Source organism: Kogia breviceps, chromosome 12 (genome assembly GCF_026419965.1).
Source record: "Kogia breviceps isolate mKogBre1 chromosome 12, mKogBre1 haplotype 1, whole genome shotgun sequence".
Classification (NCBI taxonomy): Eukaryota; Metazoa; Chordata; class Mammalia; order Artiodactyla; family Physeteridae; genus Kogia; species Kogia breviceps.
The window spans coordinates 77,869,486-78,013,664 of NC_081321.1; the positions used below are offsets into that span (position 1 = coordinate 77,869,486).

Genomic DNA, 144,179 nt, shown 5'->3' on the forward strand with positions numbered 1-144,179 from the left:
TAGTTTATTAAGCCATTTCTTTTTCTTCCTTAAGGACTTATCTCCTCATGTCCCATATCCATTTCTCTGTGGCAGATGTTGCTTTTCTTGTTGATTTATAAGACCTCATTTCATAATAAAGATTTTCATCTTTATCTTTCATATTTCTTGCACAGACTTGTTCCGATTTGTCGTTTTCATTTTGCATCATTTATCTAATTCTGCATAACAAATTGCCTTAAAACTTTGTGTTCTAAACAAAAAAAAACATTTATTATTGCTTACAAATCTATGTAGCTGATGACCTGGACCAGGTGTAGCTGATCTCGGCTGGGCTCATTCATGCATCTGCTGTCAGCTGGTGGCATAGCTGGGGAACAGATGGTCCAGGATGGTCTCACTCACATACTGGCTGTTGGCTCGCTGTCAGCGGATGCAATGGGGATTAATGGGCCATGTTACCACCATACTTTTTTACCGTATTTATATTATTTAAATATAAAAAGTGTATACATTTAAAAATCTTATATATTCAAAGTTATCCTTTTTTCTTATGTGATTTCTTTATCGTTGTTATGTTTGTCAAGTTCTTCCCCAATCTCAAGCTCTGGTAAATATTTACTTACATTTTCTTCTGCATTTTTATTCTTTTGTTTATTACCTCTAAGTCTTTAATCCATTGGAAATTGAGGGGTATGAAGTGAGAATTTAAATGGTTGTTTTTCCACATGTAGTTAACCACTTATCCAAGCACTATTTATGGAATATTCTTTCCTCTTCCCATGAATTGATGACATCATCTTTTTTGTGTGTGTGTGTGATACGCGGGCCTCTCACTGTTGTGGCCTCTCCCGTTGCGGAGCACAGGCTCCGGACGCGCAGGCTCAGCGGCCATGGCTCACGGGCCCAGCCGCTCCGCGGCACGTGGGATCTTCCCGGACCGGGGCACGAACCCGCGTCCCCTGCATCGGCAGGCGGACTCTCAACCACTGCGCCACCAGGGAAGCCCTGATGACATCATCTTTTATCACAGGGTGGACTGTGATATAGTCCTTGGTTCCATTTTTGGGTTCTCGCCTTTGTTCCACTGATATATCTGTCTATGGGGTCTTGTACTGCCCAAATCTATACAGTCAATGGGTGGAAGGAACTCAGAGTTGGGGGGAGATTATCATAATTATTTCTGCAAATTAAGTTCATACTGTATTAGCCATTCTGAAGCCCAGGGTTCAAGATGAGCTCTGAAAGTTCAGGGGGGAGATGGGGGAGATCAATCCAGACCTCTCAGAGGGCAGAAGTCTTTGAGTAGAGGGAGGACGCTTAAGAAGACAAATATCCTAACCTAGCATTTGTTGTGAAAGCAGAAGAAAGACATATAATTACAGTCTTGATAAGAAGAGAAACCCTTGGCTTTTTCCGCCATTATCTGAGGTACCCAAGACACTCCTGCAAGACCCAGGCAAGTCCTGGAGAGCCCTGTGACCAACGCATGCGCAGGATGTAACTGCGCAGTTTGGAACAGCAGGCTCCAGTCTTTCACCTGTGGCAGAATATGTATTATTTATTGATTTTCCTTTGAGCAACAGGTTTAGTGAAGATTGTCAATTCTCTGGGGGAATAAACATGAAAAGGATTCCCCCCCCCCTCAGAAAAAAAATCTATCAGTTATGCTCTGTGGAACCGCCTTTTCCCACTGGGTATCAGGCTCCATTAGCTATGTATATACCAGTCTGATTCTATAACTTTTCATCATTTTAGTTATCAAGACGGTTCCTCTTCAGTTATTAAGCTTCAGCTCCGTTCAATTTAAAATTTCAATCTTATATTTGATCCGAAGCTTTCCTCTCTGCCTCTAACGCAGACCAGGTCACAGGCTTTAGAAGATTTGGGAGTGGGGAGGTGGAGGCGAGACAGGGTCTTCTCGTCCCCACTCCCCTCCCTCCTTATGCTTACCCTTCTGGCTTTGGAGGAAGAGGAAGAAAAGCCAAAGCTCAATAGGCCTCTTTGTGATTGCCAGTGGCAGGACCGCTGTTCCCTGTGGCTGACCAAGTGGCCCTGGGGCCTGCCCTGGCACGGTGCCAGGAGGCTTCTGGTGGCCCTTTAAGGAACGTGTGACTTCTTCTTCCAGCCAACCCCCAGGTGACAGCCTTGGACAGCATTTCTCCAATGCACAGGTCTGTCTGACCAACATATGGCCATCCTCCTGCACGTCTACAGCCCCCAAACTCTAGGGCCCGTGAGCAGGAGAGGAATCCATCCATATTCTTAAACCCAGAGCTTGACAGGATAACCCCTACTCAGGTCACACCAGCCTGTTCCATTTCCGTACTACAGAAACTTCCTTCTTCTGAATCCAGTGCCAGGTTCCTGCAGATCTCAAGGCTGATGATAGCCCTGGACTCTACATTAATCTGGGCTCTTGATGCCCCAAGTCTCTAACACACAGGTTATACTATATTTATTTTGACTACTTGAGTTATTAAGTACTTGCCTCACTATAAGAGCTCAAGTTTCAACAGAGAGGTGGCCTCACTTTCCTAAGACTATGGACCAAGTCAGCACCATGATCAGAGTAGAATGTAAAGTGTCAGAACATATGACCCAGGATTTTTCCATCAGTAGAGGACTGCTCGGGCTTCCAGAATGACACGAGCTAAGAACCTGGGCTTTGGTGTCAGATCTCAGTCTGAGTCTTGGAAGAACTACTTCCTAGCTAGCTAATCTTGGACAATTTACTTAACCCCTCTTAGTTTCAGTTTCCTCAACTGGAAAATAAAGATAATAATAATAGTATCTATCTTATAGGGTTATATTGCTTAAGTGAGATCACGCAACAAAACCTCAGTGCCTGGTACCTAATGAGTTCGCATTTATGGTAGTTACTGTTTTGTTTTTTAAATTGAGGTCTAATTGACATATAACACTATATTAGTTTCAGGTGCATTACATAATGATACAATGTTTGTACATATTGCAAAATGATCACCGGAATAAGGCTCGTTAATATTCATCACCACACATAGTCCCAAAAGTTTCTTTCCCCTGGTGATAACTTTGAAGATCTACTCTCTTAGCAACTTTCAAACACGCAATACAGTGTTATTAACTGTGGTCATATGGTAGTTACTAGTGTTCTAAACAAGAGAATCTCCTCAGGCCACTGTAGATTCAAACATGCCCAAATGTCACTGCCTTGCAGATGGCTGAGTCGTGTGTTATTGGGGTTAACTCCCAAGCAAGGGATCAGCGTGTAGCTGTTGTCCTTCCACCTCTGCAGTGGTTGTTCCATTCTGGTGGTGAGACAGCATGGGAGCAGGTGTGAGGAGGAGTGTCTATGGGTCAGTACGTGATCACATTTATCTGCATATATATGTGCAGATGTATATATATATATATATATTTAATGTATATATATATATATTTCAATGTTTTTCAGCAGCAGAAACTATGTACTAGAAAACTATTAAAATATGATTTGGCATTTCTCAATACTGAGACCTACTGCCTTATGACAAATTGCCATGTAGCGGACAGGAGAAGAGCAAAGATAATGAGGCAACTGACCCTTTAAAAAAGTCATTCGTGGGATGTTCATTATTCACATTGCATCCGCTCTCAACTCACCCCCTGGGTTTCTTATTTTATATTTATTTCCAGATTAACATCCCAACTAGAAACCTATTGACTAAGGCGCTATTAAAGGCAATGACCCTCCTTCCTGCTATCAGCTCGCCCCTCTAAAATCGTCCTTAAAAGCATAGGAAAGCCCCACGGGCGCTCCCATTCCTGGACAAACTCTGCCCCCTAGTGTTCATTCGCACACGTGCGCACCAGCAACCGAGCGTCTCCTTTGTTATTTTTTCCTCCTGGGACTGGAACAGGAGAGGCCTGTCACCACCACACCCCTGCCTCCCATCAGCCTGCTCTGTGTAGATAATCCACCAAAAGGCTCAGATGTCATTTCTGACTCACGTATTTGAAATTAATGTAGCCCATCAATCTCACTCTGTGGTAGAAAGTGTTTCTCCGCAGATTGCTAAGGATACGTCTCCATGCGCGGGCGGGACTGCAGAGGGGGTGTCTGAGGTCTCCTAGACCTCCCGGGGGAGCCGGGTGAAGGCGTGCCCAGGAAGTGGAGCTTCAGCCAGGCCACGTGACCCGTCTCGGACCTTGGTGCAAGAGGAACGAGCAAGCGCCACCACGTAGAAGGGGAACCGCGGGTGCCTGGGCTGTCGTGCAAAGGATATTTACTGCGGGTGGGGACAAGGGCACGTGGCTCAAGCTGTGGGACCTTGAATTCAAAATTCACCTTTCTCAGCCTTCAGCTTTTCATCTTACGAAATGGAAACAAGGACTTTGTCCTGCCAATGGCACCATCTTCTTGTGAAGAGCGAGAGAGGGGCAGCAGGGGCTCCCCTGTGTGTGCTCTAGGAGCCCCTGCTGAATAGTCACAGGGGGTTCCTCACCTGTGACTCTTCAGATTCCTGGGCTCCACCCCAGGAGACAGAATCAGAACCTTGGGGTGCAGAATACTGAACCCCCAAAGATGTCCATGTGCCAATCCCCAGGACACGTGACTATGTGACCTTACATGGCACAAGGGACTTTGCAGGTGTGACCAGATTTAGGATCTTGAGATGGGAGACTAACCTGGACTATTCAGAGGGGCCCCATGTAATCACAAGGGTCCTTAGAAGGGAAAGAAGGAGGCAGGGAGCCAAGCGATGCAACCATGAGCGAAGGAAAGCCGGCAGCCTTGAGAAGCCAGAAGAGACAAGAAACATTTCCCCCCAAGAGCCTGCAGAAGGAACTCAGCTCTGCTAACACCCTGCTTTTAGGTCTGTAAGACCCACTTTAGGACTTCTTACCTCCAGAGCTTTAGATAATAAACTTGTGCTGTCTTAAGCCACTACATTTGTGGTAATTAGTTACATCAGCCTTAGGACACTAATAGGGGGTGGGGGGGGCAGCATTATCATAAATCTGCCTTTTTCACAGACCCCTTGGTGAGATCTTTGTGGAACACTAAATTTAGAAACCAGAGGTGTGGTGGGAAGAGGCTGGGGACCAGGAGGTCTGGATTCAGTCTAGCTCTGGTGTCATGAGCTGTGTGACTTTGACAAGGTTGCTTCACCTTGCTGAGCCTTGGTTTCCACATCTGTAAAAGGGGGCAGTTTGGGGGGATGCTGTCTAAGTATTCTTCTGGCAGGAGCGTTCTGAGAGTCTGAAAGAAAATAAAGAGAAGCTCTTTGAAAAGATTCAAGTCTGCTCAGTGTGGGTCTTAGTCCTCGAATCTCCTAGAAGAGATCCTGTTAATTATTTGAACAGCTACTTTTTATATAGCACTTCCTGTGTGTCAGGTCTTGGTCTAAGCTTTCCACTTACAGGAACAGCTATCTGTGGGGTTATCTTGACACAGCAATTATTAATGTGCAATTAATAATTAAATGCTTTGGGGGGGTGATTTCTAATCAGGAGTCTGTCTGATCAATAAGCCAGTAAAGGGGGGGAGCGGTAGGCACCATCTTCAGCTAAGTAAGGGGGCGACTCTGTGCTTCTGCTCTGAAGAGAAAAATGTCACCAAACATTACAAGCAGCCTGAGGGGTCTGGATAGAAGGGGGAAGGGGCTGCTGTTGCCAGGCAACGAGCGCCTCATCACTAATCATGCGCATAAAGCCTTGGGTCCTGTTCTCAGCACAGCCAGTGGGCCTCCCGCCTTCTCCTGCCCCCCTGCTCCTGACAGCTGTCCTTTGGGCTCTTGTTCCAGACACCTGGACCCTGAAACAGGCCCAGGGCCCCCCTCAGTATTCCAGGGTCAATTCTGCTGCTAAAAAAGCAAAATGACACAGAAAAGACTCTTTATGTCCATCTCAGATAAGCTAAGCCCTGGCACCAATATTCCAGAATACCCTTTCCTCCACTGCAGCCTTTGAATGAGCCATCACCCCAGAGGCTGGTTGAGATTTGAGAAAATCCCTTTCTGACCCCTGCATTCAAGGGAGGCTCTCGCTGTTTGCCATGTGGATGCTGAGCAAACATGTGGGTCCCTGGGCTGGCTTTCAATGTGCTCTGTAAACACTTCTCTCTGGATACAGCCAACTGTCCAATTATGCAAGATGCAACCGTCTTCCCCTGGGGATTTGTTGTCTTAAAGAGCGAGGACCCAGTGTGATCAGAGAGTTTACATAGCACGTGTCATACAGAGAAGATGCACCCACTGGGGAAGCTGCAGTCCCAGGGGGCCAGCCATCATTCGGAGGAGAAGCAGAGAAGGCTGTTTCATCTGCAACTCCTTCCAGAACACACAGGCTCAGGAATAGCCAAAAATGGAAGAGGTGTTTGCATCTGTTTCCTTCCAAGATACACAGGCTTTCTAGGAGAACGGAGGGCTGCTTTTGTGCTATGGGAGCAAATGCTACATTTGGGAGGTGGCACTGGAGTTATCAAAGGGATCCCTTGGTTCTGGAAGGTTATTTCAGAGAAACATCATTACAGGCATCCATCAGCTAAAAAGATAGACATCATTCCACAATGTAGAATGGACTGACCCGTTTACCTTGCACAGTTCTAAAGCTGGAGCTGTCCTGTGCTAAAGTCAGAAAGGGGGCTGGTCTTTCCCAGGAACCCTGAGGAGTTGAAACCACCACCAGTGCCCAGGCAGGCTGCACAGCTCCTGGAGAAGGGCTGTGCAACGCGGGGACACAGCTCAGCCACCTGTCACAGCCCCTCCCTCTCTCGGCTTGAGCCACACTGGCCTTCCTGCTGCCTGCTCGGAACTACCTGCTTACACGCGGCCCCTGGACGCTCAGCCTGATACCTGGATGACAGGAGACCTTCTCTGACCACCCTCCTGTCTAAGATAATAGATCTCCCACCTGTATTTACTCTCCAATGCCATTTTAAATTTTCTACAAAGTGCCTTCCTCTCTCTCTCTCTTCCTCTTTCTCCCTTTCTCTCTCTTTCCATCTGTCTGTCTCTCCCTTTCTCTCTCTCCATCTGTCTGTCCATCCTTATATTTTATTTGTTCATTGCCTGTTTCCTTCACTAGGGTGTAAGTTCTGTGAGGGCAGGACACTTGTCTGTCTTACTAACTGCTGGGTGTCCCTGGCACCTGCCACCGTGCCTCCTATAAGGCCAGCCCTCAATTAACATTTGCTGAGTTGACCCCAACTACTGTGACTCCACTCTTTTGTGGGAAGGCACAAGGCTCTTTACTTCCATCCTCATCCCTCAGGTAGCCACAGCTTTCCTCTGGAGGCAACTAATATATGAGTTTCCGATGTAACTTTACTGACATGTTATGCTTGTTCTAGCAACACACACAGGGATACCTTCCTCCCACCCATCCTTTTTAAAACAGTAATAGTAGATAAGAGTACTTTATATTTCTTCTACACCTTGCTTTTTTCACTTTATATATCTTGAAGATCATTTCATGTTAGCTGACAAAACAAACTTTTTAATCTTTTTCTACAGCTGAGTAATATTCCGAGGTATGGGTATACAGTAATTTATTTCTTTGGTCCCTTCTAGATGGACATGTGGGTTGTCTCCCATCTTTTGTTATTGCAAAGAGTGCTGCAAATAATCCTGTCTATATGTCATATCATGGATATGTGACCACATCTACTGGATAAATTCTTAGAAGTCAGATTCCTGAGTCAAAGGGTATATATGTGCTTGTAATTTGGGGGGATATTGCCCAAGTGCTCTCCACAGAAGTCGTATCTACATTCCTACCAACAACTTATGAGAAAGCTTGTTTCCCTGCATCTTTACAGACTTTCTTTTATCTCTGCCAATCTGATTGCTGGAAAATGATATTGCAATGCTATCTTATTTTGCATTTTCTTACTGTGAATAAGGTTTAATATCTCTCCATATGTCTTACAGGCGTTTGTATTTCCTTTCTCATGAACTGCCTATTTTTCTATTAGATTGTTGGTTTTCTCCAAAAATCGATGTATAGTAACTCTGATATATTAGGAAAATTAATCTCTGGCTGTGATATAAGTTACAGATGTTTCCCCCTATATGTCATTTGTCTTTGGATAAAACCATTGTATGTTTTCTGCCTTTTATATTTTTAGTCTAATTTCTGCATCTGTGTATGTATGCGTGTGAGCGTGTGACTGCCACCTTTTTTTTTTTTTTTTTTTCGGTACGCGGGCCTCTCACTGCTGTGGCCTCTCCCGTTGCGGAGCACAGGCTCCGGACGCGCAGGCTCAGCGGCCATGGCTCACGGGCCCAGCCGCTCCGCGGCATGTGGGATCTTCCCGGACCGGGGCACGAACCCGTGTCCCCTGCATCAACAGGCAGACGACTCTCAACCACTGCGCCACCAGGGAAGCCCATGCCACCTTTTAATGTGCATTTTATCTTATGTCATCATATGTTTGCCAGTATTCTTGGAAAATGCACCTTTTCCAGTTTCATTTAAGTTGATGCTTCCCTGATGGGGCTTTTAGGATCCACTCTCAACTCTTGATGAGTTGCGAGGCTACCCTGTTCCCTGAGGAATCCTGAGAGATTTGGAAAGCACTCGAGCTGTGAGAACCCTCATCTGTTCGATGTCAGCTCTTGTAAGTCTGTTTCAGAGAGTGACAATGTTTGACTTTTTCAGGATTCCAGAACCTACCACCTGTCTTAGTCTTTAATCATCTCTCCACTCATTGCAGGTACAGGAGGTGGAAGCAGCTGCAAAGCATCTGTTCCCCGAGAAAAGGAGCCCCTCTCTCAACGTCACTCTCCTTGACCAGGACCCACCGGGCACTGTCAACCTTGACGGACCTGCCCTCACCCGGATCCCCATCCTCCGTCATCAGCACCGCCACCTCCTTCCTGCTCCACTTCCAGCCCTGACACCCCTCTTCTCCAGGCAGGTCACTCATTCCCACCTCTTCACTGCAGCCTGAGCGTGGGGGCTGATCCAGGTTTACTGGGGCCTGAATCGGGTTCACTCTTGGAAAGAACATGAATGCAAAATGACAAGTACAAAATTAAATGCAAAAATGAATAGAAGGAGAAAATAACTCATAGCAAATTACAAACTTTCAACAGTGGGAAAATACAGAACACAAAATGTAGAAAAATAAGCTATTCGTTAGTGTTAATTAGCTGTCTGGCACGCTTATAAAGTACTATTTTTCTTCCTTTTTGGCAGCATGCTCTTTGATTGTCTCTTCATATGACAGTAAGCTGGAAATACCATTGTCCATAGAGGGAATGGAAAGAGAGTTCAGGTTTTTAATCCAGCATGGTTGATCATTTAGAAAGGTTGATTTTAGCTTCACAACCTGTTATTGGTAATGTCTTGGTAAGATGTAGTCCGATACATTAAGAGGCACAAATCATGCGACTTTCCCACACAGACGTGTCCACTATTGTTCACCTCCCAGAGGATTAAATTCCATTTGCCACAATTTCCATGAAAAAAGAAAAAAAAAAAGTATAATATGTTTCCGTAGCTTTATCTGGTATACTCCTGCAGGGGACAGTTTCAATTTTGGCCAGAAGTCAAGAATTCAGTCCTCCATTTCCCAATTTTACACAGCTGATAATTGGAAGAATTTTTCAACAGACCAGTCTTCGGCTCTGTACGTTTCCAACTTGTTTCTCCTACACTTCCCACAAATTTCTGGAGGTGAGCACCGTGGGACACAGTCTTATCGTGACATGACCGCTAGCCCTGCACCTTCTTGTCACCTGGCAGCGTGAGTCAGACAGTGGGAGTACTCCTAAAACCATTGCTACACCCGGCCAACGAGTAAACGTCATGAAACAATTGGAAGTCACATACAAATATCCATTTAGGGGCTTCCCTGGTGGCGCAGTGGTTGAGAGTCCGCCTGCCGATGCAGGGGACACAGGTTTGTGCCCTGGTCTGGGAGGATCCCACGTGCCACGGAGCGGCTGGGCCCGTGAGCCATGGCCGCTGAGCCTGCGCGTCTGGAGCCTGGGCTCCGCAACGGGAGAGGCCACGACAGGGAGAGGCCCGCAGACCGCAAAAAAAAAACCAAAAAAAACAACAACTGGGACCAGTGCTGGAAACACTGCCAGGACTCTGTCCTTCTCTCCACACCTTGGTTTCTAGCTCTACAAGTGCAGACTAAAACTTCGATCTCACAGGAGGTTTCCTCTCCACCAACTCCACACTCACATTGCATTGCTTTGCCACTTAAGGGAAACCCTCAAAAAACTCAGACTGGGCCAGCTGGGGTCACGTGGCCACTCTAGTGGGGTGCCCCCCAAAGATGTCCATGTCCTAATCCTTGGAACAGTGACTGTGTTACCTTATGTGGCAAAAGGACTTTGCCACATAAATGTGATTAGGTTAAGGATCTTGAAATGGGGAGATTATCCTGGATTATCTTGATGGGCCCAATGTAAACACAAGGTCCTTATAAGAAGGAGGCAGGAAACTCAGAGACAGAGAAGTTGATGTGATGAGAGAAACAGAGTAATGGGGGCCACGAGCCAAGGAATGCTGGCAGCCTCCATATACTGGAAAAAGCCAGGGAACAGATTCTCCCATATTGCCTGTGGAAGGATTGTAGCTTTGCCAAGGTTTGGTTTTAGGACTTACAGAACTGTAAGAAAACGAATGTGTGTTGTTTAAGCTAATAAATTTGTGGCAATTTATTACAGTAGCAACAGCAAACTAATACACGTGCTGAGAAGATAACAAAATATAAGCCCACTGTACCCTTTCTCTCTTCCTTCCTAGACCTACCCATCTGTTATAGGCCGAACTGTGCCCTCTCCAAATTCATATGTTGAGGTCCTAACCCGCCATGCCTCAGAATATTTGGAGATAGGGTCTTTAAAGAGGTAGTTAAGGTAAAATGAGGTGCTATGAGTGGGCCCTAATACAATATGACTTATGAGAAAAGGTGATTAAGGGCACAGACACACACTAAAGGAAGATGATGTAAAGACACAGGGAGAAGAATACCACCTACAAGCCAAGGAGAGAGGCTTCAAAAGAAACAAACCTTGCAGACACCTTGATCTCTGACTTCCAGCCTCCAGAATTGTAAGAAACTAAATTTCTGTTGGTTTAAGTTACCCCTTCTGTGATATTTTGTTATGGCAGCTCTAGCAAATGAATACACCATCCTTCAAGGCAGAGGTGAAATTCTACCTCCTTTCTGGAACTGTCTTGATTAGACTAGCAACAGTGTATCCATAGTCTTGGGAAACCTAGTGGCTAAGAAAGAAGGACAGCCTGCCATTTGGGACAGCATGGATGGACCTTGACCACATTATGCGAAGCGAGATGAGTCAGACAGAGAAAGACAAGTCCTGTAAGACTTCACTTATATGTAGAATCTAAGAGAGTCAAACTCATAAAAACAGAGGGTAAAATGGTGGTTACCCGGGAATGAGGAGTTGGGAAAAGGACAGATGATGTTTAAGGGTACAAACTTACAACCAGTAGTAAATAAACCCTAGAAATCTCATGTACAGTGTGGTGAATATAGACAACAATACTGTATTATAATCATCAAACCTGCTAAGAGACTAGAGCTTAATTATCCCAACCACTAAAAAGAAAGGAAAATTATGTAATGTGATCGAGCTGCTAATTATCGCTACAATGGCAATCACATTACAATATATCAATGTGTATCAAATTTAAAAAGGAAACAACCTAGTGTCCCCTCAGCTCAGTTTAATGCAAGGGTCACAAACCACATCCCTAGGGGGCCAGGAAGAGAACTGACATGAGGGAACTGGCTAAGTGTAAGGAACATAGTGCCTGTAAATTACACGTAAGTGATATACACGGTCACAAAAATAGGCCCACTCCCGGTCTTCCGGTCTGCCTTTCGCTTTCCCACCTTTTTTTTTTTTTTTTTTTTTGGTGGTACGCGGGCCTCTCACTGCCGTGGCCTCTCCCGCTGCGGAGCGCAGGCTCCGGACGCACAGGCCCAGCGGCCATGGCCCACGGGCCCAGCCGCTCCGCGGCACGCGGGATCCTCCCGGACCGGGGCACGAACCCACATGCCCTGCATCGGCAGGCGGACTCTCAACCACTGCGCCACCAGGGAAGCCCTTTCCCACCTTTAACAGAGGATGGGAAACGCTCTCCTCTCTCCCTGGCAGTGCTGTGGGTTGAGGGGGCGGTACCTGGGGAGAGAGGCCCTCGGCCCTCATTCTACATGTCCAGGAGCCCATGAGGGCAGGGGTCAAGGGAGCTGGGTGCAGCCCTGCCCTGTGTAAAGGGGCAGCTGCAGCCCAGCCCCAGCCAGTTGTCACCACGGCCAAGTCCAGGCCCCAGGGCTGCTAGAACTTTCCAAATTTTCAAAAGAAACTGGAAATTTAGATTAAAAACAAAATAAGAGGGCTTCCCTGGTGGCGCAGTGGTTGAGAATCCGCCTGCCGATGCAGGGGACACGGGTTCGTGCCCCGGTCCGGGAAGATCCCACATGCCGCGGAGTGGCTGGGCCCGTGAGCCATGGCCACTGAGCCTGCGCGTCCGGAGTCTGTGCTCCGCAACGGGAGAGGCCGCAACAGTGAGAGGCCCGCATACCGCAAAAAAAAAAAAAAAAAAAAAAAAAAGAAAGCTGATTTTTAAGCATTGGCAACTAATTAACATTTTTTTTCTGAATTGTGCTGGCCCATTAGGAGGACTATCATCCAAAAAAAAAACCAGAATATTAAGTGTTGACAAGGATGTGGAGAGACTGGAACCCTAGGCACTGATGGTGAGACAAAAAGACAAATGCTGCGTGATTCGATTCATATGAGGTACCCAGAGTAGTTAAAGCATGCAGATAGAGAATAGAATGGTGGTTGCCAGGGGCTGGAGGCGGGAAGAGGGGTTGGGGAGTTATTGTTTCACGGGAACAGAGTTTCCGTTTTGCAAGAGGAAAAGAGTTCTGGACGGTGGTGACGGTTGCACAATATGCATGTACTTAATGTCACTGAACTGTACATGTAAAAATGATCAAGATAGTAAATTTTACGTTAGGTACATTTTGCCGCAAGAAAAAAACACCTGTGCCAGCTAAAATTGTTGTTGCCAAACAAGACACACTTAAGGGCTCCATTCAGCCCACAGGCCACCAGTTTGCAACCTTTTGTTGAACACTTAATTTTTCGAGTTGTCTTGTGTGTTTGTGTCTCATTCACTCAACTAGGAAGTAAAATGCTATGAAAGTAGGAGCTGTGTCTTAACCTCCTTTGAGGTCCTGCAAGCAGGGGCTCTGGGCTCTGCAGCCGGCAAATCACAGGTGCCCTGCCAAGTATCTGATGACACACACACACTCACACACATACACACACACTCAACTCACACACTCCACTAGCAACTAATTATTAAAAAGCCGCGTGGTACGTGGAGCTGTGAGCCCAGGGGGCTGCGTCATAGCAGCTCAGGAGTGAGAAGGAGCACCGGGTGGGAGCACCGAAAGGACGTCACCGGACAAGAAGGTGGAGATGCTGCGTCAGGAGAGACAGGCTGAGGGGAGGCAAGTCGGGAAATGGGCCTCGTCAGCCGTGTTTTGGGAGGTTCACCCTCATCGCAGTGGTGATGGGAAAGCACTGCAGGCTCTTAAGCAGACAGTGACAAGATTGGAGCTGATTTGGGGATAAATCCTAAAAGCTAGAGCTCGGAACACCCTGGCTGACGGACTCAGGACAAAGCTGTGTCCCCAACAGATCTCTGGGGCCTCGCACGTGTGTGGGGGAAGAATGAGGAGACTGGGACCCCGGGAAGCACTGGGGGAGCTCAGGGGGCTTCAGTGAGAGGGGTGATGACTTGGCTGCGTGCCCCATTCGGAGCGAATTGCTCTGTGTGTGTGTGTGTGTGTGTGTGTGTGTGTGTGTGTACACGTGCGTATGCACTCCAATAGCTGTAGTAATTCTCAGGTGGATCTGGGCAAGCCGACTGCCCACAGGTTCAACCTCTGTCAGGGAAGAAGACATTTTCCTCTACTCTTCCAGGTTCTTCTGGCTGGTCTAAGAATTAAATTGACATGAGACAGATGAACGGGAGAAAATCAAACAAAACTTAAAAATGTATACATGGGAGAGAGCCAGGAAAATTGCGTAACTCACCAAAACGGCTAAAACCCTCACCTTAAATGCCATCTTCGGCTAAAGACATAAGAGGATGTTGGGGGCAAGAGAGGGATTTTAACAGACGTTGCTAGGTTCCTCCCTTCTCCACCCATGGTTCACACTGCAGTTATCTATGGTGATGGCTCCCTTCCCGGGACAGGCCCCAGTTAGGGGGAAGGTCAACGCTCCTTCCTGAGTCTTTTGGGTTTACATTGTTTTCAGCTCGAGACAATGCGCATAGGAAAGAGACACTCTGGGGGGACAAATTTTGCTCCCCTCCACTTCCTTTACATGCTTGCTAACCAGTTCCAGGCCCTGATCAGCAAAGGATGGTGGTCCTGCGCTCCAGCCATCAGATCACCTTTGCCCCCTGGGGACAGAGGAAATAATAAGTGCTCTCATTTTAAACTGATCCCAGACACGGTCCCACGCACTCAGTAACCCGTGGCAACCCCTAGAGGCTGCTACAACCTCAGCAATGAGGAGGACCGCCCGCAGGGAACTTGCTGGTTCCCCCAGACGCAGAAATGGCCGAGCCCTGGTGACCACCAGAAGTCCAAACGTGCACGGAACTCTCACGCTGACGAGGTCTGAAGGGGCAAAGGCCCAGCCCCCTAACACCCTTCTCTGAGGGAAAGAAGAATCTTAGAAGAAATGATATGAACAAAAGAGGATACTTCTTGGGTGGTTCTCTGGCAGCCAACAGTGACTGAACGTTTATTAAGTGAAGCCCTCTCTCTCGGTTTGCTCGAGGGCAGCTCTTCAACAGTGGGACTTGAAGCAATTTCTTCAGAAATAATTAACCAGCCACAATCAGTGGCGCCTCATAAAGCCTGGAAAATACAGCGGGCAGAAGGCGGCATTGAAGGGGCAGTCTGGGGGAGCTGGAGGCCCAGGGATGGGACCACTGTCGTCAGAGGTGTAGTTGCTAAGAACTGGGTGATGTCTGGACTGCTGGCCCCAGGGATTTTGCACTTAGGCACGGAGGCGTAATTCTTCTTTCCCAACCTTGACCAGTGGTAAAGACGCCAGGACGCCCACGCCTGCTCAAATGAGAGTCCTCAAGTCAATGTGCACTTCTGAATATGAACAGGGATGCTTCCTAAGGGGCTAGAGTTCTGCGTCGCCCCCATTAGCCTCTGGAACCCCCCTCACTCTCTCCCCGCGCTGGGTCTCATCTTTGTTGCCTCTGCCAGTGGCACAGCGGGAATTCTGCTTGGTGCTTCCCCTAAGCGACCAGGAGCAGCCACTAGAAGCACCTATCGTTCCAAGACCAGTACCCCGGCCCCGGCCTCCAAACAGATTACCACTCCTACACCCCAAGATGGCCTTTGGAGCTCAGCGCAGGAGATGGCCATGATCCCTGTATGATGTGGAGGCAGTCATGTTATGGGCTTCATGTTATAGGAGACCTAAGAGAGGTCTCAGAGGTGCGCTGGGGGCAAAGACGCTCGTTGAGAAGGAGGCCAAGCACGTCCCAGCTAAATGGCGTTCCCCCCCCCTCCATCTGGGAAGAAAGTGTTCCCATCTTGCCTAAGCCAGGCATTTGACATATCGTGCTCCCATCTTACTCTCACATCACCCGTTCTCTGCGTTCAGTCGGCTCCCACTTTAGCTCAACCCATTCTCCAGGCTCCAGGCATTCCCCACACACTCAGCCAAACTGGACTACTTGCTGCAGCCTTACCCTCCTCCACATATTCCTGCCTCTACACGTCTTTACCCAAAATGCACATTTGATGGAGGCCTATTTCATGTGACCATTTTGACCCAGAAGATGTTTGATGTGACCAGATTAAAATACCCTCCACAAAGGTACTCAAAACACTCCTTTATCTTAAAAATTGCAGTCCTAAGTGAAAGGAAACCAACAAAGGACAGGGTGTGGGTTCTAGAAGCACATGATATCTGTGAAAGACATTATTACTCAGTGACAACAACAATTAAAAACTAAATACTTAATAATTTGTTTTTCCCCCCGGCTACCTAAAAATACACTTCACACTAAAATAGCCGCTTCAGGATCACTATGACAACATGGCACAAGTTTGCTCATACTGCTTCCGCCATCATCTTCCCACTGTCTGTGTCAGTTAGGAATGCCTTATGATGTAATTAGCAGCCACTAACAGAGCTTAAGCAGGACAGACATTTATGACCTCACACCACAAGAAGTCTGCAGGTAGATGATTCCTGGCATTGACTCAGATGCTCAACAGAGCTGACAGGGACACAACCTCTTTCCATATTTCTACTGCCATCCTTACGCTGGCTATCAGTTCTCACTCTCATCACCTCATGGTCACAAGATGGCTGCCACAGTTCCAGGCATCATATCCTCATACAAGGTAGGAATAAAGCAAAAGGGACAGTAGTTAAAGAGGTTATTACAACTGTCCTGGGATGAACTGAACCATAACCAACCTAGTGGCAGTTGAGACAGAAACATGACAAATCTGAGACATATTTAGAAGGTAGAATTGACATGACTCTATGGTAGCAATGATGAGGAAGACGGATCAGAGGTTTCTAGCTTGGGTGACTAGGTAGGTGGTGGCAGTGGTGACTTCAGTGGAAGCAAGGAGTACAGAAAGAATAGATCTGGTATAAGGGAAAAACAATGATCTTAGTTTTCTTAGTTTGAAATGCTCTAGGGACATCTATATACATACAGATATTTTATAGGGAACCTAAAATTGGATCCATGGCTCAGAAAAGAGGTAAGCACTAACTATGTAATTGGGGTAGTACCTGTCCAACAGGTGATGCTGAAATCGTAGACAGTGTGTAGAAGGCAGGTAGAGTGGAGATAATGGAGCCCCAGAACTCTTTAGAGTGGTGGAGAAGTAAAAGGACAACCAGGGGGCTTCCTTGGTGGTGCAGTGGTTGCGAATCTGCCTACCAATTCAGGGGACACAGGTTCGAGCCCTGGTCTGGGAAGATCCCACATGCTGCGGAGCAACTAAGCCCCTGAGCCACAACTCCTGAGCCTGCGCGTCTGGAGCCTGTGCTCCGCAACAGGAGAGCCCGTGACAGTGAGAGGCCCGCACACCGCGATGAAGAGTGGCCCCCACTCTCCACAACTGGAGAAAGCCCTCGCACAGAAACGAAGACCCGACGCAGCCAAAAATAAATACATTAATTTAAAAAAAAAAAAAAAAAGGACAACCAGGAGCATGGTGTTAAGGAGACCCCCTAAGGGAGGAGACAGCATCAAAGAGCAGGGAGAGATCTACACTGTCGAATGAACTAGAAATCAAGTAAGACCAGGGCTGTGAAATATATGTACTGGTTTTGGCAATTAGGTAATTGATGACCTCACTGAAAGCAGTTTATGGGAGGGAGGCACTGATTGTACTTCATCGTGGTTTGAGGAGTCTTAGGAAACAAGGAAGTGGAGACTATTCCCTCAGGAAACATGTTGTGAGATGTGGCCACATGACTGACTTTGGCCCAGGAGTTATAAGGTTGGTCTTGTTGGGGGGCCTAGAGATGAGATTTTCCTCTCTGTACAAGGCAAGGAGTGAGGAGAGCCTGCAACTCCTGTCGTGTTCTTCTGTGTGAGGATGTGATGGCTGGGTCTGGGGCAGCCATCTTATGACCAGGAGGGCAGACATCATTGATACACTGAGGCTCAGCAGAGCAGAGGGGTGGAATGAGCCTGGCCCTTGGCCTTCACTGAGCTGGTGAACTATCCCTGCAGCCACCTACCTCCCAACTTCTTTTTAGGTGAGGAAAATGAATCCTTGTTGCTTAAGCCACTTTTCCTCTGCTTCTAACTGGCATGTCGAGCACACTGCTCATGAGATGTGATAAAAATGAACTCTACTATTGTTTCCCACCATCCCTGGAAACTATTCAGTGGGGATAATATCTCCCTATTCCTAGATGAAAACTCTGGCAGACCCATGACTTTTGTCCTCACACTTAGGTAACGGTCTCAAGTCTCCTCCTATACTAAATACGGTTGCAATTTTGGAATTAAAATGGCCAAAGACTAAACCTGAAGCTGATTTTGCATCAGATCTCCCCTCCATCACCAGGCCTGTGTCAGGCCCAAAGCCCGAGGTGGAGAGGGGCCACAAGGCTGGCTTCTCTCTTTCTCCACCTCATGCTCTTCCTCCCTCACTCAACGCTTACCTCCACCTGCCTAGGGTCAGGGTGTGGGGTGATGAATGCTAAAGCCACTGAACAGGTCCTGCTATCCGCCGGCTGTGGCTCTCTGGTCCTGGCAGAGTGAAAGCTGACCTTCTTGTGGGTGCTTTCTGTGGGCTCTTAGAAGCTTCCCATCCCTGGGGATGCTTGCAGTTCCCTTGACCTGAGGGCTCCCTTCCTCAGCCACAGGAAGGCTGTGCCCACCTCTAGCTTTCTTCTGCTGTGCTGCCCCCCAGCCCCACGCACTGGCTCAATCCGACTCATACCACACAGATCTGTCTCCCGCGTGGCCCACGTCAGGCCCATGGGAAACACTGGGCGTCTCTGTAGCTGACCCTGACACAGCCCTCCTCTCCCGGGCAGCCACAGGCTACTTCAGCCATCTTACTTGTCCGCCAAAGCTCTCCTGGGGACCTGCTTTCAGGTGAGGGCAGTAGAACACCCACCATAGACAACTCAGAAGACATCTGAGGAAAGAAGGAACTCAAGAACACTCTCTTTCTTGTTCTGGAATTGGTGAGGGGCTCAGGAGCACAAGGAGAGGTCCCCAGTCACTCCCTTTGGAGGTTCTACATAGAGTGACCTGGCTTTGGAATTTCATCTTTTGTATTCTGACATCTGGCTCAAAACTTTGGTTTAGCTGCCCACCTCTGAAATGCTTCTTAGTGAGAAAAATAAACCTCTATTGTTTCAGCTCAGTAGTCTATCACCAGGCACGGAAAGCAGCTGAACCGCTTCAGCTGGCTTCATGACTCTCCTGACACGATAAAGCTAGTAATTTATAACAGTAAAAAATTAGAAATGGCCAACCACAGGAGATCCAACATGTGAAACATGCATACGATGGAAAATTATACAGCCTTTAAAAATGATACTTTGAGGGACTTCCCTAGTGGCCCAGTGGTTAAGAAGCCACCTTCCGGGCTTCCCTGGTGGCGCAGTGGTTGAGAATCCGCCTGCCGATGCAGGAGACACGGGTTCGTGCCCCGGTCCGGGCAGATCCCGCATGCCGCGGAGCGGCTGGGCTCGTGAGCCATGGCCGCTGAGCCTGCGCGTCCGGAGCCTAAAAAGAAAGAAGCCACCTTCCAATGCAGGGGATGCAGGTTCAATCCCTGGTTGGGGAAAAAAGATCCCACATGTCGTGGGGCAACTAATTCTATGTGCCGCAACTACTGAGCCCGTGTGCCCTGTAGCCTGCTCTCCACAACTAGAGAGAAGCCCACACGCTGCAACGAAAGATCCCGCGTGCCGCAACTAAGACCCGACGCAGCCAAAAATAAATAAATAAACAAACAAATAAATAAATAAATTTTTTTAAAAAATGATACTTTGGAAGAATACAAATATAGGAACATAGGAAAATGTTCATATTTTGTTAAATTATATATATGCAGAGGAAAAAGACTAACAGGAAGTATGTCAGAAAGGTCAAAGTACAATATGGTTGAAAAAAAATAACACACACACATGTTATATATGCATAGAAAATAGCTGGGTGGATACACAAGACACAGGTATCAGCAGCTGCCTCTGGGGAGGGGCCCTGGGCACGGAGGAGGAGGCAGGACGCGTGATTCCTGAAGTTTTCAGCCATACACATTTGTTCCTTTTTCAACTAAAGAAACCGAACAGTGTTGTTATTTTTTTTGTTTGTTTGACACTTTTATTTTTATTTTTTTAATTAATTAATTAATTTATTTATTTATTTATTTGCGGTATGCAGGCCTCTCACTGTTGTGGCCTCTCCCACTGCGGAGCACAGGCTCCGGACGCGCAGGCTCAGAGGCCATGGCTCACGGGCTTAGTTGCTCCGCGGCATGTGGGATCTTCCCGGACCGGGGTACGAACCCGTGTCTCCTGCATCGGCAGGCGGATTCTCAACCACTGCGCCACCAGGGAAGCCCTGTTTGACACTTTTAGAGGGAAAAGGATAATAATAGTTTTCTCTGGATGGAAGATTTAATGGAGATTTAGAACATCTTTTTCTTTGTTTATTCTGTATTTCCAAATCACCAAGTATTACTAAAATAACCAGGAACACACACACACACACACACACACACACACACACACACACACACACACAGTAAAATGCCCTCCCTCTCCCTGTTTCCTGCCCTTCCCTCCCTGAACAGTTTGGTTCCAAAGCCACGAGTGACGAGTGCGCACAGAAGGTAGGGCTCCATGGTGGGGGGAGGGGGGATGGCCTAGAGCAAGGTGGCGCAGCTCAAGCAGGGGGACAGGACCTGGTGGGGGGTAGCCTGGCGGAGGCAATCAGAGCCCCGGAGGGTGAGGAGGGCTTCCTCGTGTGTCACAGCCAGAGCAGGGTGGGGAGGGCATCCATGCACTGGGGTGACCTGGTCAGTGTGCCTGAGACCGCAGCAGGCTGAGGAGAGAGACCCAGTGGAGAGGCAGCCTGGCGTTGAGTGCCAGCACCCCAAGCCCACCCACCTCTGGGAGGGGTGGGCAGCAGAGATGGGGAGTCAGCTACACTTGGGGGTTGGGCAAACGAGTAGGTATATTAGAGACAATGGAAGGCAGTGTTTCACTGTTGGAGAAGGGTGTGCAGATACAGAAAGGAAGACAATTTGAATGTGTTCACGGGGTTGGACTGGGGTCAGAAGTGTTGGTGTAAACTCCTGGTCTTCAACATACAGACAGATACAGAAATAAGCAGAGATCCAAATGTATGTCTATGTGAATATACGTATATAAGCAAATATAGATGCCGTCTTAGTCAACTCAGCCTGCCGTAATAAAATGCCATAAATTGAGTGGCTTAAACAAGAGGGTTTTTTTTTCACAGTTCTTGGAAACTAGGATATCCAAAATCAAGGGTACAGATTTGATGCCTGGTGAGGGCCCTCTTCCTGGCTTGTAGATGGTCACCTCCTCACTGTGTGCTCACCTGGCCTTTCCTCGGTGCATGCTCCTCTTCTGCTTACAAAGCCTCTGATCTCATCATGAGGAAACCACTCGAATGACTTCATCTAACCCTAATCACCTCCCAAAGGCCCCATCTCCAAATACCATCACCTCAGGTTAGGGCTTTGACACATGAATTTGGGGGACACACACATTCCGTCCATGGCAGGTATATACTCAGGTACATATATCTCATTCCATATTATGTGCACATATCCATACACAAACGCTGCGTGTATTCCCTACTTCTGTCCACTGAGAGGGCCTGAGAGTGGTGACACTCCAAATGGCAAAGAGCAAAGCTGGCACCCGGAGCTTGGCTTTTAAATACTGTTTTCCACTAAAAGGAATCCGGATTCCTTGGAAAAACTGCCAGTTCCAGGTCTAGGGTGGGGAAAGCACAAGATGAACCTGGAACATCTTGTGCCACAAAACAAAGGGTGCTCAAAGAATGATGAGGACATGCCAAAAGGACACAAGAGACAGCTTGAATGAGTTCCCACTGGTCACTCAGGGAACAACATGTCATTAAAATGAATAATCATCATCATGGATTAAAACCCTTTGGATAAAACAGAAAGCCATGATCCCATACTGAGAGAAGTAAATTAATGAATAAATTGAAAGTCTGCTGAGGAACAGGAGGCATGAAGTACCTTCCCACAAAATACTTATTAATTACCAAGGGGAAAAAATGTCTTTACGGTGACATCACCTTAATCAGGTGTTCAAAGCAAAAGCGTATGTAATGAGACACAGCAAAACTGCAGCCTGTCTGATAGGATGCAGTGAGAACACAGCGTCACTTCTGTGATATTCCTGCCAGAGATGGATAAGCTGAATCTAATCATAAGGAAACACCAGCCTGGGGGACATTATACAAATAACTGTAAACTTCAAATGCTCCAAGATCATGAAAGTCAGGGAAAGATGGAGGAACTGTTTCAGACAGAAGGAGACAAAAAAGATAACTAAATGCAGTTCATACTTCTGAACCAGATCCTCTGGCTGCAAAAGACATTATTGGGACAACTGGTGAAACCTGAATGGGGTCTGAGGATGGGATGTCAGTAACACATCTATTTAATTTCCCGATTTTGCTGGTTGTATTGTGGTTATGTAGGAGAATGTCCTTATTTTTTAGGAATCACACAATAAAGTGTTTGTAGGTGATAGGACTTCACGTTGGAAATTTACTCCCAAATGGTTCAGGAAAAATAAAATTCTTTGTACTAAACATCCAACTTTTCTCTAAGTTTGTGATCATTTAAAAATTTTTAAAAACCCAATAAATTCTATTTACATATAGGAATTAAATATCCCTAAGTATAGAATAGGTGTGGTTATACACTACATATTTATCTTATTTGTGTACTAATAGAGCATATACATATACAAATACAGAGCACTGGAACCTACAAGCAGACCTAGACCTCCTTGTGCCGAATGGGGGGCTGCAGCCCCTGGAGATCCAAAGGGGTTCTGGAGAGATGGGCCAGCATCTGGGGGCCGCCTGACTATAGCTGAAAGCTGGGTCCCTCCCTACAACATCTAGCCCCCCTATTCTGACTTAATAGCTTCCAAACATCCTAGAAAATTCAGAAATCAGAAATTCATAATTACTGGCCTGAGATATCATTGAAATCCCAGACATTCTTCTATTTCAGGATCCCCAGGGCACGTCCCAGACAGTCTCATGCCCCTGATGGTGGCACCCATCATGGCCTGATGATTTGGAGTCAGACAGAGGAGGCTCTGCATTCCAGCCCTGCCAGGTTTGTGCCTCAGCTCCTCCACGTGTGAGACGAGAAAAGGGCTGTTGGGGGAAGAGGTGACATAATCCATAAAACCCTCAGGCCCTGTGCCCGGTAAATGACATGCTTGGTGAACAGGAACTGTTTTTCTTTATCAGTTAAAAGTTCATGTTTCCTTGTTTAGATTCCAGAAATGTGGTCACCATTTCGATAAAAGCCACAAGTACCAAACGCCAGTAGGGCTGGGCTCAGAGGTGGGCTCTATTTTCAGCCATGTGGACTTCAGAACCCAGCGAAGTTTCATGAGACCCGCTTTATGGCCCCAGACTTCCTTCTGATACTGGGAGAATGGCAGGGTGAGGTGACGGTCGGATCAGGGAAAGTCAAGCTGAAGGGAAGCTTTCCAAAAGCGGCACTGTTCGCGTTAGATATCCTCATCCTTTTGCATTGGGAGGGGTTTCTGGTAGAAAGTGTGAGTAATCCTGATTCCATACTCAGTACTATGTATTAAACACCAATTGTCCAGGAACCACAGATACAGAAGAAAGAGATGCAGCCAACCAAGTGCTCACAATCAAGTGGGAAAGGAAGCCAGTTCCATTGTTACATTATTTGGCGTCTCTGTTCATTGAATCTATTGATTATCACCCACGTGCGTGGCACTCAGTGAGGTCCAGGGGAAGAACCAGATGAGGAGGAAATGGCTCCGGCTATAAGGAACTCACTGTCTACTACTGGGACAGACATAAACCAAACCCTCCCTGATCACTAGGATAGAGAGATTATAACAGGGCATTCCTTTACAGAATACAGAGTGGGGAAGGGAAACACAGAAGGTCTTCACAAAGCAGACATGTGAGATGGTCATGAGGAAAGGAAGGAGAAGAAATGCGATCACAGGCAGAAGAAAGCACTCGGGCATTGCCTGAGGGTATGAAATAGCAAAGTGGGTTCAGGGCCGGATGTGTGGAGCTGGGGCAGGAGGCTGGGAAGTTGGGTTGGCTCCAGTACATCAAGGACCTCATGCACTTTGCTCAGAAATTCAGCCTTGATGCTTCAGCCTTGACCCTGTGCGCAGTGGGAACCCCTGAAGGGTTTAAACAGTGGAACAGCGTGATCTGATTTGCTTTCTTTTTTTTTTTTTTTTTTTTTTTGCGGTATGTGGACCTCTCACTGCTGTGGTCTCTCCCGTTGCGGAGCACAGGCTCCGGACACGCAGGTTCAGTGGCCATGGCTCACGGACCCAGCCGCTCCGCGGCATGTGGGATCTTCCCGGACCGGGACACGAACCCGTGTCCCCTGCAACGGCAGGCGGATTCTCAACCACTGCGCCACCAGGGAAGCCCTGATTTGCATTTTAGAAAGATCACACTGGCAGTCACATGGTTTGGGGGCAGGGGGCAAAACCAGACCAGGGGAACCACTGAGGAGCCTGTTACAACTGTCCTGGGAGAAATAATGGTGCCCTGAACCACAGTAGTAGCAAGCGGGATAGAGTGAGGTGAACAATTTGCAGGTTTATTGAGAAGGTGGAATTGATACGACTTGGTGGTGCTGGTGAGGAAGAGGAGGAGGGCTCTGAGGTTTCTGGTTTGGGTGGGTGAGTGGATGGTAGTGGTGTCTTTATGAAATTAGGAAGTACAGAAAGAGCAGGTGTGATGCAAGGGCAAAACACCGAGCTTGGTTTTGTAATCTGAGGTGCCCTAAGGATATCTCTGTAGAGATGAAGGGTGAGTCATTGGAAATAGGGGTCTGTGGCTAAAAAAACAGGCGGGTACTCACTACATGGAGCTGGCAGTTATTAGTCATACAGATGATGGCTGAGTCATGGGGCGTCTGTACAAAGCAGGTGAAATGTAGATAATGCAGCCAAAGAAGACTAACGAATGGTCAAGATGTGGCAGGAGAAGCAGAAGAGTGGCAGCAAGGAAACACCCGATGAGAGCAAAACGTTTCGGCCAAGTGTGAGCACCAGGTGGCAAACGATGTAGGAATTAAGATACAGGCTACAAAGGATGCTCCAGATAAGCAAACGGGTCATTGAAGTGTTCTGTAAGTCTGGGGGCTCATACTAGTTTTTAGTGGATTAAGGAGTCCGGGGAGAGCGGAGTGGAGACTATAACTTTAAGAAACATGGTGGGCTTCCCTGGTGGCGCAGTGGTTGAGAGTCCGCCTGACGATGCAGGAGACACGGGTTCGTGCCCCGGTCTGGGAAGATCCCACATGCCGCGGAGCGGCTGGGCCCGTGAGCCATGGCCGCTGAGCCTGCGCGTCCGGAGCCTGTGCTCCGCAATGGGAGAGGCCACAGCAGTGAGAGGCCCGCGGACCGCAAAAAAGAAAAAAAAAAAAAAGAAACATGGTGAGGGGACTTCTCTGGTGACGCAGTGGTTGAGAATCTGCCTGCTAATGCAGGGGACACGGGTTCGAGCCCTGGTCTGGGAGGATCCCACATGCCGCGGAGCGGCTGGGCCCGTGAGCCACAATTACTGAGCCTGCGCGTCTTGAGCCTGTGCTCCGCAACAAGAGAGGCCGCGATAGTGAGAGGCCCGTGCACCGCGATGAAGAGCAGCCCCCGCTTGCCACAACTAGAGAAAGCCCTTGCACAGAAACGAAGATCCAACACAGCCATAAATAAAATTAATTAATTAATTAATTAAAAAAAAAAATCCGCCTGCCAATGCAGGGCACACGCATTCGATCCCTGGTCCGGGAGGATCGCACATGCCACGGACCAACTAAGCCCGTGCACCACAACTACTGAGCCTGCGCTCTAGAGCCCGCGAGCCACAACTACTGAGCCCAAGTGCTGCAACTACTGAAGCCCAAGCTCCTAGAGCCTGCACTCACTCTGTAACGAGAAGCCACCGCAATGAGAAGCCCGCGCACCACAACAAAGTGTAGCCCCCGCTCACTGCAACTAGAGAAAGCCCGCGTGCAGCAACGAAGACCCAACACAGCCAAAAATAATTAATTAATTTAAAAAGAAAAAAAGAAACATGGTGAGGGGAAAAGAAGGAGTGGTGAGCTGAGGAAAGGCAGGATCCAAAAAAGTGAGTTCAGGATAGCAGCAGTGTGCACAGTTGTGTAGGCTGAAATGAATCCATGGAAAAACAGGCATGGATGGCACCAGACTTGATGACAGAGGAGCAAGCTCTCAGCAGAGGTGGGGCGGGGAGAAAGTGGGCACAGGTAGGAGGGTCATCTTGAACCAATGCAGGGGCGTGGGGACAGAGGAGAGCAAAGAACAGGAAGAGGAGGGAACCGCTGAGCAAGTTTAGGCCCAATGAGTAGGGGTCCCAGTGCTCTGTGGAGGGAGAGCTACCAGGGAAGGGAGTGTTTTCCTTGGCACCGGCTTCAGGTAGGCACACTGAGGCCCCAGGTGGTGAGGACGCCCCAGGCTTCCGGGGACGCGGGTTCATCAGCTGAACCCCTGGGCGCAGGTGCAGGGAGCAGCTGGCCCATCCCGGGGTTGTGCCCGGGGAAGGGTGGCATGGGCAAGGGCCTGGGGTCAGGGCACAGAGGCTGCCAGTGAGAAGCTCCTAGGGGTTTGGAGAGCAAGAGGGGAGCCCTGCGTCTGCTCAGGGCTCAGCATCCCACAGAGGGTTTACTCACCGCTGACTCAGGTCCAGGTGCTCATTTGCATGTTATTCATTTCAAGCCAAAAAGAAAGAAAAAAAAAAAGAGCAGGAATACTAAGAGCATCTCATCCTCCTTCCAAATGGAACCACCCCAGATATTCCCAGCACTCCTGCTGTTGTGCTGAGTTTCACTGACCTAGAAATCTTTCCACTTTGGAGGGCTCTCCTCAGTCAAGCCCACATGGCTGTCTGTGAAACTGAGCTGGGAAAAAAGCACTCAAAAATTCATTGCCGGGCTTCCCTGGTGGAGCAGTGGTTAAGAATCCGCCTGCCAGTTCAGGGGACACGGGTTCGAGCCCTGGTCCGGGAAGATCCCACATGCCATGGAGCAACTAAGCCTGTGCGCCACAACTGCTGAGCCTGTGCTCTAGAGCCCATGAGCCACAACTACTGAGGCCAAGTGCTACAACTACTGAAGCCCACGCGCCTAGAGCCTGTGCTCCGCAACAAGAGAAGCCACCGCAATGAGAAGCCCGCGCACCCCAACAAAGAATAGCCCCCACTCCGCACAACTAGAGAAAGCCCGCGGGAAGCAATGAAGACCCAACACACCCCAAAATAAATAAATAAATAAATAAATAATTTTTTTTTTAAGTTCATTTCCTCTCTAAGAGTATCAAGGTAAGTTTTAATTTTAGATTAAATGCTCAGAGCATGGCCCTTACTGCTGCCAAATATTCTATTTTTGTTTGTCATCGTCTCCTCCCACTAGAATGTAACCCCTGCAAAGAGAGGGGCATTGTTTCATATCCCTGTGTCTAGAACAGTGCCTGACACATGGTAGGTGCTCAATAAATACATTAAGTGACTGAAGACACTGTTCCAAGCACTTTATCTAAACCTTACCACCCTAGGCATGTTCCAGGTTAGGACAGGGAAGTTCAGAGAGGTTAAACGTTTTCCCCGGGTTCATCAGATTGCAGGTAAGAAGAAAGCCCCCAGAGTTTCAGGCTGGCCTGCCCACACATCACTCAGTCATTCAGAATCTGCTTGATTAGTTTCTTAGGTGACCGCTCCTGTGAAAGTGATTCATGCTAACCCAAATCCGACAAGACATGCTGACAAGAAGAAGCAGATGTGCTGATTTACATTCAAATATAAAGAGCTGCCAAGGAGCTGAAATGCTCTGACCAGCTGCATGGCTCAGTCCATCCCCAGCAGGACAGGTCTGTCACTGAGGGAGCCAGAGGAACATCCCCCAGCTTGGCCAGGAGCCTGGGCGGAGTCAGGTGCTCTCAGGGAGACCGCGAGCGCACTCCAGGAACTGGACACCAGGAGACCCACTGGGCTGACCGGTCAGGATCCTTCCTTCTCAAGGACCAGCGACACGTTGCTGCCCGCTCTCCGCTAGCCAGGAGAGCCAGCCGCCAGCATCCTTGGGTCCTTCCCAGCTTCTCCTTTGAGGAGAAGTGCTTGTTGAATGATGAATGGGCCTCCTCCCTTCCGACTCTATATACGGTTTTCATCGACTCTTAGGTGACTGCTTCTTGTTGATAAGGGGAAACCCTACGCATCGCAGGAAATCACCTGGGAAAAATTCTGACTCCCGTGTCTGGGGAAGGCCATCTCTCTGTGAATCCAGGCCTCTGTTTGAGTTCCTGCTGGCTTGAGTCACTGTGGGTGTTTATGTCCTGCCCCTATGGCCCGAATGTTGGGGGTCTGTCTTATAGTTCTCTGTTCCCTGCAGCTAAGAGGGCCTGGGCTTCAAACCACAAGGAAGTGTGATGATGCAAGAGCAATCAAAACCACTGGGGGCTTCCCTGGTGGCGCAGTGGTTGAGAGTCCGCCTGCCGATGCGGGGGACACGGATTCGTGCCCCAGTCAGATCCCACATGCCGTGGAGCGGCTGGGCCTGCGCGTCCGGAGCCTGTGCTCTGCAATGGGAGAGGCCACAGCAGTGAGAGGCCCGCAAAAAAAAAAAACAACAAAAAAAAACCACTCTGGGGAGGAAACACCCAGCTTGGAGTGCACCACTGCTTGTAATGTGGACGGTCTGAAGTCAGAGGAGAATCCAGGCCTCTGATAGTTTCTTTGGTAAATGGAGTCCCTTAACTATTAGTAGAGACCGAGGCATGACTTTGCTTCTTTTCTACTACTTGGTAGCTATTTTTAAGCAGAACAGAAGAAAAGAAATCCAGTTCCAATACCTGGCCCAGAGTAGTGTAACCACCACCAACACATGGCTGATGCTCGCTCCTGTTATAAGTGCTTTAGTCAAGTTAAAGGCCTGGCAGGGGTGAAAGTCCGGCTGGCTTAGCAAGGAGAGGAATTTGAGAGTAGCCATCACAGACGGTTGGTAGCAGATGCTACGGAGCACAGGGCAGAAGCCACCAGGGACCTCACCATCTCAGAGCTAAGCAAAAAAGCTGATAAATACTCAGCCAAACCAATTGCCAATTATACAGCCCAAGAAGCTCAGGAAGCCAGGGAGGGTGTAGAAGCTTCTTTAGTTAATAGCTTTCCATTCTGTTCAACCACAAATCTGTCAGCCCATGTTTTTGCAAAGATCTAGGACATTGGCTTCAGGTAACCATCCTCACCATAACATGGCCAAAGAGCAAAGGTGTAAATGCACAATTTGCAACGGCGGTACTGACTGTTCCAGTCCTGGGGCTAAGTGACCCCTTTTAGGGCTCCAGGAGAGTCATCTGCCTCGCAGGACCTGGGAGCTACCGAGTAACTAGGAGGCAATCGCTCAGTCCTTCCATTACAGCACAGGGGAGTGCTTACCAGTGTAGGCTCCAGGGTCATACAAGCTTGGGGCTGAACAAACAGCCCACAATTACCCACTACATGATGCTGCTAGTTTTTTAGTCACTCTGAACCTCAGCTTCCTCATCTGTTAAGCAGGGACAATAGTGTCTGTCTTATTGGGTGTTGGAACAATTATGTTTGATAGTGAATGCAAAGCATTTGGCACATAGTACACAGTAAATGCTCAAAAAGTGTTAGCTGTCATTCCACAGCGATGAAAGCCCAGAAGGTGCTGTTTGGCGTTGCGATGGTCCTTCTGTGCCCTATAAATTCCTACATTTCATGGTCATACCTATCAGAAAGTAACTCTGTATGTAGGGCTGCAGATAATCTGCAATCTTACGATTGCAAATTAACAAAAGCTACTATTATGAACCGCTATGAAGGTTTGAAGTTACTTGGTTAAATTGTGACTGTGGGTGTTCTCAGGTGTCCATGATAATTTTTTTCTATTAGGGGTCCATGTATGATTCAAAAGCAGAAAGCACTGCTTTATTGTGTGGCAGTATCTTTCATTACTAGCTATAATCTAACTCATCAAACTTTTTTCCCATCTCTCTTTTTAAGGAAATACAGACTTGGTGTTTTCCCTAAAGCGACACTTGGGAATATGCCGGACTGGTCACACATTTAATATAATCAGTTCTATTTTCTGTATGTACATCTTCAGACATCAAATAACAATGGGTGTGCAAAATAACAACAGGGTCCCATAAGATTTCCAAAGATTCAAATATGCAGATAACCAGGGCAGGGAATGAGCTGACGTGTTTACAAATGTCTCCATCACCTAAACGTTCTAGTTATTTTGTTAGTACAGGGGGCGTGAGGGCTGGATGACCAGAGGAGAAACTGCTCAGGACATGGAGCTGAGAGGAAGTAGCTAAAAAGGCAGGAGAAGGCAAAGGCAAAGAGTGCTCGGCTCCCTCCTTCACTAGCTGTGACCTTGGGAAAAGTGTCTGAGCTTCAATTCCACCCATATACCAGGGATAACGATGCCTATGGCATAGGACTGGCTCAGATAAGTTACCGCACTAGGAAAATAAAGTGCTTCGTCAGCACCAAACCACCACACAAAAGGGAGATGCCGCTATACAGGCTGCTCCTTCCGAGGGTCTGCTCAGTCCTGTGCCCACACCTGTCCCGGTGTTGCCCTCCTTCTTGTCTTTCTCACTCCAGCTCAGGACGGCTCTGCCTTGTCCTCAGCATGCTACCACACCTCTTCCCACAACACCAGGGCACATCTCCTAGGATTCCAGGTACTGTGACGAACCATCCTTCTCCCTCCCACCAGGCTCAAGGAATGGGCACGTGGACAACTTCCCACAGGGCAGACTGGAAATTAGTTTCAACATTGATTGGGGATGGGTGCGGAGAGGGAAGGATGAATAGGCAGAGGATTTTCAGGACAGGGTCACTATTCTGTATGACACTGTAGTTAATGGTGGATACATGTCATTACACACTTGTCCAAAGCCACAGAATATACAACAAGAGTGAACCCTAATGTAAACTAGGGACTTTGGGTGATAATGACGTATCGGTGTAGGTTCCCCCTACATTGTACCCCCTGTTGGGGGAAAGTTGACAGCAGGGGAGGCTGTGCATGTGTGGGGACAGGGGGTGTATGGAAATCTCTGTACCTTCCAATGAAGTTGTTTGTGAGCCTAAAAGTGCCCTAAAATAGTCTATTTTAAAAAATGATTATACAGACACACAAACAGATCTCCTACTGAGATGGGCTCTGACAAATGCGAAAATTTAAGAAATCTAGCTCTTTATTTTTTTAAAAATAAATTTATCTGTTTCTTTATTTTTATTTTTTGGCTGCGTTGGGTCTTCATTGCTGCACGTGGGCTTTTCTCTAGTTGCAGGGAGCAGGGGCTGCTCTTCGTTGCGGTGCACGGGCTTCTCATTGCGGTGGCTTCTCTTGTTGAGGAGCACGGGCTCTAGGTGCATGGGCTTCAGTAGATGTGGCACGCGGGCTCAGTAGTTATGGTTCGCGGGCTCCAGAGCATAGGCTCAGTAGTTGTGGCGCACGGGCTTAGCTGCTCCGCAGCGTGGGAGATCTTCCTGGACCAGGGCTTGAACGTGTGTCCCCTGCATTGGCAGGCAGACTCCCAACCACTTTGCAACCAGGGAAGCCTCTAGCTCTTGGTTTAACATCAAAGCGTTTATTAACATCAAGTGTTTAAAATAAACATCAAGTGTTTATTTTTTAAAAATGGCACCTGTTTTGAACGTGGTGAAGATCTACAGGGAATTTACAATTTTAGGCTGACATGAAACTATATGATATCCCACAAAACAGAATTTCTACAACAGACCTCACAATGAACATTTCCAGTTTCTACGCTCGGAGCTGCTAACTACTGCCTAAACACATCTTAAACAGAGAGCATGTTTTGTTGAAACATTTCTCTAAGGACAAATACAGCAGACATGCTTTAAATAAAGTTGCAACACATAAATCATTCCTAAAACAATCAAGGTACTTACTTTCCAGCTTCTTATAAACAGAGAATTGTACTGACTTTAGAAAATTATAGATCTGCTTTTATACCCTCTGGGTTATCACTCCTGTTAAATGTACCTTTCTTTTTAAAAAATCTTCTTAACTACTTTTAATAAAAATAGGCCAATTTCATTCTTTTCAGTGACTTATCTTTTTAGACCAACTCTTTCCTTAGCACATGTGCTAAACTTCTTATACACCTCTTTCCAGATAAAGTCTTGAATTTTAAATAATGTCATTTCATCCTACCCCTGGTTTCTCAAAATTATAGAAATATGCATAATAGGTTCTTTAATCATGCATGTTCATATTAGTAAGCACATTTAAATGTTTTCCCAAACCAATACAACTATATTCGGATTCAATGCAAAAATGTTCCATTTGAGGCAAAATAATTTGGTATTTAAGAAACAAAGAAAGGGCTTCCCTGGTGGCGCAATGGTTGAGAGTCCGCCTGCCAAAGCAGGGGACACGGGTTCGTGCCCCGGTCCAGGAAGATCCCACATGTTGCGAAGCAACTAAGCCCGTTCAACATAACTACTGAGCCTGTGCTCTAGAGCCCGTGAGCCACAACTACTGAGCCCGTGTGCCACAACTACTGAAGCCCGCATGCGTAGAACCTGTGCTCAGCAACAAGAGAAGCCAATGCAATGAGAAGTCCACGCACCACAACGAAGAGTAGCCTCCGCTCGACGCAACTAGAGAAAGTCCATGTGCAGCAACAAAGACCCAATGCAGCCATAAATAAATTAAAGAAGAATAAAACAGCTGTAAGTACTGATACTGAATATATTTAAATAACAAATGCTACTTTCACTGTCCAAAATCAGCAACGTAGAGAGGCGGGGTCAAGATGGCAGTGTGGGAAGACACGGAATTAGCATCTCCCCACAACTAAGGCGCCTGCCAGCCGCTGGTGGAAGACTCAGACGCTCAAGGAGATGGGAGGAACCCCAGAGTGAACCTGTAGGACGCAGGGAGACTGAGCGGGGAGGAGAAGCAGAGGCCAGACAGGATCAGCTCCCCTGAGGCTGCGGATATCAGGAGAGGCAAGCAGGAGGGGCCCTCCCAGAGCGGAGGAGCAGGAGAGGAGAAGAGGGCGTTTGCCCCACCCACTCTAGCCCAGGAAGCCTGCTGGGCTCCCAGGTGAGGTCCCCTGCCCTCTGAGACCAGAGGTGGGGGGCACATATGGGCCCGTTCTGTTCCTTGAGCCTAAGCCCCACCCCGCCATGGCCCCCAAGGCCTTTTCCAGCCCTGTGGGTCCTGAGCAGTGGCCCCACCCACCGCTCAAACCTCGCCCTTGCTTAGGCCCCGCCCTCCACAGCCAAGGCCTTCCCCTGCCCCAACCCTTTGTTTTTTTCTTTTCCCTCTTCCTCTTTTTCACTATTGTGGTACTGATGTACCTTCCGGTTGTTGATTCATCTATATTTTTATTTTTATATTCTTTCTAACATACCTGTTAGTTTCCTAGTATAATTTTATTTTTTACTTTGCTATTGTTCTTTTAGTTTAGTTTTGGTTTTTTTGGCTGCCCCACATGGCTTACAGGATCTTGTTTCATGAGCTGGGGGTTGGGCCAAAGCTCCTGTGGTGGGAGCTCCAAGTCCGAACCACTGGACTAACAGATAACCTCACATGCCAGGCAGTATTCATCAGAGTGAGGTCTCACAGAGTTCCTCACCTCAGCACCAAGACCCAGGTCCACCCAATAGCCTACAAACTCCAGTGTTGGAAGCCTCAGGCAAAACAACCAGGAAGATAGGAACACAATCCCACTCATAAAAAAAAAAAAAAAAAAAAGAGATGGCAAAAAAATGTATCACAGATGAAGGAGCAAGGTAAAACCTACAACACCAAATAAATGAAGAGGAAATAGGCAATCTACATGAAAAAGAATTCAGAGTAAAGCTGAGCCAGAATCTTGGAAACAGAATGGAGGCACGGTTTGAGAAAAATACAAGAAATGTTTAACAAAGATCAGAAGAACTAAAGAACAAACAAACAGAGATGAACAACACAATAAATGAAATGAAAAATTCACTAGAAGGAATCAATAACAGAATAACTGAGGCAGAAGAACAAATAAGTGAGCTGGAAGACAAATGGTAGAAATAACTGCTGAGGAGCAGAATAAAGAAAAAAGAATGAAAAGAATTGAAGACAATCTCAGAGACCTCTGGGACAACACTAAACACACAAATATTCGAATTATAGGGGTCCCAGAAGAAGAGAAAAAGAAAAGGTCTGAGAAAATATTTGAAGAGATTAGGTTGAAAATTTCCCTAACATGGGAAAGAAATAGTCACCCAAGTCCAGGAAGCACAGGGAGTCCCATACAGGATAAACCCTAGGAAAAACACACCAAGACGCATATATCAAACTAACAAAAATTAAATTCCAAGAAAAAATATTAAAAGCAGCAAGGGAAAAACAAAAAATAACATACAAAGGAATCCCCATAAGGTTATCAGCTGATTTTTCAGTGGAAACTCTGCAGGCCAGAAGGGAGTAGCAGGATATACTTAAAGTGATGAAAAGAGAAAAACCTACAAACAAGATTACTCTACCCAGCAAGGATCTCATTCAGATTTGATGGAGAAGTCAAAAGCTTTTCAGACAAGCAAAAGCTAAGCAAATTCAGCACCACCAAACCAGCTTTACAAAAAATGCTAAAGAAACTTCTCCAAGTGGGAAACACAAGAGAAGAAAAAGACCCACAAAAACAAACCCAAAACAATTAAGTGGTAATAGGAACATACATATCGATAATAACCTTGAATGTAAATGGATGAAATGCCCCAACCAAAAGACACAGACTGGTTGAATGGAGGATACAAAAACAAGACCCATATATATGCTGTCTACAAGAGACCCATTTCAGACCTAGGGACACATACAGACTGAAAGTGAAGAGATGGAAAAAGATATTCCATGGAAATCAAAAGGGAGCTGGGGTAGCAATACTCATATCAGATAAAATAGACTTTAAAATAAAGACTGTTACAAGAGATAAGGAGGGACACTACCTAATGATCAAAGGATCAATCCAAGAAGAAGATATAACAATTATAAATGCTTATGCACCCAGCATAGGAGCACCTCAATCCATAAGGCAAATGCTAACAACCATGAAAGGAGAAATCTACAGTAACAGTAATAGTAGGGAACTTGAACACCCCACTTACAACCATGGACAGATCATCCAAACAGAAAATAAATAAGGAAATACAAGATTTAAATGACACAATGGACCAGATAGATCTGATATTTATAGAACATTCCACCTAAAAGTGGCAGAATACACTTTCTTCTCAAGTGCACATGGAACATTCTCCAGGATAGATCACATCTTGGGTCACAAATCAAGCATCGGAAAATTTAAGAAAACTGAAATTGTATCAAGCATCTTTTCTGACTACAATGCTATGAGATTGGAAATCAATTACAGGGGAAAAAAACTGTAAAAAACTCAAATACATGGAGGCTAAACGGTGCACTACAAAATAACCAAGAGATCACTGAAGAAATCAAAGAAGAAATAAAAAATACATAGAAACAAATGACAGCAAAAACACAACAACCCAAAACCTATGGGATGCCGCAGAAGTAGTTCTAAGAGGGAAGTTTATAGCAATTCAATCTCACCCTCAAGAAACAAGAAAAATCTCAAATAAACAATCTAGCCCTACACTTAAAACAACTTGAGAGGGCTTCCCTGGTGGCGCAGTGGTTGAGAGTCTGCCTGGCGATGCAGGGGACACGGGTTCGTGCCCCGGTCTGGGAAGATCCCACATGCCGCGGAGTGGCTGGGCCTGTGAGCCATGGCCGCTGAGCCTGCGCGTCTGGAGCTTGTGCTCCACAATGGGAGAGGCCACAACAGTGAGAGGCCCGCGTACTGCAAAAACAAACAAAAAACAAAAAAACAACAACTAGAGAAAGAAGAACAAAGAAAACCCAAAGTCAGTAGAAGGAAAGAAATCATAAAGATCAGAGCAGAAATAAATGAAATAGAAACGAAGAGAACAATAGCAAAGATCAATAAAACTAAAGCTGGTTCTTTGAGAAGATAAACAAAATTGATAAACCCTTAGCCAGACTCATCAAGAAAAAAAAGGGAGAGGACACAAATCAATAAAATTAGAAATGAAAAAGGAGAAATCACAACTGACACTGCAGAAATACAAAGGATTATAAGAGACTACTACAAACAACTATATGCCAATAAAATGGACAACCTGGAAGAAATGGACAAATTCTTAGAAGGATACAATTTTCCCAGACTGAACCAGGAAGAATTAGAAAATATAGACAGACCTATCGCAAGTAATGAAATTGAAGCCGTAACTAAAAATCTTCCAACAGACAAAAGTCCAGGACCAGATGGCTTCACAGGTGAATTTATCAAACATTTAGAGAAGAGCTAACACCGATCCTTCTCAAACTCTTCCAAAAATTGCAGAGGGACAAACACTCCCATATTCATTCAATGAAGCCACCATCACCCTGATACCAAAGCCAGAAAAAGATATCACAATAAAAGAATATTATAGACCAATATCACTGATGGACATAGATGCAAAAATCTGGAACAAAATACTAGCAAACAGAATCCAACAGCACATTAAAAGGATCATACACCATGATCAAGTGGGATTTATCCCAGGGATGCAAGGATTCTTCAATATACGTAATCAATGTGATACACCACATTAACAAATTAAGGAATAAAAACCATATGATCATCTGAATACATGCAGAAAAAGCTTTTGACAAAATTCAACATCCATTTATGATAAAAACTCTCCAGAAAATGGGCACAGAGGGAACCTACCTCAACATAATAAAGGCCATATATGACAAACCCACAGCAAGCATCATATTCAATGATGAAAAACTGAAAGCATTTCCACTAAGATCAGGAACAAGACAAGGATGTCCACTCTTGCCACTCTTATTCAACATAGTTTTGGAAGTCCTAGACACAGCAATCAGAAAAGAAAAAGAAATAAAAGGAATACAAATTGGAAAAGAAGTAAAACTGTCACTGTCTGCCGATGACATGATACTATACATAGAAAATCCTAAAGATGCCACCAGAAAACTACTAGAACTAATCAATGAATTTGGTACGGCTGCAGGATACAAAATTAATGCACAGAAATCTCTGGCATTCCTATACACCAACAACGAAAAATCAGAAAGAGAAATTACGGAAACAGTCCCATTTGCCGTTGCAACAAAAGGATTAAAATACCTAGGAATAAACCTGCCTAAGGAGGTGAAAGACTTGTCCTCAGAAAACTATAAAACACTGATGAAAGAAATCAAGGATGACATAAACAGATGGAGAAATATACCATGTTCTTGGATGGGAAGAATCAATACTGTGAAAATAACTATACTACCCAAAGCAATCTACAGATTCAATGCAATACCTATCAAACTACCAGTGGCATTCTTCACAGAATTAGAACAAATAATTTTACAATTCATATGGAAACACTAAAGACCCTGAATAGCCAAAGCAATCTTGAGAAAGAAAAACGGAGTTGGAGGAATCAGGCTCCCCGACTTCAAACTATGCCACAAAGCCACAGTAATCAAGACAGTAATGATACTGGCACAAAAACAGAAATATAGATCAATGGTACAGGACAGAATGCCCAGAGCTAAACCCACGCATATATGGGCACCTAATTCACGACAAAGGAGGCAAGAAAATACAATGGAGAGAAGACATCCTCTTCAATACGTGGGACTGGGAAAACTGGACAGCTACATGTAAAAGAATGAAATTAGAACACTCCCTGACACCATACACAAAAATAAACTCCAAATGGATTAAAGACTTAAATTTAAGACCAGACACTATCAAACTCTTAGAGGAAAACATAGGAAAAACACTCTTTGACATAAACCACAGCAAGATCTTTTTTGACCCACCTCCTAGAGTAATGGAAATAAAAACAAAAATAAACAAATGGGACTTAAAAGCTTTAGCACAGCAAAGGAAACCATAAACAAGACAAAAAGACAACCTTCAGAATAGGAGAAAATATTTGCAAATGAAGGATTAATCTCCAGAATATACAAACAGCTCATGGGGCTCAATATCAAAAAAACAAACAATCCAGTTAAGAAATGGGTGGAAGACCTAAATAGGCTTTTCACCAAGGAAGACATATACATGGTCAAGAGGCACATGAAAAGATGCTTAACATCACTAATTATTAGAGAAAGGCAAATCAAAACTACAATGCGGCATCACCTCACACCAGCCAGAATGGCCATTATCAAAAAATCTAGAAGCAATAAATGCTGGAGGGGGTGTGGAGAAAAGGGAAGCCTCTTGCACTGTTGGTGGGAATGTAAATTGATATAGCCACTATGGAGAACAGTATGGAGGTTCCTTAAAAAACTAAAAATAGAACTACCATGTGACCCAGCAATCCCACTACTGGGCATATACCCTGAGAAAACCATAATTCAAAAAGAGGCATGTACCACAATGTTCATTGCAGCACTATTTACAATAGCCAGGACATGGAACCAACCTAAATGTCTGTTGACAGATGAATGGATAAAGAAGATGCGGTACACATATACAATGGAATATTACTCAGCCATAAAAAGAAACGAAATTGAGTTATTTGTAGTGAGGTGATGGATCTAGAGACTGTCATACAGAGTGAAGTAAGTCAGAAAGAGAAAAATAAGTACCGTATGCTAACACATATATATGGAATCTTAAAAAAAAGAAAGAAATGGTATGGATGAACCTAGTTGCAGGGCAGGAATAAAGAGGTAGACAGAGAATGGACTTGAGGACATGGGGTGGGAGGGCAAAGCTGGGGCAAAGTGAGAGTAGCATTGACATATATATACTACTGAATGCAAAATAGTTGGCTGGCGGGAAGCAGCAGCATAGCACAGGGAGATCAGCTTGGTGCTTTGCAATGACCTAGAGGGGAGGGATAGGGAGGATGGGAGGGAGGCTCAAGAGGGAGGGGATATGGGGACATGAGTATGCATATGGCTGATTCGCTTTGTTGTGCAACAGAAACTAATACAGTATTGTGAAGCACTTACACTCCAATAAAGATCTATTAAAAAAAAGAATCAGCAATGGAATATTTACTGCTACATTATGGGTTTAAATTTTTTTGGTGGGGGGAATGAGTGGCGGTGATGTTTTGTTCCGACTCAATCATACTCAAAGTATAAGCTGGAATAACCAATTCAAAACCCACAAGAGTATTCTAAGGTTTTTGTTTTGTCCTCAGCAAACTACCATTATCCTGGTGATCACGAAAATAACATGCACCAAACAATCCAGTGCTAGAACCCAATGTCCTGCATCGTCAACCACTCAGTTAAGTTCGCTCAGGGAGCCGGCGCTTACCCACCCCACCGCTGGCTTTCAGCTCTAGGTATGCACACGATGCTGACTGCCAACGAAAGGTGCGGAAGAGGATTCCTTAAATGTATATTGAATACCCAACTCCAGGGTATGTCACAGCTAGAGCACTATTTTCACTGTATATTTGTAACATTTTATTTAAACTCCTTAGAGTGAAAAGCAGCAGCAGTGGGGAAGTTTATTCTTTAAGAAGAAAATAATAAACTGCAGAGAGTAAAAGTCTCCTTGGAGGATATCGTCTTATTAAAAAGCTTCATGAACTTTCAATGAGACTCTAAAATAAATACGCTGTGTAGGTTGAGCATATCCAAGTGAAAACAAGGTTTCTGCAATCTAATGAGAATCACAAGAAATATGAATTCTTTAAAAAAAAAATTCATGATCAGGTGGGATGATTTAGATCCTACATAGTATTTGAGAAGAGAGTCAGTTTCAAGCAGCCTCTGTTAACAGCTCCAGCCCGGAGGGGGTGAATTGTGTTGCTTTCTGTTTTCTTCTCCACCTCTCTCCCCGGGGAGGAGACACACTGATTGATCACAGGTCTGGCTGAGCGACGGGGCAGAATGCCAGGGGAGTGAAAAGGAGGTCCATGCCTACCCGGAGGGCAGGGCCGGGGATCGCACTCTTTCTCTCTAAACTACCAGCGGCATCTACACCCACCCTACCCCCTGGCATCTCCAAAGTGCCTCAGAAATGTTCATGGAAATCAAGAGGAGCCCATCCAGGAGCCCATCTAGATTCAGGCGCCTAAGTTACACCCGGCCCTCAGCCCACATGGAGACTGAAGCCCACAGACAACAGGGAATGCTGGCCATGAAAACGGAAAAGCAAAAAGCAGCACACCGTTGCTCCTCTCTCCCTTCCCTGGATCTGCAACCTGTTTCTGTCCCCTGGACTGGATGGACCAGTGTATTTACAGCCAGCTTGGGAGACCAGGGGAGAGCCTGGCAGTGAAAGGGGACGCAGCCATGAGACGGGGTGGGACCGTGCTTCCCCCTCTTCCCTGAACGCAAGATACTTTAAGCCAAAGATTTCGTGAAATGATGTTTATTGTTTTAAAAAGCTCAAGTCTGGAATCAGATAGTAACGATGGTTGCCGAAGTGTGAATTGACTAAAACCACTGAATTGTAAACTTAAAAAAAAAAAAAAAGCAAGCTTAAGTTGTATGAGCCTCACCCACACTGGACTTGTACCAAACACCTGATTATTCTGTTCCCTCAAACCATGGCTTATGTCACATTTTTTTCCAGGAGATTTCCCTAAGAGCAGCTATTTGCAAAATATTACACTTAAAATTTAAATCCAGGCGATTTGATGTTTTCTGGAAGAAAATGTACACTGACATGCTTCTTTATGCCTTCAGATGACAAAACAGCTGGCGTGAGAAGAGGCTGAACAACAGTTTCCATTAAATTCTTCTAGGACTTCCTTTTTGTTATATACGCAGAGAAACAGATTTAAAGGAAAACATTATCTGGGCTCAAGAGAGTGAATCGGCGTCTCCCAAACAGACTCAAAGACGCTGACTTTCCATGGAGTGGATGTGTGGCCTCTCCACATATTGCCTCAGAACTTATCCTAAGAGAGAGATGGCAACCTTGGCTCAGACACTGGATCTACTTTATTTTATTCTTGCTGGTCTTTCAAGGTCTGACGAGGACCCTCTCTCAATCTTCATCCAGGTGACCTACACCCACTTATCTAGCTGCCACCCAGTTAGATCACACGTCATATTTTCTTCCCCTTTTCCAGTGTACCTACCCCAGGGCACTTTAGCTTTATAAGCTACGATTCTGCTGTCCTTCTTGAAGAGAACCAAAAACACTGCAACGTGAGCATCCTTTTTCATTTACTGAGTAAGCTTTGCTATCCCTCACAGACTGAAAAAGGTGAATCACAGAAAGTGAATCTCATCCGCAAAGGGGCGTATCACAATGAAGACGTGCCAAAACACAAACCTCCAATGTGGTGCTTATCAGACATCAATTTAATGTTAAAGCCACAGTTTGAAGAGGTATTTGGAAGCATCTCTACATGCCTTGAAGGTGGTGCATAAGACAGCCAGTGAATGTGAAATCAGGAGTGCGGCTCCCTGGGTATAAGAAGGTAAGGCCCATTCATAAATCTTCATGTCTTACCATTTAAAGAGAAACCGAACACTTAAGTTAGACTTCTGATGGATCAACAGGTGTGTTATAAGATTTCCACGTGACAGAGAGTCACAAACAGTTGACCACTGTGGACACTGGGCACACATGGGACCTATGGTCATCAGTGAACAGTGGGACGGATGACACGGGATTTACTGTGCTTCCACGGGCCACAAGTGCTCACATGGGCAACGCCTATGCTTCTTCCCCTCCCCAAGTCATGCCACATCCTCGCTGCTTAAAGGACTCGGGGAAAACACAACCGCCAGCAAGAGTGCAGCTCAATTCTGACAGAGACTTAGAGAGAGAGATTTAAAATCCCTTCTGGGTCACGAATTCCACCAAGTGCTCAACAACCAGAGGCTGACCATGCTGGACTGGGCGGGTGGGCAGGAAACCTGGTCTGATTAAGGCAGTGAGCAACGTGGCGAGAGCATGGAAACAGATTCATGGTAACCACATACAGGGACCGAGCCGGCAAGTGCTACCGAGAGAAGAGAACTGTAGTTATTTACAACGCACAGCCGCGGCCCTTGTAGTCTTCCGTCGGCACAAACGTTCATTTTAAAATTTGGTAGTATGCACAGTTTTCTCCAAAATAAAAACTTGAAAGAATATGAGGACAGGAACCAGCGGCTTCATCTTGGTATTATTATCCTTTCTATGGCACACAGAATATGGTCCCAGTTTTTACAGAATATTGCCAGGAGAGTCACAGCGAAGAAGGTGCCGAGAATGTGGAAGCGGCTCTTCATCATGGGTGAGATGAACTTGGCGATGGTGGACACACACACCAAGATGACAGTCATGAAGGCCAGGACCACGTTGATGCATTTCCCCAGGAGGACCTTGGCGTTCACGGTGTCTGTCTGCAGGGCTTGCTGCTCCTGCTGGTGGAGCTCCAACTTAGAAATGCGAGTCTGGCAGGACTCCAAGGCTTCCTGTGGGTGAGAGGGAGAGCGAGGATCAAACGCTGTCGAGATCAACCAGCAACACGTGAGCGTGAGCTGGGACGTGCGCGAGGGCCGCCCAGCTCTGGACGCTGCTGCCCGTGCAGCTCCGAACTGACGATGATAACGATGATGACGGTGATGACAGACAGAGAAGCAAGACAAGAATCCCAAGGCTCACTTTACCCTGTCATTCACAGACAGAACGCGCATGTATCTACAACCATGAGATACCATGAATGAGGAGTTAACGGTTAGGTATTTTTGACTCCACCTATATTTAAAATAAAGTGCAGGGCTTCCCTGGTGGCGCAGTGGTTGAGAGTCCGCCTGCCGATGCAGCGGACACGGGTTCGTGCCCTGGTCCGGGAGGATCCCACATGCCGCGGAGCGGCTGGGCCCGTGAGCCATGGCCGCTGCGCCTGCGCGTCCGGAGCCTGTGCTCCGCAACGGGAGAGGCCACAACAGTGAGAGGCCCGCGTACCGCAAAAAAAAAAAAACCCCAAAACAAAACAAAACAATCCACTGCTCAGTCCATGTGCACCTGTTACAGACCAGTGGAGGGAGGAGGAAGGGATGGGGCCCGGCTGACTGTGGGGCCCTCACGGCTGCTCTTCGAGCGCTGCGTTACCAGGGTGCTATCTGAAGCTACGCCTTCTCCCCAGGTCTCATTCTTGCCAAGGCTTTGATTACTAGACACGGATGACTCCAAGTATCTCCAGCCCAGCTGTCTCTCTTGAGATTGACTCATGTGTCTACATGCATCCTGGACATCTCCATTTGAGCTTCTTAAAAGCACCTCAAATGCACCATGGTCAGTTGTGGATTCATGTCTGCACCTTCCCCGCTCCTGCCATCAACTGTTTCCCTTCTTCTCAGAAAACAGCACCTGATGCACCAAATTGTCAGGTGAGAAACGTGAGAGGCATGCCTCGACACCCCTCTCATCTAATCCAGCACCCAGCCCCTCCGATGCAACATCTGGTATTTATCTTAACTGGTCCATTTCTCTCTCCTCCCACAGTAACCCCGCACCTCAGTCATCAGGGTCTCCACCTGCAGTAACTTTCCACTCATTTCTCTGCACACCGTCTTGGTCTTCAAACTCATGAATCCACTTTCCACACAGCAGCCCAAGTGATTTTTGAAAGACGCATATCTGATGTCACTCCTTCTTGTAGAACCTTTTAAATTTTTAACGTGGTCCAGGCCCAGCCACTGTCTCCTGCCTTGCTTACCTGGTAAGCCTCTTCCCCCCTCCCTCCACCCCCACTGTGTTCTGGCCATACTGGCTTTCTGAAGCTCTGAAAAGGACCATGTTCAGGGCCTTTGCACACGCAGTGTGCTATGCCCGAAAGGTTTGCCTCCCCACACACCACTCCTTCCATCTTTCAGGTCCCACGTTGATGGTCACATCCTGAGGGACGCCTTCTTGGACCCACCAGACTATGTCAAGTCTCCCTCTGGCCCTTGTCCCTAACCAAGGGACCACACCTGCACCACGCTGTTATCCGCAGCAGGAGGTATGTGCTGGCTGAACGCTCCAGACTGGATGCCAGTAATGGGATATGAGGCTTGAGAGAGAAAAACCTTACACCTCTCGGGAGAAAAGGATCTAAGTAGAGGTGGTACAAGGAGCTCCTTTTAGTTCACGAGCCTATTTTCTAACTCATTTACCAATATATGTTTGCTCAATTAAAATCCAGTCATGTTTTCAGGTTTTAAACGAGCATAATGGCTCCAAAACTGATTTACTTTCCTTCTGCTGAACATACTCTATGGGCCAAGGGTTCTCTGTTATTATAGGAACTTTCATTACACAGGCTACCAACAAAAAAGGTACAACTTCTTCAGATCTCACATTCTAAAAAGTGCTGGCTTTCTACAACGACAGGCAAGTGCCCCCAATATCATGCATTCTTTTCAAATACTTAGGCCCACAGTGTCCTCTATTTCAGGCATGGCATGGAAAAGGTGATAGAACAGGATAAAAGATCAACATTTTAGGCAGATTCATTCATCTGTGGTTGGGTAGATGAATTACATATACAAATAGACTGATCCTAGAATTGCCTTAGAACTTCTGTCAAATTTTTTACCAAAAGGAAAATCCAAGAAAATTAAGCAGTGAATCGTAAGGAATTTTGGTCATAGCACCCACTAAGAGATATTCAGCCCCACAATCTTTAGTACTTCCTCGGGCCCAGTATTTAACTTACTGGGGATAAGGACAGAGGACAGGATTACCTTTAAACTCTTCTAATTGAGAATTCAGGGTTTAAAAACTCATTTGCGTTTTAGAACAACAACAAAACCCTTGTATCCCTATAGGCAACAGTCACCCTCATCTATATTACTCCATCATCTTGCATAACCCTGCCTATAAGAACAAAAGAAACCAGAAATAAAGAGGAAGCTGAGCAGGTCCAAATGCCAAAAGCCCGAAGACAGATGGCTACTCATACATAATAAATACAAAAATTGGCCAGCGTTTATTTTTGTCTGCTTATTATGTGTCAGGTAAAGATTTAAGTACTTTACATGTCTTATCCCATTTAATCCTCCTGACAGCCTTTTGAGGCAGAGCTCATTAATGTTTCCATTTTATAGATGAGGAAACTGAGGCACAGCGCTGATGTGTGCAGGTTCACAGTAAGAGGCAGAGCCAGGATTCTAACTATCTTAACAAGAAAGACCCTCTTCCCGTCACTCACACAGACATGCTCTTTGCACTTCTGAGCTACAAGGTGAAACTAGAAAATGCTGAAATGAACTCTTCTAAATTTTTAAGCTGTCTTTGTGAAGTCCCTCCCTTTATCTTACCCCTCCATCTCTAAAGTACGTTTCTTTAAAAAAGGAATAATAATATAAACCCAAACAATCCCCTAAATAAGAAAACCATATATTTAGACATCAGCTAGTGGCATCCCAGACATATTCTAAAAGAGAATGCTCTAATAAAACAGACTGCACTGTTCACCTGGCAACACTTTACATTTAAATGGGTTCCCATTTTTTAAACCAGTCAGCAGTGAAGTTAAGTCTCCGAGCCCAGAGCAGGGGCAGAAATCCTCCAAGTGTCTTCTGTACCAGGGTCCTCAGAGGCAAACGAGTCTGATGCTGCGGCTCCCAGAATTGTCCAAGTAGACGTCTGGGATTAGCACAGGCTCAGCCCTAGACACAGTGTGGAACAAAACGTGGGCAATTAAAACTCTGGCTTACACATTGTGGGAGAAACCTCTCCTTATGTTTCAGCCCCTTGTAAAGTGGGGCTGGAGAAAATAAGCACTGCCTACAAAGAAAATTTGTAAAACGGAAGCTCAGCATGACTGGAAGAGTATACTTTTTTGTTTTTTTCTTTAAAAAGGTGATCAATGGGAATGTAAATCACTGCAGCCATTATGGAAAACACTATAGAGGTTCCTCAAAAAATTAAAAATAGAACTACAATATGACACAGCAATCCCACTTCTGTGTATATATCTGAAGGAAATGAAATCAGTACCTAGAAGAGAAATCCACACCCTCATATTTATTACAGCATTATTGACAATAGCCAAGACATGGAAACAACCCAAGTGTCCACTGATGGACGAATAAAGAAAATGAGGTATACATACACACACACACACACACACACACACACACACACACACACACACGCATACTATGCAGCATGAGGAAGAAAGAAATAGTTCCATTTGCAGCAACATGGATGGACCTAAAGGGTATTTTGCTAAGTGAAATGAGTCAGACAGAGACAAACAACTACTGTATGATCTCACTTATCTGGCAGAATCTAAAAGGGGAAGGGAGGTAAAATGGGTGAAAGGGGGCAAAAGGCACAAATTTCCAGTGATAAGGTGAATAAGTCCTGGGGAATGTACTGTACAGCTTGGTCACTACAGTTAACAACACTGTATTGTGTATTTGAAACTTGCTAAGGGAGTAAGCCTTAAAAGTTCTCATCATGAGAGAACAAATTTGTAACTATGTGAGGTGATGAATGTTAACTAAACTTATTGTGGTGATAATTTTGCAATATGTACACGTATCAAATATTATATTGTACACCTTAAACGAATACAATTATATGTCAATGATATCAGAATAAAAACTGGGGGGAAAAGAGACCCTCTAGTACCCCTAAAAAAAGGAGCTCAAGAAGCCTCGGGTTGCTTCACTACAGCATCAGTATCACATTAATACTGGAGCATGCCTCTGTTCATACTGATCCAGTTACCCCTACCCTCTGTCCCTCAGGATCCCACCCACCTCTTCAAGTCCCACCTTCTCCAGGACATTTATTCACATTCATTACTCAAGGATTATCTGCAAGACCTTGGTCAAGTCACTTAACCTCTCTGTGCCTTGGTCTCCACGTCTGAGAAATTAAGAGAATAACAAAAACTACCTCAAAGGGCTGTTGTGAGGAACAGATGGAGAAATTAGACTTGTAAAGTGCTTTGACAGTGCTTGGAACGCGGTACGCACTCAACTGCTTGAAATTCCCACAAATATGAAAGCTATTATTTTAGAGATGAGCAAATAGACTTAAGGCTTGCTCGGGACCACGGAGCTGGTATATGGCTGGGACTGAAGTCCAGTGTCTGACCACTAAGTGGACCCCTGCCCCACTTGTCCATAGCTTGCTGGGCACTGCACGCCTACATCTCTGAGGCCTTCAGAGTCTGCGTCACGTGACTTGGCCCTTGTTCACATTGTCTTGAGCCAATTGGCAGCTGAGTTACTTCTGACCCTCCACCTAGGCAAGCGTGTCGAAGGCAAGATTTATCCAATGTTTTAAAATTTGTAAAAACTGTGGTGATCGTGGGGAGAGTAGAGTATCGGTGATAGGCTTGGGGTAGATAATAAATACTTGCTAGCTAATTTAGGCAGAAAGTAAACAGGATATAGCTTAATGTCTACAACATGAGCTAATGGGGTTAATACGGTGAAGAATAAATGTTTGCTCCACGTGCCAGAAATGCTTTCGGGCTTGGGGGTAATGCACTTAGTTTGTTAAATGAATGAAAGGCTGGGAAGAGCCCATGTGAGCTCTGGTGGGGAGAGGAAAGGCACCTGGATGTCCCGTGACCGCTCGTGGGCCTGGTAGGCCACCTTCTCCTCGATGCTGGCCAGCTCCTGCTTCAGGTTGGCCGTCTCGTGCTGATGCAGGTCCGTGAGGTCATGCAGCTGGTCTTCCAGTCGCTCATACCTTTCCAAAGAGAGAAGGTGATTCTGAACGTGACATTTCAAAGGTGTTCTTAGAAAATGACATCCTTTGTGTCTCACCGTCACCAGTGCCCCTTGGCTTGTTCTCATCCCCAGGCAGACTGTGCTTCCAAAAAAGGAAGCCAAGCTGTGGGGAACATGCTTTTGGAAAACACTGAACTCTAGCTCCAGAAAGGACTGGTCTCTGTAGTCTTAACTCTGTCCGCGCCGCTGAGGGTTCATGCAAACCAAACCTGGCTTTTCCACCCACGTCAGACCAACACCTTGTCTGGCTGTGGGGACAACAGGACAGGCCTTATCACTGGCACATTCACCAGGGCTGGTCAGGAGACAGGGCTGTCAGTTATCCTGCTAAAGGCGACGACCCACTGGCATCCTGGTGCTTTTCCCTCTTCTGACCCCACAGTGCCTGCTGGTTCACGGCCACAGCTCTCATGCGCCAGAGAGGCTGTAAGGAAATGACCGATTTCTATGCTGGAGCCAATTCCACTCGTTTCCCAGTGCACACAGCGATTCCGAATACATGTGTCAGCTCTTTGGACTTAAGTGCCAATTAAAAAATCATGCTTGTTGCAAATTAAAGGTGGCTTATCAGGTGGCACTTCCGAAAGTCCAAATCTAAAGTAACAGAAGCACAAAGATTCCCATTCCCACCCCCCAATCCCCTCAGAGAAGGGGAATTTTGTATTGTATTTGAAACCGTGTAGTATTTATTTGGAAACAGGAAGCACTATTTGGGGAAGGTGCATTAGTCCGGATGACTTCGATCAATGCCAGTTTTAGACGCTTATCTAGTCACCTCATAGAACCATTTAAAAAAACACTTTAATATAGACTTAATGATTTTTCTCAGGTAGGACTTCACAGGTACCCAATGTTGGTGTTTTGTAAGCAAGTCTTTTAAAAATCTCTTGACAGATGAATGGATGAAGAAGACAGGGTACATATATACAAAGGAATATTATCAGCCATTAAAAAAAGTATGAAATAATGACATTTGCAGCAACATGGATGGACCTAGAGATTAGCATACTAAGTGAAGTAATAAGTCAGACAGAGAAAGACAAATATCATATGATATCACTTATATGTGGAATCTAAAAAAAATGATACAAATGAACTTATTTATAAAACAGAAACAGACTCACAGACTTAGAAAACAAACTGATGATTACCAAAGGGGAAAGGTGGCAGGAAGGGATAAATTAGGAGTTTGGGATTAACGTCTACACACTACTATATATAAAATAGATAATCAACAAGGACCTACTATATGGCACAGGGAACTCTACTCAATACTCTTAATAACCTATATGGGAAAAGAAGCTGAAAAAGAATAGATATATGTATAACTGAATCACTTTGCTGTGCACCTGAAACTAACACAACATTATTAGTCAACTATACTCCAATGTAAAATAAAAACTAAAAAAAATAAAAATAAAGATCTCGTAAAGTAAGTAATATAGTGAGTGACCAAATCATGGAGATCACAAACATGTTATATAACAAATGAGAGCCAAAGCTGTCCTAATGGATATTTGTGACTTGAAATAAAGGGATCCAAATGGTGCTGTATCCCAAACTATCTGAATGGAATTAAAGTAAGTCAATATTATCTGGAAAAACTGTGACGCAGAAACAGTTCTTATGTGACAAAGAATCCAAAGTCAAAGATGTAGGTGCAAAGTTTTTAAAAAATCATTTCATAAAATATGACAGCCAAAAAAGCCATATCTCTAAATTAACACATATATAAAATCATATATCACATAAAAATGTGTAAGCTAAATTTAAATTTTAACTCTTACCATATGTAATAGGCATTCACTTTTTAATCTACAATTTTAGAAGTTAACATTTATGTGACAAAAAAACTCGGTGTGGGGGGATATTTTTATTGGGAAAACAGTGGAAAATCACCTCATACTTGGGCATACACACTTTTTAAGCTAGAGGCACCTAAAAGCCAGCCTACATAACACCGGACTTAAAAAATTAGCTAATATAATCCATAGGATTTGAATTTATTATTGATTATACTTATAATCTTAAGATTCCTTTTGAAAGCTCTTCATTTAGGGTGAAATGAAGCAAAACTGAGCAAACCATAATATCATAAAAAAATACACTATATAAAGACTTCAAGATCTATGTACCAAATAAAAGCTACCTAGCTGGACAATGAATTCATTTTTTACTTGACAGTTATTATGGAGGGAAATCAAATACAGATCCACAAATAAGTGTACCGAGACCTCATAACAGCAGCCTACTGAATCAGGAGCTCAATATGCACGAGTCATCGACTATATAGTGATATTTTAACAGACCCTCATGTATAAGGTCTTTCTCTAAGCTGTCAGGCTTCAAGTCACAAATTACAAAACTTAGGATCACAAGGTATGGAAAGAACTATTGATTCCTAAACGTCTTTTGACCTATATCCGTATTTACAGAAAATACAACCACTAGCGTATCAACTTCGAGCAATCTCTCCACAGGTAGTAAGTAACTTGTGCTCCTGAAAGAATGTGAAGAGAAGAGCATGAAATACCTGTATGTCTCCTCTTGCAGGGTCTGAGAGATGAAGCCATACTCCCTCTTGAACTGCACCTTCAGCGCCTCGATGTCCTCGGCCAGCTGCGCCTGGGTGTCCTTGATCTCCCTGAGCTCCTCCAGGATGGCCGTGAGCTTGCCCTGGCTGTCCAGCGCGCCAGTGCCCCCGGCCCCGAACGACTGGTTCCCGTTGCTGTCGGCGGAGCCCGACGTGCCGCTCGAGCACTCGTCGTCGCTGCCGTACTTGGGCTTGTTCACGATGGTGGCGCTGCCCCCGTAGGCCCTGGCGCTGGTCTCGGGCCGGAACTCCTCCAAGGAGTTTCTCAGGTGAGCGATGTTGTCGGCACTGCCAAACTTATTCCGGATCAGGTTGGCGAACTCTCTGGACTTGCTGAAGACGAACACGGGTGGGGTGAGGGACACCCCCGGCAGGCCCGACTTACTGCTCTCCAGGCTGTGGGGAGCGGCGCGAGCCCTGGCCTGGGCGTCCTTCAGAGGGGACTGGATGTCCTTCAGGTTGTCCTTGGCAACGTCCTTTGAGCTCCTGGGGGCCCCATTCTGCTCGAGCTCCCGGAGCTTTCTGTGATACTGCTCTAACTTCTTCTGCAGCTGGGCAATGGACTGAGCCGACTTCTGATTCTTCTTCTCAAAGACTTGCTTGATGCGGCCAGCCTGCTGCTTGTCCGCGCTGCTGACCAGTTTCAGATACTCTGCGACATTCCCGTCGCGGGATGTTTGCTCGATTCTTATCTGCTCTGTGACCTTTAGGATTTTCTGCTTCAGGCTGTCCGCGCTGAGTTTGACCTTGTGGAAGTCCAGGATGCCATCTGGTACATCAAAGTTGAGGTTGGTGTCCGACCCGCCTCGGCGGATGTTCAAGGGAAGGCTTAGGGTATTCATGTCATGACGTTCCACCTGCAGGAGACAGGGAAGAGGCACTTTAAGACTGGAAGTCGAAGAGACAGTTGCTGTGATGGAATCTGGGCACACACAAGAGACATACTTTACGCCCCAGATTTTCAAACTGCAAGTATTCGAAAGATAAAAACTTCCGACTATCCTCTCAACTTGAATGCAGAACAACTCATCTCCTCCTGCACGCGTGTATACGAATGATGAGATTCACCTCTGCCAGGGTATCTGACTTTCTGCCTGATTAGATAGTAACTCGTGGTTGCCAGGGTAGAAAAAACATAATGAGATGAGGTTATCAAGTCTGTTCTGGTTTCCCTAAGTGCCCAGGTAACTGGAATGCCTGCCATGCCCCATTCACAGTGAACTTCACCATTGTGGGAAATGCACCCAATTCAGTACTCAATCATTTAACAGGAAAATGGGGGGGGGGGGAAGAAGGAAGGGAGGGAGGGAGGGAAAGAGGAAGCAAGCAAGCAAGCAAAGTCCCAGTAGGTACATTCGTCAACACAAGAAATTACTTTCTTAATGGAATGATTAAACAGATGTGATGGAATAATATGAAGATTAATTTTAATAATTGAGTAATACAACAACGGTATTCAGATGTGGAAACAAATAACCCAAACCACAACAAAAGTGATTAAAAACAACAACAACGGGGTGGGGAGAAGGGAAAGCTGGGACGAAGTGAGAGAGTAGCAGTGACATATACACACTACTAAACGTAAAATAGACAGCTAGTGGGAAGCTGCCGCATAGCACAGGGAGATCAGCTCGGTGCTTCGTGACCACCTAGAGGGGTGGGATAGGGAGGGTGGGAGGCAGATGCAAGAGGGAGGGGATATGGGGATATACGTATGCATATGGCTGATTCACTTTGTTGTACAGCAGAAACTAACACACCATGTAAAGCAATTATACTCTGATAAAGATGCTAAAAACAACAACAGTAACATTGACAATATTAAGACCACGTGAAATAGCTTTCTCACTCAAGGGCCACCTGGAGAAAAGGGATTGCAAAGCATCATTGAGCACCCCGGCAAAGGGAGTGGCTAGATTGTGCTCTAAAAGGGAAAGGCATGCACCCCAACGTTCACTGCAGCACTGTTTACAATAGCCAGGTCATGGAAGCCACCTAAATGCCCATCGACAGACGAACGGATAAAGAAGATATGGTACATATATACAAGGGAATATTACTCAGCCATAAAAAGGAACGAAATTGGGTCATTTGTTGAGACGTGGATGGATCTAGAGACTGTCATACAGAGTGAAGTTAAGTCAGAAAGAGAAAAACAAATACCATATATTAACGCATATATGTGGAACCTAGAAAAATGGTACAGATGAACTGGTTTGCAGGGCAGAAACTGAGATACAGATGCAGAGGACAAACGTATGGACACCAAGTGGGGAAAGCGGTGGGGGGTGGGGATGGTGGTGTGGTGAATTGGGCGAATGGGATTGACATGTATACACTGATGTGTATAAAATTCATGACTAATAAGAACCTGCTGTATAAAAAATAAATAAAATAAAATTCAAACATTCAAAAAAAAAAACCATACTAGGAAACTTGGAAGGATTTCCATGAGGTATTGTTGAGTGAGGTATTGCTGCTGACAATAATTAATTAATAAATGAATGAATGAATGGGAAAGGCAAATGTGGTCTGTGTGCCAGGCACTGAATGTCCACAGGGTTTCCCTTGTCTGAGCCTCACCACCATGGCAGGCAAAGAATGTGTTACATCCATATAACATGTAGAAACAGAGACTTAAAGAGCTAGGATTTGAATCCAAGTCACCCTAACGCTGTTCCTTTTTCCACCTCAGGACACTCTACTACACTTGTCCCCAGAGGACTAAAAACAGGTCTTTATAGAGTCTGATCACAATCTCTAAACAAAAAAACTTAAGATCTAAACTGAAGCATCTTATTTGTCAAGTTAGGCAACCCTTTGATTAGCGAAATGCCTTGACATAGAGTCTTGACAGAAACAGTGGGAGACACGACAATATTCAGCTCAAGTTAGCTTTTTTTAAGGAGAGAAAAGGCTGACATAGTAAAAAATCGCTAAGATAATAACAGACCTCATACTGCCAAAGTGACTCAGTCTCAAATGGGGACCATTTCCAACAATGAGCATTAACATTCTGCCATATGAAAAAGGCTACCCAGGGCATTTTCCGAAAGGGGGGAGCCCAATGGTATAGTGGGACACGATCCCAGGTCGGTGGGTCAGGCCTCTTTCACAACTTACAAAAGTTTGTTAGCGTTATTTCTCGACCCCTCTCTTCCCACACACAGCTTTGCCATAAGAGACCCTGGTTGCTTTATCTGGCAGAAGAGCATCACATAGGAAAGGCTGGAAGGAAATAAATGCCAAATCACTATAAGACTAGAAAAAGGAATAAAGGAATTGTGACTTCACCTGGTCAAGGGGAAAGGACGGGTGTAGAGACTAAAGAAGGTACATAATAATCATCTTCAAGTCCTGGAGAGATGACCTCAGGAAGTTCATGGAAGCCAAGTAGCTAGGGCTCACCAGCGGACCCAAACAGGAATGGGCTCAAATTACAGTAACAAAGGATGCACTAAGCCCAGGAAATGTTTGTTTGGAGCAGACAGGGTAATTAACGGTAACGGTACAATCACGAGGCTGGAAATTCGATTTCAGTGAAGATATCCAATCTGACTGTGCTACTCTACTTCTCAGAAAATCTCTTTGGCTCCCTAGTGCCTCCCGGATTATGCAATACAACCTGGTCACTGTTAAGTCCACAGCTTACCTTTCAGGCCTCACCTTGCACCTGATGGATGCCAGACATCCTAAGTGAGCCACGCAACCTAAAGTTCACATGCACGATATTCACAATGCCAGCGAGCCAGCCACTTCTGTTTATCAAACTCCAACATACTATCTATCTATCTATTTTATTTATGGCTGCATCAGCTCTTAGTTGTGGCACGTGGGCTTCTCTCTAGTTGTGGCATGCAGGCTTAGCTGCCCCAAGGCATGTGGGATCTTAGTTCCCCGACCGGGGATCGAACCCACGTCCCCTGCATTGGAAGGTCCCAAAATCCAACATACTGTTTACAATCCATTTCAAATGCTACTTTTTCCATGAAACTTTTCCTAGTCCCACCAGAAAGCTGCCTGTCCTTTCTGTGATTCCCCCATGATGCTCTTGTGGTATTTTATCCCTCCTTTTATCTCTCATCTGCTCCTTCAGGGGAGAAATGGTGTCACACCTGCACCCAGCTAGTAGAGCTAGCATTGTCCCTTATTCACAGGAGGCTGTCAATTAAATGTTTGCTGAACTAAAGTGACATCATTCTTTATTCCAGGAGCATCTACACTGAAATCATTTAAGATACATTTGAAGAGAACAAAAAAAATGACCATAGCAGTTCAGTCCAGATAGACCCGACAATTCCAGGTAAAGATGTTTTCTTAATACCTAGGTAGTAAGTTCTACACCACTTCAACCCAATTCAACTAAACAGATTTTTTTTGAGTATCAACGAGCAACATGATACACAAATAAAAATAAAGACTTAAACTTTAACTGAAGTTTCATTTACATGCAGAAAAGAGCACATCTAAAAAGAATAAAACTCAAATCTTCACAAACTGTGAAACGAATGTAACCAGGACCCAGTTTAAAAAAAAAAAAAAGAACAGAAGCTCCCCTTGTGCCCCCTTCAGTCATAACAACATCACCCCCATCTCCAGAGGTAACCACGAACCTGACTTCTAACAGAATACGTTAGTTTTGATTAATGTATCATGTACTCCTCTTGTCTTTTTTTTGCTCCATATCGTGAGTCATAAGGAGGGCTCCTGCCCTCCTGGAGCTCTGATAAGATCAGATTAGGTTGTTTAAAAAAAAACCAAACAAACAGAGAAACACCTGCTTGATAGCCCCTATTAAGAAGTCCACCAAACCTCTGAAGATACAGAGGCTTTTAAATCTTACCTTACCAAACACAGCAAGAAGGCATCACCGCATCACCTGTTCCTCTTAACCTTTAATTCTCAAGCCCATGGCAGCTGGCCACCCAGCCCCAGCATCTCAGGGCAAGGGCCCGGTTCTCTCACAGACGCTGGGCCGGGCCAGCCGTGTACGCAGGAATGTTTACGCACGGATGGCTGGCTGACTTCTGGCTTACTTTCAAGCTACAACAATGCCTGGCATGTCCCCGAGAGTCCAGGTGGAGGAAAGCAACAGCATTTAAAGCTCAATCAATCAATCTTACTGCTGGTTGGCAAAGCTCAGTTAGAAATGTCTGATGAGGGTGGAAAGCTGGAACTATTGCTGGGCTGCACGCTTCAGCCTTTTGCAGCCCTAGCTCTGCAGGGTAATCAAGAGCCAACTAACACGTATCACTAGATGCCCATACATTTCCCTGAACTCAAACTGGGATTTCAGGTTCATGCTGGAAGAAAGCTGTGGGAGTCCTCCGTCCTCCAATTCATCTGGACTCGGCACAGAGGTCACCAGTACAATGCAGCTACTTCAGGGCTGGGGCCCAGGGAGGAGGACAAAGGTCCACAGATCGCCCAGAGTCAATCAGCATGTGGGTCGTGGGACATGTGCTCCAGTTTTGGCACTGACATTTACCAGCTATACGTCCTCAGGTATATCTAATCACCTGTGTGGTCTTTCATTTCCTAATCTATAGAACGAGGAGATAGAACCAGACAACTCAGAGCTAACACTGCAAAATGCCATGAAGTGTACTCCAAGCTATCTTGACTGTGAGACAGTGCCACAGGATAGTCAAAACCCTGGGCTCAGGAGACAGACTGCTTTGGTTTCCATCTTGGCACCAGTCTTATGAGCTGTGTGACCTTGGAAAAATGACTTAGCCTCTCTGTGCTTCCGTTTCTTCTGTAAAACGGAGATGATGATTCTTTGAAGAGTCGTGAGGAATAAATGAGATAATGTGCATGAAGTACTTAAAGACTTCCAGGCACAGAAAATGGTTTCAGTAAAGGTTTCCTCTTGTTTATCCATCCGATTTCATTTAAAAAATGTACCTGTATGAAAAAACTAACAGAAAAGCAAGCTCCAAATTGTTAACAATGGCTATCTTTGCACTGTGGGATTGCAAGGAATCATTCTTTTTATTATGCTGTTGTATTTTCCAATTTTTAAAAAATAAGGAAGCTGGACTTCCCTGGCGGTCCAGTGGTTAAGACTCCTCACTTCCACTACAGCGGGAGCAGGTTCCATCCCTGGTCGGGGAAGTAAGATGGTTTACAGCACGGCCACAAGATTTTAAAAATAATAAAATAAAACAAAAAAGGAAGTTGAATTACCATTTTGGCAGAAAAGATGCTGTCTTTAAAAATGACTGTTGGGCTTCCCTGGTGGCGCAGTGGTTGGGAGTCCGCCTGCCGATGCAGGAGACGCGGGTTCGTGCCCTGGTCCGGGAAGATCCCACATGCCACGGAGCGGCTAGGCCCGTGAGCCATGGCCGCTGGGCCTGCGCGTCCCGAGCCTGTGCTCCGCAATGGGAGAGGCCACAGCAGTGAGAGGCCCGCATACCGCAAAAAAAAAAAAAAAAAAAAAAAATGACTGCTAACCTCCTTCAGTTAGTTCTCTCCGAATTACTTGTCTATTATTACCTTACGTGAAAAGCAGACCAGCAGCATTCTAGTGAAAAGCCATTCCTAATGATGTTTTCCTTCTGGCAGCAGAAACATTTCCACTGTCATCTCAGCGTTCTGGAACAAAGGCACGGAAAAGCTTTAAGCCCTGGACAGATGTCAAAACCTGGCACTGAATCGTCTCTGCTCCAACCCAAGCCCCCCAGCACCATTACCTCCGGGAGCTCACCTTCCTCACTGGGATGCCAGGCACATCTCGGTCATTACCAGTGCTGCTCAAACACATGGTTCGAGCTTCAAGAGAGGGCTGTCCCCCATGACATTTCATGTGCGCCCCCTAAAGCGCCAGAGAGACATGAACAAAAAGGGCAGCGTAGCCAAGCAGAGGCACACCACCTAAACCAAGAGAACTGGAAAGGGGAATGCAGGTTCCTGTGGACACTGGGAGGGCGTGGACTGAGGCACGAGAGCCTGGGTCTCTGGGGTCACAGAGTGGCCAGAAGGTGCAGGGGCCGAGAGATCAGAACCAGGAGACAGATAGCAACCAGCTGCTTGGTCCCGAGGCCAGATAACCACCACCTGCTTAGTCCCAAGACCAGATATGATAAACTTTTGCCTAAAGAAAAGCTGCTTGAGCTTGGTCATATAAGGAAAGGGTCAGGTCCTTCAAACCGGCGGTCAACTGCCCAGGCAACAGGTATTTCAGAGCACACACAAGAGCGGTGTTACAGACAGGCCCACAAAGGAGCTACAGGTTCAGGATCCAAAGGCTTTTGCAGGTTTTTGTGGCCTAAGTGTCCGAGCCAACACAGCTGACATTCTGTACTCTTACTCATTTCAGCTGAAATCTAACTTTAGGTGTAGCATCAAGGCTGTTCCTCTGGTGTGCCAGTAAGAATGTGCTAGGCTTTGCTGGGGTAACAATCGACGTCAAAATCCCAGGGGCTTAAAAAAAGGGAAAGGCTTGTCTCTCGCCCATGCTAACAAGCCTGCTGCTAGTAGGCTGACGGACCCAGGCTGTGATGGAGCCCCTACCATCAGGAATGCTGCTGGTGGCCATGGCAGGGGCAGGGAACTTGGTGAATCGTCCACTGGTTCCTAAAGATTTCCCCAGAAGGGACTCCTGGGCTTCCTGAACTCATTGCACTGGCCCTACCTAACTTCAATCCTACCACATGCCCGGGAGGAAAAATATTCTGTTAGTGACACGTGCTATATCCTATTGGCTAAAAAATCTGAGACAGGTTCTACTATTATTACCATTTTACAAATGAGAAAACTAGATGCAGAGAAGCTAAGTAAATTGCCTAGAAATCCAGGCCGTCTGTCTCCAGAGCACGCTTCCCTGACAATACTGACCGAGTACTTTTATTATGAGTCAGGCATTATGCTAAATATTTTTTTATGTATTCACATACTCTTCACAACAGCCCTATTTTATGAGAAAAGCAAGGCTCATAGAGAATATGTATGTTTCTTGAAATCCACAAAAAATATACAGCTTGGGCTTCCCTGGTGGCGCAGTGGTTGAGAATCCGCCTGCCGATGCAGGGGACATGGGTTCGTGCCCCGGTCCGGGAAGATCCCACATGCCGCAGAGCGGCTTGGCCCGTGAGCCATGGCCGCTGAGCCTGCGCGTCTGGAGCCTGTGCTCCGCAACGGGAGAGGCCACAACAGTGAGAGGCCCGCGTACAGCAAAAAATAAATAAATAAATAAATAAATAAATAAATAAATAAATAAATAAACAAACAGCCTTAGCTGGGGCTCCACTCAGTTTATATGAAATATGCAAGACTCTGTGAGATCTGTACAAGCCACCAACCGCGTGAGAACCCATTCTGCACTGTCCCTCACATGGTCATCGGGACTTCTGTGGGCACTCCGGGTTCGGTCCAGACCCAACCCTCACGCTGAGCTTGAAATCTTCATCCACACGACTTCCTACCATGGCCCTGGTGTTCCCACCGGGAGCCACACCCCTCTCGGGTTTGGCACGGCCTGTAAAGACCATTCCTCTTCATCCATGCTCTAAAAGGCAAACAGTGATGGAGGCAAAATAATTTTATGAGGATAAAAAAGCTATTGCTTTTATCAGAATTATGCCCACGCATTGACAATCACAAAGAGAAGAAGGAGAAGGAGAAAAATGGTAAAAACCAGAAAAGCAAGTAAGATAAGGGGCCTATAAAGAAGACGCTGGGGCCTCACAAGTGAAGAGTTGGTATCTAGACATATACAGGAACAGGCGCTCAGCAGATAAGCCATGGATTTGCCTGGAGAGAAGGGAAGACACCCTTCCCTAGGCTGGGTAACAGAGCTGAGAAAACAAGGCACTGCTCAGCATGGCCCTGAAGGGGGGAACTTGGTATGTTCTATCAGAAGAATGTGAGCTTTATATAACTTTCTTTTTCTTTTTTTAATGTATTTATTATTTTTGGCTGTGTTGGGTCGTTGCTGAGCGTGGGCTCTCTCTAATGGCGGCGAGCGGGGGGCTACTCTTTGTTGCAGTGCACAGGCTTCTTACTGCGGTGGCTTTTCCTGTTGCGGAGCACGGGCTCTAGGCGTGCTGGCTCAGTAGCTGTGGTGCATGGGCTTAGTTGCTTCGCGGCATGTGGGATCTTCCCGGACCAGGGCTCAAACTCGTGTCCCCTGCACTGGCAGGTGGATTCTTAACCATTGTGCCACCAAGGAAGTCCCTATATCACTTTTTACTGGTAATATACATGATGCTACCAAGCCATCTTCCCTCTTGCTACACTGTGGTCACCTGATACACACTTGCAAAATGTCTAGCTGCTCAGTGAATATGGAACTCAGGGAAGCAAACCCATTCACGGGACCCTAGCATCAAACATTTGGTTTTCTTGCTAATTGAGCCAATCTGTACTGGAAAAATAACTCTGAAGGCTCAATAAGCATCCTTATCAAGACGTAATCACTCCATTCATGTGGATACCTATACAGAATATTCAAGACCTATATTTGAGAAGAAAGCTACTTCTCCACACTACATGCTCAAAATGAAAAATCTGAAAGACACTCATGTGGTATCCCAAAGGGTATGTTATTAGTAAAGTGTCTTAGTATAATGTTTGTTCTAATTTGTTTGGACAAAGAACACTTCCTTTCGTAGTTCGATTCTGACAATGGCACATTCTGTTCACGGTGTACGGAACAGGAATTGAGTCACTAGTTTTACCATAAAGGTTTTATTTCTCCCCACCTCTTCCTCTTGGTATCACTGAAAAAAGAAAATCTGTAGCGTCAAAAGTTCTCTTTCTTGACTGCAGGTAAAGTAAACCTGGAATCAAGGATCATTTGGAACCGGGGCTGGAATACACACACTTTTGAAAGCCCAATCCTTTATCCACAGATACTGCTAATTAACAGCGTAAGGGAGATTAGGCAAAGCGTTCAGGGTTCTCAAAAACAAATTCTTCAAATATCTTCAAGCACTTACAAACACTTGATACTGTAATTAGAAATAATTATCTTCTCATTTAGCCTCTACCAGGCAACAGTGGTAGGTAACCTACTTTGAGTTACATACACTAGGAAAAATACCTATTTCTTCAAAAGAGCTTCCAATTAATGCAAACTAATCCCTCACCTGGTAAAGATTTACTGTGTACTTTATAATCTATACAAGAATTAAACTAAGGGAGGGGGGAGGCCAGATTCAAAAGGATTGTGCCTTGAAGAGCAGAGGGGAAGGGTATGGTAATGAAAACCAATCTACACCGAGGACCACCTGCAGCTAAAGGACAGCCACATCCCCGAGGGAGGAAGCGGTGGAGGCTGTGGGGAGACATGAGAAAAGGGTGCTGCTGAGAAGAGGAAGGACTCTCTGGGAACCCCCTGTACCTGGAAAACAGGCAAGTTTAGGGACGGGAAGTGAGCCCCTAACGCCGGCCCCTCACCTCTACCAAGAACTCCGCCTTCGTGATGGAAGGGGTCACAGTTCCTCCTTGCAGGGAGACGCGGGACCGTGAGTTCTAAAGAAGGGGCAATAGGAAGCCCCAAACTTAGGACTAAACTCGAATAAGCGTCATTGAGGCTTTTAGCTCCTATACTCAGAATAAACCAAGGGAAGGGGTGAGTGAGAACCCCTGGGCACTAACCTAACAACTTCGGAGGGGTTCTAGGATCCGTCCCCACCGCGGCTATTCCCCAACCGTTCCTAGCGGCACCTGTCAGCAAAACCTTCTCGGGAAAGGGACCTGAGCACTTGCTTTGAGGGCTAAGGGAGAAGCACCCCCAGGAACTGAGGGAGCAGAGGCAGCTCTAAGGGGGGAAAAATGGTTCCCAAGGCCCTGATCCAGTGGGCAGAGCAGAATGGCCGGAAAGGAAGCCTGCGGGCAGATGGCCTGCCTCCCCCCAGGGCCGAGGCCTAACCTTCTCCTTTTCCTATAGCATTTATTCACCGCCTCCCCTACCCCCGAAACATGGAGGGTGAGTGTTCTTGGCAGGGACATGTGCTTAAGCTAAGCTTCTGAGCGATAACTACAGATCCAGCCCTGTCCTGCTGTCTTTCGGCATCTCCAATCTGAACAAGGTGTTTGAAGGACACATATCGCCCTCTTAGATACACAATGATGGATACCTTCGTATGAGTAGCAGTCCCCTGCGACAGAAGTTACTTTCAGAGGTGGAAGAATCCTTGGAGATCTCACTTGGCCTAATGCCTGCTTTTAAAAGCAGCAGCCTGAATACATACCCGAGTAACTTTTCATTTCAACCTACGCTCTGTTCATTATAGGTGCCCTACCTAAAAGGGAAGGCAATTTGTCTACTAAAGTATAGCTTCTTGGATCAATACATAAAGTGGATATAATAGTAAATATGATAGGGGTGTCTATCAGATAGCAAGAATCATGTTTCCCTTTTTGCTGTGGATACTAGGAAGTTCAGAACCAAACTGAGAGTAACTGTTAGACTTGGCGATGAGCCTATTTGCTTTTCCGTCCTTTTTTAGAACTTTTGGGTATTACTGCAACTCTACCTATATTTTCCATGTGCCTATCATAACCTGATTCTCATCGGAAAGAGGCAGGTGAACTTTAATCTAAAGACGCTAGGTATGTCATGCTGCCTGGAGATGAAACTAGACTCACCCCCAAATGTAATTGGGGGAATGTGGTCAAGCACACTGAGCTTATAAGTTGGCACAGCTCCTTCCATCCTCCTTTCCCCGGGCACCCACAGAAAGTAGGGTCACAACTTGGTCCATGTCCTTTGAAAAGATGCTATATTAAGACTGAGCCAGAAAACAGCATTTGGTACTCAGGCCCTAAAGCACATTCCCTAAGCAAACCTAAGCCTCATAATTGAACTATTCCCTGCAGGCCAGGGGTTTAATTTGGTTTTGGTACTATAACAAATACTAGGGTAGGGGCATATGTACGGATGATCTGTAGCATAGAATTCTGTTTTAAATGGATCAGAACACTGCTAGACATCACACAGGGCTTAGAAATAACATAGTTAAGTTTTGAGGGAGCAAAGGAAAACTGATCTATATTAATTTCTTTCCCTTTTGCAATACTGAAGTTATTTCCCTTGAGCAATTTTATTTTTTCTAATGTAAGCCAGCAGCATTATCAACAAATAGCAATTGGAAATAAAAAGCTGCTTTTAGTTCTACCAAAATTATAAACAGCATTACATTTAAAGAAAAAAACTTTAATGTCCATGAAAAATGCATTCAATCAACATTTTGATATTTATTAGTATGGAAAAACAACCTTACTTTGAAGCCATGCTGGACCTTTAAATGAGACAATCAATATAATAACTCTGACTTCTTTGGACTGAATAAAATTATCTTTTTATTTTTTATTTTTTAAAAATACGGAACGCGGGCTTCCCTGGTGGCGCAGTGGTTGAGAATCCGCCTGCTGATGCAGGGGACACGGGTTCGTGCCCCGGTTCGGGAAGATCCCACATGCCGTGGAGCGGCTGGGCCCGTGAGCCGTGGCCGCTGAGCCTGCACGTCCAGAGCCCGTGCTCCGCAACGGGAGAGGCCACAACAGTGAGAGGCCCACGTACTGCAAAAAAAAAAAAAAAAAAAAAAATACGGAACGCTTCATGAATTTGTGTGTCATCCTTGCGCAGGGGCCATGCTAATCTTCTCTGTATAGTTCCAATTTTAGTATATGTGCTGCCGAAGCGAGCACAAAAATCATCTTTTTAAAAGATAAAACAGACCATGTCCTGTTCCTTCTCAAAAATCTTTTAAGTTCCCTAAAGTGTGAAATCCTTAGCGAAGAATTTAAAATGCTCTTGATCAGGGTCCTGTCTTACCCTTTACCAGCAGACTCATCCGTAATGCAACTGTGAGCACATCTACGCACCAGCTCCAGAGTAAGGATGCAGCCTGATACACGCTCTCCTTTAATCCCCGCAGCTCCATGAAGTAGGTGCCGTTAGCTTTGCTTTATAGATTTGGAAGTGAGGAGCCATCAAGTAAGTCATGGTCACAGCTAATAAGACACAGAACCAAGATGTGTACCAAGCTCTAAAGCTTTTAACCTTCACTGCATTCCATGAGTCCAATAAACCCCTGAATGCTTCACACACTCTCCTAAATCTCCCTGTTAAGTGTCTGCTAGTGCCTCACCCTGGCCTTCCATACCTCCATCCCCAGGTACCTTCCAAGGACCAACCCAAACACTGTCTCTTCCACAAAGCCTCCCCCATTCCCATGCCCAGCTTCCTTTATACTCTCCCCCAAATCTGCATGTTCCCCTTTCACGGTACTTCTTCTCTAGGTCTGGTAAGCATTTGTGTAACATTTTTTCCCCCACTGTCTTGAAGCCTGGAGGGAAGGAAATGTCTCCTAAGCCACCGGTGTCCTGCCCCGCATTCCTTCCTCAATAGGACCTTGTTATCTGGTCCGTGAATCAATGGTTGACAGAGCCAACTGGGGCAGCCAGTTGTCCCACATGTTTAACATCCTCTCAGCTGCTCGCAACGAGATCAAGAAGAACCTACAGCTGAGGTGGTGCTGGACTGCTTTCAAGACAGACTGGACTTTTTGGACTGTTAATTAATGGCTTTGATTCATGCAAGAGATCAAATATTCAGGAGACTAATGTATCTCACGGCTCTTAGCTGCTCCAAGCAGAATACAGGCAACCAGTTATCAAACGACAGATACTAAGACCCACAATGTATAGAACATGCAGGTGTACTCCCTTCCTAAGTGACATTTCTGCTGCGGTTACCATCCTAACTGTTGCAGAGAACTAGGTGCCTGCTCCTTCTAACACATCCATGTTTGAACTCAATCCATTATTTGTGGTAGCATATAAGGAAGCAGTCTTGTATTGCATTAAATGAAAAACTTTAAAAAATAATTTAACCAGGGCTTCCCTGGTGGCGCAGTGGTTGGGAGTCCGCCTGCCGATGCAGGGGACGTGGGTTCGTGCCCCGGTCCGGGAAGATCCCACATGCCGTGGAGCGGCTGGGCCTGTGAGCCATGGCCGCTGAGCCTGTGCATCCGGAGCCTGTGCTCCGCAACGGGAGAGGCCACAGCAGTGACAGGCCTGCATTCAATCAATCAATCAATCAATAAAATAATAATTTATCCAATACACCAGCAAGATTGTCAAGGGTACAGATGATTCTTGAACAAAATGGGTTTGAATTGCACAGGTCCACTTACACGATTTTTTTTTCAATCAATACTACGGCACTACACAAAATCTGTGGCGGAATCTGCGGAAGCTGGGGCCTACTACGGGACTTGAGCATCCAAGGATTTTGGTATTCAAGGCGGGTCCTGGAACCAATGCCCCAGGGATACCAAGGGACGATTATAGCCCCTTGTGCCTTAGGAAATCACAGTTCAATAGAACAGGAACACAAAAATAAAGGAGCCCTTTTATCCTCTAAAGTCTAAGAAGGCAATGACTTTAAGGCCAAAAGCAGGCCTCAAGAAGAATGGTCCAAAAGAGGACAGGATCTTGGCAAGATAGTTCAAATTTATTTTAAAAAGAGAAGCTACTAGTTACTAAGGACTTATTAAGTATCGTATACTTTTCTAAATGCTTCACATACATTATTTTATTTTTCCTTTTAAGAATCTGAGATTATAACAATTATTCTCATTTCCAGATGGAAAAAGTAAGGGACTTATCTGAGGTGATAAAGCTAGCATGTAGAAGAGCTGTGATTCCACCTGGCTCCAAGGGCTGGGCTTTCATAATATTTCCAACCTCTACTGAGAGCCTACTGCATATACCAGACCCTTTCCTAGACATAAACATGTTTTCCATAACCCTTACAACGCCTAAAATTTCCTTTACTTAAATCACTGTGCTACCGTTAAATATTACAAAGTAAAAAGTATGCATGGTAGAGAAACCAGAAGGGAGAGTACTAACCGACGGCTTTGGACAGTTCTTGGTGCTACAAGGCAATTACTGGAGATATTCCACATTTGACATTTAATAAGTAAAACGAAACACTAGCTTAAATCCCAAGATATCTTGCGTAATAAAAAAAATGTAGGTTGGAAAAAAAAAAATGTGGGTTGCTTCTGTTTTAACCATTTAAAAAATGATTCTCAATGCCAGGGGAACATGCCAGCTTACACATCAACTCCCTCTTCTGGCTAAAGCTCCAGTGGATACTGTAATCATTAGAGGCTCTGCTACCAAGATGCAGAGAAGAGGAGGCTTCCTTCTCCCACAGCTACAGCAGTTCACAAGCACCAAAGAGTCATGTTTTAGAAAGACAATAGTCCTCTAGGAACTTATTGTTTTGTAATCTGGGAGGAAGGAAACTGCAAGAAATGAATTGAATTGTGGACTGTGATTTTTAAGATAAACACTATACCATGACCCTTCTTAGAATCCAAGTCTGTATTTGGGTTGACTGTATTTCCAAACAGAGGCAACAGCCTTCTAGGGCCACTCACAATACTTGCAGCAACTAGCCAGCTCGGATTCACAGGAAAAGCCCTGATTCCAAAGCCGTTGTCCTAAAAACAGAGCTTAACTGTGGCACAGTGGTAGCCTAAGTTAGTGGTTTTAAAAGCACAGATTCAGAGCCAGACTATGCAGGTTCCAATCCCAGCTCTGCCATGTTAACTGTATCACCTTGGGCAAGTAGTTACTTACTCTATGACTCAGTTTCCTCATCTGTGAAGTGGGGGCAGGTGTCGACTTCACAGGGTGACTGTGAGGATGAAATGAATTAATATTTATGAAGTGCTTGGAACAGGGCCATGTACAGAATAAGTGCTGTAAGTGTAAGCTATCGTTTATGAAATACAACATACCCCCGATAGGTGGGAACTTCAGAAAAGTCCAGAGCCAAGAACAATGGTGCTGCTGTTGTCATGATTAAGCTCTTCCAGTAGAAGCTGAGCACTGCCACCCCATGGAATCTGCTTGTGTGTGCATCTGCATCTTGCCGCAGAGAGGGAGAAGAAAAGAGGAGCAGAATCTCAAACTCACGCCAGGAAGTGCCTTAAGGATCAAGTTTCGATGAACCTGAACAATAAAGCTAATACTTCTTAAAAATGCCCACCAACCCAAAAGCAGACGACCTAGTATTCGAGTGATTTAATCTAACTTTTAAAAAGGTACAGTACCTGTAACGACTAAAATTTTAAATCTCAATATCTGGTCCTTAATTTTTACATAAGTGTCATTAGTCTTCTATGTTGCTATTTTCAGTAAAACCAGAACTCTAAATTAAGACCCTAAAGACAGATGTCTAACATTTCCTATCTCTAAGTCTTTAAGCAAAACAAGAGGAAATTGTATTAGAAAAGTTTATCTAATGATCGTAACTTGCTACTTTCTCTAAAAAGTCTCCTCAATTATTTCTTGAGAGTATTATGTCATGGAAGCTTGTCTTTATAAAGTGTGAGATTGTTTTTCAATCAGGCTATAGTTAATCCCATGACCTTATCTATCAATGGCTTCTTTCTCTAATTTTACCAGGTTCTCCCTCCTTCATCCCTTATTCAAGCTGCCACCAAATTCTGTTATTTCTTTGTCTAGCAATTTCTCTCTAGATTGACACTTCCTTGCTATTTCTGGGTCCATCTACATGAATCTGGCCCCCAACTCCCTACCTCACATATACAAAGGGCAATGGTTTAATCGGGTTTGATTGCTTTCAACATTTTACTTCTATCTATCTAGTCCATAGAGAATCATTACGCTCATCTTCTAAACTTCCACTTACATCATGTTACAAAATGCTCAAGATGTACGATTCTTCTTTTTAATAAAGGAGTTGGGTTCTTCCTCCTGTTGGTATTTAATCTGAGTGATTTTTCCCATTTCAGTTCTCCATGTCTTCCTCCTTTCTTCCAACCTCCACCAGACAGACCCCAGCACTGTAGAACACAATACATTTCTGTACCTTTTTTTTTTAACTTCAGTAGTTACATCATTCCCTTTGGACACAACACTTCCAAGGCCTCTCTGTCTTATCCAAATCCTACCATTCCTTCAAAATCTCTTCCTTGAGGCCCATGTCACTTCCTATCCTTCCTGATCCATTTTGGCTCTTATTTATACTGTTGAGTGGGTCCCTACTTGTTTTATCTTCCTTGTTGGATTTTTAGATTACTAGAAGTATTCATTTTTTAGACACCACACTCAGCACAGAACTAGCAGTATCATTGGGTAGCAAATACTTATTACAACCAACTTTCCTATGCTATAAAGCAGTATATTCCTAATTCTGAATGAGACCCATAGTAAGAAATACATATGTACCACTACATACATACATATGTGCACATGTATACACACATACATAACTGAAACACAAGTTTTATGAAACACTTATCTTTATACATGCAACAGTATTTTAAAAAAACACGGTTGGTTAGCTCATTTTTTAGACAACTGCGTATTAGGAAATTACAAATAATCTTGTTAGGCATGTTAATTTTATTATATAGGAAAAGTCTTTATTTTTAGACACATATCAGAAAAGATATGCCCTGATGTTTATATGTAACATACATACACACAGACACAAAGCAAATGTGAAAACGTTTGTTGAATCTGGGTAACACAGATGGGTATTTGCTGTATTCTTCCTTCTGCTTTTCCATCTAAAAATATAAAATGATAGTTGCTATTCATTAAATCTATTTCATAACCAACTAATGGGTTTCAATTCTGTTTGAAAATCAGTGCTTTATAATTAAGAAAAAAGATAAGCCACTTATTTCTATGTTTACTGATTATATTTAAGGAGGCTGTAACATTCTGAAGAATGTTACAGTAAGGGATTAAATCTTCCATTGCTATGAGTCCACTAATCTCTTCTTTAAAAGCCTTTCTGTGGAACTTTCTATGAATCACTACTACCTTAGCAGAAAGGTATAAGATTAAGGAGTACTTTTTTACTTACAGAGATCACAGAATCAGAATTTACCCTAACACTTCTCATCCTAAAAATAATCTTCGGGGTTTTCATTGAGGCTTCAAAAGAACAACATCTGGGAATGGCAAAAGTTCAAGACAATGCATTGAAACTGAAAACATCGTAATAAACATGCACATTGGTTAAAACGTTCCCCTTCCTTCTCCTTTAAGCACTGGTTCTAATAAAAGAATAAGTTCCACAAACAGAGTCAGTAACACCTCAATTATAGATGAATGAAAGAAATTTCCAGATAACTGAAAATTCTTACCATTTATGGGCCAAAGTATTAAGTCTTGCTGATTACTGATTTCTAAATTACTAGCTTCCCAAGACTGCTTTCCTGTTAACTGGGATCATCCATATGACCAAGTCTGAATTGTGACACAGTAGCATCTTGACCGCAGGAAGAAAACCTGGTCTAGATCCACGTGGGACCTGGGGGTCTAGTTAACCCTCCAGTCTTAGGTCCCTCATCTGAGAAGATGAAGTGGCTGAACTCTGCAACCTCTAAGCCTTTGCAGCTCTTCTTCTCAACAGTTCTATCGCTACTAGGTCTGTAAAGCTGGCAGCCCTCAGCACATACCAATTAACACACATTGAATATTTACACTTCCGTATAATGAATCTTATTCACCAAAATGAAAATGGAGCAAAAAGCAGTTAAAAATATATATGCAGCAAGTAAAAAGAAGGAACTTACTAACACACAACATAAGTGAATCTCAATAATGTCATTCTTAATGAAAGAAACTACATACCCCAAAGGACAGGCTCTTTGATTCCAAGGATAGGGAGGTCAGAACTGGTTACACTTGTGGGGAAGGAGGGGAAAGGAGAATGATCTGCCAGAAGGTGGCACAAGGGAGTGCTGGGTGCAGACAACACCGACACAGGGGACAGTTACATGGTGCAACACAGGTAAAAATCATCCAACTGTACATTTAAGATGTACACATGTTACTACAAGTTATTCTACAAAATAGTTTTTTTAAGTAAATAAAATTAAAAAATCATAGAAAATGAAAATTCAGGAGCTGTTGAAACTACTATTTTATCTGTACAGTACCTATAACATATAAGTACTCAATAAATGCATGTTGATTAAATACAGAATTGTTCAGTTCTAGCAGGAAAAGAACTTTAGTTTCAATGGTGTGTCAATTCATATTGCACTTTGTCAGCTCTTTAACATATTTCAAGTTTCAGAAATTTTCATGATACTCTCTAATAAATATTTGTTTTCAGTACCAGAATATAGAAGAGCAAATGTACAAAGTATAGAAAAAGAGTAGAAATCTGTATGGTATACTAGCAAGGTACTAATACCTATGGTGTAACTAAATACATCAGATTTAGACACAAAAATATTTAGTCTTACATTCTGCAAAAGGCAGCAAAATCCTAAATACCATGTTAATGCAGATTGAAAATGACCTGGTTCGTTACATAATAGTTATTTAGAAAGCCAATGTTTCTCAAAGAGGCTGAATTTAACTAAAAGCACACAAAGTACAACTAAGGCTTCTCACTGACTTAGACCAAACTGTTTTTATGACAGTTAAGGGAACTGTCATAATAATTTAGGTTCCAAGCCAGGCCCCCTAAGATACAGAACTGACACTTAAAAAATGTTTTTCTGGGCATTTTTTGTGAGCCAGGCAGTATGCTAAAAGCACTGGAGTCAGAAAGATGAATATGCTAAACTCCAGCCTAGGAGTTCTTGGGCTGGGAGACATACAGAACTATACAACTGTAGAAAAATGGAATATGGACTAAAGGAAACAAAGAAGTAGAAATAAGTAAGGCTTCAGTGAGACACCTTCTAAGAAGATGATATTTGACGTGGCCTTAGAAGAGGGGGCTCAAAAATCAGCCCAGAGAATTAAAAAAATCATGTGAAGTTAAGGACAGCTGAATTCTCACCTGAAATAACAGTATCCATCACAGGATGGAAAATCAGACATTTTGTCTCAGAAATACATGATTGATGATTTATTCCATCTCTACTCATCTGAAATGCTAAACTAATTATCGCAGTGCCTGGTGCTTTTTATCAGAAGGGTCTGACAGATGACAAAGGGCAAAATTTTTACCTAGGATGAAAGAAAAGGCAAGAATTATAAAACAACTCCCCTGAAGGATACACTTCTTTTTGTCTTTTATTTACAGATTGAAAAAAGAAATCCTTCAACATATGCATGTTGCAAATCATATTCTCCTCATTGTAAGCCACAGTTACAGAAAACAACTCAAGATTCTTCTGACTGTAGGAAAAGCACCACAGTACACCTAATCTACACTGTATATCTATTATGACTCAAATTCTGTAGGAAAAATATTTTAAAATCCAAATTAGATTTGTAAAAGGGGAAAAAAAAAAAGCCTGTGAAGGACAGAAAGTAGTTTGGGAAAGCTTCAATGACAGATGCTTTTTTTCTCTCTTTACTGCGAACTGTAACCAAATCATGGGCCTGTACCTGGCTTAGTGCCCTAACTTCCCAACGAGACTGCAAAAACTCTCAGACAGGACACCTGCTCTGAGCTTATTACAGAACTGCCTTGTGCAGAATTACCATTGGAAAACATGAACTTTGTGCCCAAATGGAAGAGTGCCTACTTCCCTAAGATAGATGAACGGTGGGGTTTTCTTTTGCCTTACATTGGGAAAGCTGATGAACTAAAAAGACTCCAAGGGCTGCTAACTACACACTAATATTCCAGTGTGGTACACTTTATTAATTTGACTCAGTCCATCTACCTTATTCAGCATTCCAAAATGTTAGAGAACCATCTGTTCAAGATTCACCAACTGAGAACACTATGAAACCTCATTCAGCCGAAGATGTTACCCTGAATTTGATGAACTGAAACTCCTTTGATTTCTATACTTGATGATGCCTGTGATGTCATTCATTACTTTAGATGTTCATTTGACTGATGTTTTATTAATAAGGCCACTGTAAATCTATCTGTAAGGACCATAATCCCTGTGCCAGAGAAAATTCTGCTCAACTGCTTTCCACACTAGCTTAACACGCAGTCAGTCAACAATCACTGAACGTATACTTCATATTACAGGGCTGACTCAAAGTGTCCAATCATATCTAATCAGAGGCAAGGGTATGTGTATTTTATTAAGTATCACATCCTTCAAAGAAACCAAATTTTATATATAAACAGTGGGAAAGTAACAAACATAATTAGGCAAGAATTAAATGACAAGCAGAGTTGGGCATTATCATTTATTTACCACTAATATAGCATCTTTCATCGAAAATTCCAATAAATCTTGCCAAATGTTCTTGCCCCAACCTAGGATATGATTATCTGAAAGTGTTCCAAGTCAGTTCTGAATTTCACACTGAACAACTGACAGGCATTCAGGTTTTTGAGGCTCACTGCTAAGTCCTTCCTCCCCCTTGCCTCACACATCACTAAGTTCTCTTTCTTTTTTGATGTTCTAACACCTAACCCTTCCTTTTTTCCAACATCTGATACCCGCTTGGTTCAGGTCTTCTATACTGCACATCTGGACTCCTGTAACCACCTCTTAACTCATCTCACTGTCTCCAGGCTGCGCCCCCCGCCCCCGTCAATGGTCACCACAGTTGTCTATAGGATGAGGTCCAAATTCCATTAGTTGAAAAGTCAAGGTCTTCCATGTCTTGACCCAATCCTGTCTCTCTCCAGATTTTGTACATACACCTTCTTACCTAGACCAAATAACCTGATCCAGTAATCTCTGACCAGATCAAGAACAACATGCCCAGATCACTTCTACTAACTCACCTTACCTTTGTTCATGCACACCCCACAACATGCAGTCCAGCCACACCTTCCACCTCCACCATCTACCTGGTGCCTGCCACGTGCCTGTCAGCATGACAGATGTTTGACATATTTTGTCTCTAATCTCCACCCCAATCCTACAAGTTATGTTTAGTCTATCATGATGAGTATCAAAGAAATCAAAGACTTTGACAAGTTCACAAACTAGTGAGTGATGAGCCTAAGCTCAAGCTCAGGTCTGATTCCATAGTCTATGTTCTTTCTAAAACTTCAGGCTTCCTGGAATACCATTCCCAACCCTCTACTTACCAAAACCTTGGGGTTCCTTCAGAGTCTAACTCAATTTAACCTCTTCCACACAAAGGTGTTTCTTATCACCTCCAATCTAGTCAACAGTGCTTACTCAGAACGCCCGCTGCTCTTACTGTCTGAGTCCCTCTGGTTGCACTAAATTCATTACTGCCTCATATTATTAGTTGCCTTATTCTTTTTCCCCCTTGTTTGCAGTCCCACAGCCTCACATTGCCTCTTGAACACAGCAGGCACTCAACTGTCTTATAACTGAGTTCTCTACTTTGATAGCATTTCCTATGGATAAAATTCCACATCAGGTAGGATAATTTCAGTAACTGGATAAAAGACGTTCAATAATAAGGGCACAAGGGCTTCCCTGGTGGTGCAGTGGTTGAGAGTCTGCCTGCCGATGCAGGGGACGCGGGTTCGTGCCCTGGTCTGGGAAGATCCCACATGCCGCGGAGCAGCTGGGACCGTGAGCCATGGCCGCTGAGCCTGTGCGTCTGGAGCCTGTGCTCCGCAATGGGAGAGGCCACAACAGTGAGAGGCCCACGTAACACACAAAAAAAATAATAATAAATAAATAAGGGCACTTACGATGTCACAAACTAAGAAGATCAGCGGACAGGGCTAATTTGGTGGCTTAAAAATGTTATCAGGGGGCTTCCCTGGTGGCACAGTTGTTGAGAATCTGCCTGCCAATGCAGGGGATACGGGTTGGAGCCCTGGACCGGGAAAATCCCACATGCTGCGGAGCAACTAAGCTTGTGCACCACAACTACTGAGCCTGCACACTCTACAGCCCGAGAGCCACAACTACTGAGCCTGTGGGCCACAACTACTGAAGCCCGTGCGCCCAAAGCCCTTGTTCCACAAGAAGAGAAGGCACCACAATGAGAAGCCCACGCAACGCAACAAAGAGTAGCCCCCGCTCATCGCAACTAGAGAAAGCCCTCGCACAGCAACAAGAGAAAGCCCGTATGCATCAATGAAGACCCAACACAGCCAAAAATAAATAAATTAAAATTAAAAAAATGTTAAAAATGTTATCAAAGATCGAAGCTCTTTCCAATTCTTCATTATACTATCTTCAGGGCATTTGCAAGTTCTCTCATGTAGGCAAGTGAGCTACTGCAGTTTTAAGAATCACATGTAGACAATTTCTGGCTATATATGAGAATACTGCTCTTCTTTCATATTTTGTTAGGAAGGAAAATATTTTCCAGAAACTCCTCAGCAGATTTCTCCTTAGGTCCCTCTGGCCGGGCCTGAGTCATACGTCCATGCGCTAGCTGCAAGGGAGGCTGTGGAACCAGTATCTAACATTTTCAGCCTTTTCTGTACTGGCTCTGCCAGCCAGGCAGAAAGGGAAGGAAAATGGTGTTTGGATAGGCAACCAACACCTTTAGAGAAATATTAATGCAATGATAAGCTCTGTATAATGAAAGTCCTCCACGGGCCAAAGAGATTAATTATCTTAAGAAAGGTTTGCTAATCAGGTTATAAGAAATACTCCTGTTACAATAGGGTGCTGTTTGCACTAGAAGTAGGAGAGAAGAGAACTGGAATCTCCCAGCTCTTTAGCCAACAAACTGTGAACACATTCCTTTCCCTCATATCCTTAAATATCACAATCTCTTCCAGCACTATGACCATCACAAGGAAGGAAAGGCGAGCAGAAAAAAAACTTGTTCTCTTCAGCTTCCATACAGTTCTCCAAACACATTAAAACAGGTAAAAAAAAAAATTTTTGAGAGAGATTTAAAGAACAGAAATGAAGATGAAAATGTTTATGTCTTTGTCTCCTTCTCCTATTCTTTGCTTCTTCGAACAGGACAGTCTGCCTTTATCACCACCATCACCACTACCACCACCATTACGTTTCCAATTCTGGAATCAGCTTAGACATCCATTAATGGAGAGCCACTTAAAAAACTATTAAAATGGAAAACAATGCAGACGCTAAAATAGAGGTGGATCTCAACTGGCTACTACGGGAAGCTGTCCAAACTAAATTGTTAAGCAAGAAGGATACAGAGCTATATATCTATAGTACACACTCATCTGTGCTTTAAAAGAGGGGCAGTGGTGGGGTTTATATAAATGTGATACAAGTGTACTCTATTTGAGAAATTAGAGAATTTCTAGAGAAATTTCTAGAAGGATGTCTTAGGAATTGTGGATGGTAATTACCTCCGGGGAATAGGATTGGGAATCTGAGACCAGAGATACTTTTTGTTTTATATGCTCTTTTTGGTATAGTTTGTTTTTTTTCCCACCTTGTATTGTCATATTTTTTTTTAAACCCACTTTGAGGTTGAATTGAGTCTGCAACCTCAAAGCAAATACCTACAAAATTTCATTAGCTCACTTAACATACTTCTTTGTTTCCTCTTAGGACCTGTGATTTTTAAAAATAATAGCAAAATAACTGGCCTCAATATTCAGGATAGTAAGCATTTTTGTAACTCAAACTAACTTGATTTAGTTTATGTAATTACTTTTACTCCCTACTGAAAAGAGGGCTTTTAAATCCAATTTCCCAAGGAAGTAAATGACGTCTCAAAAGGTAGTTCTTTAAAAAAGGTTGTGGGGCTTCCCTGGTGGCGCAGTGGTTGAGAGTCCGCCTGCCGATGCGGGGGACGCAGGTCTGTGCCCCGGTCTGGGAAGATCCCACATGCCGCGGAGCGGCTGGGCCCGTGAGCCATGGCCGCTGAGCCTGCGCGTCCGGAGCCTGTGCTCCGCAACAGGAGAGGCCACAACAGTGAGAGGCCCCTGTACGGCAAAAAAAAAAAAAAAAAAAAAGGTTGTGGAACTAAGCTGGAATTACCAAGTCATAATTAGAAGTTTTCAAACGAAAATCCCATAAAAAATAATGTACACTAATGTTACATCACTTTTATATGATGTAACCAAAATACCACCTCTTCAAGGGACAAATCCTACTGAAACATTTCTATTGAGAACTCAGTTTTCTAATGCTCACAGCTTCGAATCTATTCCATGTGGGCAATGATTTTTCCCATAGAGGGTCTTCACTGAGAACACCACAGATGCGGATGACACCAGTGTGTGACAGGCATGTACAGTTGTCCCTTGGCATCGTAAGGAATGGTTCCAGGGGCCCCCCTCATGATGCCCACGTCCCGTATGTTGAACGGCTTTGCATTCGCAGGGTTGGAGAGCCAACTCTACATATTCCCTCATCTGTGGTAGCTGAAGAGACTCACAGGGTCCATCGAGTGACAGTTTACATGTGGCTCATGTGACTCTGGAGGGTTAGATTGTTTTATTTGTGATTCTCAGGTTCTAAAGGTTGATTTTTGCCCTTCAAAAATGGTTTCTGTAACAACTACAAAAAGCATTAAAGCTATCTCCTTAAGGTTGAAGTTGCTCAGGCTCCAAAACAAGGCAGGACTACCTCCATTAAAATTTTTTTTGATGGTCCTAGAATTTATTTTTAAATGAAGCAATGGAATTGGATTCCAAGATATATTTGAAATGTACACTTACTGAATTCTTAAAACATTAAAAATTGTTTGGCATTTGAACATACACAAGCTCTAGAGACCCAGAAATTCCATTCCTAAGAACAAGTGCCCACGTTAGGACAGTGCATTAAAAATATTCATAGCAGCAACGTCCACAACAGAAAACAACAACAGTAATGACCACCCAAAATAGCCCAAAGGTCTACAGGCAATAGAATGGATACACATACCTTGTGTGCCTTTGTACAGTGGAATAAAATGAACCATAGCTTCCGGACTTAAAGTGGATAAATTTTAAAAGCAGCAAGTCAAAGGAAAACACATGCAGTATGAAGTCTATGAAGTTCAAATGCAGGCAAACTCTTGTTTAGGAATAAACACACAGGTAGTAAATGATAGAGAAAATAACACAAACCTGGGGACAGCATCACCTCCTAGGTGAGGAGGCTTGTGATAGTGGGATATGTATCAGGGAAAAGGTCAGAGGGTCAAGTCTGATTTCCTGCCCTCGGTTTTAGGTGCAGGGGTGTTTCATGTTACTTTTTAAAATGGAATATCTTCTGTATATAATATTTTACAATTTACAAACAATTAAAAATAAAAACTATGGAATAAATTACACAGTAAAATAAACTGAGTGTGGTGTGTGTGTGTGTGTGTGTGTGTGTGTACGTTTAAGTTATATTAAGTTATACGATAAATAACAACCCCTTTTAATCCCATTGCTTTTATCTCTGGGTCTATACTTAACTCTTTGGGTTAATAATGTTAAAATCTAAATTTGAGGCCCTACTTAAATTGTGACCTGGATTCAAAGGCCCTCAGGCCACCTCCTGCAATAGGTCCTGAATTAAGTCTCCCTGGGTCATTATCCTCAGTGGCTCACACCCTGGAATGTGAAGGATGTAGTCAGGAGAGAGCCCCAAATTCCCCCAGGCTACAAAGTAACCGCCAGGCAGCCTGCAAACAGCCCGTGTTTGTACTTTAGGTAACCGACTGTGCTCTTCACTGGCTGGAAGAGGGGAACAGAGAGAAGGAAGAGCCTGGGGGGAGCGGCTGGCCAGTGTTGCAGGGGCTTCTCCAGAAGAGCCCGTCCACCAGCGGCTGGCAAAGAAGAGACCCATTCCTCGCCTTGCACAGACGGCAGCTATAGTCGTTTCACAAGCTGTGCTCTAGCAGTTTGGGTGGTAATTTCTCCCTTTCATTCCAACTGAAACGGTGCACATCAATCTCTGTCAATCACTGCGCTCACAATGCTATGAGGCTATTAAGATGCTCTGCTGTCAGAACAACTGGCCCTCCAATTATTTTTTCAACTGGCCCTCCAATTTTTTTTAACAACAGAAATTTAATCTCCAAGATTCAAAGGATCACACAATAAGCAGCAAACTCCTCCAACTCTCCATACCCCTCATCCTCCCTCCTCAAGCTGTTTTTGTTTCCAAAGGCTGTGGATCATTATCAACAACAGGCCCACCTTTGTGACATTCCAGGTAAACATCTGATACAGAACTAACTGGGGGGGGAATGACCTGAATTAATAAAAGTGTTCAAAATATTTTAATGTCCAGGAAATGAAAGAGTACTTATGTTGCAGCAATATCCCAAAGTCTTCGCTGACACAGATGTACACACACAACCACAAACTGAATACAGATTTCCCATGAGATCAAGCAGCTCTTACAGGCAGAGTTCAGGTGATATGGAACCCTCCCTGCCCCACAGGGGGGCACTGCATCCACCACCACGGGGTGGCTGAGGACAGCCGGCCCGGAGGAGCCCTGATTCTTCAGATCATGATGCCTCCCCTCGGCTGCTCCCTCTCCCAAACCACAGCCACCACCCCACACGCTGTCTCGCAGTCAGTTTGGTGGGGTCTGAAGTTTCAAGGAGGGATGTCTGCTTGTCAACAGACCGGATGTTAAAGTATAAAGTCAGATTCTAACTAAGTCTGGTCAGACCCAGGATCACTTTCAAAATGACAGGGAAGTAGGAGGAGAACTGGCTCTTTTCCAGCCAGTAGCCGGCACGCTCCTACTCAGTCAGATATTTGTTCACCTCTTAAATCACACTCATTGAATTTACTTTTTTTTTTTTTTTTTTTTTTTTTTTTGCGGTATTCGGGCCTCTCACTGTTGTGGCCTCTCCCGTTGCGGAGCACAGGCTCCGGACGCGCAGGCCTAACGGCCATGGCTCACGGGCTTAGTTGCTCCGCGGCATGTGGGATCTTCCCGGACCAGGGCACGAACCCGTGTCTCCTGCATTGGCAGGCGAATTCTCAACCACTGCGCCACCAGGGAAGCCCTGAATTTACATTTTTAAAGGACCAAACGATCAGGATTTTGGTGGCTCATTAGGAGTTTCAGCAGTTTAAGTATCTAGAGATCCAGTGAGAAATTACAGAAGGACTTGGCCAAGCATAAAGACAACTACTAGAAGCCCCCAAATAACTTGTATCTCTTTCAAGCATCTCATAGGATACGAATTACTACACAGCTCTACGATACATATTTACACAGCCTGGCTGAAACCGCAGAGCAGAGAAGAGACTTACCGAACGCCACACCACAAGTCAGGGAGCAGACTGGGATCAGCAAAGAGCTCACTCCCCACCCTGTCTGAGAGGCATCTGAGCCTGTAAGGCAGGCAGGCTGGATAGTCAAACAGCTCCTACCATGACTCACCCTGAACTCTGGAGATACTGCTCACGTATCTCTGGGTATTCCCGTGGTTGTCTCCGAGAAACTCCACGCCCTGCACTGTAACCAATGCTGCTGCCCGCAATAATACACCGTATTCAACCCACTGCTGACGGACGGGCTCTTGGTACGGCCAGAACAGATATACGTTCTGTATATTTGGAGAGAGGCAGACTAGAACAAAGTCCTGTTATCATACAACTCTGGGGGTGGGAGAGGACCTTAGAGGACGTCCCGCCTGGCACTCCTCATTTACCGACTAGGAAACAGGCTCGATTCAACAAACTCCAGTTGGGCAGAGCCTATGCAAAGCAGTGAACCGAGCACAGGAAACCCCAACGTGGATGACGTCAGGGAGAGCGGTAAGTGGGCCAAGCGCATATAGGGAAGGGCAGTGAGTGGGGTCCGGAGACTCCTTCCCCTGTTGCTTCTTTCATGAGACACATGCTCGCTGGTGCCCTCGAGTATCAGACGCAGCGAGGCGTGCTGGAGTTGCAAAGGGGCACCCCACCCCCAGGCTAGTGGCAAGGGAAACAATGACAGTTGCTGATGAGTGCCATAGGAGGTGTACACGGTGCTAGAAGGCAGAACTTGGGAGGGGTAGCCAAGGTGGGGGGCACGGAGGAGGAGGAGGAGGAGGAGGGCAGGAGAGGAAGCAAGGCTGGTGCAAGGCAGGAAGAAAGAGGCTTGTTAGTTAGAAGGTACTTCAGGTAGTGCGCTCTGATTCACTCAGCCAGACAGCAGGTGAAGATGTGAAATGTACTGGGCATGGCAAAGAAGGCAGGAGAAGAACTGGGTCAGCAGACAGGGATGAGATTTTGAGGGCTCCAGTTACATCATGCCAAGGTGTTTAGATTTCATCTGATAGGACAGGTGGCAGCAGCTAAAGGGATTAGGATAATCAGATCCCTGTTTCAGACAAGTCCTTCTGAAAAAAGCAGGAGAGAAAATGCATTTCGGTGGAGCGGACTGGAGCCTGCTGTAGTAATCTAAGGCGAGAGCTGGTGACGGCTGACGCAGGGTGGTCCTGGGAAAGGAGAGGACAGCGTCTGAGGTAGACAAAGGAGGCAGCATCAAAAGGACGTGATACCAATCGGATGGGGGGGTGAACGGCAGAGTCACGGAAAACACCACTTGTTTCATCCCTTCTGGTGGCCAAAAGATCAAGCACAAGGCAGGCAACTGAGGAGAAGCAGGAGGAGGAAGAGATTTGGGGTAGTGGAGGATTCACCATCAGACATAATGAATTCGAGGCTCCTGTGGGACATTTAAGCACAGGTGTCCAGAGGGGCACTCAGAGAGACAGGGGCTTAAGAAAGAGAATTGGAGCCCATCAGTGACAGTGCCTTGGGGCAGCTCACCTAGAGGAAGTACTTGGACTTTCAGGCCAGGCAGACCTGATCAAATCCGCACTCTGCCGCTTAGCAGCTGTATGACCTCCTGCAAGTAAATTAACCTTTTTGAGGCTGTAGTCTCATATGAGGAAATTCCTCCTGGAATGTAATAAGATCAGTAAAGAACCTTATGTCAGGCCAGACACAAATATTAAATATTTTTCTCTTGCCCTTTCATGATCATATACTGCTTTTTATTATAATAATTTGAGTACTAACCTCTGCAACAGATTACAAGTTGCCTTGCTGTCAGTCACTCGTCTTTGAATCCCTTTTGACCTTCCTTGCATGAAGAGATTCTCAAATATTTGAACTGCCATAAGTCAAATGAAAAACTCAGGCCAGAATGAGTCTAGGAGACCAAGGTTTCTTGCCCTTGACATTAAATAACTAACGCAAAGATCTCAAAATGGTTATGTGGTTTATACAGTACTGATTTAATTCTGTGTTGGGGGTGTGATGGGGGAGAAAAGGGCAATGGGGGTTCGCAAAAGAAAGAAAATGTTGTCGGTCTAATAAAGCCCCGTCAAAGTAACAGAACTTTACTCTTTGCATAAAACTACCATAATATTTAAGAGGAAGAGTGTCTACTGACATTAGTATTTACACAGCCTCTATCCTCTGGCTCAGTTCAAGTAAAGGTCTTAAATTAAATTTTACATAATGAATTCTAGCAAATGGATCTTGCCTTAAACCAAATTTTAAATCAACAGTATACTCTGTATATAAGAAATATATACTTTCTTTGTTAGGCTCATTTTGCTTTTTCTATTTATAACTCTTAAATGGACATTTAAAAACTACAATAAGGGGGGCTTCCCTGCTGGTTCAGTGGTTAAGAATCTGCCTTCCAATGCAGGGGACTCAGGTTCGATCTCTGGTCAGGGAACTAAGATCCCACATGCTGCAGGGCAACTAAGCCTGCGTACCGCAACTACTGAGCCCGTGTGCCACAACTAGAGAGAAGCCTGTGCACTACAACGAGGAGCCCGTGTGCCGCAACAAAGATCCCATGTGCCACAACTAAGACCCGACACAGCCAAATTTAAAAAAAAAAACTACAATAAGGGACTTCCTTGGTGGTCCAGTGGGTAAGACTGTGCTCCCAATGCAGGGGACCCGGGTTTGATCCCTGGTCGGGGAACTAGATCCCACATGCATGCTGCAACTAAAAAAAAGAAAAAGACCCCACATGCCACAACTAAGGATCCCACAGGCCGCAATGAAGATCCTGCGTACCGCAACTAAGACCCAGAGCAGCCTAAATGAATATTAACAAAAAAAAACTACAATAAGATTTAAAAATCATACTGACCACTAAGGCATACAGAATTCAACTCCACATGGCCAAGCTTGTTCATTAACTACAATAAGATTTAAAAATCATACTGACCACTAAGGCATACAGAATTCAACTCCACATGGCCAAGCTTGTTCATTTTTCTCCTGGTTTTGCCTTCAAATTTAGGCTCTAATTTGTCTTACCCATTTTTATGGCTGCCTCCCTAGTCTGAAAACATCTTGGTCACTGGATATTTTATTTCATCTCCAGCTTACTTGGCTGAAACACATTCACGATCACCTCTTCCTTGCTTCCTGATCCTTGCCTGGTAGCTTCGTACATTCTCATTCTTTCATTGACAGCCTAGTTTAGCATACCTACTTCATGTTCTGTGTCTAGTCATAAATATCTCCCCAAAATTCACACAGGTTTCCAATATAAATTTGTTTTATGACTGTCTCAAAGCTCTCTAGTTGTTTGGCTCGTTTAATTATTCTGATTCAAGATAGAGAATGATCCAATTCACAGCTATGGTCTTCAGGACTTGTTTAATTCCCAGCTGCCTTCAACTCGGACACAGGTGGTACGGCTCAAGCATGACCAGTTTTAGACAGCACTTGGGTCCCTACGCACTGAGGAAGAACATGTATCCCTCTCCCCAACATGCCCAGCCCTAACCCGAGGTTCTTGCTGCTCTTAGATTGTCTGGACTCTGGATGGCTCCCTTTAAACTCACACAATACAGCCGGCCATCCCTCTTTAGCCAATATCTAAGATTCTGACTCCTCACTGACATACCGACCCCTTCCGAGATACCCCCCACTTCTTCCCTGCCTTGAATGGACTTGAACTCCCCAGACTTGAATAGACTCAGCTAATTTTCTATGTGTCTATAAGATCCTCTCCTATCTTGCTGTCACTAGGAGGCAAAATGAAGGCAGAGAGACAGAGCCAGGCTGTATGGCAACTGCCACTAAGCCAGCACAATCCCCATGCCGCCTGGCTCCTGACCTGCATTAAGGAGATGCACACACATCTGACTGACAGACTACTGAGATGTAATTCTTTCCATTTAAACATTACTTTGAATCACACGTTACACACACCTAACTACTACACCATGACTCACATAGAGGTGTTTAAAATGAAGAGCGTCTCATCACAGTGCTTCACCCAAAACTGCCCTACGGCATCTACTAAAGGAGCAGGTCAGATCCAGGAAACGGTTTACCGTAATCTAGAGCATGATTTTCTCATTATCACATTCTGCTGCATGGCTGCCTGACTTGCTTCCCAGCCCAGTTCAGGTTCTGTGACCTCGTGTTATCCAAAGCCCTCTCCTGGCAAATTGAGGGTTAGTTACTTGCTTTGCCAAGCCATTTTCTATTCTCTTCTCCCTCTGAAAACCTGAGATATCTTTTTAATTATTCTCTTTCTCAAGAAATATCTCATTTAATTCCTTCAACCAGAGGCCCTGGTGACACAGGTTTTGAGTAAACAAGGAGAGTTAGCTGCTTATCTGCTGCATCAGAACCAACTGGGGCAGGAAAGCCTTTTGAAAATAAAAAATTTCCCCGGTAAACTGGTACAACCCTTTGGAAGGACATCTTGTTCCCATCTATCCCTATTTAAAAGACACATGCCCTTTAACCCAACAATTTTGCTTTTAGAAATTTATCCATATACGGTTACAGAAAAAAAAGATGTACAAAAATACTCAGTACAGTATTACAAGGCAAAACAAACATGGAAAAAAAGCACTCTAGAAGGAATTTAAATTGTATTATCAGTAGGAGACTGGTTAAATAAATGATATATATAGGTTTTGTGAGAACATTGTTTGAGAGAACATTTCTGTAAAGATACATAAGAAACTTAACAGCACTTATCTCTGGGGATAAGGATGAGAAGTTGGAGAGACTGCATTTTCTACCATGTGCCCTTTGGTACTATGGGATTTTTTTCCTATGAACTTGCACTTTTTAAATGTAGCTAGTTAATAGGAAAACAAAGTGAACCTTCATAATTTGGGCTTACATGGGTGATCTACAAGACACTTCATTTAACAATTTCATTCAATCTTCGTTAAAAAGGAAATGGAACCAGGAACAAATAGAAACTCTACAGAGCGGATATACATTAAAATGTGTTTGCTCCAGCAGGTAATGATCTCATCATTACACTTTAGGAACCCTTGTCTTAGCCCCTCAGAAGACCAGGCTTCTTTTCTCTAAAGTACCTGCTGTATCCCTGGTGGCGCAGTGGTTGAGAGTCCGCCTGCCGATGCAGGGGTCCCGGGTTCATGCCCCGGTTCGGGAAGATCCCACGTGCCGCAGAGCGGCTGGGCCCGTGAGCCATGGCCGCTGAGCCTGCGCGTCCGGAGCCTGTGCTCCGCAACGGGAGAGGCCACAACAGTGAGAGGCCCATGTACCACAAAAAAAATAAAAAATAAAAAAAATAAAGTACCTGCTGTATGTGTTACAGACTCTTCCATAATCTAAGTGGCTCAATTTAACCATCACCCTTGTGCTAAACATGTGTGCTGACACTTAAACTTAGTTTTACTCTGGAAATTGGGGTGAGATTGGGAGGAGCCCACAACTTTTGTCAAAACCTTGGAAAGAAAAGAAAAAAACCCTTCAACTTAAAAAAAAAAAAAAAAAAAAAAAAAAAAAAAAAAAAAAAAAAAACTGAGGCTCAAGCTCCATATAGGATTTACTGAATCTTTGGGTCTGGGAGTCCAATTCCTATATTTTTTAACCAGCTCTCCAGGTAATTTCTACATGGCTGGTCCCACCTCACGCACACCAGAAGTAACCATGCTTAGCAAACACTGTGTCTTATCCAAACAAAACTACACACTATACAGTAGAAAATTCTATAAACAAAGGTGTTCACTATTGCATCACTCCAAGATTTTAAAACAATTTTTTTCGAACACTGATATGGAGTTTGGAGCCAGCGCTGGCTGTAAGCAGAACCCACCAGGCCCTCCCATCAAAGTTTCTGGCTTATCTGAGGTGGGGTATGGGGGGGACATGTAGAAAAGCCACCTTTGGGGCTGGAAGGGACCTCGCGTAGTGTAGATTGATGTTTCCCAGATCGTGGCTGCGATCACCTGATCACATATCCTCCTTTCTCCCTCCCACCCTCACCCCATTCTCATGTCCAAATAAAGTCTCACAACAACCAGAGTTCGTCTGGTATTTCCTGAACATCCGACTGTAAGATCACCTGGGGCCCCTGCTATCCTTGCCCCACCCCAGACCTAGTGAATCAGAATCTCTAACAGAGGTTCTAGACGTTAAACCAGTGACCCAGGTTGTTCTCATAAACAGGGAATTCTGGGAATCACCAATTCAGGTCAAATTCATTTTAAGATGAGGAAGTCAAGGCTCAAGTTGTTAAATAAGTTTCCCAAGGACTTATCAGCTGATTAATGATAGCTAGGACACCTGAAACCTGGTGAGCTATTTCTTGCCTCTTATACCAATATTACTTATCATTATGTTTATCATGAGTATCTATGAAATTTCTGATTCACCATGATAAGGCCCCAAGTAAGTGACTAATGAAGTCTGAAGGCAGACAGTGTGTCATTACAAGCTACTGGTTTAAAGAATAACTATCGCTATAAGGCTGTCCAACATCTAGCTACCTGCCGCTTTGGGTTCTTTCACTTTCAGTATCAGGATGAGGGGACACATAAAACAGCACATCTGATAGAAAAGGAAATACAGTCCCACACATTTATAACCAGGTGAGGAAGATTCAAAGTCCTCTGATCTCACTATTTCTTGGTCAAATATTAGAAACTTTAGCAAAAGAAGTCTAACAATCACACTTTCATTTATAGCAACAGCCTGCACCTTGCTGTTGGGAGAGGGAAGAAGACAGCTCCTACAGAGATTCCACAACCTTGCCCTGAAACCAGTATCTCTAAACCATCAACAAGAAACTCTGATGGGAAACTAAACCCCCAGCTTGGAAAACACACAGCAAGCTTTAATTCAGGGAGGGTTCAATCAAGTTATAATTGCCTCTAATTGATCCTCCCACACAGTCTCACAATTTACAGCTGTAATCAGTTCCACAAAGAATGTGCTAAATTTCTTTTCTACCTTTGAAGTCAGAATTATCTCCAGTTAGGTTCTTACAACATTGCTGTTTTGATTAAAAAAAAAAAACAACAACCAAGATACAGAAAAGGATGAATGAGTGAATAAAAAGCAAAGATGCGGGATTCCTTGGTGGCGCAGTGGTTGAGAGTCTGCCTGCCAATGCAGGGGACACGGGTTTGTGCCCCGGTCCGGGAAGATCCCACATGCCGCGGAGCGGCTAGGCCTGTGAACCATGGCCTCTGAGCCTGCGCGTCCGGAGCCTGTGCTCCGCGACGGGAGAGGCTACAAGAGTGAGAGGCCCGTGTACCACAAACAAACAAACAAACAAAACAAAAAAAAAACCACAAAGATGCAGATAGATCTTTTGGAAATAAGCACTGACCCCACTGACCTAATGATAACTCAGTGAGATTCAAATTTGTAATGGAGACTGATGCCAGTTTGGGAAACCTTTCTGTTCCAGGGCACAGGATCCAAAAAACACATTCATCTGGTCAGACATTTTCCATACTCTTAATTTTTATCTTTCTTGGCATGCTCCATTCTCCCCTAATAAAGTCACAACCCTTTGTTGCCAATGGAACCCAATCAGACATGGAGCCTGTTACTATGACTTCCTCGAAGTTCTAAAAAAAAGATCTAGTGACCAAAAAACCAGCCCTTTCTTTAAAAAAAAAAAAAAAAATTTCTAAGGCAAAGAGCTCCAAAAAGAACCCAACTCTTTTATTTCATGCAGGTTAACTTGAACTCCTGAGCCAAAGCTAAACAATGTTTCATAAAAATTTGTCAGCTGGGACATTCCCAAGAAGATGGTTTTATAAATAAGTACCTGGCAAAGAGGATGAAAATATTCTTAGGATTTCTTCCTTTTTTTCCCTTCCATGCAAGCTTCCTGAAATTTGAGTAGCTGTTTAGCAAACACGTGTCAATCAGCAGCTACCAAATTGCAATATTCATTTCCACCAATACTTCATTTTTGCTAAGAGCTCATGATTTCTCTGTAAAGAAGAGATAAGCTAAACAGTACAACCAACCCTGTGTTCTGTTGTATCTGGAGCTGGATGAAACCTGTAGGGAAAAAATACCTGAGACTAACAGCAGAGCTACTTAAGGAAAGAGAATTAACATTTGTTGAGTGACTACCATGAGCTGTGCACTTTTAGGTCATCCCGAGACCCCGGCAACAGAGGCATTTCCCTGTCTCTGTTTTGCAGCTAAGGGACCAAGGCTCAGAGACCTTAAACAGCTTGCTCCAAACTGCCATATTAGAATGTTGTCTGGAGCCCAAAGCCAACCATTTGTTCACCCAACATTTATTTCTGGCCCCACAGGTGTTTCGCATTTTGTTACGTTTCTTGTTGTTTACAATAAAATCTGCAGCCTATAAAGCTTGTCTGTAAAGAGGGCATGGAGTCTCTCTTTACTGGAGCAAGGGGCCAGTTCTGGCTGTCCCCACTTATAATATAACCACCACATCTGCACAGCAGCAGCTAACCCTTGGAAGAATCATGAGTAAATGCCCTCCCTGGTCACTTATCTAAGTTGACATGGGCCAGATACCTACTACATCCCTCAAAAGGCGGGCTGCTGACAAGGCCTTCCAACCCTGGACTCTGTAGCATGGGGAGGACCAGGAAGCTCTAGGTACTTGTTCTTGTGCAATTTCAGCAACGAAGTAAAAGCCAAGCCATGAAAACTCAATGACAATTATTCTATCCAACCTTGGTTTTGGATACACAGCTTCGAGAAATGACTAGTAAGAAGGAATGTGGTAAAGCATGGAAGTTAATTTCAAAGTTATATTATTAATCATACCAGCCTTTCAGCTAAAGGTATTTTATCTATCTCCTCATATAATGAATACAACTACTTTCATTAAAAGAAATTTCAAAAACCACACAAAACCATAATGAGATACCAGTTTACAACCACTAGGACGACCACAATCAAAAGATATATAATAACAAGTGTTAGCAGGGACAGGGAGAAACCAGAACCCTCATAAACTGCTGGTAGGAACAAAAAATGGTGCAGCTGCTGTGGAAAACACTCTAGCAGTTCCTCAAAAGGTTAAATATAGAATTAGCATATAAACCAGCAATTCTACGGAATGAAAACATATGCCTACACAAAAACTTGTACACATGTGTATAGCAGCATTAATCATAACAGCCAAAAAATGGGAACCCAAACGTCCATCAACTGGATAAATAAAATGTGATACATCCATGCAATGAAATATTATTTGGCAATAAAAAGATATGAAGTACTGACACATGCTACACCATGGAAGAACCTTGACATTATCCTGATTGAAAGAAGCCAGACACAAAGACCGCATTATATCTGATTCTATTTACAAAAAATGTCCAAAACAGGCAAATCCATAGAGACAAAAAGTAAATTAGTGGTTGCCTTGGCTCGGGGAGTTTGGAGAGGGAGGAAATGGAGAATGACTGCTAATGGATATGGAGTTTCTTTTTGAGGTGATAAAAATGTTCTAAAATTGATTGTGGTGGTGATTTCACAACTCTGTGAGTATACAAAAACCATTCACTTGTACACTTTTAAATGGGTCAGTTGTATGGTATACGAGTTATATCTCAATAAAGCTGTTATTTTTTTAAAAAAGGAAAAACCAACACAACTCCTTTTTGGTTTTTGGTTGTCCTATTAAATAAAAAATAACCCAACTGACAAGACCACCTGACCTTGGACAAGTTACTTTGTCTCTGGGTTCTCTGTACCTTTTTAAGGAAACAAGGCTCATGCCTGAACCCAATGTTCTCTTCTGCTGCCCCATGAGCAAAAGAATCTGACTTTTTGAGGGGAAAAACCACTTGGATGAAACCTCTCAGGTAGTGTTCAAACAGGGGAATCAGACCCCCGTCTGTCTGCCAGGCCAAGATCCATCCCACTCTCGCCGACTCTCTCCAAGTTCCCTCTCTGGGTTCTTCCCTTCACCCCAGGCCCTGTGCCCCAGCTGATTCCTGAACATCTGCCATGTGCAAGGTTCAAGAACAGACTCAGGTAGATTATGCAAGGTGGTCAGGGTTGCACAGCTGCACAGTAGCAGAGATGAGATTTGAACTCAGAACCAAAGTCTGAGCTGCTTCTCTTATTCCTAAATCTGAGTTTTCCAAACTGGGTCCACAGACGTATTCTTGGGGTTCCATGAGTTTGCTACAGGCAATTTACAAGAATGTGCTTATATAGATGGTAAAAAATATTTATATAATTTGGAGGATCACAGAGATAACCATCTGCTAACCAAGTACCTCGAAATCCTGGGGTTTCAAGGCTTTTTGTATTTCTACTCACGCTGAGGCCAGGTATTAGTACTTCTTTAGTTGTCGCGGGTGGATAGGAAACGTGTTGGCTAACTGTATTGGTTTTCTAGGGCTGCCGTAAAAAAGTACCCCAAACTGGGTGGCTTAAAACAACAGATATGTGTTGTCTCACGGTTATGGAGGCCTGAAATCAAGGCATCAGAAAGGCCATGCTCCTTCTACAGGTACTGCGGAAGGAGCCATTGCGTGTCTCTCTCCCAGCTTCTCTGACATTCCTTGACTTGTAGTTTCCTCCACTAATCCTCTGTCTCCACATCGTCTTTCCTCTGTGCACGCCTGTCTCCAAATTCCCCCATTTCAAAGAACACCAGTCATGGTGGATTAAGGCCCACCCTAAAGACTGACTTCCTTTTAACATGTGTGGACGAAGAATGTCAACTGCCACATCGGTAAACAAAGGATGGGGACCACCTAGGGGCCAGTGAGCCATCAACCACCTGCAGCCTCCCCCAACTTTGCACCCTGAGGGGATCCAGGATGGAGAAAAACAGGATACTGGCCCCAGACAGTTCAAGTGCATACCAAAGGAATGATTTCAATCAGCCCAGCCTCTCCCATCTTCCCCAAAAGAGAAAAGTGCTAAATTCATTAACTTGACATGTCTGGTTTTCTTTTAACTATGATCTCTTGATGTTCCAACTATTTGGTTTTTGTTGCAAAAACTCCTATACCTCCTGGTTCCCAGCAGTCCCTCAGGGCTATCTGAGAGGCTGCCTCCCAGGCTTGAGTCCTCAGAAAGTCTGCTGAATAAAACACAATTCTCAACTTTTAGGTTGTGCATTTTTTCTTCAGCTCACACATCATTGTCTCTGTAAAGACCCTATTTCCAAGGAAGGTCATGTTCTGAGGAGCTGGGGGCTAGGACGTTATACAGGAAACACTCACAGTTCTACCACACTTCTGGTCACCTAGTGTTGCAGCTGGGGGTCGGGGGGAGGTTCCCACACCAAACAGTTCCTCTCCATCAGCAGGGTGTCCTACAAATCAACTCCTTCTGACGCTATCTACCCAGAGATGGCGTCAGATCCCCACAGCTTAAGGGCTCAGTCCCCCAAACTGTCTCCTCCCCCACTTCAGACACCAGGCTCAAGTCCACACTGTTACCTGTGCTTCTGAATGACTAGCTCTAAACTGGAGGTTCCCACAGCCCTCTTTTCGGGTTGATTAATTTGCTCGAGAGGCTCACAGAACCCAGGTAATGGATCACCAGTCTATCATAAAAGGATGTAACTCAGAAAAGCCAGACGGAAGAGATGTACTGGGTGACGCATGTGGAAAGGGCAAGGATATTCCATGCTCTCTGGGCACCACTCTCTCAGAACCTCTGCGTGTTCACCAACCCAGGGACCCTCTGAACCCCATCCTTTTGGGTGACTTCATTACGAAGTCTTGACAGATTGAATCACTGGCCATAGGTGATTAATGCAACCACCAGCCCTTCTCCCCTCCTCCCAAGTGGGACTTAACAGTTCCCCTGGCAACCTGCCCCCATCTTTAGGGGCTTTCCAAAGTTAACATAAACTCAGGTGCGGTTTCGTTATATGAATTAACAAAAGACACCCATTTCACCTTTATCACTCTTATCACTCAGGAAATTCCTAAGGTTTTAGGAGCTTTGTGACAGAAATGGGGATGAAGACCAAATATATATATTTCTTATTGTAAATCACAATTATCACAGACTTCAACACATCTTTTTGAGGGGACACAATTCAACCTATTCAACACTGACTTTACATATAAATGATGCAGAAGTCCCAGATGAAAGTCAAACGATCTCACAGTGAACAAAGGTGTCAACACAGAATTTTTCTCACAGAAAAGTTAAGGATTAAGCCTTTCCATATCATGGAAAATGATATAGGTAATAGAGGCATCCAAACTCAAACAAAAACAATAAAAAAACCTGCCCTGAAGTCACTACTATACCAGCATTGTGAGTGATTTAGATCATCTGTATATTAAGTTAATGTAATAACTTTGTATTTTTTTCTCTGTACCATTCCAATTTTTTAGTGTATGTGCTGCTGAAGCAAGTACTACCTTTGTATTTTGTACGTATTTGTTTGAAATTTTTCACAATAATAAGATGCTGGAGGAAAACTTCCTTAGACTCTTGATGAAATCTGTTAACAAAACATTTCTTCTGGGCTTCCCTGGTGGCGCAGTGGTTGAGAATCCGCCTGCCGATGCAGGAGACACGGGTTCGTGCCCTGGTCCGGGAAGATCCCACATGCCGCAGAGCAACTAAGCCCGTGAGCCATGGCCGCTAGGCCTGCGCGTCCGGAGCCTGTGCTCCGCAACGGGAGAGGCCACAACAGTGAGAAGCCCGCATACCGCAAAAAAAAAAAAAAAAAAAAAAAAAAACATTTCTTCTTAGAGAACACCTAAGTAAAAACACCAGTTAGGATCTTCGAATAAGCATTTCTCTACACAAGTGGAAAGAAGATAAATTTTTTTTTAAATAAACTTATTTATTTATTTATTTTTGGCTGCGCTGGGTCTTCGCTGCTGTGCACGGGCTTTCTCCAGTTGCCGCGAGCGGGGGCTACTCTTTGTCACGGTGTGCGGGCTTCTCATTGTGGTGGCTTCTGATGCGGAGCACGGGCTCTAGGCAGGTGGGTTTCAGTAGTTGTGGCACATGGGCTCAGTAGTTGTGGCTCACGGGCTCTAGAACACAGGCTCAGTAGTTGTGGCGCACAGGCTTAGTTGCTCCACAGCATGTGGGATCCCAGACCAGGGCTCGAACCCGTGTCCCCTGCATTGGCAGGTGGATTCTTAACCACTGCGCCATCAGGGAAGTCCCTTAAATTTTAAAATATGGAAATAAGAGTACATTACTTGTCTTCCCTAATGAGAGCTATTTAAATAAGAAATGTAGCCAAAGCCTTAACTATTTGACATCCTCAAACACTGACCTCGGAACAGAAAAAGTCCCACGGTCTGTTGGAACGTGTGAACTCAAATATTACACTAATACCTATGCATGAAATCTTCATCCATTCTTTCTTTCATTCCTTGCATCCTCTATTTCTCTATCCATCCAAACATATATTGTGCATTATGTGTGAAGCCCTGGAGATACAATCCCTGCCCGCTTTCCAGGGGGAGAGAGACAAGCTAACCACACATGAGAAGAACACGAAGAAGGCTCACAACAGACTTGGGTACCAGTCTGGTCAGGGAGCACCCGGGCTGGGGATGAGCTGAGAAGGGGAGTCAGGGAAGACCCCTTCCGTTCAGGATCTTACAGAAGCCTTCAACATCTTTATAAGAGAAGAATTACACTTATTTTTTCACATGAGGAAACTGATGCTCAAATGGGTTGGGCAAACTGCCTAAGGTGAGTCCACACAGTTTGTAAGTGGCAGAACCAGGATTTAATAAAAACCAGGCCCCTGGTCCCTAGAGCCCTGACACTGAGCTGGCCCTGTGAGCTCTAACACGCCAAAGGAGGGCTTGAAAATGGCCTGCTCTGCATCTAGCAGCCCAGGTGATCCTTGTTAAACATGAACTGGCCCGTGAACTGGCCTGCCCCTGCCTCTTGGACCTCACGTCCTAATGAGTCCTCAACTCCTTGCTCGCCCTGTCCGGCCACAGGACCTCTCTGATGTGCCTCAAACGCAACAGGCACACGCTTGTCGCAGGGAGTCTGCATTTGCTGTTCTCTCTCCCTGGAGAGCTCATCCCCTGCACAGCTGAAGAGCTTTCTTCCTCAGGCCCGTCCTCAGCGGCATCTCTGAGTAGAGCTGTCCTTGAGCCTCCTACTTGAAACTGCTTTCCTCTATCCCACCCACATCCACCCCCCCCCACCCCGACACACACACACCTTGGGCCTCCCCAGCCCCCTCTTCCATGCTTTGTTGCTCAACATTGCATTTATCACCACTTAACATACCATGTAGTTTACCTATTGGTCTGGGCTGTCTGCCTCCTCCTACCTGAATAGAAGCTTGGTGAGAGTAGGGAAATTTCTTTTGTCCCCTGGGATGCCGGGCCCAGAGCAAGGTACTCAACACATATGTGTTGAATTAGGCTGAAAGCAGAATCGTTGCAGGCATGATCCGTACCTGTACTGCTTATGCGTGGACAGTGGCCCGACATCTCCCACGTGAGGTGCTGCCGACTTGGTGGAAGGGGGTCGGAAGAAGCCAGCCCAGGGGCTACAGGGAGCTCATTCTTAAATCAGTGCCATGCAAAGGTGCCCGAGTGAGTCCTCTTCCCTGGCACGTGCTGAGGAGACGCAGACACTACCCACCTGGATGCTACTATCCAAGGATAGTATCAGGATACTATCAGGGCTCTCGATCTCAAGGTGTGGTCCTGGGTGAAGGGGACACCTCAGACCAAGAAGTTAGGGGAAGTAAAGGGTAGCCTATGTTTCTGCCTTCTCCCAAAGTGCTAAAAAAACAAAAAACTCTGCCTAGCCACTCAAGGAGGTCCTTTTTCTCCCACGTTAAGCTCCATCTGTTTGCAGAAGGGCTCTCTTCTTACACTGGCGTTTTGTACCCCAGGTTTAGGAAACCTCACCAAAGCTACCAAAAGAAAACCATAACGGTTCGATCCTCCAGGAGTTCTCAGACAGCAAAGGGTGGACTCTCAACCTGCCTACAGAGCGACCGCAGGAGTGAGATGTTCTAAGCATCTCGGTGCCTGCTGAGTCTAGAGAGGGATGGATGGTGCAGACTCGAGCACAAAAAGATCGCACAAGGTCAAAGAGCAAACGCATTCAAGGGGAGGAAGAGTGTACACTTTTCATCAGGGAGGAGCTCGTGCCACAGAGGGCGTAACGTCTCCCAAACTCCACATGCAAACCTCAGGCTAATCCCCTGTATCAGTAAAAATCCTGGCCGGGTATATTAAACTGGGGTGAGGTGGGGGTGGAAATGAGAGTGATGCGTAATAATAATGGGAAAGCCCTAAGCACTGACTTCACAAAATTCTAAGGCACTTAAAGGGTGCCTTTTATAAGTGAAATTCTACAAAGGAACCCAAACCACTGCAAGACAGTTTCCAAAAAGCAAACAAAACCTCACTGAGAATTGGTACTATAATTTCTGGAGTTTGCATCAGTCTGTTTTCTGTAGTTAGGAACTAAGGGTGTCTGGTTTGGGTTACAAAGGCAGTGTTCCACTATAAAAAATCTGCTGGTTGCCACGACAACGAACATCTCTGTTCCTCCCTTTTTGGCAGCATCCTCCTTACATCTGAGTCAAATCAAAGGACCTATCTGTGATGCCCAGGGTTTAGTATTTCCTCTGCACGAGGATGTAATGATACACACACACACACACACACACACACACACACACACACACACACACACACATACACTCATATACAAAAGCACATCATCAAAGGGCTAATCAGAGGTGAACCAAAACCTCAAAAATGGGTACCACCTGTCCTTCTCTCCCAATCACGTCCTACAAACATCTATCAGGAGACACTCATGCAGGAGAGTGTGAGCATGACGGGAGGTAGGACAGGAAGCCTTAACAGCGGACACATACTCCTTCCCATCTAGAGCCTCTCAGGGTGAACTCTGGGTCAATTGTTTCCAGAAGGGCCCATGTGAGGTCAGGGCTCCCTGGAGCACTGCCATTTTCTGTATGCAAGTCTGTCCTCCTGAGCCTGAGCACCTCCAGGGCAGTGCCCACGTCTGACCGGTCTTAGGACCCAGCCCAGCTCTGAGCACCCAGTGAAGCACTTAGGACAATGAAGGTGGTACTGGAATAAGGGAGCCTCTCCTTATATTTTCTAAGGAGATCTCGAGTTAGAACACATCCTGCTTCAAATCATCCCTGCCTAAGAAGAAAGCCAGGGAATTCTAGATCCATGCTCTAGGGTGTGCAGCTCGGGAGCTACAATGCAGCGCTGCTACTGGTTTCTGTCACTGGGGTCACAAGGCTTGACCACTGACCCTTCCCCAGACCTGGGGCAAAACAAAGAGTAAATGAGAAAGTTATAGCATGACTATGATTTACCTTCTCCTTTTCAGGACAAAGGTTGCTCATCATTTAGCTAGATTTAACTGCAAAACAATGTTTGTTTTAGAAAAGCTATGAAAATACCAAAAAGCCAGTGGAAGAAAAATAAAGCACCCAACGCTCTGCTTAACCAGAGGTAACCAGTGTCTATATGTGGGTTTCTGTGTCACTATCCTTTCAGCGGTTGTTGCAGTTCTGCCTAATGATTAGAGGCAAAGGCTCATGAATGCAGACCAATCCGGGTTCCAAGTTCCAGCCTTTCCATTTCTTACTGGTATGATCATGCTTGAGTTACTTACCCCTGTTTGAGCCTCAGTTCTTCATCCACAAAATGAGGATAACTGTACCTACTTTATGGTACTGTTGTAAAAATTATCGTAACCCGTGTAAGCCCATGTCACACTGCCAGCACAAGTACTCACTTCCGCTAGCTTTATTCATGTTCTACTTGTATGTGCCACCTTACAAACAAAAATGGTATCTTCTGTGCACATATTTTGAAAACTTTTTCAATCAACATAAAAGCATGACCTCTTGACATGTCAATGAATATACTTCTATAAACTGATGCCTCTAATTCTAAAACAAGAGCTTTGATAGACATTAACGAGAGTATAGATGCTTAAGTTCTTGACGTGGTCCAGAAACTGCCTACTAGCAAACTCAAAATAACTTTATATCTGCTTTCAGAAAAAATTAAAATGCATACAAACTTTAAACAAATACTATTCAACATCTACATAAAATCTAACATCATTATGAAAATTTTCTATGACAGGTATTAAAACATGATTTTAAGAAATCACTCCTGTAAGTACAATTACTTGACGAAGCTACTTAAGAATAGATGGTAAGGTTGAAGATATTCTTTTTCCTCTGCCCCAGGAATGTCACTTCTAAGTATCTTTCCTAGAGAAATCCTCCCACAAGTATACAGACCTTCTCAGAATCAACCTGCCTGTCCACCATTAGGAGAATGGCTATAAACAGACTCTAGTTTACTCATATACTGAAATAATGTACAGCAGTAAAAAATGGAAATGAAGTTGAATAAATGTATAAATACCATGTTGGAAAAAATAACCAGTTACAAAAGAGATTCCATTTATGTAACTATTTAATCCAAAATACAAACTATACATTGCTTACGGATTCTCCCAATGTATAAAAACATACAAAGGAATGAAACACAACAAATTCAGGTTACGGAGACCTCTGAGGAAACAGGAAGGGAGAAGACATCCAGATATTGTATCTGGGACCATTTATCTCTTAAAAACAAGTGACAGAAATCTGGTGTAAACATGGCAAAATGTTAACATCTGTTACATCTAGGAGGTGGGTCTATGAGTACCACACTTTAAAAAAGGTATTCTCCATATCTGAAGCATTTAGTAATTAAAAATAAAGTTGTCTACTATTTAACCAGAACTTTGGTTAATGATTTGATACAGGTTTTCCTCATGCTCAGAACATTCTTCCCTCTGTGAATCTGGTTTACTTTTAAAATATGGTGTAAGTTGCTGTTTCTGATGGGCCATTTCATTACCTTATAATTTTGGAATCTGATGTCACTGCATTTACTTCCATAGGACATTAACTTCAACCTTAAATTAAATTTAACAACCAAAGCAAGCATAAACTTAAGAAAATTAAAATCCACTGAGAGTTTAATAAGCTAGCTGCCCTAGAAAAACATCCAGGCTCATTTTAGGCTACTGTACAAATAAACTAAGGAGCAATTATTTTAAAGAATTATTTACTAAGAAAGTAATTATTGTGTTTCTGAAATGTCCAAAGTATCAGAAAACATAAAATAATCTTTGTATACAGATTTAGTTTCTCTGTCTTTCAACAGTATATGTATTATTCTTATTTAGCAAATCTGTTACCATTAAAATCACCCCAACTTTGCAACAAATTATTTCAAAAATGAAGGCTGAGAAGGCATCAACGTTAATTTAAAGGAAGCCACATAAATACAAGATTATTTCTTTCATCTATCTGCCCAAAGAAAAGTTTCAAAATATGTCTGGTGGAATGGTGGGCTCAGTTCGCAAAACCATCCTTAAACAGCACAAGGCTGAAGAGCTCTCCTTTTAACTCTTTCTTTAAAAATAAGAGCTTAGGGACTTCTCTGGTGGTGCAGTGGTTAAGACTCTGCGTTCCCAATGCAGGGGGCCCGGGTTCAATCCCTGGTCAGGGAACTAGAACCCACATACATGCCACAACTAAGGAGCTGGTGACCCACAACTAAGGAGCCTGTCTGCCGCAACTAAGACCCAGCACAACCAAATAAACAAATAAATATTTTTTTAAAATAAGAGCTCAGGGCTTCCCTGGTGGCGCAGTGGTTGAGAGTCCGCCTGCCGATACAGGGGACGCGGGTTCGTGCCCTGGTCCGGGAGGATCCCACATGCCGCGGAGTGGCTGGGCCCATGAGCCATGGCCACTAAGCCTGTGAGTCCGGAGCCTGTGCTCCACAACGGGAGAGGCCACAACAGTGAGAGGCCCGCATACCACAAAAAAAATTAAAAAAAAAAAAAATTAGAGCTTAATTAGAGCCCTGAGTACTTAAAAAAAGCTTTCTTGATATTAGACCATTTAAAATGGCCAGAGCGCTAGTCAAATTTCTCGACAGAACTTAATGTTCCCACCAACCCAAACAGTAGGAACGCTTCGGGATATTAGAAACAGAAAATGATTTGGTGTAAATAAGAGCCCTCGTGGCTCCCCAGGTTGTAACAAGACATAAATGAGCCACCTGAACGAAAGAAGACTCTAACTTTAATTTTGGTGCCCACATAGCCAACAGATGCCAATTCAGTGAGTACCTCTAAACTGCTCAGCACATGAGGTAAATTTTGGCTGGCTTTATACAACAAATATTACTTGATAATTTGCTAAAGTCAGGAGGTTTTGACAAGCACAGTGCCTTTCCAAAATGAAAATACACGTAATAAAAGCATGCTCATTCCACCACTAATATGCTCTTGGGTCAGCTTATGAAATGTTAAGTGTTCATTTCGGGGCACAACCAACAGTTTCAACTGCCCTCTGTGTCAGACACAAGGATTATAAGCCATGTGGACCTCTCAATAATTAACTTAGGCGCACAGAACAACCCCTAAACATCTACTGATATTTAGCAAGCCACAGGAGTAACCTACAAATAAGGATAATTAAGCCAAACAAAGCAACAACTTATTACCTACAAACATGAAATCTTGTTTTATTTATTTTAACATGAGTCATAAACCAACTTAAATTCCTAGTACTGAGGACAGCGTAAGGGTGCTATATATGCTACTAACTGAGAGGGCCACAAGCTTGAAGGTAGTCTGCTGAAAGTCTTCCTGCTCTTTCACCTCCAGAGCTAGGATGGTGGACCACAATGATTAAGGCAGCACAGAGGGTTTAGGAAACAACAATACATACTCTTTATACTGTAATGAATATGTAGAACTTGTTGAGAGGTAACATCTACCTCAAAAGAACTGAAAGCAAATTTTTTTTTTAAATGACAAACTTTACCATCTCTTCTCCTGTACCTTTTGGTCTTTCCTTACGGTAGGTGATACTGGAATCATGCCTGTTGACAGTTTCTAAATGCATGAGCTACAGTTCTCAAAATGCTCATTTCAAATCCTGGATGGGGGTGTGGGAGGGAGGGGGGATATCAACCCAGAATAAATGAACCAAAATTATAACCTTTGATTCAATACTTTTAAAACAGGGGCAAGAAATTTATAAAAATGAAACTACATATGGACAGCAGTGTATTTTTAAAGAGAAGTAACTATGCAAAAAATGGTGCAGGGATAACTATGTCATTTACGTGTAGACATCTTAAAGAAATCAAATTCTAACTGGATCAAGATTAAAATACATAAAAACAAAAATCATAAAATGTATTTAAAAAACATGGTGTTTTGCTTTTTTAAAGACTCTTAAAATCTGGAAGGCCATTCTAAGAATGACACAAACCTGTAACCCCTAAAATTTTAAATTTCTTCATGGCAAAGTCTGGTTAATATTTATTTGGTGTTTGGTATATGCTAGCTCTATACACACACAACATGTCATTAAATCAGTGTGGAAGGCAGAATTCTAAGACAGCCCCCAGGATTCCTACCCACTGGTGTATACACCCTGTCACATAACCTCTCCTTGTATATGAGCAAGATGTGTGACTATGATGGGATTTTACTCCCATAATTAGGTTACATTATATGGCAAGGGTGAAAGAATTTTGCAGGTTTAATTAAGGTTCCTAATCAGTTGACTTTAGTTCGTCAAAAGATGGAATAACTGAGTGGGCCTGGCCTATCAGGTGAGCCCTCTAAAAGAGCCCTTGTCTAGCCCTAGTAGTGCAACAGAGACGCTCTCCTATTGGCCTTGAAGAAACAGCCTACCATGTTGTGGAGAGGGCCACATGGCAGGGAATGGTAGGCAGCCTCTGGGGGCTGAGGGCCTCAGTCCTACAGCTGCAAGGAACTTAACTGGGTAAACAACCAGTGAGCTTGGGAAAGTATTCCAAGCTTCAGACAAGACTGTGGGCCTGGCTGACACCTTGATTTTAGGCTGATGAAACTAAGCAGAGGATGCAGGTAACCTGGGTCTGGACTCTTGGCCCATTGAAACCATGAGATGATAAATGGGTGTTGTTTTAAGTTGCTAGATTTGTAGTAATTTGTTATGCGACAGTAGAAAATTAACAGTCAGAAATTACAAACTGGAAAAAAATGCAGGTGCAAACAACATATTTAATAAGTAAGAAACTTCTACAAATCAAACTAAGAGATGAATAACCCAATACATAAATGGCCAGAGTATATAAACAGGTAGTTCACAATAAAGACAAATGGTTTTTTTTTGTTTGTTTTGTTTTGTTTTGGTACAAGGGCCTCTCACTGCTGTGGCCTCTCCCATTGCGGAGCACGGGCTCCGGACGTGCAGGCTCAGCGGCCATGGCTCACGGGCCCAGCAGCTCCGCGGCATGTGGGATCCTCCCGGACCGGGGCACGAACCCGCGTCCCCTGCATCGGCAGGCAGACTCTCAACCACCGCGCCACCAGGGAAGCCCAAGACAAATGTTTTTTAAGTGTGTGAAAATATGATTAATACATTGTATTATAATTACATAAGATGTAACCCCTGGGAGAATCTGGGCTGGGTAGAGGGGTGGTACACGGACATTTCTGTACTATTTTTTTGCAACTTCCTGTGGGTCTGTAATTATTTCAAAATAAAAATTTAAAAATCGAATCAACCTCATACGTATCAGGAAAAATATAAATTAAAATGAGGTTCCAGTTTTCACCTACCAGATTGGTGAAGATCAACAAACTTGACAATACACTGTGTGTTGGAAAGATGTGAGCTGAGGCATGTTCATACACTGACCGTGACATAAACTGTATCAGTTCCGCTCTCTGCTGCACAGGTGCGGTGTTCAATTTCACAATATCATGATTTAAACTGCACACACCCTTTGATGAACAATCCCACGTTTAAGAATTTAGCCTATTAACATATTCTTCACATGTGGGAAAAGAAGCATGCCCAAGGGCAGTCAATGAGGTGCCCATAATAATCAAAGATTGGAAGTAATACAAGTATCCTTTAAGGAAATGGTTAAACAAATGATGGAATACCCATATAGTGGAATCCTGTACAGCAATTATAACAAGGTCGATCAATCTGAACTGATATGGATCAAGAGTAGAATACACTTTCCAGCTTCTGAAGTCCTGTAGAGCATACCCACATCCACTCATTTGGTCAGTATTTACAAGCCCCAACTATGTACCAGGCTCCATGTCTGGATAAAAAACATAACCATCCCCATGTGAGAGGATGAAGCAAGTGCCCACAGGCAGCAAGGGGAGGCATGGGAGCCCACAAAGAAAGGAGACCAGAGCTCAAGGGCAGAGAGAGGGTGAAAGACAAAGGTCAGATGAAGAGGCTCTGGTGTCAGGGTAAGAAGCTGGGATTCTGTCCTGCTGAAGGATTTAAAGCAAGATATTGACAAGACACTATGCAAAGCATACAGTTACTCTTAAAAATAAAGCAGTGGTCCAGCTAGAGAAGCTCATGATCAGGAGACCATGCATGATTTCATGAGAGGTGTCTTAAGGTACCTCAACTTGAGCACTTGCGGTAAGCTGAGTCACCCAGGCACACCCCTCCACCTCACGCCTGTCGATGTGCTAAGACCTACAGAGCCAGGAGGACAGCATGAAGTCCTCTTGAAACACGCCATCTTGTGGGGTGGATTCAAAGGATGTACATAAGACATTTTCCTCACTTGGAGAAATATTTACAAGTAGACGTCTCAAAGCATCTAGACAAGCTTTCCTTAACCACATTCCTTTATAGCTCTTCACCCAATATTTAAGAATGGAGTCAAAGCAGCAAACTATTTGACTACATTTCTTCAACCCTCCTCTCTGTCTCCTGTGCTTTTAATGGTTGAAGCTTTTGGGCACTTTGCCTGATGCCAATGCAGAGCCTGAACAGCTCTTACTGAATGGGCCTCATATTTTCAGATAAGTTAAAATCTATGCCAACTAGTGATTCAGTCTCAAATCGAGACCACCTGTTCCAATTAGTGAGATTAAAATAGTACACCACTGAAGCTGAGTTCCAAGCCTTTTGGATTATGACAACATCTTTACAAAGACAGAAAAAGAGGGACTTTCGGTCCCAACACACACTTGCACACACATGAGTAAATATACCGAGATGTTGAAGCATAGCTTTCACTAAGGGCAGACTTTATTTTTGGACAAGTGCTTACATCAAATTTTCTGAGAAAGGCTGCAGCTCAAGGCATCCTTTAGTTTCCTTACATTACAACAAGCCTACAGATACAACTTAATTAGATTCAACTTTACTTCAGAAAAACACAGAGCTTAAATTTCTTCTCCACCCACTTTCTGTCCTTGCCTGAAATTCCCAAAGAATCCGTATCTTCTGGATGATCTATTCTTTAGCCTCAGGCCTTCCCTTGCCTTGGTTTCTCGCAGGTCATTGGCAGACTAGAAACACAACCTGGAACACAACTCTTGTTTTCCCAACCTCTCCCAAGTATCCCTACCCAGACAAGACTGCCTTCAACTCAACAGGGTGCACTTTTGTTCATCCCCAAACATTCAATTATTCAAATTTTCACAATCCATGAGAAGAAAAAAATACATTTCTAAGCATTTTCTAGGCCAATGGTCTAAAAGAAGTGTTTCATAAAGGAAGGGAGACGATACATTAACACCAGTGTTTTCCTCAGTGATTCTGAATCATTTTAGGAGGACAAAAATGAAAGCGTTAAACACACAGAATCACCGGGAGTGAGTCAGTTCCTTGAAAACAGTCCTCAATCCAACACAGCTGCTTCAGTCCAGAAGAAAGTCTTGTTCTGCACTAACAGCTCAGTAACAAAGCTCCCGCCTTTGCTAATCTTTTTCACCTGGTGCTGCAGGCCTCAGAGGCCCAGACAGTATTCAGCTAGTAGTCATGTGGATACTTTAAAGATAAAATTTTAAGGAATGAATTGACTTACAAATATTAAGTAAATAAGGGTACAGGTGGCCCAAGGCTGTTTGTAGGAGGTGTGGGAATGAGTGAAGTTTGGGGAACTCTTCGGTAGACAAAGAATGACTCAACGTCAGAACAACAAACGCTGCGATGGGTTTCCCAATGCCACTTCGCACAGTCATTCACACAGCTGGCAGGTGGAGAAGCTGACATTCCAGCTTGACTCCAAAGTCCAGACTCTGAACCCTTCACTCCAGCCCTCAAATCTAGAAGTAAACTGCGTAAGTCAGGTTGGGGATAAAAAGGAAAAGGTGATTGAGAAAATGTAAGAAGTAAACCACTGGATGTGGTGGACGAGGAGGGCTGATTGAGGGGGCTTCCCATGCATCCAGTTTGGGGGCTGGCTGTATGGGAAAAGTATTCATCAGGAATTGGGGGCGATTTGAGAGAACGAGTTAAGTCTGACACACAGGCTTTGAGGTGCCTGTGGGACATCTGGGTACTCCGGGGTAAAGCCACACCTGGGTCGGGCTCTCAAGTCAGCATGTAAGACAGGAACCACACACACTTTCACTCAGGGAGGCATATCCCTGGGGACGGGCCCTGGACGTGCCGTCTCTCAAAAGGCCGATGGACCCCATCCCTGTCTCACCCTGGGGTTGTAGCACATGACTATTTCTTCGGCTAAGAACCAGATGATGTTTTCGGTTTGTGTTTACGGGCTCGGTTATATGGAAATTATATATACCAAAGCCACTTGGTGCTGGAAGATGCTCTCAAGAGAGACTCACAGGAATGGAGAGCTTCAGAGGTGACAGAAGACTGGGGTTGAATTCTAAGTGAAGTCCATATATGATATATTCCAAGACTTCTGCATATGGTATATGTTTTTTCCCAGTACCCTTATCCAACAGGTAGAAAGTCAGACAAAGATGAACTCACTTCTCAAAACTTTACTTTGGAAAAAAAAAAAATGACAATAAAAGTGACCTCAGAGGGGCTTCCCTGGTGGCGCAGTGGTTGAGAGTCCGCCTGCGATGCGGGGGACGCGGGTTCGTGCCCCGGTCCGGGAAGATCCCACATGCCGCGGAGCAACTAAGCCCGTGAGCCATGGCCGCTAGGCCTGCGCGTCCGGAGCCTGTGCTCCGCAACGGGAGAGGCCACAACAGTGAGAGGCCCGCATACCGCAAAAAAAAAAAAAAAAAGTGACCTCAGAAAAGATAATTTTTAAAAAGTGGCAGCAGATCCAGTGCAGCTAAGTAGTTTGATATATGAATTGCTACCCCTCCTCTTCACTCCAGCCCCACCAAAAATCTGGAAATAAATTCAGAAGGATAAGGGCCCAACACTAAATCATTCAAATTCACCCTTCTTCACCCAAAAATCACAAAATTTTAAATCTGTTCATCAATTAATTCTCTACTGAAAATAGTTAGAAATTCCCATTTCACCCGAGTTCCATTCTGAGATGTTTATCACACGTAACTTAGCAATTAACTTGCTATTTTAAAATGTTTTAAGCGGTTTTCTTTAAAGAAATTCTCTTCTAAGAAAGAAGCTGGTATAATGGTTAGTCCTAATCAGTCTGTATTAGTTACGTAATTTCACTGGTTACAGTCTGGCTGGATGTCACTTTCCTACTTCTGCAAGTGGAATGGTCTGGAGTTAATGTCTGAATTCTCCTTCGGTTCAAACATGGTGAAACCTTTGAGTCTAACTTACCAACCCTCTGCCTTAAGTATGAGAAGTGCATGCCTTCAGCTCAGTGAAGTTCAAGTCCTACAGGGAGATCCTGTGAGACAAGAACGTGACTCAATTGTCACAAGGAGGAACGACCCTCGTTGTGTACTTCAACTGCTCATCCTCCAGAGACCAAAGACCAGGTAGAAGATTCCTTGACAATGTCTTTAAATCATAAGCTTATTTAACAGCCTTGAAGATGTCCCCACCTACTGTCAAAATTCTTACATCTTAGGCATTATAAAAAGTTCATAAATCGTGCATTCTCCAAATGCTTACTGGGAACATACAACTATCTGCAAAGCACTGGCAAAGTGCTGTGTCCTAAGAATCCCGAGCGCACAATTTTGGCTGGGCACCCTGTGGAAATTAAGCAATCCAACCCAAGCACTCAGCAGGTTCACTAGGACTGAACTGCTCGGACTTCCCTGGTGGCTCAGTGGTTAGGGGTCCACCTGCCAATGCAGGGGACACGGGTCTGATCCCTGGTCCAGGAAGATCCCACATGCTGTAGAGCAACTGAGCCTGTGTGCCGCAACTACTAAGCCTGCGCTCTAGGGCCCGTGTGCTCCAACTGCTGAGCCCACGTGCTGCAACTACTGAAGCCCACGTGCTGCAACTACTGAAGCCCACGCGCCTAGAGCCAATGCTCTGCAACAAGAGAAGCCACCGCAGTGAGAAGATTAGCCCCAGCTCACCGCCACTAGAGGAAGCCTGCATGCAGCAATGAAGGCCCAACGCAGACAAAAAAATAAAATAAAATAAGACTGAGCTGCTCTCCAATACTCAGCTCAAAAGCACAAGATTGGGAAGCGGTTAAAATGCCAGCTCTGTTATCAGATCTGGGTTCATCAAACCCTGGTTCCACCATTTCCGAATAGCCACAGGGCCTTGGACAAATTACTCAACCCATCTGGGCCTTAACTTCCTCATCTGTAAAATGGAACTATAAATAGGATATTGTGAGGATTAAGGAGGTAGTGCATTTGAAGTGTTGAATATTGTGCCTGGTGTATAGTAAGGAATCGGTACACCTTGGCTATTATCACCATTGCTGCATTCTTGTTTTCATTTACCTACTTTCTGCCTTCTTACAGAGGAATAATCAACACACACACTACATTCTCCTTCAAGTAGCACCCCCCTCCCCCAAGCCGGTGGAAGCAGCTGGATTCTGCACAGATCATGCACAACTATGATGTTCCTTTCCTGGGGAATGTAAAGTCCTCATTCTGATTCACAGTACAGTGATTCATGGTTCTCTTCTCTCTCACCACCCTCCTCTCGGCTGAAAACATGAAAACACAGTTAAGAAACAGCAGGGCTGAAAGCTACAGCCTCTCCTAAGTTAAGACTTGGGCAATATCCACCTAGAAAGATGAGGCTGATTTCTGACCTTAAGAGCAGCCCTGGACATCCAGGCGGTGGGTCTGAAGCAAAGAAGTCCTGCGATCCAACTTGGTAGCAGCTGTTTTGGTGTTCTGCAGTGGATGTGACAAGAAAGCATGCTGGTGGATCGCAGCACGCTCCAATCTAAAGGGAGAACCGGTGAGACTGCAGCAAGGCATCGCTCAAAAAACACGCACCACATCAATCATTCGTGTTGCACTTAGGAAAATTCTGACTCCGACATTCATCTATTCACCGTCCCTTTAATTAACTCTTCAGAATAAAACAAATCACTGGTTAAAAGTGTACTCACACACCACTTACTCAGTTTACCACTTCACCAGGTCAGTGTCACCTACAACAGAAGTCAGTTTCCACTCACTCTGGTTCCTGCCCAGGGAGTAAGCATGCGATCATCAACTTACTATACCACTGCCCAACCATTTCCATGCTGAGAACGGATCTGACATCCTCTTCTTCCTGACTGCCTCTGGCCATTACTCATCATGCAATTCTGGATCAATTTCTGAAACTCAGAATGTATAAAGATGTACTACAAGTGGCAACCATGCCCAACACAGGTTTTACTTCAGATGCTAGAGACTACTTACTATCATCACTTCCTGCTGTAAAAGAGAAGGGTAGTTCCTGGGGCCACAAGTATAAATAAGATACACTCACCAGATATTAAGTTTCCAGAGGGGCCAGACTGTTTCATTCACCCTTATATTCCTGGTGCCTGCAGCTAGCACAGAGAAGGTGCTCACAGATATTTGCTGAAACTTCTTGCTCTCAGAGTGCCAGTGTCTATAGTTTATAAACATGTAAACAATCAACTGATGAGGAATGTGCAATGGAGGGAGGTACCAGATGCTAAAAGTGCTAGAAAAGTCTCTATGTTATTCACAAAATTAGATGTCTTTCCATTTCCAAGCTTATGAATATGTCTTATATAGTAATAACAAAAACTGGCCACTATCTATTGAGTTCTCACTGTGGACCTGACATTTTTAGACATTATTCATTTATTACTCACAACACCACTAAGGTGTGGAAGAGGAAACTAAGACTTAGGATGACGATAAGGTCCAAGGTGACATGGTTAGGAAGCAGCACTACAAGCACAGAATCTGTCTTCTGCGGGCTAGCCGAATGAAAGTGGTTCTGTAGACAGAACAGTCTGGTCCTTGCAGCCTAGATGGAATAGAAGTTGATGACATCAGAGACCAGAGGAAGCTAACGTACCAGTTATCTCTTCCTGAGGTCTTAAGTGGCTAAACTAAGGTGGGATGACTGGGGAACATGGAAGGAACAGATTCTAGAGAAATGTCAAAGATCCAGTGGCATGGCTGACAGACTAGAGATGGGGGGAAGGCAGGCACTCAGGACAACTAGAAGTTCTGATTAGTGGTATCAACAGAGCAAGAAAAAAAAATTATCCACCTTACATATATGGAGAAAAACAGCTAATACTTGAGTATACGTATATACAACGATTGTTTTTACAAATTCTCTTACTGAAGACTCATAATCACTCCCAAAAGTAGGGATTATTATCACCTTTTATAGATGGGGAACTGGAGGCTCAGAAAGGTGAGACCCTGCCCCAGCAGTCACCCAGCTGGGAAGTGTGAAGAGCCAGAATACAATCCAAGTCTTCTGCTCCCAGAGCCACAGCTGTTCACCACTATACCCAAGTGGCTGAAGATGGTATTTTAGGACATTTCAAATTAGGACTAACAAAAATGTGATTCAGACATAATTGATTAATAAAAACCAGTTGCTGTCTAGAAAGCAGACGGCCTATATTCCTAAAAAGATAATAGGGGACTTCCCTGGTAGTCCAGTGGCTAAGACTCCATGCTCCCAATGCAGGGGGCCTGGTCAGGGAACTAGATCCCACAGGCCGCAACGGAGAGTTCACATGCCACAACTAAAGATCCCATGTGCGGCAACTAAGACCCAGTGCAGCCAAATAAATAAATAAATAAATATTTTAAAATTATAAACAAATAAAAAGACTATCAACAAATAAAAACAAATAAAAAAAACAAATTAAAAAAAAACAAATAAAACTATCTAGAGCATAAAAATAGCAGGATTCTAATTACAGATGCTCTTTATTTTAAAGCAGAGGGATATTACGTGCATTAAGTTTTAACATGTACCATTTCTGAGTTTTACCCAGATGAAGTTTAAAAATATGAATGATCCTGACTTGTCAGCTTAGAGACAATCACAGAATTCATCAGTTATATTAAATTTTCACTGAGGGGGGAAAAATTTAGGTTAATCCACCTGGCTGTAAAAATAGACTTGTACACTGTTAAAATAGTACACTGCCTCATTATTATTCCAGTCTCAAAGGCTTAAACAAGCTCAGCAAGAGAGACGTGTATGTTCCCTGTTTTCTCAACAAAGTATCAATTTTGAACTCAAAAAAAATGACCATTCCATAACCAAGAACTTGATCTCATAGAGTCTTAGACTCTGCCTGGGAGGAATCTGTATATCTCTGAAAGTTAATCAGCTCTTCACATGCACCTCCAGTTCTCATTATAGTGTTTTTAGGGGAGCTCATTTACCAAATGAGTCCACAAAAAAGTTATTTTTTAATCCTGTACTAGATGGTTTATTGCTAAGTCGAGAAGGTGACATCAAGAAATTAAACCTTAGTGCCACCTGATGTTTTCCCTCAGCATTATATACATTCTGAGTGTAAAGAAAATAAATCTTTATAGCTACATCTAAGTGAGTTCCACAAAACAGGAATTAGAATCATCTAATGGGCTACCTTCTGCACAGGAAAATTACTGCTGCCTTTCCTTCATTACAGCAGACTTACTGCTGCCTTCAGGGCAGATCAAACTTATATCAGCCCCACTTGAGAAAGGCTCTTAGGAGTTTTCAAAAATGCCACTCATTCTTTCTATTCCCCACTGTCGCAACAATAAAAACCCTAAAAGCAGACGGTCAAGAAGTTTAAACAGGGATCTCAGCATCATCAGTGCTGTAGAACTTGTAATCACTGTCCACTGAAGCTCTAGCCTTCTTTGATCCAATTTCTTCCAGTCCTCACCAGATTCCATTTGCCCAATAAGCTAATTTAGAATAATCAGTACATATAACGTCTAACTCAGTTTTAATACGTGGTCTATATAAAAACCAAGTATCTCCATGCTAACAAAACAATGTAGTAGTTTCACACTGTCAGCAGAATTTTAAACAAAATAAGAAACCCCCTTCACGTAAGGTTGCGGTCCTTTAACAGAAAAAGTGGGTGTGGAAATGGAACAATGGCAGATACAGGAGAGATAGTCTTCAGCTGACTTACACATCTGCTTTGCCACTTTCCATCTCAGTAGTAAAAAGAGTGAGTTTTGGAAAGTTCCGTGAGTTTTGCCAAATTGCTTAAATGGGCTCAGTGAGCCATCCATCCCTCAAAGATTACTAATCCTGTTGTTTACACGAAGATCATCACAGTTGTGACAAGAGAAACCCAGCTTCCACATTTTATTCAAATCTGAAATTTCTTCTGTCAGCTACAACAGTATGGGCCACCCCTACCAATTACAAACGCATTAGAAAAAGATCTTCAACTTCGCATTTAACACTGTATTCACCAGCAGCCATCCCTCCAAAAACTTCTAACTGTAGGTAACCAAAGATCTTTTATCAATGTTTTCTTCCAAATGGAGTTTCTAGTTATTTTCATGACAAGCTGTTATGGAACTTTTAAAGAAAGTGCAAAAAATTAAGAGAACTCTTTGGGGGGAGGGGAGAGCGAACTGGATGCAGGAGGTATTATTCCACTAAATATATTTAATCCGAAAAAATTTAAATCATTCTGTTAAATTGATTAACCGAGGAGAGCAGGACCCTACCTCCGTGAACTTGATGCAGGGAGGCTGGCACTCAAAAGGCTGAGATCGGACAAGTGAGCGGTTAGAGCAAAGAACACCTCCAGGTATCCCCCGCCCGAACAAATGCCAGGGTGGAGGAGCTGCTGTTCTAAATGGCACTTCAATCAGCCAAGGGGAGAGCGAAGTGTTGAGCCTGGACGATTAAACACCTCAGGAAAGTAAAGGTATCCCCGAGGGACCAGCGCTCAGGCTGAGGCCTCCCTCTACGTTCAAGCACTGTACGGCTCGTCTCGGCTGCATACTCTGAAAAGCTATTTTCGCCCACAGCCAAAATCAGCAACAGCAAATTACCGTACAAACAATGGAGAGGGCGCCGGCTCCGCTCGGCTAAAAACTCTGAAGAGGCAGCGCGCAGAATGACTTTTCACTGGGGCAGGGCCGGGAGGAGCGGCCGCGGGAAACCGGGAAGCTGGTCCGCCGCCCCTCCGCGCTCCGGCCGCGCGCAGCGCGCGGGCTCCGGCCACCAGCCCCGAGTCCGAAATCCCCGACGGCTGCGGAGACACGGCGGCAGCACCGGAGCTTACAAAGAGGGAAGGAGGCCGTCCTCCGCGAACACGGTGCCGCGGATGGCGGGATCCCCTCGCGTCCCGCACAGCGCGGCGGGAGCTCCCTGGCAGAGAGGGCGACGGAGCGCCGGCCGTCGGGGAGACTCGGGCACGCTGGGACCGACGAGCGGAGGAGGACGGCGGGCGGTGCTTTGCGCCGCCCCAGCCCGGGAGGGGGACGTGGGGTCTCGGAACCGCGGGCCGGGCTCCCACTCCCCACTTCCCAACCCCGTCAGCTCGAACTGAGCGGGGAAGCCCGGACTGGGGGCCGCCGGGAAAACAGAGAGGGAGGTGGCGAAACGCGCAGGGCGACGTCGTTCCCGCGGGAGCCCAAGCCCACCCGGCCTCGCCCCTCGGCCGGGAGCCCCCACCGCCACTCCGCGCGCGCCTCTCACCCGGCTCTTGCAGCGGTGGTGCCGGCCCGGGTCGGAGTAGGTCCGGTCCACGGTGAGTGCCGTGTCGCTGCCCGGCATCTCGGCGCTCGCGCCGGGAACTTTCCCGGGGCCCCGTGCCGCCGCGCCGCGAGCTGCAGGCCGTGCTCGGGCTCGGGCTCGCCAAGGGGGAGCCTCGGCCAGGGGGCGGCGCGGGCTGCCGCAGACGCTATTGACACCCGCGCGGCCGCCCTGCGCCGCCGCGGCCGCCGCCGCCTTGGGGTGGGGGGGAAGGCGGGGCAGGGACGCGAGAGTCTCCTCCCCCTTCCCCTCTCCGCCCCTCCCCCTGCGCGCCCCGCCCGCATGAGACCACTCTCCAGGTGCCTCTGTTCTGCCTCTCTCCCTTGCTGAAACTTGATTCCACCCCCTCCCATACTGCCCTTTTTCCTCAAGAGATGAACGACATCTCCACTACTTGTTGACTTAATCTGTATGTTTATGATAAAAGATGGATTTTTGGCAAGATGTTCTGAGGCTTGCCTTAAATGCTTCCTTTCGTGTTACTTTTATTCAACATGCACTTACGGGACATCTTCTATGTGCCAGGCCCTGGAGTAGGGACCAGACTTGTTTTTTTTTGGTTTTGGGGTTTTTGTGGGTTTTTTTGCGGTACGCGGGCCTCTCACTGTTGTGGCCTCTCCAGTTGCGGAGCACAGGCTCCGGATGCGCAGGCTCAGCGGCCATGGCTCACGGGCCCAGCCGCTCCGCGGCATGTGGGATCTTCCCGGACCGGGGCACGAACCCGTGTCCCCTGCATCGGCAGGCGGACTCTCAACCACTGCGCCACCAGGGAAGCCCTGGGTTTTTTTTAAGCTCATATTTTTCTTCTTCTAATTCCACTGAGCAAAGAATACACTTCCCCCTAAACAACGATCAGTGGTGTTGTGTATTTTAATTTTGCATGTCTGGCTCACCTTTATGTTGGAAGCTACTTAAAAGTCAAGACATATATATATATATATATTTTTTTTTTTTTTTTGGTACGCGAGCCTCTCACTGTTGTGGCCTCTCCCGTTGCGGAGCACAGGTTCCAGACGCGCAGGCTCAACGACCATGGCTCACGGGCCCAGCCGCTTCGCGGCATGTGGGATCCTCCCAAACCGGGGCACGAACCCGTGTCCCCTGCATCGGCAGGCGGACTCCCAACCACTGCGCCACCAGGGAAGCCCTCTTTTCATTTTAGTATTCCCTATTTCAAGGGAAGAGTCCCTGCCCACAAGAAATATGGCGTCTAGAAGAGACATTCAGAACACCTGGTCTGGTTATGAAGGGTGTACTAGTGGGAGACTGAGTTGATATATTGAAAGTGCAGTGCATGTGACCAGCTTAGAAGGAAGGAGGGATGTGCTCCTCCCCTTCAATGTGTTGAGCAGGGAGGGAAGTGCAGGCAGAAGAAAAATACTGAGCATAAAAACAAGGGTGCATTTGGAAAACCTCAAGTCATCAGTTTAGGGAGTCTCTTCAGGAACAGAAAGACATGATGGAAAAAGTAGGTGGACACCATGTGGTGCAGGGCTCTACTTTCAAGGCTAAGAAGTTCAGCCCTATTCTTGGGTATTGGGCAGCTGCTGGAGGTTTCTGAATGGGGACATGACAATATCAGGATGGAAATTTAAGAAGAGGAAATATCTGATAGCTGTGTGAAGCACTGATTAAAGATGGGTAAGGGACACTGGTTAGAAGGCCACTGCAAAAATTGAGAACAACCTCAATGTCCTTCAGAAGGAGACTAAGTGTCAATAAATTATGATACAGGAATCCAGTGGAGTGTTAGGTACCTGTAACAGAGTGGCAGCTCTCTACGTACAGCTACAGAAATATCTCTAACATATACAGTTAAGTGAAAAAAGCAATGTGCAGAATAATATATGTGGTATTTCACCATTTATATAAAAACAATATATGTATATGCTTAAATATGCATAGCATATTTCTGGGAGGATTAACATGAAACTAGGGAAATAGACAAGAAACTGATGGAAGGAGAGAGGAACTAGGTAGCTAAAAAGGAGGGTTGGGGACTTATTTCTCACTATATATGTTTTTTAAACTTGAATGCTTGAACTGTGTGCATATATTAACCATTCAAAAAGTAAAATATATTTTTAAATAAAAAGGATAAACTTATTAAAACTAACTTAAGAAGAAATACAAAATCCCATATCGTCCTAAAACCGTTCAAAAAATTAAATCAATACTTTACAATACTCCCTCCCACCCCCCACCGTATATGATACAACTGCACCAGGCCCAGGGAGTTTTTCAGGTAAGTTACTCCAAAGCAGAGAAGAGAGATATGAAATGTGAGTGCATGTGTGTGATTTTAACTAAGGTGGCCAGGGAAGGCCTCCATGATAAGGTGACATCTAAGCAGAGACTTGGGAAAAAGACAGCCAGCCACGTAGGTATCTGAACACTGCAGAAAGAAGGAACAGCAAGTGCAAAGGCCCTGAAGCAGGAACATTTGGGAGTGTTCAAGAAAGAGCAAGGAGGCTAGTGTTCCCTGGAACAATAGTAGATGAAATCAGAAACATTTCAAAGGACTAGATCACATAGGGCCATTTAGGCCATTTTAAGAACTCTGAGTTGAATTCTGAGGAAAATGGGAAGATTTGGAAATTTTTAAGCAAAGGAATGGAGTGATGTGCTCTGCCTTTTCACTTGGGGAAGAAAAAAATTGATCCCTACCTCAAGGCATACACAAAAAATCAATACCAGATAGATTAAAGACCTAAAGGAGAAAACACAACTTTTAAAACTGCCAGAAGAAAATGGAAGAATATCATTATGATCTCAAGTCATAAAAAGCAGTTCACAAAAAAGCATAAACAATAAAGATTCAACAACATTAAAGTTTTAAAACTTCTGCTTATGAAAAGAAATAATAATAAAGTGAAAAGGTAAGCCACAAACAAAACTTGAGCTAAGAAAATCAATATGGATGAATTTCACCAACAATACTGAGAAACAAAAAAAGCAAGCCACATAGAATTACCTGTTGTGAGATTCTATTCAGAAAAGTTAGAATATGAAGAATAAATGACATTTTTTAGGAGACCAAAGATATATAAACTATTAAGAAACGTAAGAGCATCATATACACAAATTTCAGGACAGTATTTACCTCTGGTGGGGGAATAAAGAAGGATACAGTAGGAGAAGAATACAAGATTATAAATAATACCATATTTAATGAATGGCTATTTTTTTGAATATTATTTTATTATTTTATTTTTTATTTTTTGGCCACACTGCACAGCATATGGGATCTTAGTTCCCCGACCAGGGATGGAACCCGGGCCCCCTGCATTGGAAGTGCGTGGTCTTAACCACTGGACAACCAGGGAATTCCCTAATGAAATACTATTGGTATACTGGCTATGTATTCATTCCTATACACATACACAATATTTCATAATAATTTAAAATTTTAAAGACAACAAAGACTCAAAGGACACATGCAATGATGGTATTCTTAATCCTGGATTTAAGTCACCAGTGGTGGTATCATCTCAAATACACAAATGTAATAATAGCAGTTTTACAGGTAGAAATTTTGATACAAAGACAAGACAGTCTGTATGTCAATTTAATCTTATAAAGATCCATTCTGAGATCTATAAGAGCCTATCTCTGGGTTCCCCTCCCCCATTTGCCTGATACCTCATTTATTCCAGGTACTTAGCACTATAGAAATTATATTGCTCAAGTGTATGTGTGTACATGTGTGTGTGTAACTGTGTCTGTGTGTAACTTTAGAGAGGGCAGACCTAAGTAAGGTCCCTGACAATCAAAGTTGGGCATTGGTTGGTGTGACAACAGTCACCTACTTTCCATTTCTATTACTGTCTTTGTATTGCTTAGAACTCCATTCTGGAAATGCTGACCTTCATAAAAAGGATGAATTAAAATTTTATTAGGCTCACTTCAATTTTAATTAACAGAGGATGTTCTTTTTTAGATCATTTAGATATATTTTATAAGCTAGTTGCCCAAAAGCTGCTCTACTGGGCACTCATACAAAATAATGTTTTTAAAAGCCCAAATTAAGGGCTTCCCTGGTGGCGCAGTGGTTGAGAGTCCGCCTGCCAATGCAGGGGACACGGGTTCGTGCCCCGGTCCGGGAGGATCCCACGTGCCGCGGAGCAGCTGGGCCCGTGAGCCATGGCCGCTGAACCTGCGCGTCTGGAGCCTGTGCTCCGCAACGGGAGAGACCACAACAGTGAGAGGCCCGCGTACCACACACACACAAAAAAGCCCAAATTAAATAGCACAAGAACAAGCTCCCAGGAAAGAAAGAAAACAAGCAGTGCTGATCACCATTTGGCTCTCCTATTTAGAATTAGGACCCACGGGGAAAAGAGACCATGCACCTTCTTTTGGAGGCAATGCCCAGGATTTTGTCAGACCCATAGAGAGAGAGAGACAGAGACAGAGAGACAGAGACAGACAGAACACTTAAATTCTTCTTCAATGTAAGAAATTGTCTGTGCCTCTGATAATAACCTCCAAAAGCCTCTCTGAAAAAAGTAATTTTTAAAAAAATCACAATTTTTAAAGTAGCGAATGCAGTCAGAACAATAAGGAAGACAAAAGTACAAAATCTAGGGTGTGAAATAAGAATTTACTTCCAAAGTGTAAGTGGCACAATAAGGTAGCACACGCTAAGCACGAAAGAATTGGAACAGGTCTTTTGAGCTGTAAAAGTTTAAAGTTTGGAATGATGAGAAAAGGCTTCATAAAAGAGGTAGGGCGTTTCTGGGACCTTGGCCGTGGCCACCATGGTGGGAAGCGGGCTGAGGATAGCCAGGGGCCTGGAGACCAGCTTGAAGACAACCTCAGACCCGGAGAGGCCAGGCTCGGCAGGCATCTGTCCAGGTGCCCGGGCTTCAGTGGCCGCAATGCTGCCAGCAGTGCAGGGTTGGGTGGGCGGAAGCTGGAAACGGGCCGCAGGTGGCCCAGGGCTCTGAGGCTCAGAGAGGACCTTCAAGATGGTGGAGAAGTAAGACACGGAGATCACCTTCCTCCCCACAAAATACATCAAAAATACATCTACAGGTGGAACAACTCCTACAGAACACCTACTGAATGCTGGCAGAAGACCTCAGACTTCCCAAAAGGTAAGAAACTCCCCATGTACCTGGCCGTGTGGCTGACAAGGTCTTGGGGCTCTGGCCAGGTGTCAGGCCTGAGCCTCTGAGGTGGGAGAGCCGAGTTCATGACATTGGACCACCAGAGATCTCCTGACCCCACATTATATCAATCAGCGAGAGATCTCCCAGAGATCTCCATCTCAGCGCTAAGACCCAGCTCCACTCAACAACCACCAAGCTCCAGTGCTGGATACCCCATGGCAAACAACTAACAAGACAGGAACACAACCCCACCCATTAGCAGAGAGCCTGCCTAAAATCATAATAAGGTCATAGACACCCCAAAACACACCACCGTACGCGGTCCTGCCCACCAGAAAGACAAGATCCAGCCTCATCCACCAGAACACAGGCACCAGTTCCCTCCACCAGGAAGCCTATACAACCCACTGAACCAACCTTACCCACTGGGGGCAGACACCAAAAACAATGGGAACAATGAACCTGCAGCCTGCAAAAAGGAGACCCCAAACACAGTAAGTTAAGCAAAATGAGAAGACAGAGAAAAAACCAGCAGATGAAGGAGCAAGGTAAAAATCCACTAGACCAAACAAATGAAGAGGAAATAGGCAGTCTACCTGAAAAAGAATTCAGAGTAATGATAGAAAAGATGATTCCAAAATCTTGGAAATAGAATGGAGAAAATACAAGAAATGTTTAACAAGGACCTAGAAGAACTAAAGAGCAAACAAACAATGATGAACAACACAATAAGTGAAATTAGAAATTCTCTAGAAAGAATCAATAGCAGAATAACTGAGGCAGAAGAACAGACAAGTGACCTGGAAGATAAGAGTGGAAATAACTACTGCAGAGCAGAACAAAGAAAAAAGAATGAAAAGAATTGAGGACAGTCTCAGAGACTTCTGGAACAACATTAAATGCATGAGCATTCGAATTATAGGGGTCCCAGAAGAAGAAGAGAAAAAGAAAGGGGCTGAAAAAATATTTTAAGAGATTATAGTTGAAAACTTCCCTAAAATGGGAAAGGAAAGAGTCAATCAAGTTCAGGAAGCGCAGAGAGTCCCATACAGGATAAATCCAAGGAGAAACACGCTGAGACACATAAAATCAAACTATCAAAAATTAAATACAAAAAAAAAAATCTTAAAAGCAGCAAGGAAAAAGCAACAAATAACATACAAGTGAATCCCCATAAGGTTAATAGCTAATCTTTCAGCAGAAACTCTGCAAGCCAGAAGGGAGTGGCAGGATATATTTAAAGTGATGAAAGGGAAAAACATACAATCAAGATTACTCTACCCAACAAGGATCTCATTCAGATTCGATGGAATAATCAAAAGCTTTACAGACAAGCAAAAGTTAAGAGAATTCAGCACCACCAAACGAGCTTTACAACAAATGCTAAAGGAACTTCTCTAGGTAGGAAACACAACAGAAGGAAAAGACCTACAAAAACAAACCCAAAACAATTAAGAAAATGGTAATAGGAACATACATATTGATAATTACCTTAAATATAAATGGATTAAATGCTCCAACCAAAAGACACAGACTGGCTGAATGGATACAAAAACAAGACCCATATATATGCTGTCTATAAGAGATCCACTTCAGACCTAGGGACACATACAGACTGAAAGTGATATTCCATGCAATGGAAATCAAAAGAAAGCTGCAGGAGCAATTCTCATATCAGACAAAATAGACTTTAAAATAAAGACTATTACAAGAGACAAAGAAGGACACTACACAATGATGAAGGGATGATGGATGATCTTGGATGATGAAGGGATCAATCCAAGAAGAAGATAAAACAATTTTAAATATTTATGCACCCAACATAGGAACACCTCAATACATAAGGCAAATGCTAACAGCCATAAAAGGGGAAATTGACAGTAACACAATCATAGTAGGGGACTTTAACACTCCACTTTCACCAATGGACAGATCATCAAAAATGAAAATAATTATGGAAACACAAGCTTTAAATGACACATTGAACAAGATGGACTTATTTGATATTTATAGGACATTCCATCCAAAAACAACGGAATCACTTTCTTCTCAACTGCTCATGGAACATTCTCCAGGATAGATCATATCTTGGGTCACAAATCAAGTCTTGGTAAATTTAAGAAAATTGAAATCGTATCAAGTATCTTTTCTGACCACAACACTATGAGACTAGATATCAATTACAGGAAAAAAAACTGTAAAAAATACAAACACATGGAGGCTAAATAATACACTACTAAATAACCAAGAGATCACTGAATAAATCAAAGAGGAAATAAAAGAATACCTAGAAACAAATGACAATGAAAACACGACAACTCAAAACCTATGGGAGGCAGCAAAAGCAGTTCTAAGAGGGAAGTTTAGAGCAATACAATCCTACCTCAAGAAACAAGAAACATCTCAAATAAACAACCTAACCTTACACCTAAAGCAATTAGGAAAGAAGAACAAAAAAACCCCAAAGTTAGCAGAAGGAAAGAAATCATCATAAAGATCAGAAATGAAAAAGAAATGAAGGAAACAATAGCAAAGATCAATAAAACTAAAAGCTGGTTCTTAGAGAAGATAAACAAAATTGATAGACCATTAGCCAGACTCATCAAGAAAAAAAGGGAGAAGACTCAAACCAATATAATTAGAAATGAAAAAGGAGAAGTAACAGCTGACACTGTAGAAATACAAAGGATCATGAGAGATTACTACAAGCAGCCGTATACCAATAAAATGGAAAACCTGGAAGAAAAGGACAAATTCTTAGAAAAGCACAACCTTCTGAGACTGAACAAGGAAGAAATAGAAAATATAACAATCACAAGCACTGAAATTGAAACTGTGATTAAAACTTTTCCAACAAACAAAAGCCCAGAACCAGATAGCTTCACAGGTGAATTCTATCAAACATTTAGAGAAGAGCTAACACCTACCCTTCTCAAACTCTTCCAAAATGTAGTAGAGCGAGGAACACTCCCAAACTCATTCTACCAGGCCACCATCACCCTGATACCAAAACCAAACAAAGATGTCACAAAAAAAGAAAACTACAGGCTAATATCACTGATGAACATAGATGCAAAAATCCTCAACAAAATACTGGCAAACAGAATCCAACAGCACATTAAAAGGATCATATACCATGATCAAGCGGGATTTATCCCAGTAATGCAAGGATTCTTCAGTATATGTAAATCAATCAATGTGATACATCATATTCACAAATTGAAGGATAAAAACCATATGATAATCTCAATAGATGCAGAAAAAGCTTTTGACAAAATTCAACACCCATTTATGATAAAAACCCTCCAGAAAGTAGGCACAGAGAGAACCTCCCTCAACATAATAAAGGCCATATATGACAAACCCACAGCCAACATTGTTCTTAATGGTGAAAAACTGAAAGCATTTCCTCTAAGATCAGGAACAAGATAAGACTGCCCACTCTCACCACTATTATTCAACATAGTTTTGGAAGTTTTAGCCACAGCAATCAGAGAAGAAAAAGAAATAAAAGGAATCCAAACTGGAAAAGAAAAAGTAAAACTGTCACTGTTTGCAGATGACATGATGCTATACATAGAGAATCCTAAAGATGTTACCAGAAAACTACTAGAGCTAATCAATGAATTTGGTAATGTAGCAGGATACAAAATTAATGCACAGAAATCTCTTGCATCCTTATATACTAATGATGAAAATTCTGAAAGAGAAATGAAGGAAACACTCCCATTTACCAATGCAACAAAAAGGTAAAAGATAAAATACCTAGAAATAAACCTACCTAAGGAGACAAAAGACCTGTATGCAGAAAACTATAAGACACTGATGAAAGAAATTAAAGATGATACAAACAGATGGAGAGACAAACCATGTTCTTGGATTGGAAGAACCAATACTGTGAAAATGACTATACTACCCCAAGAAATCTTCAGATTCAATGCAATCCCTATCAAACTACCAATGGAATTTTTCAGAGAACTAGAATAAAAAATTTCACACTTTGTATGGAAACACAAAGACCCAGAATAGCCAAAGCAATCTTGAGAAAGAAAAACAGAGCTGGAGGAATGAGGCTCCCAGACTTCAGACTATAACACAAAGCTACAGTAATCAAGGCAGTATGGTACTGGCACAAAAACAGAAATATAGATCAATGGAACAGGATAGAAAGCCCAGAGATAAACCCATGCACATATGGTCACATTATCTTTGACAAAGGAGGCAAGAATATACAATGGAGAAAAGGCAGCCTCTCCAATAAGTGGTGCTGGGAAAACTGGACAGCTACATGTAAAAGAATGAAATTAGAACACTCCCTGACATCATACACAAAAATAAACTCACAATGGATTAAAGACCTAAATGTAAGGCCAGACACTATAAAACTCTTAGAGGAAAACACTTTGGCAGAACACTCTATGATATAAATCACAGCAAGATCCTTTCTGACACACCTCCTAGAGAAATGGAAATAAAAATAAACAAATGGGACCTAGTGAAACTTAAAAGCTTTTGCACAGCAAAGGACACCATAAACAAGATGAAAAGACAACCCTCAGAATGGGAGAAAATATTTGCAAATGAAGCAACTGACAAAGGATTAATCTCCAAAATATACAAGCAGCTCATGCAGCTCAGTATCAAAAAAACAAATAAGCCAATCCAAAAATGAGCAGAAGACCAAAATAGACATTTCTCCAAAGAAGATGTACGGATTGCCAACAAACACATGAAAGGATGCTCAACATCAGTAATCATTAGAGAAATGCAAATAAAAACTACAGTGAGGTATCACCTCACACCAGTCAGAATGGCCATCATCAAAAAATCTACAAACAATAAATGCTGGAGAGGGTGTGGATAAAAGGAAACCCTCTTGCACTGTTGGTGGGAATGTAAATTGATACAGCCACTATGGAAAACAGTAAGGAGATTCTTTAAAAAACTACAAATAGAACTAGCATACGACCCTGCAATCCCACTACTGGGCATATACCCTGAGAAAATCATAATTCAAAAAGAGTCATGTACCACAATGCCCATTGCAGCACTATTTACAATAACCAGGACATGGAAGCAACCTAAGTGTCCATCAACAGATGAATGGATAAAGGAGATGTGGCACGTATATACAATGGAATATTACTCAGCCATAAAAAGAAATGAAATTGAGTTATTTGTAGTGAGGTGGATGGAACTAGAGCCTGTCAAACAGAGTGAAGTAAGTCAGAAAGAGAAAAACAAATACCGTTTGCTAACACATATATATGGAATCTAAAAAAAGAAAATGGTTCTGAATAACCTACAGGCAGGACAGGAATAAAGATGCAGACGTAGAGAATGGACTTGAGGACATGGGCAGGGGGAAGGGTAAGCTGGGACAAAGTTAGAGAGTGGTATGAACATATATACACTACCAAATGTAAAATAGATAGCTAGTGCGAAGCAGCCACATAGCACAGGGAGATCAGCTTGGTGCTTTGTGACCACCTAGAGGGGTGGGATAGGGAGGGTGGGAGGGAGATGCAAGAGGGAGCTGATATGGGGATATATGTATACGTATAGCTGATTCACTTTGCTATACAGCAGAAACTAACACAACATTATAAAGCAATTATACTCCAGTAAAGATGTTTAAAAAAAAAAAAAAGAGGTAGGATTATACTTGACTCTTATAGTACGTATTTGTTGTTTTTATCTGCCTAGCATCCAGCCCCTTATTCTCAAAATACTGCCTGGATTTTTCTTTTGGGACCCATCCCACCCCCACCCTCAATCCAAGCGGTTTAGGTGAGGCTGACCATGCACGACCCCTGGCTCCAGGAAGAGGCATGTGATCCAGCCTTGGCCAATCAGAGTCACTGTAAGTTGTTCAGAAATAGACATGTGACCCAGTCAGAGCCAATCAGAGTTTCCCCTGAGACTTTTGCTGTAACTACTAGGAAAGAACTGTGCCCTTCCAGTAGGCATGGTTAAGCTGGTAGACTGTAAGCCTGCTGCTATGGTGGGTGTCCATGCTGTATGTGGTAGACATACAAAGACAGCCTTCTCCAAGAGGAAAACAGAGCCATGTAAGGAGAAAGACTCATTACTGAATTGTGAGAGCACTAGATCCAGATTTTTCCACTATCGCTGCATGACAAATCACCCTAAAACATATTGACTTACAACAACTACCATTCATTTGCTCATGATTCTGCATTTTGAGCAAGCCTCCAAGGGGGATGGCTTTTCTCTGCTCTTCTAACACTGTCTGGGGCTGGAGTATCCAAGATGGCTTCCCTCATATGTCAGCACCTATAGGAATGGGGGTGGCTGGAATGCATGGGGCTGGCCAGGCCTCTGTCTCTATTTGTATATGTTTATACATTTAAACAAAATATTTTATATTTTATAGTCTCTTTTCTTCCAGGGCTCCCCCCTCTCTACCAGGGTAGGTGGACTTCGTTACATGGTGACTGGTTTCCGAGAGATTAAAAATAAAAGGTGCCAAACCTCTTTAAGGCCTAGCCTGGAGCTGGCAGAATATCACTTCTGTCACATTCTATTGGTCAAAATGAGTCAAAAGTCCAGCCCAGACTCAAGGGGAAGAGAAACATTATCCACCTCTTGATGGAAGGAGTAGGGAGTAGTGTGCACATACAGCGATGGGAGAATTGTTGACTGCCATCATGGCAGACGATCCACCACATCAGATGTGGCTAGACCCCCCTTTCTGGTTATATGAGGCAAGGGATTCCTCTTTTTACTTAAACCAGTTTTAAAAATCCTAATACAACATTCAATGCTGGGTCTGAGTAGAATGAAAACAATGAAAAGGGTGGCATTTCAAGAGAAAGCAGGAACTGTGGGAAGCATGAATAAAGGGAGAGTAAGCTGAAAATTCTAGTGGGGACAGAGGATTTTCTCAGACCACTAGGTACAGAGCCTTCCTTGGTCAGTCCATGCCAGATGACCTCCTGCAGACTCTTTAGCTAATTATAGCCTGTACCTCTCATTTTAACACAAAAGTTATAATATCTTATCATGCTATTTAAATATTTTATGTGGTAATTTATATGTGCCCTCCCCCCAACTAGACTGTAGGTTACCTGAAGGAAAAGATGATACCTTCTAGGTAGGTGTGTATATTCCTATGTTCTTAACATAGTATCATGTATTCAGTACATACTTGCTGAGTGAATGGATAGATTCAACATTTCTTAAATGCCTAGTTATTTTCCAAGCAATAGGGTTTTAAGAAACGAGTAAGAAGTAAGCAAAAGATAGCTTTTGCCCTCAAGGGGTTGGAACAAACAATATGTAAGGATGAAAATTTGCTGAACAATGAACGTTGCCATTTTTCAGATACTGACTGGTTACTGAAGTTGGTGACCTCTGCAATTACTTATCGAGCACCTTTGATGTAATGGGCTCTGTTCTTGGTGCTGAGGATATAAAAACCAATAAGACATGGTCCGATCCTGAAAGGCCATCCCATTTAGACAGGGAGACAGACTGCCAAAAAAAAGTTGCTAGAGATGCAAAGATAGTTACATCCTTGGTGTACAGTGGGAGGGCAAAGGAAGAAAGTGCTCTCCTGGTGAACAGTCAGCTCCTTAGGTATGTTAGGCTGCATGTCATTATAGCAGGGAGGAGGAAATAAACATAAAGGAAAGCTGACTTTAAAGATGAAAATGTAAGCCTCTTATAAAGTAAAGGATAGTGTATTTCCTTTCATGTTCCATTTTTATTTAATAATATAGGAAAAGTGTTCCTTCTGCAGGGAAAATTTACAGGACAAAAAATACAGCAAGCTTTTTTTTTTTTCCCCGAAGGATTTAAGGACAAAGCGTGGAAAGAGAAGAATAAACCAGATTTTAAAAATTTATTCAGGGACTTCCCGGGTGGCACAGTGGTTAAGAATCTGCCTGCTAATGCAGGGGACACGGGTTCAAGCCCGGGTCTGGGAAGATCCCACATGCCGCAGAGCAACTAAGCCCGTGTGCAACAAGTGCTGAACCTGTGTGCCACAACTACTGAAGCCCGCATGCCTAGAGCCCATGTTCCACAACAAGAGAAGCCACTGCAATGAGAGGGCCAGGCACCGCAACAAAGAGTAGCCCCTGCTCACGGCAACTAGAGAAATCCCGTGCACAGCAACAAAGACCCAACACAGCCAAAAATTAATTAATTAATTAATTTTTAAAAATTTATTCAGCTAGCTTACGGTGAATGCACAGTGATATATACATATAAATTATATATATATATATAATTTGTTTATACTGCAGATCAGAAGCTTTCAGGGCTGATGTGAATATGAATTTCTCATTTTAACTGCCTGATTTACAGCCAACTGGAAATGAGCACTCCTGATGTTTATATTTAATTTTTAAGATAACATGTTCTATATGACGGTAAGAAAACAATCACTGCTATTTATTTAGCATTAGCAATCATCTGGCACAGAAGCTCAAAACTTCCACTTGGCAAGATTTTGATGAAAACAGGAAAGCAGAAAGACTCAAACTCTGCAGGCTAGTGAACATGCCTTCTAAGATTCCGTTTTTAGCAAAAGCAACAATTTCATGCACTTGATTTCTCAAGAGCAATGAATCTTAAAGAGAATTCTACAGGGAGACTTGAAGTGTTCAGGAAACTGGTCTCTAACATTTATCTTCCCTGTAGACATGAAACTACATTAAGAAGTACAAAAATGTATTTTATCTCATCAAAATGAAAAACTTTTGCTTTGTGAAGACCTTGTTAAGAGGATGAAAAGACAAGATACAGATGGGGAGAAATATTTGCAAAACCACAAATCCAACAAATTAGTTGGATTAGTATCCAGAATATATAAAGAACACTCAAAACTCAGTAGTAAAAAAATAAAAAATCCAACTGAAAAATGGGCAAAAGACATGAAAAGACGTTTCATTAAAGAAGGTAACAGGGCTTCCCTGGTGGCGCAGTGGTTGAGGGTCCGCCTGCCGATGCAGGGGAAGCGGGTTTGTGCCCCGGTCCGGGAAGATCCCACATGCCGCAGAGCGGCTGGGCCCGTGAGCCATGGCCGCTGAGCCTGCGCGTCCGGAGCCTGTGCTCCGCAACGGGAGAGGCCACAACAGTGAGAGGCCCGCGTACCACAAAAAAAAAAAAAAAAAAAAAAGAAGGTAACAGATGGCAAGTAACACATGAAGAGATGTTCAATGTCATTAACCATTAGGGAAATGCAAATTAAAACCTCAATGAGACATCACTACATACCTCTCAGAACCTATCAGAATGGTTAAAATAAAAAATAGTGATAGCACTAAACGCTGGCAAGGATATGGAGAAACTAGATAATTCATACAGTTCTGGCAGGATTGCAAGATGGTACAGCCTCTCTGGAAAATACTTTGGCATTTTCCTATAAAACTAAACACACAAATACCATTTGACTCAGCAATTGCACTCGTGGGCATTTATCCCAGAGAAAAGAAAACATATGTTCACATAAAAACCTGCACAAAAATGTTCATAGTAGCTTTATTCATAAAAGCCAAAAACTAGAAATGGCCCAGATGGCCTTCAGCAGGTGAACGGTTCAACAAACTGTTGGACGTCCATGCTATGGAATACTACCCAGCCATAAAAAGGTACACACTACTGATATACAACAACTTGGGTGAGTGTTGAGGGAGATGAAGCTTTTTCTCTGTGTGAGAAAAGCTACTCTCCAAAGGTTATATACCGTGAGATTTCATTCATGTAGCATTCTTGAAATGACAAAATGATAGAAATGGAGACGAGATCAGTGATTGCCAAGGATTAGGAACTGGGCCTGGAGGGAGGGGGTTGCAGGAGGAGGTGGATATGGTGATAAAAGGGCAACACCGGGGCTTCCCTGGTGGTGCAGTGGTTGAGAATCCGCCTGCCGATGCAGGAGACACGGGTTCGTGCCCTGGTCCGGGAGGATCCCACATGCCGCGGAGCGGCTGGGCCCGTGAGCCATGGCCGCTGAGCCTGCGTGTCCGCAGCCTGTGCTCCGCAATGGGAGAGGCCACAACAGTGAGAGGCCCGCATACCGGGAAAAAAAAAAAAAAAAAAGGGCAACACCACCAGGGGCCTGTGGTGATGGAGGTCTTCTGTATCTTGAGTGCAGTGGTGGACAGTACTCATCCATATGATAAAACTGCAGGGAACTAAACACACACACACACACACACACACACACACAGAGTCATCCCTCCGTATCCACAGGGCATTGTTTCCAGGACCCGCTGCAGATACCAAAATCCAGAGATGCTCAAGTGCTATAGTCAGCCCCTAGTATCTGCAGTTCCACATCCTCAGATTCAACCAACTACAGGTTGTGTGGTACTGAATGCGCTCATTGAAAAGAATCTGCATATAAGTGGACCCATGCAGTTCACACCTGTGTTGTTCAATGATCAACTATACAAGGAACTCTGAAAAAAATCTGAGTAAGACTGTGAATTGTGTCAATGTTAACGTGTTATCTGTACTACTAGTTTTGCAAGATGTTACCTTTGGGGAAACTAGGGAAAAGATACATGGGATCTCTCTGTATTATTCTCACAACTGCATGTGACCGTACAATTAAAATTTTTCAAAAATTTTAAATTAAAATTAAACTAAAAATTTAATTTTAAATGTAGGTGCAATTGGGATAATTTTCACAGGAAAATCTTTGGGTTTGGGGAGGGGGGGAAAACACAGCAAGTAGGAGTGGGTGGTACAGGGAATTTTTTCTCTGGAGAAGTGGTCCACAGAGCAGAGTTCTTTCAGGTTCTGGCCCCCCGCTGCACCAGAAGAGGGGACCAGCTGTAGAAATCGAGGGGCAAGGGCAAGAATGTGGGTGGTGGTCGTTAGGCGACCACCGACATCAGCACCTGGCTGCAGCGATACTGTGTCTGAAGCTCTAGTCAACCGTGAGGACTCTGAGGCCAAGGGCAGAGAGTCCCTTATCCTGGGCCAGCCAGTGCTGAGCATCGCGCCTGGCACAGAGCTGTCATTCTATAAGGTTTTTGTTGAATAAGTGACCGACAAGTCCTGATCTGGTTGGAAGAGTATATCTAAATTCATAGATTTGGTTCAGGTTCAAAAAGACTCATTACATACTGAGATGTTTAGTAAAAATGTACATTGTTAGTAAAATGCAAAAATTTACATTCTCTACATTGAATAGAGAATTCCACAAATTCTTTGTTCTGCAGTGGGGTTCCCATATTGGCTTGAGTCTTTGTATTACATCATGTAACACACAGATGATAACATGAGCGCTATGTTATTTCCCACCTCTTGACCCTGCCATCTACTAGGAAAGGGTTGCACTGTCTGATCATTGTGTATGACTCTTGGCTGCCTGCTCCTGCAGTTTCCCAGAAGTCACAACAATGACAGAAAACAAACATAGAGGAAAATGCCTTACTTTGTACTCGGCACGGAGTGTTCCGTTCGGTTAAGTGTTTAACTGGAGTTGTGATGCTGAAGGTTCCTACTGTCCTCCACCACAGAGGCAGCAGTGTTCTGGAGATCACTAGCTGACTTCATCCTATGCATGACCAGCCACGGAGACTTCTCATCAAACACATACCGAGCCTGAGGGATGAGCTAGCTACACTTCAGAAGGAACACAGTGTCTGTGAATTCACTTTGCATTTTATCAATTTACTTTGCAAGATAAGGATGGTGAGAGATGATACTGCCAGAGAAATCTGATGTGATGTCTAAAAAACACTCCAAGTCACAGTCCAACCAAAAGGGAGGATGCTGCTTGCTGAAGCCTTCCTCATGCACTCTGGTCCACACTCATCTATCCCTTCTCTGAATTCTGACAGTATCTATTGCTTCTATCAGTCACATAAACATTGAGTAGAAATGCTCTTATACTGTTGCAGGGAGACAGTATGGTACACTGGAGACACACTACCTGCGTTCAAATCTTTATACCTACTTAGCTATAAATCTTTGGTCCTCTCATTCGTAAGCTGAAACTAATAAGAGAATCCACCTCATTATTGCTAGGATTAACAGATAATATATGTAAAGCATTTCCAAATAACTGCTCAATAAATGCCTACAGGAAACAAAATAAAACCTAAAATCTGTCTTCACGTGATATATTTTTCTCCTTATCAGTAAGACTTCAAAGATTGCTGTTTTCCTGGAAGTGTCCTATTAAAGAAGAGGGTGCACTCCAATGTCATACAAATTTCAGTAACAGAACTAAGAAGAAACTAGGAGCCTCTGGCTAAGCTCCGGACCAAGAAAGGCAAACTTCTTCCCTTTACACTAATCTTTGATTCCCTTTGTCCTCAAGGCACATAACGCCCACTTAAAACAGTTTCTTTTTGCTTGTACACTTTGACTAAATAATTCCACTTCTAGGACTCTATCCTAAAAAAATAATACAATACAGGAAAAGTTTTACAGATGAAGTTTGCCCATCACAGTGCTTTATCATTCTGAAAAGTCTGAAGCAATCTAAAGGATTGTTTATGAAACAGTTGTTTATTGTTTATTAAAAATAAAGGGTTAATTATGTAAATTATGATAGTCATACAAAAAATACAGTATACCTATTGCAAATTATACTTAGGAAGAACGTGTAATCATATGGGGAAATGTTTACTTAATAATACTATACCCCCAAAATCAGGATAACCCTACCAGAAAGACAAAAATTATGAAGTATTATAGTATTTAGTGCTGGCAGTGATCTGGATGGAGCAGGAACTCTCACACATTGGAGGTGGGAACATAAACAGGGACAATCTCTCTGGAGCACGATGATCGGGCATCATCTCATAAAGCTGAAGCCATGCCTACCCTATCACCCAAACTCTCCACTCCTCGGTATATATCCTAGAGCAGAGGTCCCCAACCCCGGGTCGGAGGACCAGTACTGGCCTGTTAGGAACAGGGCCGCACAGCAGGCGGTGCACAGCGGGCAGGCGAGCGAGGAAGCTTCATCTGCCGCGCCCCAAGGCTTGCATTTCCTCCTGAACCATCCCTCCCATTACTCGCATTGCTGCCTAAACCATCCCTGCTCACCGCCCAACCCCCCACTCCCGTTCAGGGAAAAATAGTCTTCCTCAAAACCGGTCCCTGGTGCCCAAAAGGTTGGGGACCACTGTCCTAGAGGACACAAGTCAACCAGGACACACAGACAAGGATGTTCACGGTGCTAAGAGTCCCCATGGGGAAACAACCCAGCTGTCATTAACAACAAATGGATAAATAAACTGTAGTACTTGTATTTGGAAATTGTATTTATTTTCCAATTAACATCAGTCATCTGTTGCTGAAAATCAAATGCATGAAAATGCTAACTAGAGCCTATTTCCCATTGTCTTAACTCATTTTACAATGTTAGGTTTTTCTGTTATATGTAGCCGAACCTAATACTGACTGACCCAGAGCCTAACAAAATGCCTGGTATAAAGTAGCACAAATGCTAACACTCCCTGATCCACCACCCCCCCCCACCCCTCAAATGTTCAGAGCAAAATGGTCAGCAGAAGCCCCAAAATATTTTGCTACTGAAGAGTAAGAAAAAAATCTTCCTCCATTTCTTTTGTGTCTTCCTGCAGCATCTCTCTCGTACTCTGTACGGAGTCAGCAAAAGACAACAGTTATTTATCTAGCCTACTCCATCTGCACCGGAACTTTAAGTACATCGACTCTGAGTTATGCCAAACCCCTTTCCTGCCCCACCTCTGTGATAGTAGGTGCTATTATTTTTTCATTTTACTGTGTAGCAATAGGGTCTCTGAATACATTAAGTTATTTGACCAAGGGTACTCAGCTAGTAAATGGCAAAAGTGGAGTCCACATTCCAGGCCCATTTGATGCCAAAGCTCCCTTACTTGGTATATGTCCTTGAACAATTTATTTAACCTTTATAGGCCTCAGTTTCCTCACCTGTAGAATGGGGACAATTGCACCCATTAAACAATAACTGTCTCTTAACCAAAGGCTTATGCTGGCATCACTGAGACTAGGAACAGGGAAGAACCTCAATGCATCTGGAAACTCCACTGTTGCATGGCCCCTCACTGAACACTTAGCTCTTATGAACTTGACCTGCCCCCACCTCCTGCTTGACCTTTTCCTGCTTCTCCCAAACAGTTTAATGAACAGCAGCATCCCTAAGAGCCCCATGAAGCTGATTTCTATATTCTTCATGTTTCCTGTTCTTTCCTTGATGAAAGAAAATGAAGAGGGCTTTTGAAATTCAAAATTACATCATTAGAACTTTATCTGAAGGCTCCTGTAAATCTTCCTCTGTTTTTTTAAATCATTTCCAAGCACTTCTAGATTTCCAGTTTTGCATTTCAAGTTTCACAAAATGAGAACTCAATTCTCATATCACTGTGGAATGAAGGTTACATTTCCTGCCAGTATTCTGAAGTACTCACCATCCTAGCTGACAGTTTTGAAAGGTATGCTATAGTTCTATTATTTCTCATTGCTCCTTGCCAGATCAGCTGGGGCTGATGTACTTCTAGTTAATATTTCTGACATTCCATTGAAGGAACGTCTTTCACTAAAGGAAGAAACTGCTACCCCAGGCACAAGATTTAAAATATCTAATATATAATAACATCATGCAAGGGTACCCGGCAGGCAGGCACCCCCACTTACAAGCATGAGCATGCACTTAACACACACATATATAGGAACTATCAGAAGTTACCAAAAATGCAACATGTCGGTTTTTCAGGGTGTGGTCATTTGGAGTTAAAAACAATAATCCTTTCAACTGCAGAAAGGGACTCTTGCAGGTAATAAGAGGAAAAACAAACAAAACATATGAGAAGAGACCAACAAGCTTATAAAGGTTGATTTAGAATTTCTGCTCCACCCAAAGAAGGAGAAAATCCATAAATTTCACTGTAGCCTCCTGACACTCCTAATTGCAAAACTATTCTCTAGACAAAGCCCAACTGAGATGAGGCTTTTCCCATTATTGATCAGCTCCATCTGACCCTTTTACAAACAGAATTGCATTGTCTTCAATCCAAAAATAGCAGAATGTTTTAGATATAACCCATTAGAATACAGGTTATCAATTAGAATGTATATTATTCATAAAATTCCAGCCCAGAAACACCTATTTAAATTACTGTGCTTTTCCCTTATTTAGATAAAGATTAATTGTATAACAAATGACTGTCTAATACAGCAGACACTAGCCACATGTGGCCAGTGAGCACTTGAAATGTGCCTACTGGGACTGAGGAAATGAATTTTTAATTTTATTTAACTTTAATTAAATTACATTTTGAAGACTCAGGACCCCCAAAATGCAAAATATTCATTAATATTTTTTATACTGGCTACATGCCAACATAAACAACAAAGGCCACTTTTATTTAGTTGCCAAAATATGAAAACATAGAGGCTGACACGTATTCTCTATAACTCATTATAGAAAATATGAGACAAATATAAACATACTAATACTTACTTTATGCATAGCTCTTTCCCCCCAAATGATCTCTTAGGTCAAAATTAATCTTCCTTCCCTGCTAACATGTCATGTATAATTTTACTATAGTATTTATGACAGCCTCCTTTTTTGGGGGGTGGGGTGGCACACAATGTGGCTTGTGGGATCTTAGTTCCCAGACCAGGGATTGAACCTGGGCCCTCGGCAGTGAAAGCATGGAGCCTTAACCACTGGATTGCCAGGGAATTTCTGACGATCTAATTTATATTAAATAAATTGTGTATATGTCTACCACACCCCTCTCTACTAGACTGTGACCTTTTTGAAATAGGAGGGCTAACTTGCTCATTATAAAAATCCATCAGTACCCAATGTGGTTCTTACAATGGAAATCCTTTCATAAACGTTTGGGAACTTGAGTACAGTATACACGAGCAGGTTTTTAAAAAATTCATTCTTGTATAAAAGAAAGCCTAAAATTAATATTGAGGTATTCCATGCTCATGGAGGGAAAGATGCAGTATCAACTAGATGTCAATTTCCCCTAAATCAATTGATAAATGAAACAGAACCTGATCAAAGAGGGTTTTTCCTAAACTTGACAAGGTTACTTTAAAATTCAGTGGAAGAAAACATCTAACTTTGGGGAAAAAAAATACGGTGAGTGGGGACACACAGGGTGAATTCTCCTTTCCAGGTATCAATTCATTTTATAAGCAGTAGTATTCAGTTACCATGACCAGGAAAAAGCCTGACAGAGAGAGAGAGCTCAGAAATAGACCCAAGCATATTTGGAAGCATAATCCATGGCAGAAGCAGCATTATAAATCAATGGGGAAAGGAAAATATTGGCAGTTCACATGGAGAAAAGTAAAACAGCACTAGATCCCTATTTCACACCAAAATAAAAAATTCAGGTGCAATTCATCTCTGAAAATTATGTCATATTTTCTATGATGATTCATTGACAATTCCAAGTGGACTATGCAACATACGAATTATATGAACACACTGTTCCTACCCATTGGAAATAAAAAGGAACAAAAATGAAGGTTTTTCAAGGACTTATTTTAAAGATGCCCACAAAACAGGGTACGTAAAACACATTTTTTTTCTTCTTTAACATACTGAATCAAGCCAGCAGTCACTGTGGCTTTATGAAAGTCAAAACTGCAGAACTGAGGTGGAGGCCAGTAAATCCATGGAGGGACTCAGTTACTGTATAAAGTACTTCTAAAGACTTCTTTGAAGCTAACTCCATAAAGCTGGAAGCAAAATCCAGCTGCACAGTGACAGTGCGCCATGCTACTGCACAGCACCTCTTGACTCACCCCCGTCTGGGTTGGTTCACTGAGGCAAGCTCAGTGTGACCCTCAACCTCACCCAGATCTAAGCCGGTTACTCTCAGAGGAACTCCACGCAGCAGACATTCAGAGCATCAGTGTGGAGGCAGCACTCTTTGGATGCTGCTAGGTTTGCTTACACTTCTGTAGTTCTGAGCCTGGCGTGCAATTTCTTCCCTGACTTCCAGGGAGGCCAAAACCCCAAAACTGGGCTTGGAAAGAAAGAGAATCTTCCAAACACGTTACACATCAGTATCACATATGTTCCAGATCACCTCTCCAGTGAGTTTATTTCCTGCTTGAGAGTTGTTTCACCCTGTTTTCTAGATCTCATATCTTGGGATTCTCCTGTTTGATCCTGCAGCGACCTCATAACACAGGTGTGGTACTGCTATAACCATTTATAGTAGTTTGTAGGGCTGTCATGACACAATACCTTCAATAATAGAGTGGCTTCAATAAGAGAAACTTATTTTCTCCCAGTTCTGGAGGCTGGAAGTCCATGATCAAGGACTTCCAGCCTCCAGAACTGGGAGAAAATAAGTTTCTATTATTGAAGGTATTGGGGCCAACAATACCAAGGTACCAACAGGGCTGGTTTCCTCTGAGGCCAATTTCCTCGGCCTCCAGATGGCAGGCCCCTTGCTGCTTTGCCTTTCCCCATGGTCATTCCCCTGTGCACTTGCACCCCTGGTGTCTCGGTGTGTTCAAACTTCCTCTTCTTAGAAGGACATGAGTCAGATTGGAATAGGGCCCAACCTAATGGCCTCAACTTAATCACCTCATCGAAGACTCTATCTTCCAACACAGTCACATTCTTTTTTTTCTGGCTGCGCAGCTTGTGGGATTTTAGTTCCCTGACCAGGGATCGAACCCACACCCCCAGCAGTGAGAGCGTGGAGTCCTAACCACTGGACCATCAGGGAATTCCCCAATACAGTCACATCCTGAAGTACAAAAGCTTAGGGCTTCAACATGTGAATTTTAGGGGGACACAATGCAGCCCCCAAACACCACTTATGGTATGATTAATTTGGTAAATATATGTAAGCAGCTGTGCTGTGAGGCCAGGAGGAACAGCAGCTGGGAAGTGAAGGAGAAGGGATCTCTAAACGCACAGAGGAACTCCACAGCCTGGGAAATAAAACCCTGATTTCTTTTGTAGAAAACTGTTCATTCTCATCAGGTACTCTCTTAAACTCCTACTTCGCATAGAGAGAGAGTTACATAAAGGACTTCATCCAAAGAGATAACAAAAGAGGTAATGGTCCATTAAATGCCTTTAACAGCTCCTGCAGAATATCCAGGCTTTTCTCCTCCTGAGCCGGTCCAGTTCTCAATATGCCATCCCTCTGTGTAAGACATATGTGTAGGGCCTAGTGATAAATGGGCAGAAGAGAAACAGAAGAGATGGGAGAAAAGGGAAACTGGTGAATTGAGATTTTTTAAAGAAAAAAGTACAGTAAGAAAAATAAAATACACTATCGAGAGGTAAGAATGTACTGTAATGGCGCTTCTCTGAATGAAAAGCTAGGGCAGGATGGACCATGTGAATTTCAGGTGTGAAAAAGAGGTAACAGGAAGGAAAAAGAAATATAAAGTTGTTACAAAACTCAGGAATTCACTTTTAAAATGAGTTATGATCTACTTAAAAGGATCTGGGAGATAAGGAGAGCATGGAGGTGTCAGAGGAGATGCTGCCATAGCAACCGCTGGGGGGTGGGGCAGGAAGAAGTTCTGCCATTGCTGGGTCAAATGAGGAGTGGGTTTTTCAGGTCAAATAAACAGAATTGAATCTGAGGTTAGCAAAGGACTCTACAGTCCCTGATTCTGGTGTTTAAAGTCTATACCAGGGCTTCCCTGGTGGCGCAGTGGTTGAGAGTCCGCCTGCCGATGCAGGGGACACGGGTTTGTGCCCCGGTCCGGGAAGATCCTACATGCCGCGGAGCGGCTAGGCCCGTGAGCCATGGCCGCTAAGCCTGCGCGTCCGGAGCCTGTGCTTCGCAACGGGAGAGGCCACAGCAGTGAGAGGCCCGCGTACCGCACAAAAAAAAAAAAAAAAAAAAAAGTCTATACCATGCCTAAGTAAATATATTTAAAGAGCTGTGGCCAAAGATGGGATTTTATAATTACATATTGATTTATATTGGACTTCTTGGTCTGCTACAGAATTTGGAATCTCTCCAGGAGTACTTCCCTGCCAATTTCTAGGTAGCTTATAGCAATTTCAAAGTACCTCCGAATATACATTTTCAACAGATGGGATTATTAAATACTTAGTGCAAACAATGATCCATAAATGTGTTACCACCCACCAGTAGACAAAGCAGATCTTCTCTTGCTCCACTCTCATTCCAATAAGTATTTATATCCTTCCATTTTACTCATTTCAAGACTGCAGAATATGGAATTTCATTGCTCTTTTAAGGTGAATGCAAGAAATTATTGATGCTTTCTGGATTTTCCAATTAACTTGCTCTCAGAAGAATTTACTTTTAGCGTAAATACAGTTCATGATCTGTAGATTCTTTCATTTACAGATCAGTCATAATTCTCAGTATGGTACCAATATTTTTTTCCAGGTAGGAACCTTTTTTTTTAAGTATTTGCCTCTCACTGTTGTGGCCTCTCCCGTTGCGGAGCACAGGCTCCGGACGCGCGGGCTCAGCGGCCACGGCTCACGGGCCCAGCCGCTCCGCGGCACGTGGGATCTTCCCGGACCGGGACACGAACCCGCGTCCCCTGCATTGGCAGGCGGACTCTCAACCACTGCGCCACCAGGGAAGCCCAAGTATTTATACTTTTAAAGCCTAGAATTGTAGAACTTTTCAGAATCTTCAAGAGTGTATGGTCTAGCCTTTTTTCTTTTGATGAGGAAACTGAGGCACAGATGTATAAAATGACTCGCTAAATCAGTGAGGGGGCTGGAGGAAGAAGTGGGAGAAGAGAGAGAAGAGAGACTGCAGTTACTGTGGGCACTGGTCAGGTCCATGTCCACACACTTTTACACACATACCTCACAGCATCCTTGTCACAGTCCTGGGACAGGGGGCTTGAGGCTGAGAGACAACCACTGTCACGTGAAGTGACTGATTTAAACCCAAGTCTGGGGCTTCTCTGGTGGCGCAGTGATTGAGAGTCCGCCTGCTGATGCAGGGGACACGGGTTCGTGAACCGGTCCGGGAGGATCCCACATGCCGCGGAGCGGCTGGGCCCGTGAGCCATGGCCGCTGAGCCTGCGCGTCCGGAGCCTGTGCTCCGCAATGGGAGAGGCCATGACAGTGAGAGTCCCGTGTACCGCAAAAAACAAACAAACAAACAAAAAAAAACCCCAAGTCTGTCTGATACCATACACCAACGCTTCCCCATTACCCTACACTTTCAAAGAAAATAAACAGACCAAGTTATATTTAGTTCAAAAGTGATACTTATAATGGCATTAAATAAAATTAGATTCAAGAGCTTCTCAAAACCTTGGGTTTATTTCCTGCTATTCAATCTCTGGATTGTTACTGGTTTCTGTTTTGGCAGCATAATTGACATTTACTTAAGAAAGTACGAATTAATACATCTCTAGGTTACAGGACTTCCCTGGTAGTATAGTGGTTAAGAATCCGCCTGCCTATGCAGGGGACACGGGTTCGAGACCTGGTCCGGGAAGATCCCACATGCCATGGAGCCACTAAGCCCATGCGCCACAACTACTGAGCCTGTGCTCTAAAGCCTGCGAGCCAAAATTACTGAGCCGGTGCGCGACAACTACTGAAGCCCGCGTGCCTAGAGCCTGTGCTCCACAACAAGAGAAGCCACCCCAAGGAGAAGCCCGCGCACCGCAACGAAGAAGAGTAGCCTCCGCTCGCCACAACTAGAGAAAGCCCGCGCACAGCAACGAAGACCCAATGCAGCCAAAAAAAACAAAAAACAACATCTCTAGGTATAAATCAAGTGAAACCCTGGCTGTCTGACCTTAATTAGTCAGTGATGAAAAATTCCATAATCTTTTGAAGGATTACTTGAATTATTCGAAAGAAATGCAATGCAGACACTTCAGCATGTCTTACCTGAATGGGAAATTTACTGAGTATATCTTACATACCCATCACCTGATGTTCATGGTGAGAGACACAAAAAGGTACAAGAATTAGCTAGTAACTGATGCAAACTCAAGACTACCTGGCACCAGAAACCAAGCCAAGGAAGGCAGAATGTACATTTAAAATATACCAAGCATATTTAAATGTGAAAGCTTCTTAGAACTTTTTGTTTCACAGAACTTATAGTCTCGTTGGGAAATGTTTCATCAAACTGAGTACTGGTGCTCAATTTCTGTGGTCCTGTTAATTGGAAATAGTTTTATTTGGCAGACAGAATAAATAATTTATATTTATTTAAAATAGTTTGCTAACTACATACCTACAACTCAACACTGGTGGACCCCAGGGCTAATGAGACCTGATGCTTCACACCTGTTGGCTCAAAGTGCTGTGAGCACAAAGGTCATCCTTAAATCTCCGTTTGGTAAATCTGAATTGCATGAGTGATGAGGTAAGAGCGTGACCCATAAATCTCCGTTTGGTAAATCTGAATTGCATGAGTGATGAGGTAAGAGCGTGACCCATTACCTATTACTGTCATAAAAAACGACTCAAAGAGCACGTGCTTTTACCACTGTAGGAGCCCCGTGGCGAAATATTATTTTTCAACAGGTGGCAAGTAATATTCATTAGCAGACTTTTTGTGTCCTGCTCACATTTAATGCATGAGGTTAGAGCCTAAGGTTAAAGCTGTTTTTCCTGAAAATACTCAGTTTTCTTTCAGAACGCTTTGAAAATCTAAGTCTGCCCTTGGGTCAGCCTCACTAGAATGGAAATTGGGAAAGGAATGATTGCTTTTATGTCACCACGTCCAAAATTAGGTGGTCTTTTTAAAAAGAAAAGAATCAGTAAGTTCCAGGCACGATACCCTTGTAACCTTGCGCAGTTTTGTAACCCATAAGTGGTATACTGACACACCTGGTAATTATTCTTTTTAAATCTCAGTTGCCAAGAGTATATTCAGTAAATCAAACCTACTTCCTTCAGTATTTGAAATGCCATTTGCATCCCGGTAGAAACACACATTTCCTGAAGAAAAGGGCCAACGTTTTTAAAAAGGAAGCTGAAGTCTTTAAGCTTGGGTTAAGTCTTTTTAAAATGGAAAAAACTTTTCCAAAAATCCAGGCAGGATTTGAGCGCCTCCTACACCAGTGGAAATGGGAAAAGCATCCCTTATTTCATGGACATTACTATACAAATTCTAAAACATACTGGTACCACAGCAACGAGCTCCACAGAATGTATCTGCAGCTTCTGATAGCAACCTGGGCAGGGGGAGGGAAAAGTAACTTGTTTTTTTCAATGGAAGTATAGTTGATGTAGGAATATTATATAAGTTACAGGTATACAATACAGTGATTCACACTGTTAAAGGTTGTATTCCATTTATGTTATTGTAAAATACTGGCTATATTCCCTGTGTCGTACAATATACCCTTGTAGCTTATTTCATACGTAATAGTTTGTACCTCTTATTTCCCTACCCCTAAATTGCCCCTCCCCCCTTCCCACTCCAAAAGTAACAATTTTGGATTTGGGGGTTTGTGAGGATACTTTCTATCTTCACTATCCCAGACTTCCCTAGACCTTCAGCTCAGGGAGAGCACATTATGCATATTCATTCAGTGGACTTAAAAAAATGCACAAAATGAGAGTTGCCAGTTAAGTTTTATTTGGGGTAAAATGCGGACTTCAGCCCAGGAGACAGCGTTTCAGATAACTCTGAAAAACTGCTCCGAGGAGGGGAGGGGAGGGGCCAGAATATATAGGAGTTTTGCAACAAAGGACAGGTAGGAACGTCAAAGGATTACTGATAATCAAAGAAAACCAGATATCTCAAGTTAAGGAATTTAGCGCCTTTCTACGTATGGGAAGATGCAACAGTCTGGGCTCACAGAAATCCTTCCTTTGATATGCACCTCAGCTGTCCGGGGCCAGTATCCTGACGCATCCTGAGTTTCCTCAGGGCTCACTACCCGGAGTGACTGCAGTCTGCTGGCTGCTAGATGGCAGGTATTCTTTTCAGCCCTGGGTTTCCTCGGAGCTCACCAGCTCATGTCGGAGGGCTGCAGTCTTTGGTGACTATGAAATCCTTTGTTTATTGATATGGCAGGAAATATTCTATTTATCAATATTCCCTTTATCAATTCAAATCTAGAGTGTGAGGAATCTTATTTTACCGGATTAGGCATTAAAAGTCATTACAGTTTATGAAACAGAACCAAGTGAAATGAAACCCAAAACAAGGCTGATAAACGGCCACAGGATTATCCCAGCTTTCCTGCTCTCTTAGTTCACCATCCCCCCTTGCAAAATCTGTTTCTGCTTTTTTAAGAGGTACACTTGAAACAACTACTGCACCTTTCTCCTGTGAATAAAATGAATCACCAAATTAATGAGAGCGGCAATTGCAATCCTCGCTTGGAAAACACTTTGTTTTATGAAACACCCTGACATGCCAAGCAAACCAGCCAGTTGATATTTCTTGAGGGCCCACTGTGTGTCAGACTTTGGCCTGGCTGTAGGGAGACAGCGGCAGACTGAGACCACCAACAGCACCTGGGCAAGAGGAGCAAAGCACTTATGGGGCAGAACAGGGCTGAGCAAGTAAGTACAGTATGCTGTGGGCTCCAGGCGAGAAACAGAGCTGTGACGGGGGCCTATGACCGGGAGACCTAACCACATCTAGCGGCTGAGCAGGGTTCCCTGATAAAGAGACATTTAAGTCGAAGCTTAAAGAAAGAACAGCTTTCAAGGGGGTGCACAAGGTTTAGAGAAAGACAGCTGAGGGGAGAGTGGTGTATATTTGAGAAATGGAGATAAATCTATCGCAGCTGGAAAAAGTAAGGGATAAAGCTGGAGAGAAGGCTAGTACTGTTAGACCTGAACGGTCTACGAGGGGTCCCAGCTCGCCCAAGAACCGCCAAGAGTCGAGAGTCGCTGCAACACGCAAGAGGTTTATTAGGAGCCGGTGCACCGGGGTTCCTTGGTCCTCACGCAGGAGGCCGAAGAGGAACCCCCCCCAAGCGGAATCACATACATTTTATAGCTTTTATTTTTCATTATGCAAAGTGTGGATATATCAAGGGTTTTTTTCTCATTGGTTTGTTTGTTCCGGACCGGAGTGGGGACTTGGCTCTAGTTCCTTGATTGGTTGGCTGTCGGATGCCTACTTTACATTTACCAGAGTGGGGTCTTGGCTCTAGTTCCTTGATTGGTTAGCTGTCGGATGCCTACTTTACATTTTCGTGTTTTTGTGGTGGGGGGTTGAGTCACATGAGTTATGGTTGGCTAGGGCGACCTTTAAACTCTGGCTTAATCATTCTTATCACCCGCCATACTGGTTTGCTCGAGGTCTCATCCCCCGCCATACTTGTTTGCTCGGAACGGTTTCTGCCCAGGGGGGACATTCCAGCATCTTATTGCCAGCCGAAAAAGCTCAAAAGTATCGATAGGGAAGTAGGGGTGTAAGTATAGTTAAGGCCCTACAGTACCAGATCATGTAGAGCCTGGTGGGCCAGAGGAGGGAATCTAGAATTGATTGCCAGGGCAATTAGAAACCACTGATCCATTCTAAGCAGAGAAGTCATATGATCTGATTGTTATTATTGTTTATGGTCATTTTAGGTCACTCCTGCTACAGTTGGGGTGGAAGTAGAGAATCTAGTTTCTTTCTTCTGATAAAACTAAATAAAGAAGAGAACATGCGTATGTACCACACCCACTCCACCTTTTTTTAATTAAAAAAATCTCTAATTATGTAGCAGGGTCCTCTGAGTAGCAGGATGTAGGTACAAAACTATTATTCAAAACCAGATGTTAATAAGCTTCCTGTGGTCAAGGGAAAATGTTACAATTCATATCTGGGGTTTGCCCAGGTATGATAATAAGGAAAAGCATTCTTTATTCTGAGAAGTAGCATTCTAGTCATGCAAATGTTAGTGGGATACCTACTGTCCTTGGGTAGCTCTCCAAGCCAGTAACATAATCCAAAAGCAAACTTCAAGCAAGCATACTTCTGAAGCAAGCTTCAGATGTTATTGTGTCCCCTTTACTAACTGAAAAGGCTGTTCCACTGTGAGAAAGGCACATCTTTACAGAAAAAAAAAAAAATTTCTACTGCTTCTCATAGAGTTCTACATTTTTGTGGAAAATATCATTTAACAAGCCAGTGGTAGCTGGAGGGGCTGAGTAGATTCAGTTACCAGCTAGGAGGCTACTGCTTTCTACTAGGCTTGGAATAGAGTGGAGAATTCAGCTGAGAAATGCTGTGGGATAGAAAGAATAGGACTTGCTGATTCCCCAGATATGGTGTTCTAAAGGGTCGGAGGAGGGCTCCTGAGCAATTGGTTGGGTGACAGGTGCGACCCCAGAGGAGCCAGAGGGGATGTGGAGGAGCGAGCGCAGGTACATTCAGACACACTGAGTGGCCATCAAGTGAAGATGGAAGTAAACAGATGGATAAGAATGGAGGTCAGAAGAGAGGGAGGAACAAGAGAGTTGAGCATGGGAGTTGCAGGCACTTTGATGCTCTTTGAAGACAAGTGTGGTCTAGAAGAGAGAGCAAGATGAGAGGGGAAGGGTCTGCAACAGACCCAGAGAGATGCTGGACTATCCCAATAGCCTCCTAACCAGCTCCCTGCCTCCACCCTTGCCTCCAATAGTCTATTCTCCAAACAGAATCCAGGGTGATTGTTTTAAAACTAAAGTCATTCTTTTGCTCAAAACCCTCCAATGGCCTCTAAGTTCACTTGAAGTAAAGCGAAGTCCTTACAATGCCTGAAAAATGCCTCACCATCTGCCCTGCCTGTCTCGTCACCCCAGGCTGCTTCTGACTTCATCTCCATGTCTACCCCTCTCCTGCTGGGCTCACTCTGCTCCAGCCTCACTGATTTCTTGCTGTTACTCAAATGTACCAAGTACTCCCCACCTCAGGGCCTTTGCACTTGCTGTTCCTTTTGCCTGAATGGTCTTCTAGATATTTTATGTGTATTGCTTCCCACTTCCTGAGATCTCTAGTTAAATATAAGCCAACCAGTGAGGGCTTCCCTGAGCAGCCTATCTTAAATTGAAGCATTCATCCATTCCCCTTTCCTTGCTTTCTAAAACTTATTAATATCTGATATATAACCACTTGACATATAGTTCATTATATATAATGTAGTATTCTATAACATAGTAGTATATGCTATATACTATATTTATATTTACTGTATGTCAATCACCATCTGGTATACTATATATTAATTTTTATAATTTCCCAGCTCCAAATGTAACTCCACGAAGCCAGCAACTTAATTTTATTCACTGCTGGATTCCTAGAGCCAAGAACATTTCCTGGCAAGAAATATGCACTTGCTAAATTATTTGTGGAATAAATTCCAACATTTCATGATACTATAGAAAAGTAGAAGGGATCGAAGGTGTTAAGAGGAAAACAATAAAACAGTGTCACTGAAACCAAGGAAGAGTGTGCTGCTAAAAGCAATGGTTAACATTTATTATTGCTTATTGCTGTAGCAGACACTGTGCTCACTACTTCTCATGAACTATCTCATTTAGACCCCGCTACAATCCTATGAGGAAGTTAAGTAAATTTCCCAAGGTCACTATGTATACTAAATTCTGCTGAGAGACGAATTAAATTGTATCCTAAAAACTGCCCACTGAATTCATTCACACGGAGACCACTGGTGAGCTTAAGAAAAACCTGGCAGTGTCCAGACTGGAGAAGAGTGAGAGGTGAGAGGGAAAGGAGGAAACGAGGACAGGGAAGCAGCCAGGTCTCCCCAAAGTTGGCCTGTGAAGGAGAGGATGGAGAGAGAGCTAGGGCTACAGTTAAAGGGAAGGTGGTTTTTTTTCTGTTCTTTTTTAAATTGAAGTATAGTTAATATACAATATTATATAAGTTACAGGTGTACAATATAGTGATTCATAATTTTAAAAGATTATACTCCATTTATAATTATAAATTAATGGCTATATTCCCTGTGCTGTACAATATATCCTTGTAGCTTATTTTATGCAAAAAGTTTGTATTTCTTACTCCCCCACCCCTATCTTGCCCCTCCTCCCTTCCATCTCCCCACTGGTAACCACTAGTTTGTTCTCTGTACCTGAGAGTCTGCTTCTGTTTTGTTACATTCACTAGTTTGTTGTATTTTTTATTTTATTTTATTTTATTTTGCGGTATGCGGGCCTCTCACTGTCGTGGCCTCTCCCGTTGCAGAGCACAGGCTCCGGACGCGCAGGCTCAGTGGCCATGGCTCACGGGCCCAGCCGCTCTGCGGCATGTGGGATCTTCCCGGACCAGGGCACGAACCCGTGTCCCCTGCATCGGCAGGCGGACTCTCAACCACTGCACCACCAGGGAAGCCCTGTTGTATTTTTTAGATTCCACATATAAGTTGTATCATATGGCATTTGTCCTTCTCTGACTTACTTCACATAGCATAACACCCTCCAAGTCCTTCCGTGTTGCTGCAAATGGGGAAAATTCATTCTTTTTTATGGCTGAGTAGTATTCCACTGTGTGTGTGTGTGTGTGTGTGTGTGTGTGTGTGTGTGTGTGTGTGTAGAGATATATCTCTCTATATATATATACGACTCTTCTTTATCCATTCATCTGTTGATGGACATTTAGGTTATTTCCATATCTTGGCTATTGAAAATAATGCTGCTATGAACATTCGGGTGCATGTATCTTTTTGAATTAGTGTTTTGCTTTTATTCCGGAGATGTACCCAGGGGTGGGTATATGGGAGTTCTATTTTTAGTTTTTTGCAAAACTTCCATATTGTTTTCCACAGTAGCTACACTAATTTAGAATCAAGGTGGGTTTTATTTTAGGTGACAACAAGATAATTTGAATTTCTAAAACACAACCCCTTTTAGAGTTTTGCTTAGCAACTCTATGGGAGCAATCAGCATAGATAAGGTATTTGTTTTCCCTGTTTCCTGCTCCAAAGAAATTCAGAGTTTTGCTTACAAAGTTGGTTTTTAAAAATTCTTGGCTATGCATAAAAACTGCTTGCCACATCCTACAGGATGGAGAAATCTATAGAAAAGATGTGTAACTGGGTCAACATAAAAAAGAAATAAAAAGACCTGCTCCAGTTCTCTTGGGAAGGTGAAAAATCAGGGCTTTAGAAAAATCAATGGAGCCATACTATTCTGTGACAATGCACAGGAGAGGCCCACACACTGGACCTCGAGGCAGAAAACCCACCTGGCTGGTCCTTCTGGGCTAGCCACGGTTGAACTTTATCACCTTGTGCGATCTGCCCAAATTCAGTGTCAGGATAATGTTTATTATGGCTCTCTTAGCTCTGGAGAGTATCATTAAATGATACTTACTATAATGTATGCAGCCTGGAAGCAACCTGTTGGGATATGTGTACAAACATTCACCAACTGATTCAAGGGAACAAAAAATAATTCAGCGATTTCTTAACAATTCCACAGGGTCATTTATTTAGACCTGCATATTTACCTTTCATTCCTACAACTGGTGTTGTAGAAGCTGACTGACTGTGAATCAGGTTAAACCAGGCCTAAGCTTGAAGTGCTGTCTGCTCTCTGAAAATGCTGACTGTGACACACTTACTTTCAGTTTGCTCTGAATCTGACAATGTAACAATTCTGTACCCAAATCCTGGCACATCTAAATGCTTGTGCATTTACCAACCAAAGAAAAACCAGTACAGCCAGTCTAATTATAGACCAAACAAGCTTCCAGCCTCTCTCCTAAACACTTCCGAATTGAGGCCTTACTTAGGGCAAGATCACACATGACTCCAGCCCTGTACCAACTCCCCGAATGCGTTCATTTCTTATGGATACATGGACATGGCCATCTCCAATTAGAGGGACAAAGAAGAGAACGGTTGGGGCTTTACTTTTAATTTTTAAAATGTAAAACATCAAGTCCTGCCCTTTAGCTATCACTGTATGTTACAAATATTGAAAACGTTGAACGGGGCGGAGGTGGTGGATTAAGTGTTACAGAGACCAAATGCATCAGGAGTTTCACTTATGTAACATTCTGGGCTCCAAGAACCTCTGAGTAGGAGTGAATCAATCCCACATTCAAGCAGATAACAGCTAAGTCACCCTTTCCACACAATTCTTCCCGGCATCCTCCTC

The 144,179-nt window shown here is 44.0% G+C and overlaps 1 protein-coding gene and 1 non-coding gene across 17 annotated transcripts; both read right to left on the reverse strand.

Annotated features, from left to right (window-relative positions):
* Nucleotides 1-243: 243 nt before the first annotated feature.
* Nucleotides 244-110,250, reverse strand: TMCC3 (transmembrane and coiled-coil domain family 3). 16 transcript variants are annotated; one of them, XM_067009874.1, is made up of 6 exons: nt 109,985-110,209; nt 65,930-66,053; nt 65,769-65,826; nt 50,103-51,019; nt 47,393-47,528; nt 41,043-42,301 (listed from the first exon to the last, which is right to left on the reverse strand). In XM_067009874.1, exons 2-6 carry the CDS (start codon nt 65,989-65,991, stop codon nt 41,999-42,001), a joined length of 1,476 nt encoding a protein of 491 aa, XP_066865975.1. In that variant the 5' UTR covers nt 65,992-66,053; nt 109,985-110,209; the 3' UTR covers nt 41,043-41,998. The 16 variants fall into 16 exon arrangements, with proteins under 16 accessions (XP_066865988.1, XP_066865978.1, XP_066865975.1 ...); XM_067009875.1 differs by having other exon boundaries at nt 65,930-66,059; nt 109,985-110,208; XM_067009876.1 differs by lacking the exon at nt 109,985-110,209 and adding an exon at nt 66,847-67,000.
* Nucleotides 62,713-62,819, reverse strand: LOC131767520 (U6 spliceosomal RNA). The gene has a single exon (XR_009338729.1). It is a non-coding gene; the product is annotated as a U6 spliceosomal RNA (small nuclear RNA).
* Nucleotides 110,251-144,179: the final 33,929 nt, after the last annotated feature.

Coding starts and splice junctions, on each gene's coding strand:
- TMCC3 (XM_067009874.1), bottom strand. CDS start 65,991: ATGACAACAGCAGCACCATTGTTCTTGGCTCTGGACTTTTCTGAAGTT. Junction 47,529..50,102: donor CTGCAAGAGGAGACATACAG/GTATTTCATGCT, acceptor CTCTTTGGAAAG/GTATGAGCGACTGGAAGACC. Junction 42,302..47,392: donor AGCGGTCACGGGACATCCAG/GTGCCTTTCCTC, acceptor TCTCACCCACAG/GAAGCCTTGGAGTCCTGCCA.